This window comes from Lygodium microphyllum, chromosome 6 (genome assembly GCF_053477565.2).
Source record: "Lygodium microphyllum isolate KBCC chromosome 6, Lygodium_microphyllum_v1.1.10, whole genome shotgun sequence".
Taxonomy (NCBI): domain Eukaryota; kingdom Viridiplantae; phylum Streptophyta; class Polypodiopsida; order Schizaeales; family Lygodiaceae; genus Lygodium; species Lygodium microphyllum.
Window position 1 is genome coordinate 52,145,749 of NC_141140.1, and position 144,179 is coordinate 52,289,927.

At 40.6% G+C, this 144,179-nt stretch overlaps 1 protein-coding gene across 1 annotated transcript; it reads left to right on the plus strand.

Annotated features, from left to right (window-relative positions):
- The first annotated feature begins 2,968 nt into the window (after window positions 1-2,968).
- Window positions 2,969-59,823, plus strand: LOC148034551 (amino acid transporter AVT1I-like). The gene is made up of 13 exons (XM_087680537.1): window positions 2,969-3,240; window positions 4,272-4,531; window positions 40,915-41,381; window positions 41,693-41,913; window positions 42,036-42,059; window positions 42,222-42,396; window positions 42,530-42,749; window positions 42,832-42,967; window positions 58,319-58,338; window positions 58,429-58,583; window positions 58,670-58,713; window positions 58,808-58,870; window positions 58,977-59,823. Exons 2-13 carry the CDS (start codon window positions 4,308-4,310, stop codon window positions 59,067-59,069), a joined length of 1,842 nt encoding a protein of 613 aa, XP_087536663.1. The 5' UTR covers window positions 2,969-3,240; window positions 4,272-4,307; the 3' UTR covers window positions 59,070-59,823.
- Window positions 59,824-144,179: the final 84,356 nt, after the last annotated feature.

A 144,179-nucleotide genomic window follows, 5' to 3' on the forward strand; every position in this document is an offset into this window, starting at 1 on the left:
TGATCCTCCATAGCAAGAGAACTCTCCTCAAAGGTATCATCTAAGGCAAAACAACATAATTAGGGTGGAAAGTAATGCTCAAGGAATATTCTTATACTTTGTACTTATAACAATAAGCAAGGTAAACTATCACAATACTTGGCCTTTATATTTGACTATAATGCCAACCTCTCAATACTGTTTTGCAAATGAAAAATATATTGTTAGAGAATGAAGTATAATAAATGGGTATTATAAGCTTGTAAGCTCGTGTATGATATTAGGTAAAAGGTAATAAATGGCTCATAGCTACATGATCTTGAATTACTTTCTTTGCTTATATTTAGTTTTTTAATTCTTGGTTTGGATTTCTACATCATCAAGGTACACTCTTGTAACATCTCCTTGGAACTCAATATAGTTTCTTCCATGCATGCAAAAATTATCATTAAAAAAAGCTCTAAAATCTTTCTAGAAATGAGAGTGTGCTTTTAGCCTTTGTTAAAGGTGTGGATACAACATACAAGTATAATAAAGTCCATATGAGTACATGAAATAAGCAACTCTTGTGCAAAAAATCTCAAGTTTTCGAGTTTCCAACAACCTAAACTAGTTGTACTAAATTCACTATAAATATTTAAGATAGTCTTTGTATATGCTTAATTAAAATAAAACTAAAAACAATAAAAGTAAACTAGCCTTAAAGTTTGGCTTTTTCTAAAGATTTGTTTCTACCTTTTAAAGGTAGCAAAAACATATTGAAGAATGTAGTATTAACACCATATTAGAGAATTTGGGAATCTCCCAAGTCCCACTTTCAAATAAGAGGGAAAGATTTATCCATGTGGATAATTCTTAGCCCATGCTTCAAAGTGGGACTTGAAAAGATAGCCTATATAGTAATTAGGATAGACTCCACTTTCAAGGGGATAAGATTTGATCATGTGGCTAATTATTAACTATATTGGGAATTCCCAAACTATATGAGAATTTCCAAACTCTCTAATATAGTGTTTATTGACATATTTATACTTTGCTTTGAGCTTTTAAATTTCATTTTAGATTTCTTTTATCTTTTACTTTAGAAAAAGATATATTCAAAGTATATCATTTTTGCTCAAAGTCTTGTGAACATTTCTTCTACCTTTAAGTGCTCCAAATTACTTTCAGAATATAACCATATTAATAAGTTGTAAACTCTTCTTTTTTCAAATAAAGCTTAGTCTTCTGTGGGTTATATTTTTCTTATATGATCAATGGCCTACATACACACATGTGCTTATACATACACTTTATATGAACAGCTACCTTTCATGGCCAAGCGTATATACGTAGAATGAAAAAGCAATGTATGAAATTCAATCCTAAATAAGGGCAAAGAGTCCCTAGCTTTTTATTTAGGCATCAAAGCTTTAAGGCCTTTTTTAAAGGATACTTACACACAATGATCCTAGATGGTTGACCTTTGAGTTTCAACTAGAATGTAACTTAAAGCTAATAGGTGTGCAAAGCTTGCACACCTACTACACCAATGAGACCAATTAGCAACTTCTTGTGATCCAAACATAGTGGATAGATTTGGATGGGCAATGCTCTCCTCCCTACTACATTTGCAGCATCCAAATTGAAATATGGGATGACAAGACAAATCATAGGAGTAATAGATCATTGTTTTTTATGAGGAGTGTGTAAACCATTCACATCTATATTTACCATATTATTGCTTACTTCCTTAAGCAATTTTTGGGTAAGCACATGGTGGGACCACACACCAATGTGTAGCTGCTCTTAATTTGTGACTCAAGGAAGTTACTATATGTATATCCTTTACATCACGTGCATTCAAGGCCTACTTATAGATATCCTTAGCTATGAATTTTTCTTGAATAAAACATAACCTTTTTCTATTCAATCTATAAATAATCCATTTATATTACACCTTTCGATATGTAAAAAATGTATAAAAATGGTATTTTAAAAGTACCTTATTTTGAACCCACGTGATGCACACATATTCATGAGTAGCTTACTCAAGATTTGTGAATACATAGAGACTATGTATATATATAAGTGTACATTAATAAGGAACATAAAATAAAAAAGTATAAATAAAATATGAAAAAACTACAATCTATTTCTTCAATTGTACCAATGTAGCATAAAACTAGATATTGTTTGAGATTATGAGCTAGATATTCCTTTAAATTGTGAGCTAGCACTTTAGAATGAAGGAGGTTTTGGGTTGTGAGTTGATGCTTTAGAGACGCCACGATGAGCTTGGACGATCAACCTTCAACCACAATAGCAAAAGAAGAAGTAGGTGTGTGATATCTTTGCTTTATGGATTTTCTCCTACCTTGCATGGATGGGTGTTCCTAAAGCATGTCCCTTGTCTCTTAGCACTTTCAATATGTTTAATGAACTCTATACAACTATTCATAACACATCAATTGATTTTCAACGATTGCAAGTTTTTCTTTTTTCCCCACGAATTTCTTCATAACTCATGTATTTTATATTTCCTTACAGTTTTTGTGACTCATATTTTTATATCTAGTGTCTCGTGGTGCAGAACATACAAGTCATGAAAGAAAACTGTGGAAATTTAAGGAAAATTGACAATCCATGGAAATCAATAGATGTGTTGAAAAAGAGTTATATGAAATTTGTGAGGAAAGTGGAAATCTTTCTTGAGTTTAAGTTGGCTGGGCTTTAAATACCGATATAGTAAAAATAGAAAATATCGATAAATAAAAGGATAGACGTTATATGTTAGGAATACTCATGCATGGAGGAGGAAGGGGGAAAGCAATTTAAAAGCAAAGCAAAGATATGGCATATCTTCTTCGTCTTCTTGTTAGGCTGGTGTGGTAGGAGGTGGAGCGTCCAAGCTGGGATGGCGTAACCATGCAGGAGCTCGCAACCTAAAAAGCCTTGTAATTCATGAGAATGTGAGAGAGAGAGAGAGAGAGAGAGAGAGAGAGAGAATCGCCTCGCATGATAATATACCAGCGCCTTCATCGAAAGCCTGATCAGCAGCTGGAGGCGAACCGGTATTTATATACCGGTTCTCATAAGAAGCCATAGCCGCCGCCCCTGATTAACGCGCACAGCCTTCTTCAACGCACACGCACAGCCTCTGATCAAGTCTCACATTCAAAAAGCCTGTTTTCCCCAGAGAAAAGCCTCCTTTCAAAGGAAAGGCGGGAATACATCCCGCAGGACTCGGCCATCATCAAACAAGCCTCTGGCCTTCTCAAGGTAATTAATCCCATCATCGGCCTTCCCGATCATCTTCACACAAAATATTTCATTCGTCTTCAATATTGTATTGATTTATTGCATTGCGCGGCTTTCATACCCGCCAGCTTTTGATAGGCTTTCAAGTTTGGTATTGTTACTTCTCATTCCCAAAGAAAACATAATTCTTGTTCATCACTTGACCCTTAGAAAAAAAACATCCCCCACGTAATACAAGATTTAGCCCTATAGAGGACTTCTAGCAACATGAGACATTTGCTCACAATTTATAGAAGATTAGCTCTCTAGAAGACTTCCAACATGAGACATTGGGTGACAATTTATAGAAGTTTAGCTCTATAAAGGACTTTCAACATATCATGAGACATTGGGTGTTGTCAATTTCTAGAAGATTATCCATAGAGAAGATTAGCCGTGTAGAGGACTTCCAAGATCAAACATTGCATTGATAGTTTATAGAAGAGGGCTTTAAGTTGTGATAGCAATGTAGTTGCTATTTCTTTTTTGTTGTTGGACAAAATCAACTAAGTATATTGCTAATCACATTAATTTCTTTTCTAACAAAATCAACTATTTGTATTGCTAATCACATTAAAATGCTAAGTTTTGAGATATGCATGTTTGAAAACTTGAGTTTGAGGTCGAGCATCTATGTATGTGGAGCCATCATCAACATTTGGGATATTTCATTAAGCATATGATTGTTTAAAGAAGGCTCTTTCAAAAGTCATTAGATTTTGCTATTCAACTGTGATGTGTGGGCCATCAATCTTTTAAGACTTGAGAAGTTGGTTGTTAAGATTGAAATAGAATTCGAAAAGTTGACTATTGACACAAACATATTTGAACATCTTAAAATTTAATGATCCTTTATGTTGAGCCATGCTAATGAGAAGTTTAATATGTTTTCAACGTCTGAAATTTTGATTCTTTATCTAAAGACAATTTAGCATTCAAAAAAGTCGAAATGCATGCTAAATCTATAAAATCTCTCAGTGACTGTGATCTCTCTCTCTCTTTTTTTTGGGCAGGCAAAGATCGATTTCACCTAGTTCTTTGCTTCCGATATGGACCTTGACAAGCACCAACATCATGTTGACAATGAGACAATCACAACAGATTTATTCTCAAGTTCTAGAAGTAAATCGTTTGAGGAACTTATTGATGCAAGTGACATTGATCAAATTAATAGTCATTCGACTAATGATGATATTGAAGCACACGGTGCCATGCAAGCTATCCCTATTCGTTATTCCTCTTCTCCGCAAACTTATTGGCCTCAAAGCTACAGGTGAACATCTCACTCACTCACTTTCTCTTTCCATAATGGGTAATCTCTATTTCTCTCTTTCTCCTCAACCTTATTGGCCTCAAAGCTATAGGTGAACATCTCACTCACTCACTCTTTCTATAATGGGTAATCTCTCTTTCTATAATGGACAACTGTATTAATTATGAAAAATATACAAGAGTTACATGACTACTCTCTACTAAGGAAAGTAAAGAGTGTGCTCAAAGAGTTGAGCCACTCAACAAAGCTACTCTTATATACAAGAGTTACATGACTACTCTCCAGTAAGGAAAGTAAAGGGTGTGCTCAAAGAGTTGAGCCACTCAACAAAGCTACTCTTGGTAAACTGAAAGAGAACATTGAGGTTGCCAAAAATTATATCACAGTAAGTGAATATAGGGATAATAGACAAGGAGTGAGATCATCTCTAGTAAGAGGACTTGCATACTCGATGGTGCTCAATCGCCACTAGAGGAGGCCTTGCAAATGACCAATATGGCGATGCATGTGAGAATGGGGATCAAAGATGGGAGTAGCACAAATGGTCCCCCCCCCCCCGAACACCCGCCCACGCACACACACAATGTTTTATTTTTCTATAGTTAACGTTTCTCTCTCTCTCTCTCTATATATATATATATATATATAACAAAACAATATTTGGGTGTCTCATATAGAAAACTATTCGTAATAAGGTTGTAGAGAGATGACTAACCGTTAATAACTTTATAGAGTAATTAGCATGTAAAAGAGGAAATAGGCATTTTCGTTCAAAGCAAGTAAACGAATGGGTACAGTTTTTATAATAGTCCTGTTGGCACCCGATCACCATTTTACAAAACTTGCAAAGGCAGTCGCTCTTTCAAGATGGTTCATTCCTGTTTCTTAGCTTGTGGGCGTTCATCGACGATCCCTGGTAATCAAGGCAGTGAAGAGGCAGCCCTGTTACGTTTCACCAAGTGTAGAATTGCTCGGGTGAACAATTTGGACAATGGAGGCGAGTAGTTGACTGAGTGCTTTGTTTGCTGGTCACAGTGTTTTTGGGGACTTACAGTCACTTCGGAATGCATCAGTCTTGCACGATAGCATTCCATTATGAATGCTGCTCCCCTTATATAAATATGCTTGCTACAAGCTTTTTTTGGCACCCGTGAGATCTTTTCTTGCACACATAGCAAGAGCCATGCTGTAGCAAGAAAAAACCGGGAGTTCTTCCACAAAGCAAGAGAAAGACTTAGATATCATCTAAAACACACATGAAAGTGGGTAATGTGTGAAAGTGACCAAAACTGTGTAACATAAATACACAAATAAGAAGTAATATGATTGGGAGAAAAAACCTCTCTTTCCGAGAGTAAAAAGTGCATTAGTGTTAAAAGTGATCAGCATACAAGGATCATCTAGCAAAGGAGATCAAATTTGAAGCATTGCAAAATGCTTCAAATTTGTCGTGAGGAAAAGCTTTGGTGAAGATGTTTGCCACATTGTTGTTGGTAGGAAGGTAGACAAGGTTCATATCCCTTGTATGTAGCCCCTCTCTAACAAAGTGATAATGTATCTCTATGTGTTTTATACGTGCATGAAACACTGGGTTCCGTGCCACTGCAATGGCACTCTGACTGTCAGTAAAAAAAGGAGTAGGCTCTGTAATAGATACATCAAGATCAGCCAATAAACGTCTTAGCCATACTTGGCCAACAAACGTCTCAACCATACACATTCAACTGTATTAGTAGTAAAAGCTGCCTTGTATTTAGCTTTACAAGAGAATGTGGCAATAATAAATTGTTTCTTGCTAAGCCGAGAAATGCAAGAAGAGCCAACAAAGAAACAGTTTCCACTTGTAGAGTGACATGAATCAAATTCACCAGCACAATTGGAATCATTGTAAGCATGTAACTGCAGTGGCCCCCCCTTGGCATAAAGCAATCCAAGAGTCCTGGTGCCTTGCAAGTTACGAAAAATACGCTTCACAGCTTGCCAATGTGACATGCGTGGGCTGTGCATATATTAGCTCAAGGCTGAAACTGCAAACTGAATATCTGGCCTTGTGTTGCATAAATAAATGAGGCATTCAATTGCTGGAGTATATGTATGGATGTCAAACAAATCACTGTCATCATGCAAAGACAGCTTGAGTCCAGTCTCCATTGGTGTGCTAATTGGCTTGCAATTTTGAAAGTCAAATCTCTCAAGGAGTTTACCAATATATCTGGACTATGACAATCTAATGCCTCTAATATCATTAATAAATTGAATGTCCAAATAGTAATGCAAAGGCCCTAAATCTGACATTTCAAAAGTTTGCTGTAAATTTTTCTTAAATGTTGAAAATCTAATTAGCATGTGTCCCTGTGTGCAAAAGGTCATCCAAATAAAGACAAGTGATCAGTAAGGATTCCCCCTCTTGCATACGTCAAGAGTAGACTTTGATGGGCTGTTAATGAACCCTTGGCGGAGTAAAAAAGCATCAATTTTGGCATACTAAGCTCGTGGCACTTGCTTCAAATCATACAAAGTCTTTTTTAGCTTGCATACCGTGTTTTGATCTTTAAGTGCAAAATCCATAGGCTATTGAACATACACTTCTTCTTGAAGTTTCCCATGTAAGAATGTAGTTCTAATATCAAGCTAGTGCACAATCCAACCATAATGGGCAGCCAATGCAAACATACATCTGATAGTAGTCATATGGGATGTAGGAGCAAATGTATCCTCATAATCAATGCCTTTCTTTTGCTCATAGCCTTTTGCCACTAGCCTAGCCTTGTACTTATCAATGGATCCATCCGCTTTTCTTTTTAGCTTATAGACCCATTTAGTACCAATGGCTTTCTTTCCAATAGGGAGTGTAACTAAATCCCATGTTTGATTCTCATGATAGAATCAAATTCATCTTGCATTGCTGCTATCCAATGTACACTTTGTAGTGTATCTTCAAAAGAATCAGGCTCATTATCATCAAGTGTGCTTGCTGCCATAACAAATCCCATAGTATTAGCACGATCATGCAAACATGCTTGTCTTTGAGTACGACCAGCAGGAGGAGCATCCAAATGACTGTCATGTAGAGTCTGCAAGTACCATCCAAGTATTTGTCTAGCCTCTTGATTATGTACATGCTCTTGATGAACCTCAAGTTCAACATCTTGTTGAATATTCAGATCAGCCATAATCTGAATTTCTGCATTGTGTAATGGAGCAGCTGGCTGAACATTTTGTTCATATAATGAAGCTCCAGCTGTATCACCAAAAGAAATAGACAACAGCCCTTCAAACACATCATTTGCAGCCTGATATGTGTCATAACCAGCAAGGGATAATCCTGATTTTTCATCAAAACTCACATTCCTAGTGACAAAGACTTTCTTGGAAATTGGGACGTACAACCTGTACCCTTTGCTTTCACTATTGTACCCCACAAATATGCACTTGATAGTCTTATTGTTCAACTTCTTTCTCAATACTTTGGGAATGTGAGCATATGCAAGACACCTAAAAGTACGGAAGTGACCAATTGAAGGTTTATAGCTGTTCCAAGCCTCAAAAGGCGTTATATTTTTCAATGCCTTAGTAAGGGCACCTATTCAAAATATGACAAGCACACATAATTACTTCCATCCAAAATCCATGTGGCAATTTTTTAGCTTTCAACATACATCTGGCCATCTCCATGAGTGACCGATTCTTCCTTTCTGCAAATCTATTCTGCTGTGGAGTGTATGTAGTAGTATATTGATGTGCAATGCCTTTTTGTTTCAAAAAATTATTTAGCAAGGAAGACATGTAGCATACTAATGTGCAACGCCTTTTTGCTCCAAAAAATTATTTACTAAGGAAGAGATGTATTCCCCCCCTCAATCTGAACAAAGAGTCTTAATTTGATAGCTAGATTGATTTTCCACAAGTGCAGTAAAAGTAAAAAATGCATCATACACTTCTGACTTTTTCACCAATGAATAGACCCAACAAAAACGAGTAAATTTATCAATGAAGGTGATGAAATAATAGCATTCACCCAGCGATTTTGTCTACATGGATCCACACACATCCGAATGCACAATTTGCAACTTGGCTGTAGCTCTAAAAGCAACATCACGAGGAAAAGAAAATCGATGCATTTTTATCAAAATGCATCTCTCATAAATGTGCTTAGGAGGTGTATCCAAGAGAGGTAAGCCTTGCAACTTCCGAGTACGTTGCATAAGTATCAAACCGCCACAATTCACATGTCCCATATGAGCATGCCATAACTCTGCCTGTGACATAGTAGGAGTAATAGTAGCTGCTAAGTAAACTAACTGGTCAATTGACCATCTAACTCATAGAGTCCATGATATAATATGCCAGTAAGTACCAAAGTCAAGACTTTCTTATCCCTGACCATGTATTTATCATCATTAAATGTGACTTGCATTCCATACTTTGCTAAAGAAGAAATGGATAGCAAATTCTTCTTTATTCTTAGCACATATAATGCATCTTGCAATGGAGAGTAAATAAATCCTTGGGGAGGTTGGCACGTGGGCGGATTTGTCTTTGAAATTTAAAATGGTGGTGGACGAATCCCCCTAGGAGATTGGCAGGTGGGTGGATCTATCTTTGAAATTCACGATGGTGTTGGATGGATCCTCCTCTCACCCTCTGAGGTTGCGACGATGCGGGCTGAACATGGCTTTCCCCTAACTCTTCAAGTTGCCTTATCCCTTCACCTATGTCCGTTTAGACTGTACCACTTGGACAGGAGGAAACCCAACACGTCTTATAAAATGAATTACATTGCGCCTCACGCTTTCCTTGTGAGAACCTTGGGAGGTGCTCCCTCATCCTTGAGAGAGTCTTGCTAGAATATTCGGAGCTTTTCTCCATCCTAGGGAGAGCGTTCTTCATCCTTGATAGGACCTCCCTCATTCTTGAGAGGACCTTGTCAAAGTAGTCGGAGCTCCCCCACGGTGTTTTTGAGGTTGCCATCTGCTGCATTGTTCCTAACGAGCTTGTTTATTCACTTTTTAACTTGGGCTTCCTTGAGCTTCTTAGAGCTGTGCAAAAATCATCTCCTCCTCCTTGTTGTCCACCTCCTTATGTATACTCGGAAGAGTGTCGCCTGTCAACTTAAATGTATCAACATTCACCTACACAATGTAGTGATGCACGTAAGATTGATCGTTGCAAATGCTAAAGTCTAAATTGTAAAGTATAAACTTCAAAGTTCAAAGTTTAAAAGTTAAAACAACAAAATTTAAATGTTATGGTTAAGTGTTTAAACTTTACCTGCTTCGGACTACCCATGCTCATCATAGCCATCATGCGTAAGTTAGTGCGGCAATAGACTAGCCGCTCTAATTGTCATGTGCTAAGCCAATTGTGAATCTTTGTGTGAATGAGAGAATAGACACTCTAGTTTCTCTCACATGCACCCGAAGAGCAATCTTGGGCAAGGACCCTCATGGCTAAGGACTGAAGGGTCTCCAGTGCGTATCCAAAGTTTTGCCACTAAAATAAATGCTTCACAAGTGACTCTCTCCTCCAACAAGTGGAAGAAGCAAAAGCCACATGCCCTCTCTGATCTGCATAGCATCCTAGCTCCTCCAGCATTGCATTGTGGTCATCCACAAGGACCACACGAGTCAAATAAGAAAGCTGGTCCGAATGGAACTCTCTATCATCCATGACCACCGGTGACTTGTAGGCCAGGTATACCAATGCGGCAAAACCATGGATGGGCTTATGTATCCATGCCCATATCCTCTCTGCTATGTCTAAAACATGTGGACGTTGTCGCTGTGATCACTGTACAAGCATGTGCCTCCGCCAATACCGCTCTAAAGAAGTGAACGAGAAGGTCCATGGTGGACCCCTCGCAGTCACTCATACGTAACATCCTATAAAAGGGAGTCACGACAATGACAATGGCACGAACTTTTTGCCAAAACTGCTCATTAAGGCACAAGCGTTGCATGGCTTTGGCCTCCTTTGTCTCATTCTCATCCCACTCATTCCATAGAGTGGACACCACTGTCTGGTGTAAGGCATGGACCGCACCTCATAAAGGCGCTCTAGAAATAACCACATGTAAGCAAAGCGAGTTGAAGAAGGCTTCTTCAACTCTAGTGTGCTATGCTTACGATACATTGCAAGCACCTTTATCTTTACCGTGAAGAATATGACAATTGATGTAGCTTTGTGGACCACCCTCTTTATCCACTCGAGCTTCCTAATGTCTTCCATGAGCAAGTCCAAACAATGACTTCCACATGGAGTCCACACTGTGAGATGGAGAGAGGATCGAAGCTCAGCTCAGAGTGCAGTAGACAGTGTGAGAGTGAAGCGCGACACCCAATGCAATAGACTGAAAGAGTGTAATCTGAAAGTACAAGATACAACCCTTAAATCTTAGGGTCGTAGGGGGTGTTTACACCCAAACATGATAAGTGCTCGTAAGTGTGTGACATAAGCACCTATGAAATAAGACTAAGTTTGGGGGAAAAAACCTCTCGTACTGAGAGTAAAAAGTGCCTCAGTGTCCTACTGATCACTGACATTCCTGTGTGAGCATAGGCGTGAGTGGAAACCCAACAAGCCCCCTTGGAGTGAAGAGTGATCAAAAGTACAAGGATTATTCGCCACCAAAGGAGATCAAATTTAAAGCATTGCGAAATGCTTTAAATTTGTTACGAGGAAGAGCTTTGGTGAAGATGTCTGCCACATTATTGGTGGTAGGACAATAGACAAGGCTAATATCACCTGCATGCAGCCTCTCTTTGACAAAGTGATAACGTATCTCAATGTGTTTCGTGCGTTCATGAAACACTAGGTTCCGTGCCACTGCAATGGCACTTTGACTGTCAGTGAACAAAGGAGTAGGCTCTGTCACAGATATATCTAGATCAGCGAGCAAGTATCTAATCCATATGCATTCAACTGTGGTAGTGAAAGCTGCCTTGTATTAAGCTTCACATGATGATGTGGCAACAATGGGTTGTTTCTTGCTAAGCCAAGATATACAAGATGAGCCAAGAAAGAAACAATTGCCACTAGTGGAGTGACATGAATCATAATCACTAGCCCAATCAGAATCACTGTAAGCATGTAATTACAGTGGCCCCCCCTTGGCATAAGCAATCCAAGAGATCTAGTTGTCAGAGTGCAGCTGTGCGGAAGCGTAGGACAGAGAGAGAGAGAACGCAGAGAGAGAAGAGAGAGAAAGAGACAGTGGAAGATGAAGATCTGCAGTATAAAGTGTGCTGAATACAAAGATATGCAGATATATACACGGGCGCAGTGTGCTGGACTGCGTGTCTCCACCTTGACGATGCAACCTACTGTTCACCTCGAAGTCCGCTACAGTCTGCACTGTCTCTTGTCTGAAATCTGCGAACAGAGACGGAATCTGCGCATGTCACCGGTTTGTAATCTGCGAGCAGAGAAGTGTTGGAGACTGCTGGAGATGTCGGCTATTGATAGCCAGAAATCTGGGAAAATAGGGCGCCAGAAAACTGCCTGTGCAGCCGACAGCCTGCACAGGTCGGACTGCCACGTGCAGTCCGACTGCACCTGCCTGACCTGCTTGGCTGTGATCTCTAACACCCCCTCTCAGAGCCTGGGCAGGGTAGAAGCCCGAGGGATCTGGAATGGCTCCGAAGTAGAGCCTGGGGAAGTGCCTTCGTAAACAAATCCGCAAGATTGTCCTCCGTCTTGCAGTACTCCACAGTGATGGTCTCATCCAGAAGCTTTTCTCTGATGAAGTGGTACTGGATCTCGATGTGCTTCGTCCGGGCATGAAAAACAGGGTTTCGTGCCAAGGCAATGCAACTCTCATTGTCACATTGCAGCAAAGTAGGACGAGTCTGGAGGCACCCAAGCTCCTCCAATAATCTCCGAAGCCACACAGCCTCACATGTGGTGGAAGACGCGGCCCGATACTCCGCCTCAGTAGACGAAAGGGCTACCGTGGGCTGCTTCTTGCTACTCCATGAGATAACACCTGCACCCAAGGTAAAATAGTAACCTGTAGTAGACCGCCTGTGGTCCACATCACCGGCCCAATCCGAGTCGCTCCAATCTGCAAGTACAAGATCTGAACCATCTGTCCCTGCGGGATAATGAATCCCTAAATCAAACGTCCCCCTCAAATACCGAAGTATCCTCTGAGCAGCCTGCCAATGCGCCGTCTTAGGTTCACTCATGAACCTTGCCAAGAGCCCAACAGCAAAACAAAGATCAACCCTAGTGTTGAGAAGCCAAATCAAGGATCCAATCAACTGACGATAGCGGGAAGCATTTGCTAAAGGAGAAGCTGAATGGGAAGTGGCCTTCCAGTTCGGATCCATAGGAGTAGAAAGGGTCCGACAATCCTCCATCTCAAAAGACACCAAGAGCTCTTGTACATATCTCTGTTGAGAGATGAAGATCCCCCTCTGAGACTGAAAAATCTCATAGCCCAAAAAGAAATGGAGTAGACCCAAGTCTGTCATCTCGAACGTCCGATGTAAAGCTGACTTCGTCTCTTGGACCTGTTGTGCATCATTACCTGTGACAATCAAATCATCAACATATAACACAAAAAGCACACAACCATCCTCGGAAGTGTGAACATACAGCTGCAGATCGGCTTTGGAACGCCGATATCCCAATTGAGACTGGAGGAATGAATCAATCTCCTCGTTCCACGCATGTGGAGTCTGCTTGAGGCCATACAAGGCCTTCTTCAACCTGTAGACTTTCCCATCTGAAGATCCAAAGCCAGGAGGCTGCTCAACATAGATCTCCTCCTTCAAATCACCATTGAGGAAGGCTGACTTCACATCCAACTGATAAACATGCCATCTCCTATGGCTAGCCAAGGCAAGAACAGCTCTAATGGTCGCCATACGAGCTGTGGGGGCAAAAGGATCATGACAATCAATCCCTGGGCGCTGTGCAAAACCTTTAGCTACAAGGCGAGCCTTGTGCTTATCCAAAGAACCATCGCTAAGGTATTTGGTCTTGAAGACCCACTTGACGCCAATCACCTTCTTATTCGGGGGGCGGGGCACGAGTGACCAAGTGCCATTCCTCTCAATAGCCTCCAACTCGGCTTCCATAGCTTTCTTCCATGGTGCGGACTGTAAAGCCTCCTTCACGGAGGTGGGCTCTCGATCCTGCATAACACGGGTCATCAAACAATAGTTAGAGCAAACAAGCTCCGTAGAATGTGCCTGGTGCCACCGTGACCGCCGCGGACCATCCTGCGGTTCCCACTCCTTAGGAACCCCCTTGATCCTTGAATCACGGAGTGTGTCACGGGCCTAGCGATGAGGAGGAGGCTGAACCTCCCCTCGTCGCTCTCCATCAGCAGAAGGCTCTAGAATATCCACCGGTGGCAACTCCTTAGGGGTGAGCGGTGGAACAGTAGACTTTGTGTTAGAAACGGAATCATAATCAAAAGGCACGGGCTCCAGTGGAACTGTAGCAGAGGCCCAACTCTCCCCTGGATCTCCAAGAACGGGATGCTCCTCACCCATTGAGTTAACCGGAACCTCTACAAACCGCACATCGCGGCTAGTGTACACATCCCACTTGACGGGATCATACAATCGATAGCCTTGGGACTAGGAGCTGTAGCCAACAAATACCTGTCTTCGGGAAGCTGCTTCAAATTTATCACGGTGAGCCTTGGGAATGTGAACATATGCATCACACCCAAAGACCCTAAAGTAAGAAACATCGGGCTTGGTCCCAAAGTAAGCCTCAAACAGGGTCATCCCTTCCACGACCGAAGTAGGGGATCGATTAAGGATGTGGACTGTAGTAGCCACAGCCTCGGCCCACAGAACCTGAGGGGTCTGTCGGTGCTCCATCATGGTGCACGCCATCTCGATCACACTACGGTTCTTCCGTTCAAGAATGCCATTTTCTTGAGGATGTTGGTATTGGCAAACTCCTGGTGAATTCCTTTATCTGCACAAAACCGAGCAAACTCATTAGAAACAAATTCACCGCCCTTGTCGGATCGCAAGGTCTTCAACTTCTGGCCCGATCGGTTCTCCTCAAAGAGAAGCCAATCCTTGAAGTGTGAGAAAGCTTCTGACTTTAATGCCAAAAAATAGGCCCATGTCATCCTGCTGTAGTCATCTACGATCAGCATGAAGTACGAGCTCCCACGCAAGGACTCATTCCTTGTAGGGCCACATAGATCCGTAGATACAAGCTCCATCGGTGAAGTAGACTGCCGCGAAGCTGTGTGGGGAATGGCATCCCTATGCTGCTTTCCCCGAATGCATGAGACACATGGCTGCTGGCTCACCACTATATCCGGCAACCCTCGAACAAGCTGTCCACGTGACGCTCTCCAAAGATAATCATAGCTCAGGTGACCAAACCGAGCATGCCATAACTCTGACTGTGACTGAGAGGTAAGAAGAAGAGTAGAGAGGGCGGTGGAAGACTTCAATTTATAAATGCCGTTCTCCTCATATCTGGATGATAGAACCTTCCTCGATCCACAATCAAGGACTCGCACTATAGTACTGTCAAACTCCACCAAAAGGCCAAGGGAGCAAATCTTATGAATTGACAGGAGATGGTATCCTAAGCCTGGTACATGCAAAACCTCTGAGGTATGGGTACCACCTCGTCCATCTGGAATAAGCTGCATCTTACCCTGACCTGCTATAGATACTGAAGAGCTATCTCCAATGAGAATCTGCCCACGCAAGGGTCGCAAGGGCAACACCATCTGATGAAGGAGTCATGTGCCGGGAGGCACCACTATCAATGATCCACTCTCGAGCCTGGGGAGCTGTCATCGCAGCATCAGAAGCATTCGGTAAAGCGTCCTCAATGACAGCTACATGAAGAAATGCAGCTGATGAGGGTGCAGCCACCGCTCTAGAATCCTTGGTGTCCTTCTTGTTGGTGTCCTTCTTGTCTTTGTCAGGGCAATCCTTCTTCCAATGGCCAGTCTTTCCACAAATATACCATGTGGATTCTTTGTCCTTGTCCTTGTCCTTGTCCTTCTTGGACTTGTTATCCCCCTTCTTCTTCTTTTGGTCCTTTCTCTTCTTCTGAGAGGCTTGACCTGTTAGCGCCTCCGACTTGGAAGCATTTTGTCCCTTTAACTGTTCCTCTTGGTCCAAGACCATAGGAACCAACTCTTCCCACCGAAGAGTAGACTCTCGCCCCGAAGCAATAAGGGCAAAGTAAAATGTACCGAATCGTGGTGGCAACTGGGACAAAAGTGTGATCGCCATGTCTTTGGAGGAAATCGGCTTCCCCGCATTCTGAACCTGCATCTGAAGTTGCCTTAGCTTGTTAATGTGCTCCCGCAGCGAAGAAGACTTGTTTACGGACAAGGTCCGCATCTGTACCTCCAAAGAAACCCGCTTCATAAGGGTCATCCGATTGTACATCTGATCAAGCTCCAGCCATATCTCCCGAGCCACCGTCAAGTGCTCGATGTGAGCGATTACGGCTGTAGTACATGATAGAAAAAGAAAGGAACGAATCCTGGCATTCAGTTTGTCCCAATGAGACTGAGCCTTGGCCAACTCCGCATGAGCATCGGAAGAGAGTTTGGACTCATCTCTTATCGAGGGCCGGTCGATCTCCTCCTGTACAAGCTCCGCCAAATCATAGGACTCAAGGATGGCTAACATCATGACGCGCTAAATGCGGTAGTTGTTGCTGTCGAGCTTCTGATTTGCAGGAAGAGCCGGTAAGACAGGCACCTTCCGGTCCATAATTGACTGGAACTCCAAGTTAATCTCTGTAGACATCTTCACCTGTAATGCCTTCACAAACGCAAAAGCAGCCCCCTCTGACTGTGAAAACTCAGCCTACTAAGGCTCTTCCGCGTCCTGAAACTTCTTCACCTGTCGGAGGCGATGAAAAAGCAAAACCTGCACTTGTAGGCTGAAAACTCAAACTTCCTCCGCGTCAAACAGCAGTAAACAGCAGCAAATCCACCACCTGGACTCCTTTCCTATGCACTCACACTCGTTTCAGCCTTGTTCCAAGGCGCAGCCCTCCTGTCTGCCCTCAAACGTAAAAAACGCAAATTTGTGTCGCGATAGAAACTCCTCGTCAGGTTGATTCTGCGCTCAGTCAGCCCTTTAACACTGCTCTGATACCATGTTAGAGTGCAGCGGTGCGGAAGCGTAGGACTGAGAGAGAGAGAACGCAGAGAGAGAAGAGAGAGAAAGAGACAGTGGAAGATGAAGATCTGCTGTATAAAGTGTGCTGAATACAAAGATATGCAGATATATACATGGGCACAGTGTGCTGGACTGCGTGTCTCCACCTCGACGATGCATCCTGCTGTTCACCTCGAAGTCCGCTGCAGTCTGCACTGTCTCCTGTCTGAAATCTGCGAACAAAGACGGAATCTGCGCGTGTCACCGGTCTGTAATCTGCGAGCAGAGAAGTGTTGGAGACTGCTAGAGATGTCGGCTATTTATAGCCAGAAATCTGTGAGAACAAAGGATCAAGGTACAATAAAGATTCAGTAGACAGTGTGAGAGTGAGAGACAGAGTTGAAGCACGACACCCAAGAGAATAGACTGAATGAGTGTAATCTGAAAGTACAAAGTACAACCCTTAAACCTTAGGGTTGTAGGGGGGTGTTCACACTCGACACACACTAAGTGCCCAAATGTGTGTAACATAAGCACATAAGTACATACGACAATAAGACCATAAGTCTGGGGGAAAAAACCTCTCCTACCGAGAGTAAAAAGTGCCCCAGTGTCCTATTGATCACCGACACTCCCATATGAGCGTAGGCGTAAGTAAGGCATGAGTCAAATACCCAACAAACCCCCCTGGAGTGAAGAGTGATCAAGAGTATAAGGATCATCCGCCACCAAAGGATATCAAATTTAAAGCATCTCGAAATGCTTCAAATTTGTCACGAGGAAGAGCTTTGGTGAAGATGTCTGCCACATTACTGGTGGTAGGACAATAGACAAGGCTGATATCACCTGCATGTAGCCTCTCTCTGACAAAGTGATAGTGAATTTCAATGTGTTTCGTGCGAGCATGAAACACTGGGTTCCGTGCCACTGCAATGGCACTCTGACTGTCAGTGAACAATGGAGTAGGCTCAGTAACAGATACATCCAAATCAGCTAGCAAGCGTCTAAGCCATACGCATTCAAGTGTGGTAGTGACAGTTGCCTTGTATTCAGCTTCACATGACGATGTGGCAACAGTGGATTGTTTCTTGCTAAGCCAAGAAATGCAAGAAGTGCCAAGAAAGAAACAATTGCCACTAGTGGAGTGACATGTATCATAATCACCAGCCCAATCAGAATCACTGTAAATATGTAAATGCAGTGGTCCCCCCTTGGCATAAAGCAACCCAAGAGAACGAGTACCCTGCAAGTAGCGAAAAACACGCTTGACAGCTTGCCAATGTGACATACGTGGCTGATGCATATACCTGCTCAAAGCTGAAACTGCAAACTGTATGTCCGGCCTAGTATTGCATGGATAGATAAGACATCCAACTGTAGGAGCATATGTATGTATATCAAACAAATCACTGTCATCATGTAATGACAGTTTCAGTCTAGGTTCCATGGGAGTACTAACTGGCTTGCAATCCTGTAAGCCAAATTTCTCAAGAAGCTGCCCAATATACCTTGACTGTGATAACCCAATACCTCGAGCATTATGTATGAACTGGATGCCCAAGTAGTAATGCAAAACTCCCAAGTCAGACATGTCAAAAGTTTGCTGCAAATTTTGTTTGAATGCTGAAATCTGATCAGCATGTGTTCCAGTGAGCAAAAGGTCATCAACATAAAGACATAAAATCAGCATAGATCCCCCTTCTTTACATACGTAAAGGGTAGACTCAGATGAGCTGTTTAGAAACCCCTGACCAAGCAAGAAAGCATCTATCTTTTCATACCAAGCTCTAGGAGCTTGTTTTAAACCATATAGTGCCTTTTTGAGCTTGCATACCAAATGTTCTGAGCCTTCAACTGCAAAACCAATCGGCTGCTGTACATAAACTTCCTCCTGAAGTTCCCCATGTAAAAATGCAGTCTTGATATCTAGCTGATGTACTGTCCAACCATAATGTGCAGTCAAAGCAATCATAGACCTGATGGTCGTCATACGGGAAGTAGGAGCAAATGTCTCCTCATAATCAATGCCCTTTTTCTTTGCGTAGCCTTTAGCTACCAGCCGTGCCTTGTATTTATCAATGGATCCATTTGCTTTTCTTTTCAATTTGTAGACCCATTTCATTCCAATGGCTTTCTTCCCAAATGGCAAGGACACCAAATCCCAAGTTTGATTCTTAGTAATAGAATCTAATTCAGCTTGCATGGCTGCCATCCAATGCACATTGTGTTGTGCATCCTCATAACATTCAGGCTCTTCATTATCAAAAGTACTTGCTGCCATAATAAACTCCATAGTTTGTGCTGAATCATGCAAACGAGTTTGCCTTCTAGTATGACCAGCCATGGGTGCATCCAAAGGACTATCTTGCATAGTCTGCAAATACCATTTAGGTAGCTGTCTAGCATCCTGGCTGTGTGCAAGCTCTTGCTGAATTTCTGTTTCAGCATGATGCTGAGTATTCCAATCAGCCAATGGCTGAATTTCTGCACTTTCCATAGGAGCAGCTGGCTGAACATTAGGTTCATTTTGTGAACCTCCAGCTGAATCACCAAAAGTAATGGGCAGAAGCCCTTCAAAAACATCACGGGCAGCTTGATATGTGTCCAAACCAGCCAAGGATAATTCTGATTTTTCATCAAAAACAACATCCCTGCTGAAAAAAACTTTCTTCGTAACAGGATCATAGAGTGTGTAGCCTTTGCTCTCATTGCTATATCCCATAAAAATGCACTTAACAGCCTTGTTGTCCAATTTTCTTCTAAGTACCTGTGGAATATGGGCATAGGCAAGACACCCAAAGGTACGAAAGTGACCAACCGAAGGTTTACGGCTGTTCCAAGCCTCAAATGGTGTGATGGTCTTCAAGGCTTTGGTAGGGCATCTGTTCAAAATATGGCAAGCACACATGACTGCTTCCATCCAAAAACTATGAGGCAAGATCTTTGCCTTCAGCATACATCTGGCCATCTCCATGAGTGACCGATTTTTCCTCTCTGCTACCCCATTCTGCTGTGGAGTATAAGTTGTAGTATACTGATGTACTATGCCTTTCTGCTGCAAAAAAGAATTCAGCATAGAGGACATGTATTCCCCCCCTCGGTCCGAACGGAGAGTCTTAATGTGGCATCTAGATTGGTTTTCAACAAGTGCACTGAAAGCCAAAAATGCATCATACACTTTTGACTTCTTTTTCAAACAATAGACCGAACAAAAACGTGTGAAGTCATCAATGAATGTCACAAAATAATAACAACCACCCAATGACATGGTCTGCATAGGCCCACAAACATCTGAATGCACCAACTGCAATCTGGTTGTTGCTTTGAAAGCAACATCACGAGGAAATGAGAACCGATGCATTTTCCCCAAAATGCATCCCTCGCATAAGTACTCAGGAGGTCTCTCCAAGAGAGGTAAGCCATCCAGCATCTGAGTACGCTGTAAAAGCATCAAGCTGCCAAAGTTTACATGTCCTAAACGAGCATGCCATAACTCCGCCTGTATCATAGTAGGAGTAAGAGTGGATGTCAAGTATGCTGACTGATCTACTGAAAGCGCATCCAACTCATATAAACCATGACACAAAGATCCTGTCAAGACCAAAGTCATGCATTCTTTTTCTCGAACCATGCAACGGTCATCATCAAAGGTGACCTGCATACCACAACGTGCCAAAGAAGAAATAGAAAGCAAATTCTTCTTTATTCCAGGCACAAACAAAGCATCCTGCAGGCGAAGAATAGAGCCATCAATGGCTGTGACCTGAATCTCCCCAATACCACAAATAGGGTATGATGCATTATTGGCACATTGTACCGATTTCCCAACGGGAGGTGCACTGACTGAAGCAAACAAATCTCTGCGAGATGTGATATGTCTAGAAGCACCACTGTCAAAGAACCAAGTGTCAGCATCCTCTGTAGAGCTAAGTGCTCTATCAGTCCAAGAGATGTCATAACTGCAAGTGTAAAAACAATAGTCCCTTTCCACAACAAAGGACGCGGACTCACTAGCAGTGGAAGGAGTAGTAGAAACAGACATTCCTGACTCCTCCTTCTTCTCTTTGGCAATGTGCTTTCTGCACTCAGTAATATAGTGGCCGGGCTTCTTACAATAATGACATTTTCCTTTCTTTGGTTGCGTCCCCCCTTGTGACTGATTCTGCGATGTGCCCGAAGTGCCAGAACTCTGTGGAGCATTTTTCGCCTTGCTGTTCTTGCCTTTCTGTCTTGCCATAAAAGCCTACTCAGAGACTATAGGATCCACACCACTATTTTTCCGTGTTTGCTCCTCCTCTAGAAGCAAGCTAACCAGCTGAATAAAAGTGAGTGGGTGCTCAGCAATCCTCATGGTGAGGTTCAATGCAGTATGAAAAGACAAGTACGAAGGAGGTAAGGAATTCAAGGTGGTGGATATCAACTGTGCATCCGAAAAATACTCATCTACATTCATGAGCTGCTCCCTCAAGTCCTGAATCTTGTTTAAGTGATCCTGCATAGAATCACCTTCATGCATCTTCAGAGTTTCCAACTCTTTCTTCAAGAAAGAGATGCGAGTCTCATTCTTTCCTGCAAACATATGCTCCAAAGTCAACCATGCATCTCGTGAAGAAGATGTCGAACGGATATGAGGTATGATGGACCGTTGAACTGCCAGAGCAATCAGCGACAAGGCCTGTGCATCACGGGTATCCCAAGCTTTTTGAGCTGCAGTTCTGGGTGGAAGTTGCTGAGGTGGAGCGGGGGGCTGAGGTCCCCGTTGTCCACGTGCGCCTTGGGGAGGAGGAGTAACAGGAGCTACAACTCCCGGTCGAGTTTCCTCTCCACTGACATAATCCCATAAATTCTTGGCCACAAATACATTCTTCATCATGAATGACCAAAGGGAATAGTTGTTTCCGTCCAGTCTGTCTTCCTTGGATATATACGTAAAAACATCACCTCCTTGATTTGCCATAATGACAAATTTCCAAAGACAAAATGAGCAATGTCAAAGCAGTATTAACTGGAAATCTGCAAATTTCCAGAAATTGCAGCAAATACGTTTTTGCAATTAATGTGCAAGGGCGTACTCTGTCAGAAAATTGTCTTTTAATGCACGCTTCCCAAGGTGCAAACAGTGCACTGCATCACTGTTATCTCAAAATCCCCAAAATTTTTGCCAAAATTTCTGTCAAAAACAGTCTTTCTGTGAGACTGTATCAGCAGTTCAAATGCAACTATCCTCCAAATACACAAAAGCCCCAAAATTTCTGACGATCCAGTCCAGAAATTTGCATGAAATTTATCCCCCCACTTGTTCTGTGCTTGCCGCGTGTGAACCTCCACTTCCAGAACTGTGTTCTGGGCTGAAATTAAAAAAATTTGTTGAAAATTTTACCTGATGTGGAGCAGAATGGCGTGTGTTGGTCGGCGGGCAGTTTGGCGGCGCAAGACAGGCTGACGTGGTCGTCAGACGAGTAGGTCGTCTGGCGTGCTGACTAGTCGCGAGCTGCTGACGTGAATGTTTTAAAACGGCGGGCAGGTGGGCTGCGCGTGGTAGGTCGTCTGGCGGGCGTCGTCTGACGAAGGGCTGCTGACATGGACAACAGGCGACGCAGCTGCTGATGTGGACAACAGGCGACGCAGACAGTCGAGTCGTCTGGCGGGCGGACTGTAGGCGGACAATCGAACAGTCTCGAGCTGTGGGAGGAACTTTTGACAGTACTGACGACGGGCTGTCAAGCGTTGACGGGCTGACGGGCTGACAGTCGCAGGCACTGACGGGCTGACAGACTGGCGACTGGAGCTGGCGACACGAGGGCAAAATTGGCGGGGACTGCTGGCTGCTGACTGAGGACTGCTCTGATACCAAATGTGAGAACAGAGGATCAAGGTACAGCAGAGATTCAGTAGACAGTGTGAGAGTGAGAGACAGAGTTGAAGCACGACACCCAAGAGAATAGACTGAATGAGTGTAATCTGAAAGTACAAAGTACAACCCTTAAACCTTAGGGTTGTAGGGGGGTGTTCACACTCGACACACACTAAGTGCCCAAATGTGTGTAACATAAGCACATAAGTACATACGACAATAAGGCCATAAGTCTGGGGGAAAAAACCTCTCCTACCGAGAGTAAAAAGTGCCCCAGTGTCCTACTGATCACCGACACTCCCATATGAGCGTAGGCGTAAGTAAGGCGTGAGTCAAATACCCAACAAAATCTGGGAAAATAGGGCGCGAGAAAACTGCTTGTCGGCTGCATTAAATGCAGCCGATTGCTTGCACGGGTTGGATTGCCACGTGGCAGTCCGACTGTGCAGTCCGACTGCACACTGCTGTACCTGTCCGACTGCACCTACCTGACCTGCCTGGCTGTGATCTCTAACACTAGTACCCTGCAAGTAATGAAAGACACGGTTAACGACTCGCCAATGTGACATGTGTGGCTAATGCATATATCTGCCCAGGGCTGAAGCTGCAAACTGTATGTCCGGCCTAGTGTTGCATAGGTAAATAAGCCATCCAATTGCTGGAGTATATGTGTGTATATCAAACAAATCACTGTCATCATGTAATGACAAGGTTCCATTGGTGTACAGACTGGCTTGCAATCCTGTAAGCCAAACTTCTCAAGAAGTTTACCAATGTATCTTGACAGTGATAGACCAATACCTCTAGCATCATGTATGAACTGAATGCCCAAGTAACAATGCAAAGACCCCAAGTCTGACATTTCAAAAGTTTGCTGCAAATTTTGTTTGAATGCTGAAATCTGATCAACATGTGTCCTTGTAAGCAAAAGATCATCGACATATAGACAAATGATCAGCATGGATCCCCCCTCTTTACATACGTAAAGGGTAGACTCAGATGAGCTATTTATAAACCCTTGACTGAGCAAAAAAGCATCTATCTTTGCATACCAAGCTTAGGAGCTTGTTTCAAACTATATAAAGCCTTTTTTAGCTTGCAAACCAAGTGTTCGGATCCCTCAATTGCAAAACCAATGGGCTGCTGTACATATACTTTCTTATGAAGTTTCCAATGTAAAAATGCAGTTTTAATATCCAAGTGATGCACAGTCCATCCATGTCAAAGATGGGGAATCTAGAGCATGGCAGATGCGGAAGCTATAGAGGTTGGAAGAGAAAAAGTGAGTTCATGAAGACATTGACATGACTGACTGCTACATAAGTGAATTAGGTTCCAAGATGGAAGCTTAGACTCATAAACACAATCTTGTGTATTGACTGACAATGACATAGAGACACCAGACTTTACTGAAGGACAAAAGTACTATGACATTGCATTAGAAAAGAGAGCAAGTACAATGCTTTATAGGAAATTGGATGGTAGCACTTCTCCTATTGTGCATATGGGATTCTAGTCCTGAGCCCTCACTACTCCTTACAAAGAGACTGAAGTAGGTGTGTTTGCAAACATCTCAACACCCCTCCTCAATCACAACCAAAAGTACAAAGCTTATAGAGGCTTTAGGGAAAGCAATATCTACAAAGTGTGGGCACACCATAAACATGGCAAAACACCAGAGGGTGTCGCAGAATAGGCTAAGTGTGGGTACCGCAAACATGATGGACATCTAGAGGTTGTAACAGGGGCCTCACAAAGTGTACAGAGGCTGTAGTACAAGGCTACATGAGGAGTTTACAAGTTTATGTCCGAAGCATTAGGGTTAGGCAATACAAGGCTAAAAGAGTCTATCCGAATAGAAGGACTGATGAGGTTTGTTCTTCTTCTGGTGGTCTTCTTCTTCTTCTTCTTTTGCTCCATGTTCTTCTTTTTCTTTAACAATAACTAGATAGGCCTTTTGGGACCTCTTTCTGGTGTGGTAGAACTTCTCGGTGTGTCCGATCATTTTGCAAAAGTCATAGAAAAGCTGATCCTTCTTGCCTTTGTACCTGTTGCCAACATATAATGCTTGTTCATCTCTAGAGGTGCTTGGTTCTTCCTTAGTTTTTAGCTTCTTTTCCTCCTCTAACAGTGATGTCTGGATATCAACAAGCTCAGGGTTTGGCATATTGATTAGAGTTGTTGATACATTATTATATTCAAGAGGCAAACTTTTAAGTAGAACACCAATGCAAACATCTTGTTCCATTTTAATGTTGATTCCTGCAAGCTGGGTTAGAAGTCCTTCCATGTAATTTAGATGTGTGGCAAGTGATGTGCTGGACTTCATTTCAAGCGTGAAAAATTCAATCAATACTTTGATGACTTAGATTGTGCACCAAACAAAGTGTCAAGTCTCTTCCATGTATCCCGTGAAATATCACAGTTATCCACATGGTGGATATAGCTGTCGTTTAGCTCCAGTTTGATAATGGCTTGAGCCTTATCATCATTCTTTTGCCAAGTGATTGCAAGGTCCGCATCATGAGGTTTCTTTTTTTTTCCAGTGGTAATGGCCCTGAGGTTCTTCATTAGGATGCATTTGATGCGGGTTTGCCAAGTGCGAAACTCGACTTCTTTGAAGTGAGTTGTTGGAGAGTCTTTTCTCATGTTGGATTTGTAGGGACAGCAACAAATCAACTTCAGAATTCCCAGATTTTATTAGTGGAAGAGCAGATTACAGTGTGCCAAGAGACACAAGTAATGACAGCGTGAAAACACACTATATAAAGACTATGTCTGAGTTGATATCGAGCTTGAATCTTCTTAGTTCGAGATCGTCGATCCTTCTTCAATATTTCTAGGTCCTTCCCCTTCTTAATTTGATGCTGGGACAGTAGATTAGAGTGACAATGGGTTGCTCCAGGTGGGAGGAGAGAAAAAATGATGAGATTTTTGAGCTTACGTGAAAATGGCTATGGAGTCACAGCTAGGGTTTCTGGGGGCAGCCTGGTTTTTCTGACATTGTAGGAGCTATACTTGATCATTTTGAAAACTTTTTTTATGGAAATGAAGCTTGAGTGATGGGCTATCAATGCTCTATAGTGGTCGTCAACATTGCGAACTATAGTGATGGCAGTAGCAGTACGAACGACAGCATGTGCATTTAGGGCAGTGATCTGCAAGAATGACAATGTTGGGCTTAGCGACGAGTAATGTTGAGGTTTAATGGGCCAGGGAGGAGCGCCTTGATTTGAGGAATGATCCTCTAGAAGAAAGCAAGAGGAGATATTGCTTGGATGGAGAGATCCCAACTCTTCCAATGTTGAGAAACCCTTAAACCTTCACCCGCAGTTTGGGTTTTTGCGTTTTGCATTTAGGGTTTACATTTAGGGTTTGCAACCCCAAAAAGGGGCGCCATCCTAGATTGACTATGTCTTTTTATAGGCCACTCTCATTCATTCCTTACGGCTGATTCATTCAGTCCACCATCTTTTCTCTCGAGCCTTTCCACTACCCTTACACCCCTCAGGAGGATATTGCGGTTCGTGGTTCGTGGCTGTCATCATCATCTTCCTTGTGCTACGATACCCTTGTTCCCTTGTATCACATTCACTCCACTCCGTGTTCCTCCCCGCAAACCCCACTGTCTCGCTGGTACGTCATCTTTTGACATGGTATTAGAGCTGGATCTGCTCACCTAGCAACAAAGATTCTCCACTCCAGTGAAGGCAAATACCGGTGGTGGGTTCGGCATCCACTTCTCTTCTTCTTCGGCTGCATCAACATCTCGTTTTTGCAGGTTAAAGGTGTTTTCAGCTTGCTGCCTACATCCCTTTTGTAGAGGATATCTCAGTCTCAACTGTCCCTTGCTATTATCTACAGTCTGGCATCTGTTTTCAGCCTTCCACCTGCACTTTGCAGCAAAACGACTGTTGCTGATCACTCTCTATTCAGAAAACAATCTTGTTTTTGTAGATTTCAGGTATTTTAGCTTGCTGCCCACACCCCAAACGTGGTCTAAGCTGGCCATTGCTGTCTACAATAGTCTGGCTCCTGTTTTCAGCCTATCACATACTATTCAAGGTTGATTTCAGCATATTGACTGCTGCTGCTTTTTTTCTTGCGTTTTTAGTCTTTCTCTCTCCTGCAGCTTGCGTTTTAAGTCTTTCTCTCTCCTCATCTCCGTTCTTAGTTTTTCTCTCTCCTTATCTGCGTTTTTCTATTGGTTGCAACCTCTTATTGTTAGTTGCATCCTCCTCCCATTGGCAGCTCACTTCTAGCCCTTCTACTACCCTCCCACCCCTTGAGGCGGACATTGTGGTTCGTGCTTCACACTGTCCCTACACTCATTGAGGTGGACATTGTGGTTCGTGTTTCACACTGTTCTCACACCCATTGATGTGGACATTGCAGTTCGTGGTTCATGGTGGTTGACTTCTTCCTTCTTCAGCAAGGCACACTGGTATCCATGGCTTCTTTACCAACAGATGACCAGACTATTGGATGCTCCTACTATGGCATCACCGGACATACCACCGATGCTTGCCAACTTCGACCTTTACTCCCCACCCCCCCGGAGTATATGCGTCTTCCACCAGGCACTCCTTATGCCACCTCTCCTTTCTGGGCCACACAGATTGTTCTACATTGGCTATCAGAGTACTATGCTCAAGGCAATAAGACGCATCCAATGCGCACTAAGTCCTTTCCAGTACATGGAGGATTGATTGGCGCTACAACCTCCTGGAGAGCGTCGCAAAACCAATGGCAGTCTTTTCCCACTTATTTTCAGGTATAGTGGCTTCCATGACCTACGGCTCTGCAGTCCGCTCCACCGAGAGACAGTGATTGTTTGATATTGTCTCCTCGTCCGTCCACTCCTTCGAGAGATAGTACTGATACCTAGGATCTTCAGGTACCACCTAGATCGGGACCTCGGAGGTTCAACCGCGACTTGGTGACAAGGCCTTCGTATTTCTTCTAGCATGGATGCACGGAGCTAGTGGCTTCTCTCCTGAGGTTAAGCTTTAGGTTCTCTAGCTTACTCTGTCTACTGTTCTTTACTGCAGGTTCCCTTTCCGGTGGAAATCTTGGATCTTTGGGATCCTCTATATCTTCTTCCTCCTCTTCTTCTTGCCTTTGTCCCTTGGTCAGCATGGAGCCACCTCCTAAGATCGAGTGCAGGCATATTCTTATTGTTCTCGACGCCACACAAAGTTCGACATTCCTCCTATGCATTACATGTTTTCATCATCTTTGTACTAGGGTGCTTGGGCAAGTGAACAATTTTCCCATGAGGGACATTGTTCAAGTGGCACTTGCTGCATGAGCATTCTTCAGCATGTAGCATTGCATCTCCACCTCACTCTTCTCTTGTTTCTCTTTTTGGGCATGAGAGGGGGTGTTGAGAAACCCTTCACTCTTCACCCACAGGTTGCGTTTTTGCGTTTTTGCGTTTTGCGTTTAGGGTTTGCAGCCCCAAAAAGGGGCTCCATCCTAGACTGACTACGCCTATTTATAGGCCACTCTCTCATTCATTCCTTATGGCTGATTCGTTCAGTCCGTCATCTTTTCTCTCCAGCCTCTCCACTACCCTCACACCCCTCAGGAGGACATTGCGGTTAGTGGTTCGTGGATGTCATCATCATCTTCCTTGTTCTACGACACCCTTGTTCCCTTGTATCACATTTACTTCATGATTCGGAACTTCATCATTTCATTCATTAGAGTTTCTTCTCTTTTCTCTTCTCTTCTCCATGTTTGCCGAGTTCATTCCGTGTTCCTCCTCGCAAACCCTACTGTCTCATTGGTACGTCATCTTTTGATATCCAAGCGAGTAGGGTCCTGTCTGGCTATGGCAGCCATTGAAGCTTCACTGAAGGTAGAGTGAAAATTGGAACCATGAGTTGACCTGAGGTTTGGACAAGCTGGAAGAGCAGAGAGAAGAACTGGATTGAGCTAAGGCCATGCTCAACTGAGCTCTGATACCATGTCAAAGATGCAGGATCTAGAGTATGGCAAATGCGGAAGCTATGGAGGTTGGAAGAGAAAGAGTGAGTTCATGAAGACACTGACATGACTGACTGTTACACAAGTGAATTAGGTTCCAAGATGGAAACTTAGACTCATAAACACAATCTTGTGTTGATTGACAATCACACAGAGACTTTACTGAAGGACAAAAGTACTATGACATTGCATTAGAAAAGAGAGCAAGTACAATGCTTTATAGGAAACAGGATGGTAGCACTTATCCTATTGTGCATATGGGATTCTAGTCCTGAGCCCTCATTACTCCTTACAAAGAGACTGAAGTAGATGTGATTATAACATCTCAACAATCCATAATGGGCAGCCAAAGCAACCATAGACTTGATGGTCGTCATTTGGGAGGTAGGAGCAAATGTCTCCTCATAGTCAATGCCTTTCTTCTGTGCATAGCCTCTAGCTACAAGCCTTGCCTTCTTATATTTGTCAATGGATCCATCTGCATTCCGTTTTAGTTTGTAGACCCATTTTGTTCCAATGTCTTTCTTCCCAAAGAGCAAAGACACTAAATCCCAATTTGATTGTGATAGAATCCAATTCAGCTTGCATCGCTGCCATCCAATGCACACTTTGTTGTGCATCCTCATAACATTCAGGCTCCTCATCATCAACTATGCTTGTTGCCATAACAAACTCCATGGTATGTGCAGTATCATGCATACGGGCTTGCCTTCTAGTACGACCAGCCATGGGTGCATCCAGATGACTATCTTTCATAGTCTGTAAATACCATCTAGGCATTTGTCTTGCCTCCTGACTGTGCATAAGCTCTTGCTGAATTTCAGTTTCAGCACTTTGCTGAATATTCAGATTAGCCAATGGGTGATTTTGTGCATTTCCAATGGACCAGCTGGCTGAAGATTAAGTTCACTTGCTGAAACTCCAGCTGAATCACCAAATGTAATGGGCAGCAACCCTTCAAATACATCACGGGCAGCCTGAACCAGCAAGGGATAATTCTGATTTTCCATAAAAGAGTACATCCCTACTGACAAACACCTTTTTAGAGACAGGATCATAGAGTCTGTAGCCTTTGCTCTCACTACTATATCCCACAAAAATGCATTTGACAGCCTTATCAAACTTTTTTTTGAGTACCTGGGGAATGTGTGCATATGCAAGACACCCAAAGGTACGAAAGTGTCCAACAGAAGGTTTTCAGCTGTTCCAAGCCTCAAAAGGTGTAATTTTCTTTAATGCTTTGGTATGGCATCTATTCAAAACATGGTAAGCACACATAACGGCTTCCATCCAAAAATTGTGGCAAGCTCTTTGCTTTTAGCATACATCTGGCCATCTCCATGAGTGATCGATTCTTCTTCTCTGCAACCCCATTCTGTTGTGGAATATAAGTAGTAGTGAATTGATGAGCAATGCCCTTCTGCTTCAAGAAAGAATTCAGCATAGAGGACAAATATTCCCCCCCTCGGTTAGAATAGAGAGTCTTTATTTTACAGTCAGATTGGTTTTCAACAAGTGCAATAAAAGCTAAGAATGCATTATACACTTCTAACTTTTTTACCAAAGAATAGACCCAACAGAATCGAGTAAAGTCATCAATAAAAGTTACAAAACAGTAACATCCTGCCAATGACTTTGTTTGCATAGGCCCATATACATCTGAATGCACTAACTGAATATTGGTTGTGGCTCTGAAAGCAACATCACAGGGAAACGAAAACCAATGCATTTTTTCCAAAATACATCCTTCGCACAAGTGCTCAGGTGGTCTCTTCAGAAGAGGTAATCCATCTAGCATCTATGTACGTTGTAAGAGCATCGAGCTACCAAAGTTCACATGGATTATCTCTTCAAGAGGTCTCTCCAGAAGAGGTAATCCATCTAGCATTTGTGTACGCTGTAAGAGCATCAAGCTACCAAAGTTCACATGTCCCATGCGAGCATGCCATAACTTTGCTTGTATCATAGCAAGAGTAATAGTGGATGCCAAGTACACTGACTGATCAACTGAAAGAGCATCCAACTCATATAACCCATGACATAAAGTACCAGTCAAGATCAAAGTCAGGGTATGATGCATTATTGGCACACTGTACAGACTTGCCAACTGGAGTTGCATCAACAAAAGCAAATAAATCTCTGCGAGATGTGATGTGCCTAGAAGCATCACTATCAAAAAACCAAGTGCCTGCATCCTCAGTAGAGCTAAATGCTTGATCAGCCCAAGAAGTGTCATAACTGCATGTGTAAAAGCAATAGTTCCTATTTGCAATAAAGGACTCGAACTCAATAGTAGTGGAAGGAGCATCGGAAACAGACATTCTTGACTCCTTCTCCTTGGTGATGCGCTTTCTACACTCAGTGATGTAGTGGCGTGGCTTCTTGCAATAATGGCATTTGCCCCTTTTGGTGTGCGCCCCCCTTTGTTTTTTACTTCCCTATGAGGTGCCTGAAGTCCTAGAGCTCTGCGGAGCATTCTTTACTTGGCTGCCTTTGTCCTTCTGTCTAGCCATAAAAGCCTGCTCTCAGAGGCTATGACATCCATACCACTATTTCTTCTCGTTTGCACCTCCTCTAGAAGCAAACTGACTGATTGAAGAAAGAAATAGGTTGTGGGGCTATCCTCATTGTGAGGTTTAGGGCAATGTGGAAAGCCAAGTACGAAGGAGGTAATGAGTTCAATATAGTAGATATGAGCTGTGCATCTGAATAGTACTCATCAATATTCATAAGTTGCCCACATAAGTCTTGAATTTTGTTCAAGTGATCTTGCATAGAATCACCCTCATCCATCTTCAATGTCCCTAGCTCTTTCTTTAAGAAAGAGATGCGAGTCTCATTCTTACCAGCAAACATCTGCTCCAAAGTTTGCCAAGCTTCTCATGAAGAAGCTGCAGAACGAATGTGAGGAATGATGGACCGTTGAACTGCCAATGCAATTAGCGATAAAGCCTATGCATCCCGTGTATCCCATGCTTTTTGAGTTGTTGATCTTTGGGAAAGTGACTGAAGTGGAGTAGATTGAACAGGCTGAGGTGGCCGTTGTCCACGTACTCCTGGAGGAGGAGTAGCTGGAGCCACAACTCTGGGCGTAACTTCTTTTCCATTTGCGTAATCCCAAAGATCTTTCGCCACAAGTACATTCTTCATTATGAAGGACCAAAGTGAGTAGTTGCTACCATCCAATCTGTCCTCCTTGGATACATAGGTAAAGACATCACCTCTCTGATTTGCCATGATAATCAATGCCAAAAGAAGCAAAAGAGCAATGTCCAAGTTGGACCAACTTGGAAATCTCAAAATTTCCAGAAATTACAGCAAATAGCTTGCTGCAATTAGTATACTCAAGTACACTCTGTCAAAACTGTCCATAATGCATGCAATCCAAGGTGCATTTAGTGTTCAACAACATTGTATGAGCAAAAACCCCAAAATTTCTTGCCCCAAAATTGTCCAAAACAATCTGTCATTGACTAAGATTGCAATACATGTGCCAATGTCTTCAAAAAATTTAAAAGCCCTAAAATTTCACAAAATCTCTACGTGAAATGTGTCCCAGACACTTGCAAGTGTAAAGATGTGCTGCCTAGGCACAATGCTTTCCTTCAAATAATATTTGAAATAAAAATTGATTAAAAAATGTATTTTGACCTTGAACTTGATATTCGGGGGCTGTCATAGCTGTTGGTGGCAGGCGTGTCAAGCTGCTATGTCGTTAGTGGGCACAAATGGCGGCTTCCAGGTCGCAAGGGGCGCTGAGGGCATGGCAGACTAGGGTGGGGTGTTGGTTCTAGGGCAATGCAACGCCACAGGGGCGTTAGAAGACAGGCGAGTGGGTGCAGGTGGTTGGAGCGACGCAGGAGACTCGCAAGGGCGTAGGGCAGTCAAGCGGGCTCCTAAGCAGATAGGCGGCGTAGGACCGCTGCACATACGGGTAGGCTGACGGGCAGGCTTCCGGGTTGACTAGCGGCGCAAGCAATCTAGGCGGGTGGAGTGGGCAGGACTACTAGTGTTGGTTGGGAGGCTTTGGGAAGAGCACCATAGGGCGGCACTCTGCAAACGCTAAGAGCAGAGCAGGTGGAGCTGTAGACCTCTGGAGCTTGCAGGTACCTCTGAAGGCTGAATAGAGTTGAACTGAGTAGAGCTAAGCTGAGCTGAACTCAGCTCTGATACCAAATGTGAGATGGAGAGAGGATTGAAGCTTAGCTCAGAGTGTAGTAGACAATGTGAGAGTGAGGCACGACACCCAATGCAATAGACTGAAAGAGTGTAATCTGAAAGTACAAGGTACAACCCTTAAACCTTAGGGTTGTAGGGGATGTTCACACTCGAACACGATAAATGCCTGTAAGTGTGTGACATAAGCACATACGAAATAAGACTAAGTCTAGGAAAAAAAACCTCTCCTACTTAAAAAGTGCCTCAGTGTTCTATTGATCATTGACACTCCTCTATTAGCGTAGGTGTGGGTGGAAACCCAACACACATAATCGTAGGGAACTCGCCTCAAGCAAACGACCCATGCGCCAACAATTTGATGGATTGTCGGTAACAACTTGCACCACATTTGAGGGGCCCACCTACAACCACAATTTACAAATTACAAGTATATTTATTACTAACAAATTAACAATACTTGGAAATTGGAGGTTAGAGAGAGAAAGAGTCCAGAGAGAGTTGAAACTTGAGCCTTTCAAGTTTTAACTTTCAAGATTCAAGAATGAAGAGAGATGGTGCCTGGGGGTTGGGGGCCTTGCAGCCTGGGGCGAAAGAGAGAATTGAGATAGATCATAGATACTAGAGAGAAATTAATTATTAGAATAGGGATATAGATAGTTATGTATGAATCAAATTTCAATTATGAATCATGATATTATCATAATGAAAGAAAGCGAAACAAATTTCAAAGGCAAATTGCAATGTATACCTCAATGATAGCTTGTCGAATGTGGCAGTAGATAAATGCGGCTGCCGTTTTTCTCTCCCTCTTGCTTGTATCTATGGCCCGTAAAAAGTAAGTTTGAGTGGACATGAGACGAGTATGTTGATGATGCCCCGTTTTTTATGATCACTCCATCCGTTGGTGAGAATGGAGCAACCATATTTTATCCATACAGCCCAAATAGGATCAAGGGCTCTATCAATCCTCTTCCTCTTCATCAATCTTTTTCGTTCTCATTGTATGTAATACTGGTCCATCATTCACATGGACCCACATTGGCAATGGCTTTTACCATCTTCTTTCATTGCTCTTGCTTTAGGATATTGAATGCAAGATTGCACTCAATCACTGTGCGCGTAATTTCAATGTTCACAAGTCGTTGCCTTTCTCTAAGAAAGGCAACCGATCCATGCACATGACCGGGAGCTTGAGAGAGAGAGAATTGTCTCTTCGGCACCACATGAGCCTCCACTCTGTCTTTTACCAGAGCCGGATGCGGATGTGGAGCCCCCATCACCAATGGTAGAGGCCTCTCCTGCATCGGTTGAAGATACACCCACATTGGATGCTTCCTCGTTAGTAGGCATAGGAGTTGGTGCCGATAAGCCACTTCCTCCTCCTCTTGTGGATCCCCCTCTCATCTTGGCGAGAATCTCCTTTGCAATATTTTGAGGGATCTCCTTGCATGGAGCAACTTGCCCCCCCTGTCTTGGAAAGATGTTGGAGAAGCCGAGTTGCACTACTTGTATAGCGCTTCCCACAATACTTGCATGTCCAATGGTGGGAGTTGGACTTCTTTGTGTCCCTCTCCACATGGATTGCATGCAAATTGAAGGCCTTGTGCTTCTCAGGAGTCATGGTGCCGATGACGGATAAAGAGGCCCGAGAGAGAGAGAGAGAGAGAGAGAGAGAGAGAGAGAGAGAGTCTCAACTCTTGAAACTTGAGTCTTGAAAGTTGAAAGGGAGGGAGACTCGAGAGGCTTGAGGGTTGGGGTAAAGTTGAAAGAGCAAGAGTGAGAGAGAGGGGATGGGAGATGAGAATGGCAAATGCTTTGATAGGGTGCAGGATAGAGGGGATGGGAGATGAGATTTGAGAATGGCAAATGCTTCGATAGGGTGCGGGAAAGAGAGGATGGGAGGTGAGATTCGAGAATGACAATTACAAATCACAAGTCCATTCAAGAATCAAGATCCAAGAGAGGAAGATGAGAATGGTAAGTGCTTGCTGAATTGGTGTGGAAGCATGGAGGAGAGGAGCACCTTTTGTAGATGAGAGAAGGATCAAAGTTTAAATAGTCAAAGAGGGGTCAATAGTCAAAGAGAGAGCTGTGAGCTGGAAGGAATCCAAAGAGGGTTGGGGGGGAGGGGAGTGCATGGCTGGAAAAGGGGGTGGGATGAGGTATCCAAGGCTTTCCACCTCCCCAAAAAGTGCCATGCAAGCAAGTGGAATGCACAGGAGTAAAGGTGGGGCGTAGGAAACGCGGGACGTGGAATCCAGGACGCACAGACTAGTTGGTCCAAATAGGCCCAAAATCACGTATGAATTCGTACAGATACGTACCGTACGGTACCGTATGAATCGTACCGTATGGACAGTACCGTACATTGTATGGAGGCAACCATTCATGATGCAAGCTCAAGCAACCTCGAGCCTCCCTTCAAGCTCCATCCTCCATAGCCGCGCGTGAGACAAGAGAAGAGAAGAGGAGAGAAGAAGAGAGGAGATGATGGAGAGTTTCTTCTCCTTGATCCCTCACCCTCACACACTCACTCCCTCACACTCACACTCCCTCTCTCAAGCACACGCAAGCAAGTAAGGAGAGAAGAAGATGAGTCCACTTTGCCACACATCAAAGAATGAGCTTCTCATTCACTTTTTGACTTTATATACAAAACCCTAAATCCCTTTTGGGCAGTAATCTCCTTATTCCCTTTTTACATGGCCGGTCGTGGCCTAGACCCTCTTTCCCATTGTCCTCCAATCTTCCTAACTTCCCTCCTACCGCCCATCTACTTTTACAATTTGCACAAGAGGGAGCCTCACACTTTTTTACAAAAAGTTTTGGGAGTGCCTTGCATTAAAAAATGCACATTTGCCTTTACTTTAGCTTTTGAGGCTACCCTTGCGCTTTTGGCGTTTCCCTTCCTGCTTCTTCTGTTGTGTCTGATTTCCTTTTGGGCCGTCTCTTTTGGCTTCCAACTTGTGCTTTTCCATTTTTTCCGTTTTTTCTTGTGCTGAGGCTAACATAGGCTAGCCAAGTTCTACAAATAGGACTCAAGGCTCTATTGTACACATTCATCATGTGATCACTACTCTTGGACTCTTGACCTATTGGCCGACATATCTGTACATCAGGATGGTGTGGGATGGTGGCATGGGATGCCAACCCTTGGGATCGCCAAGGATAAGGAAAAGAAGCATCGAATCTGGCCGTAAAATACGTAGAAGGGGGTAGAATATCTTTTTACTTATTTGGATTAATTGTTGGAATTACCTCATATTGATTGGCGAAGCATGGGTAGATGGTGCCACCCGCTTAAAGAGGTTTCAACCTCGAGCTCAGGGACGCGGTTACCCAATACGAAAACCAGGATGTCATATGACAATTAAATCAATTTTTAAGGTTTCCAGAAAAAAGGAAAATAAAATAATTGATACTAATCAATTAATAGATTGAAAAAGATAAATTTGATGAATTACTAGAATTATTTATAGATGTAGAAGAATCCTCCCAAATTAGGGTTTTGCTTATGGGACACAGAAACTCTCTAGTACCACGCCCTTTTTAATGAAACATTTGGTAATTTATATGTTTTGGGGCTATTTTAAAGAGCTAATAAGTTTGTAATGCATTTTTAGTTGAATATTATTCTCTACTACTAGGGTTTTTAGGTGGGAGCATTCCATAATCTTGAGCATGTACTTCGATCATATAAAACATATTGGCACTTTTGGGGCATTGTGTAGTTCTTTTCCTTTGGTTTACCATCATCAGTAGTTATTGTTTATTGAGAGATACTAGTTTCTTAGTTCACATCATTGTCCTTCACTACTTTGGGGCTGAAGATTGATGAATAGAAGAAATGCAAATTTTCAAAATATGGTGTAAGCCATTCTTGGTGCTTATCTGCTCTTATAATCTTGATTTGATTATTACAATCCAAGAGGGAGTCGTACATTGGTCAGCTATGACTTAGAGCGTTTTATAAGTGTATTGGGTTAGTTCATCAACTCCAGGTTTTTCTTCCCAAAGAAAAGAATGGTTTGTTGATGAACTTCCTATCATACACATTGCCTGCCTAATCTGCTTTAGTGTAACCAAATAACTACACCACTGAATCAGTCTCATAAAGGATATCATAATCCAATGTGGCCTTAAGGTACCATAAGGTATGTTTCACACCATTCAAATGAGGCTTGTGAGACACTTGCATAAATTGACTCTCTAACCCAACTGTGTTGTTGCAATCTAACATGGTGATAGTAGTGAAGATCAAACTTTCCCACCATTTTCCTGTACATTGTGGGATCCTCCAATATCTCACCCATATCCAATGGCATTGAGATTGGCTTAGTTCATGAATTGAACAATGAGATTATCCCCATATCCATTTTCCACAAAGTGCATGATAAAAGAGTTCCTAAGGGAAGAAAAGTGAGATTTCAATCAGCCATACTATGGTTTGTCACAATATCCAAGATGTACTGCCATTGTGAGAGCCATAATCTTCAAGAATCTTGGGTCCTAAGTAAAGCATCTCTCCTCCTCAATCTCTAATCCTCCCGTCTTGTGGAGAGTATGGATTATCTCTTTGTCCAAATCCTAAAGAGATGCAGAGTCCAAATTGTTTATGAGAAATATGATATGGCAATCTAGCTCAAGAGCTGCTTCAAGATGAGATAGGCAATGATTCCCTTGTACATCCTCATATCCATGTGCTTGGCCTTTATTTGTGACCCATGCAATTGCACCCTGTTATACTATGAAACATTATCGTAAGGACTCTCCTTCTCTTGAGCCATAGGCTAATCCCAAATACATTGTCTTTGTCTTTACTTTGGATCCTGATGCAAGGGATAGGGTATGTGCTTGTAACCAAGCCAAGTATCTATTGCTAGACTCCTATGCACTTATGACATCCTGTCCTCCAATCTTCTCCAAAAGTCAACAAGAAAAGACAATAAGCTACCTTGTGCAATCCAATGCTAAGTTGTTGTTGGCATCACTTTGATCCTGTAGAGGATCCCAATCTAGTACTGTATCCAAAAAGTGCCCCCTTCTATGTGCCCAATATCTCTAGCCATCCATAATGCATATCTCTAGGTCCGAGTCCAAATGCCAAGACCCCTCACCATGAGCTACAACCCTAATCCTCTACCATGAGCATCATGTGAACTTTGACTGATTCAGATCCTCTCTCTTGAGCATGCCATCCTTATGTATTGAGAAGGTAAACACTCTTTCCGTTGGTAGTCACCATTGTGAGATGAATGTCTCCTTTGATAGAGAGTCCAATTCATATTTAAGGAGTGTTTGTGTTAGTCCTTCATATGGGGGTGCCACCTCCCAAATGCTCTCAAACATGTCTCTAGCTCCTTTCATGTTGCGAGTCATAGTCTCTATGACTTGCATGGTAGCTCAAGAAAGCGAACCAATTCCCCACTATAAAAACTATTTATGAACAAGACCTCTCTCAAGGTAAGCATATCCTCTTTTGGATGGTGTAGCCTCTCTTTGTTATGAGAAGTTGAGAGAAAAGACTATTTCATCTTCTGTTCAATGATACCTAGTTCTTTGCACCTAATAAACACTTTCATAGCAACAAAAAGGTAATTATGGGACTAGTAGTGTGTACTAGAAACTAGAAATGAAATTGATATACTCTTGCGGGCCTCACTTTTTTCCCCCCCAAGAAAAGAGAATTCTATTGATAACACCTTGGATAAAATTCCTTGAGGTAGAATAGTAAGTACAGGGAACTTTGAAAAGAGTGTCTAAGTACATTATAAATACAATGGTTGTGTGAACAACCAATCTAGTGTGCTATAATGTCAAATCATTTTAGGGGCCATGTGGAAAAAATTATTCCCAAGTTGTAGGAGGATCCCTCTCCTTCTCATCCTCTCCAGGCCCTCTTGCATCCTCTTCCATCTCCCACAAAGAGTGTGGATGATCTCTGTCCAAATCCTCAAAGGGGCTTGTGCTATAAATACATTCTAGAGGTCTATAACTGAAACCAGCCTTCCTTCTCAAATAGGGTGGTGATTCCCTAATCAAGCACTTAATTATAGCAACTAGAAATTAAACATAAATGAAATGCACAATTTACCTTAATAATCTTAGATATTGGACACCTTGTTGCCCCCAAAGCTGGCTCCCCTTTCGGTATTTCTTTAACTTCAGTTACCAATGGATTGATTACATGCCGAGATCCACAATCTCCTTGTCTAATCCAAATTCATTTTCTATTCCAACAATTAGTAAACAAATTGGGAAGTTTGCCCCTTGATTTTTACCTAGGACTTGCTCTAATTGGACCCCAACTGGCCAAATGCTGCCCCAAATTTACAATGGATGGCTGGGCATCTAAAATGCTTGACAATAACACAAATGACCGGTGCTGATTTTAGTATACGATGCCTTCTATTGATGGGATGGGTCCAAAGGTGGCTACTAAACCCCTCTCTCTCTCCACCAATTGAAAATCGACTGAATGGTTGAGACTCAACTCCCAAAAACGTTTTCTCAGATTGCATGGGTATTTTTGCAAAGTGGCAACCTTCTAAACCCATTTTTCAGCATTGTTCAGCTATTAAGTTAATTTTCGAATTAAATACTTCTGAAAATTAATTTCAGCCCTTTTGACTTTGCCTAAAATTAAATGTGCCTATCCATAATTAGCTTGGCTAGACAATTTGCAACCTAGAGTGGTTCCCAACCTTTGTTGACCCTTAGGTTGGTATTAATTAATTAATTAATGCTAGTCCCTAGTGTCACCACTAACACTTATTGGCCAAACAATTGTCTTGGGATCAAAATTGACACCAACTGACCACCAAAACCCAGTTGGCATAACTTATCATAACTTTTGTCTTTGACACCCATTGCATTCTCGGGGTCCTTGGCCTATTACCATGAAATAATTGCCATGTGCGTCACATGTGCTAAACAACCTTGCACATTTGATTAATAACTTAATCAAATGTTATCAGCAAGATTAAAGCATCTCAAAATTTCACGTCCCTGTGACAATAGCATGGTTGCACCTCACTGTCCAAATGTACCAAGCTAGAGTAGTAGCAATCAGTTCCCATCTGTACATTTGATGAAGAGAAAGATGGCAGTTACTGCATGTGTGTGAGCTACAAAACTCCCAATAAACTTTAAAACAAGTGATCGATTCTCATAATCTGGTGGCATGCATTTTCATGTTTCCAGCTAATGAGCTCTTGGCAACTGCTGTGTATTCATGGATAGCCACCTGTAGTAGCCCACCAGAATCTCTGCTTTGCAGCATTTGAGAAGGTACTGCTATATTTTCAGAATGGCATCAGTATTTCATGGAGTTTTTTCTACCTCTTCTTCTGCCCATCATCAATGGACACATGGAGCATACCCCATGTTGCTCTTTTTTCATTAGTAGTGCATATCCTTGTTTTTCCTAGTAGAGGTACATAAGTTAGATGGCACCAACTATTCTCTATAGGAGCTGAATGTTGAGATCATCCTTGATACATCACATGTCATGTTCATCTCAAAGCCTATTCCTCACCCTGTGCCATTGTTTGATGACAATGCTTTCTTTGATATGGCCATTTGGCAGAAATGATATTGTTCTCTTATCGTGTGCTTGGCAGAAACGGCATCGTTCCTTTCCTCACATGGACTAGATTTGGACACAACAAAGGATTTGAATTGGCCAAAATTGGAGGACTTTCTAGACCCCATACATCGACAAGTGCTAACTGCAATAAAAGTTCTTCCACTGTTGTCTATAGCAAGTTTAGACAAATCCCGAGTATATGCTACACATGCCCATCTCTACATTGTACTACTATGATATGAAATGAAGAGAAATGGAGTGGGAAGGGAGGAGGTTGTGTGTGATGGTAATACAGAGGACCAAAAATGTATTGGTTTCTATTTGGAAAATTGGTAGCCTTACTTGCTTTCTTCTTATGCAGAAGTTGTATGGTTATGCATATTAAAGGTGGAATTTGTGTCACATAACTTGTGCAAATGCTTGATTATATAGGTGCCTGTCTACCACGCTTATTTAGACCTGTTCGTAATTAAAATTTTTACTGTTTGATAGCAGGTGCAACATTTATTGCATGCATGAGACATTTTCGTACCATATCAGCATTGAACAATGCAGTCTGTATGGCACGTTTAGGTGTCGGTGCAATGAATGCATGTAATTTTTATGTAAATCAATGGGTTATTGATGGTCAACTATGTTTGTCTACTGATCATGACAGGGAAGCTACCCAAGCATACAGTCTCGCAACCTCACCTAAACCTTGTCTCCTGGGGTCATCAATCAAGAAGAGGGCTTTTTCTTCCACTTCCTTGTCCAAATCTGTGTCTGAGGATGTTCCTGATGATGCTTGTGATGATATTCCTGACGATGTTTCTGTGCTTCTACCGCAACCAACAACCCCAAGTGGCACTGAACATAATCATGTTGATGATCACAGCACACCCCTGTTGTCTTATCATAGCAATGGTTCAATTCCTCTTCCATCATCAAAGTCCGTAATGGACTCTAAGAAAGTGGGGATAGTGCGAAGTGTCACTGAACATAATGGTGCTGATGATCACAGCATGCCCTTGTTGTCAAATTATAGCAATGGTTCAATCCGGCTTCCATCATCAGTAATAGTTGAGGACAATCTGCCACCTCAGTATGATCAAGGGTGCACTTTGATGCAAGCAGTGTTCCATGGTATGAAAGGACTTGAGGAACTGACTATTGCCAACAACTTGAAACATGTCTAACTGAATCAAGATAAAGGTCTACTTGCATGCTGTATTCCAACAAATTTTCATGTCTAGATGCATAATGAGAGGTAATAGGTTAAATCTAGGGTTTCTTAGAGTGTTGCTATGAATTGCAAGCCCAAGGTCTTTTGTAGAGGTGTTTCAAGAAGTCATCTGGGGTCTGAATACCACAGTCCATTTTTTGGTCATGTGAAGAATCACTATTGCTTATTGATCCATATTCTTATGTTTAATGAAACTGTGAATGATTTGCAGGAGTGAACGTAATGGCAGGTGTTGGTCTTTTATCAACACCATATGCTGTAAGGGAGGGAGGGTGGTTGGGGCTGTTGTCTTTGGCTATGTTTGGGGTAGTCTGTTGTTACACAGGTCACTTACTTCGCAAGTGCATGGATTATAGATGTGATTCCCAGTTGTTGACATACCCAGATATTATTCAACTGGCCTTTGGCAAAATAGGCCGGGCAATTGTTTCTGTAAGTAAGAAATTTACCCGTGTGAAAGAAAATAAAAATTACTTAGAGATTGTGTAACAAGTACAGACATGACGATCTTGCAAAGTGAAACATAATTGATGATCCTTTTCTGTTCTTTGCAGATCCTCCTATATGCAGAACTGTATGTAAGCAGCCATTCCACCTTTGCTGTTATCTCTCTGTTAAATTGATTTAAGAGTTCATGAAAACAGCCATTTGCTCTCAACTCTCTGTTAAATCCATTGCTGGTTGAATCTCATAGCTTCTTATTGAAGAAGCTGATGAATACATTTACTTATATTATGCAGTCTTTCTGTGTGGAGTTTATTATCTTGGAAGGAGACAATCTCCACAAGTTGTTTCCATCTGCACATCTGGGTGGGCTCCATTTTGGTTCCAGTACTATCTTCTCCTTGTTGGCCACTCTTGTCATTCTACCGACAGTTTGGCTACAAGATTTGAGCTATCTAGCCTACCTCTCAGGTTAATTATAACTTCATTGTCTTGTTGTCTTGACTATAATTGACTGCATGAGGAATTTCATCTCTCTTGAAAAATCCAGCAGCGGAAGCTTGTCTAAAAAATCATTTGACACACTGATGGTAATGATATGCAGCTGGTGGCGTGCTAGTGACCATTGTGGTGCTTATCTCCGTGCTGTGGGTGGGATTTGCAAATGGAGTAGGGTTCACAAGAAGTGGACCTCTGATTGTTTGGCAGAAGCTTCCCTTGTCAGTTGGTGTGTATGGATTTTGCTTTTCTGGCCATGCAGTCTTCCCTGATATCTATGCTTCCATGAGAAAGAAGAGTACATACACTGCTGTGTTGATTCTGAGGTCAAAACTAGATGCATGCTTTACTATTGTTACCCCAAATCTTTACCATGATGAATTACTGAACCAGACTGTGATTTAACAGCTTTACCTTCTGCACTATCTTTTACACAAGCATGGCTGTTGCTGGCTTCACTATGTTCGGGGAACAGACGTGCTCTCAGATCACCTTGAATCTACCAAAAGAATACATTGCGTCAAAAGTAGCACTTTTCACCACAGTAAGTCAAACTGAATTGTAAAGAACGTCTATTATACTGAGGTTCACAAGTCTTCTATAAATAGTTGTATTCTGATTGCTTATTAGAACTTTTCTGTAAAACAATCCAATGCAAAGATTGATGAACCTTTTGCTAAACAATCCAATTCAAAGATTTTAGGATGGTGTTAGAATTCAACATTTCTTGCCCCATCTCTCACAGTCTGAAAATAGTAATGAGGATTAACTGATGCATAGATACACTTTCATTTGCAAGATGGATGTCATTAGCTTTCATGGATGGTAGCTGCCATGGCTCAATGTTGTCTGCATGTGCACAGGCTGAAAAGGATTACATAAGATCCTGATAGCTGAATGAATAAAACCCACAGATAATTGTGGGTGATAATTAAAAGCACAGAAAAAGACAAATCAGGTGCAGATAGCCTTTCTTTCTTGCTGAGCAGAATCAGCAACAACCATCAAGGCCTCAAGTACTAACCCCACAAGCACCTCTAAATAGAATGGCACCAGTTGATCAAATCTACATAGAGGAAATGCCAGAGGAGAGACTAGAGGAGTCTTACAATTCTACTGATAATATGTAAATGACATCAGATATCCCAAAACCACTGTAACAGTCTAGCATGGTGCATCAGCCTTCCAGACCAACTCTATAGTGCTCAAGGAACCCCTTTGGTGCTGTGAGTGTGGTGGTTCTGAGGGGGCAGTGCAAATTTCAAAATTGGTAACTTAAAGACAAGGGCAAACAAGCTAATAACAAGCTCCAGAGATGATGATCTGAGAGCAGCCTCCTGCACCTTCTCTTCCAGGAAGCCTTCAGTCTTCAACCTTACTTTCTGTTCCCTTGTCCATTCTTCATTACCCTGCTTTCCCAGCCTCAACTCAGTCTTGCACCAACAGACCTGTGGCCTAGTCACCTTTCTATCCTTGAGCTACCTGCAGCCTCTCCCTGCATCTGCCCAGTCCATCTATCTTCAGCCCAGCCCAGCCTGCAGCCTGCCCTGACTTCTAACCAGTCCACCTCTCCTTGGTCCTGCCTAGATAAGCAATGGCTGATCACACAATGTTACAGACAAGGACAGCTGGTTTCCTTTTCTGCCTCAGTGAGAGGCCCCGGTAGAGGAAAAGGGCTTGTCAGTTGCACTAGGGTTTTACCCCCCTTTTGAAGCTGTTGGCACCATCAAAATTGCGATCAGAGCTACCGATCAAAAGGTACTCATTTCATCTGATTTTCTCTCTCATCTACCTCACCCCTCAGCAGTTCTCAGCCATTTCCAGCTTGGTGTGAAGAGAAATTACTGCATAAATTAGGGTTTTTCCAGCCACCTTGGGATCTGTGCCCAATTACTGAAGACCCACATTTGTGTTGCAGCTCAAGGCTAAGAGATTTGCTGCTGAATCAAGGGGTAGTTCGTCCACCAATTATTGTGGCCTGCATGAAGAGATTGCAAACCCAATCTAAGCCCCGATCGTTGTACAATCAAGGTGCAAATTGTGCCCCAAGTAGTGCTGGTTATTTTATGACAGAAAGTGCATTGAAGATTGAAGGATATCAGCTTATACCTCAGATCACTCCATCTTCAGATGCTCTGATGTTTTCTCAAGCTACTTCTTCAATGGTAGCTTTGTCAAGGCATTATGATCTTGATTTGTAGGACAACCCTCCATCTACTAACCTTTCTTCTAGGGATTATTTACAAAGGCCCAACTCTTCTTCATCTTATATTCCTTCACAAGGTGTATCTCAATTGGAACAATCAATCAAGCCCAATGGCACGTTCATATAATCCTTTTTTATGCGACTCTAATTATGTCTATACTACTTTAGTTATGCAAGGACCGACTATAAATCACCTAGGAGACCAAAAGCGATATCAATATGGACTTGAAGAACACTTTATGATCCACAAGGTAATCCTTCATCCTCTATTTCATTTGAGTACGAGTTTGGTGCTTCAAATTCACTTCACACATTTTCCTCCCTTCCCTCCCACTTTCACTTCACATTAAGATTCCTCTACATTCAATCTAGACCCCTATTTTAGACCTACCATAGGCTATCTAGTCTTAGCTCACATTGCCTTTCATGTAAATTTAGGTTTTAGGTCATCGCTAGACACTCAAAGATGTACCACTTTGTGGGATCAGCACGAGATGTATAGTGTAATCAAGAACAAACCAAGCAATCCATGATAGCCTCAAGTGGCTCTTTAGAAGAGCATTGGCTCTAATACCATGTGGATGTATGCTAGGTTTTGCAAAAGAAAACATGGAGCATATGACTATAAGTGACATATAGAGAACTCATAACACAAATGTAAAATGCAAAAATATAAACACATTACACAAAACACAAAAATACAAATAGAGAAGAAAGAGGACTCTGAAGTGAATGAATGAATGCTGTAAATGAAGGAAAGATTGTACACAATGTTAAGAGAGAGTTTTCCAACAACCGATGGCTCTTGTGAGAGCATTAAGGGAGGTGTCAATGTGTATCGTCCACTAGAGGTTTGATCCTGAGTGCTCTGACCACTAGTCGGAGAAAATGTTGATGAAGCAAAGTGTTGAAAAAGAAAAAATGACTTCTTGTAGATGATGATGGCATCAGCAAGCTAGGGCAAAACGCAATTTGTGGGAGTTGCCAAGCCAAAGGTCAAGAGTTGGAGATGACCACAACAGCGGGCTAATTGAAGCACTTGATAAATGGATGCTAGGAAAAAGTGGGATAACGTATGAAACAAGGGATGGAGTGAGTGACTAGGCAACCTCGTACTTACAGATGTGGATCCTTCCAAATTTTGGGTGTTTGCTTGTGGGACATATTTTGGTAACATTTGAGTTCTGGGGTTGTTTTAATGAGATAATAGAGATTTAATGTGTAATGCATCCTTTTTAGCATTATATCCCCTCTCAAGCCCAAAACCAGAATAAGAAAGGGGCCGCAAGCATTGCTCATCCCATAATACCCTAAAGTAGCTAGGGTATTGGGCCAAGGGTGCACGTTGACCGCCCAAGGACTTGTTGAGCTAAACATTGCATTATAAACTGATTAGCTCTTTAAAATAGCCTCAAAATATGTACACTACCCAAAGTTTCATTAAACAGGGTGTGGTCCTAGAGAGTATATGCGCCCCATAAGCCAAACCCTAATTTGGGAGAATCCACTCATCAATAAATAGACAAGCTGCATGCCATTCAATCTGATCCTTGATCTTGTAGGTTTCAACCTTTAGGTCTCCCTCCAATGGCTATCTAGCCCATCATGACTATTGCCATATCATCACCAGCCGGTGGCACCCTGTCCATTGCTGCCACCCGCCTGTCCAACCTCTTCCCAAGCATCACGCAGCCTGTGTTTACTATAGTGCAGGCTCAGTTGAACCTCTTTCCAAATGTGAACCATTGTTGTGTGTGGCAAGAAAGTACCAATGGGAGAGGAAAGGCCTTGCATGGGTCATATTGAATGTATGGACTCTACAAAGAATGAGTCAAGTCATTGGAATGACCAAGAGACAACAGAGAGGGGCTATTGAAGATGCGAAGAAGCATTCTTGCCAGAAATGCACAGCATGCATCAAAGGGCATGGGATGGATTGGACATACTAGTAGCAAGGAAGGGTGGCTCCAAGAAGAGGGAAAGTAGCTGCTGCATAAGGTAAAGGTTCTAAGAAAATGAGAATCCTAAGAGAGTTCCTCACAGTCTTGGGAGTCCCGCTCTAAAACTAACGGAAGTGCCAAGGAATGCATAGCCACCTTGCCAATATTAGTATTCCCTTTGAAAGGGATAGAGGGCTTGCGGGAACCACTAGAGGAGATGATGGGAAATCGGGAGGACCTTGTGAGATGGACGGTAGTTTGATGGGCTAGGAAATGGGAAGATGCCGAGGAGGATTGTGCACAAAAAAAAGGGGAATAAAGCCAATAAACCCCACACTCCTAACGACTTGTCCAAAGAGTGGTTCCTAAGATAGCATCCTCTATAAAGATGGGCATGTTCAGTGAAGATACCCTAGGTACCAAAATAGATAACACTAAAGACTAAGAGGAGATGGTAGCTGAAATCTGAAACATGGATCACACTAAAGACGAGGACCATGCCCACAACACTGATAGGAACTGATGATATGTCACTGACAATGGCAGAAGCCTTCTGTGAAAAAAAGATCTAGAGCCATCACACTTGCAGGCCTCTCAAAAGATGAGCAAGCCAAGGGAGAGTCCTCCACGTGATGGATGTGGAGGAAGACTGACTTGATCATAACCGCGGTAGCAAATGTGAAGAGACTCCTTCATTCCATCCTTCTCATTGAATGAAGATAAGGGTTCTTTTTCCAAAAATTCACTTTAGGATGTGAGGTCCTCATACAAGTACACTTGGAGAAGCCTTTTCACTAGTCCTCTTTGTGAGAATCAGAGTCGGAAAAGTCTCTGATTTGATATTCTTCCTCTTCTTCTCTTCTTTTGTCCTATCTTGATGATGTGCCAACTGCTAAGGCACGACTAGGGATCATGCTCCACTTGATCCTATCTTCTAATGTTGCACATCTTGCTAAGAACCATACAGGCCATGAACTGTGCCTCTACATGTGTGAATGCCAAGTCAGTGAGGGTGCTGAACTGATGGCAAAAGATGATGAGGATCTGACTGAAAGATGAGAGATGAGGATGATGCTTGCCTGGAAGGCATGCTGCATGACTGCAACAGCAGAAGAGTGAAGATATCAGCTACATGCAATGATAAGAGACAAGAGGACAGGGCTATAAATAGCCTGCCTGCCTTACTCTGGCCAACTGGTCAAAAAGGCTGCTGACCTGTGAAAATGCCCCAAATTATACTGCTGCCTGGAATAAGCGGCTGAAACTCTGCCCACCCAGGAAAGGGTCCTGCTGCCCACAAATAGATCCAGTACTGTCACTCCAGCATTTACAAATGTTCACACATGCAGGAAAGTGGCCACCCAGGCAGGAAGATGCTACAAACAGAAGAATGGAGTGAAGATATGACTGCTGCTGTGCCAGTTTTGCCATAGACAAGGCCTAGAAACCCTAACCTCCACCCGATAGTGTTAGAGATCTTAATGTCCTTGTTTGACTAAGGTTGAGGCTCACATGTAGGATATGAACATGGAAAAAGACAGAAAACTGTATCAGCTAACACTTCAGACTTTGTTAGCCATGCCAGGCAACCGAAAAGTCCCCATAAACTCCACCTAATGCTGCCCATACTGCATGTGTCAGAGATTGTACCCATACTGCATGTGTCAGCCAACTGAAAAGTCCCCATAAACTCCACCTAGTGCTGTCCATACTGCATGTGTCAGAGATTGCACCCAATTTTGTGTCCTGCATGCTTTCTCTATTTTCTCTTCTTTCTTGCAAATTGTGTTCTCTTCCTAAATTAATTGGTGCAATTGTATGATGATGGGCCTCAATATTGGTATCGGTATCACATTGTAATGCTGTTTTCCAAAAAGAACGTAAGTCTTTGTCACTTGATGGAGTCACCAAATGACTCTAAAGAAAAATAAGAGGTAAGTGGCTTAGTCTTCTAGAAGTAGATGGACTTCTTGCCTATTCCTAGTTTGAGAATAAGTTCATGGATAATGCCAAAGGTCCTCTTGGAGATTCTGGATGGCTGGAAGTGTTAGCCTGCCTACTTTAGGGTTTGTCAGTCTGTCATCTCCTGGTTGTGAGCTCTTGTCAGAGTCTGACAGAGACATTGGAACTTTGACAGTTTAGTGTGCATTTCCCATGCATTTCCTAGGTTTTCTAGTCATTTTGCTGCTTCTTGCCACATTGCAACTGCTCCACACTGCCACGCCAGCATTTATGCAGTATTTTGGTGCAGTCAGACTGCACTTATTGCAACCGCCAGGGATTTTATGGCAGGTCAGCACATTTTTAGGCCCCAGATTCAGGTTGGCTAGTTTGGGATGATTCCTCCCCCTCCTTTCTCTTCCTCATCTTCCTCTCCTTTTCCCCTTTGACTCTTGATGGCTTCTTCTTCTACCTCGTCATTAAGTGTTTGTACCCCTTCCCCATCTCCTTAGGTTTCTTTTGGGGGGATTGGGCTATTAGAAGGGGAGCCTTCTTCATCGGATAAGGGGGATTTACCTTCCCTTAGTGAGGGGGAGTCCCTTTCACAGACATGTGCATTACAGGTATTCGAGGCTTCTAGATCTCGTTCATAGTAGGATGAGTCTATCACCAATTACTTAGTTCCTTGAGACACCTCTTGGCCCATGTAGATCAGCCAGGATTCATGCCCACCGGGATAGTTCACTTGGTGTGAACTATGCCCTTATGTCACAGATTCTTTAGGATATGAGCCTTCTACATTTGATGAGGTGCTTGCACAAGAGGTTTGGTGCAGTGCTCGGAAGGTTGAGCTCAATTCTATTGAATGGAACCAGACTCGAAAGTTGGTTCCCTATTTGAAGAAGAGGAAGGTGATTGGTGTAAAGTAGGTCTATAAGACCAAGTATCTTGTAGATAGATCCTTGGACAAGCATAAGGCCTGGCTTGTTGCCAAAGGATTTTCTCATCGGGTAAGATTGGATTACTTTGATACCTTTGCACCTATAGCTCGGATGTCCACTATTCGAGCTATCTGTACTCTTGTTGCTCATCACCAATGGCCAATTTATTAGATGGATGTGAAGTCAGCCTTTTTGAATGGCATCTTGGAGGAGGCAATTTATGTCTCACAACCTCTTGGTTATATGATGGGTTTGTCAGAGTGCAGTGAATGCGGAAGCGTATGGAAAAGAATGAAAGACAATGAACATGAGAGAAGAGGGAGAGAGAAAAGAGATAGAAGAACATAGAAATCTGTACTCAACGAATGATCTCTCTCCACCATCCGAAGACACAAGGGATGAAGGGAGGCTATCTCTGGGGAATAAATAGGAGGAGAAGAGGCTGCTGCCATTATGAGTAAAATACTCAGTGATTAGTTCTTTGACTGCCACATAGCATCATTTCTTGCGTGACTTGCCCAAGAAATGGTGACCCTATTTGGTGACTGTTGAAAGTGCCCTAAACTGATAGGAAAAATACGTAACTCCAACCGAAAGAACTGATTGTACCAATTGTAGCTTGAGAATTCTAGTTCAAGGGATGACTAATCTCTAATACCCCCTTTGAGATCCTGGACATGGCATAAGGCTCAGGGATCTAGAGTGCTGTCAAAGAACAACTTGAGGAAGTGCCTTCGTAAACAAATCTGCCAGGTTATTCTCTATCTTGTGGTAAACCACATCAATAGTCCCATCTAAGGTTTTCTCTCGAATGAAATGGTATCGTATCTCAATGTGCTTCAACTTAGTATGAAACACAGGGTTTTATGCCAAAGCAATACAACTCTAATTGTCACAATGAAGGGTCGTAGGACCTGTTTGTGGGCAGCCAAGCTCTCTTAGTAACCTTCGAATTTCTATTGACTCTCATGTGGTAGAAGACACCGCTCTATACTCCGTCTTTGTCGAAGAAATGGCAACTATGGTTTGCTTCTTGCTACTCTAGGAGATAACATCTGCACCTAAAGTAAAGCAATATCTTCATGTTGACCTCCGTTAGTACATCTCCGGCCCAATTTGAATTTGCACCAAAATCAAATCTCTAGTACCTGCTAGATAATGAATACCAAGATTGGGGGTCCCTCTAAAGAACCACAAAATCCTCATAGCAACCTTCCAATGAACCACCTTGGGTTCACTCATGAACTCGGCCAACAAACCTACAAGAAAACATAAATCAACCCGAGTGTTAAGAAGCCATATCAAGGATCCAATCAATTGCTTGTAGTGGGAAGCATTTGCTGTTGGGGAATTTGCATGGGCTGTAGCCTTTCAATTCGGATCCACAGGAGTAGAAATGGCCTTATTGTTAGAATATGCGATGATGTAGAGAGACAAGAGGGTTTGTGGGGAGAAACATGCAGTGTATACGGCAGTCACTTAGAGAAAAGAGAAACTCAAAAACACAAGAGAATAAGATGATGAAGCACTGAATCATGCTATGTGAAGAAAAGCTAATATAGCGGAGCCGAAGCTCAGAAGATGACTGTACTATCCTGTTTTAATAGGCAGTAGCACTTATGGGAATTTGCATAATGAAGGGAGTGAAACACAATCCTCCGGGTAGTGGGCTATGGAAGTAACTTGAAGATGAAGGACAAGTGTCGAGGGAGGGAAGTGCAGTCCTTTGATGCCGTTAAGGAGGAAGAAGATGATGTTGAGGTATCAAGTGATCTTTCTTTGGCTTAAAAGGACTTAGTGCACATTGGATGTGTCTTATTGCCTTGAGCATAAAAATCTAAAAGCCCATGCAAAATAAACTCTGTGGGCCAAGAAGGGGAAAGTGGCACAAGGAGTGTGTGAGGATAGATGCATATACTCTGGTAGTGTAGGGAGCAAAAGTTCATGTTGGCAAGCATTGGTGGGGGTTCTGGTGATGATGAAAGAGAACCCAATCGGCTGTCCATGTGCGTGTGGAGAAGTCATAGCACTGGAGTGTCAACTTGTAAAAGGGAGAGTGGGAGGGAGAGGAAGAGAAGGGTCTCTCTATCTCGCAGTGATCCAACAAAAATGAAGGGAAAATTAGTAGATGATGTTGAATCCGTAACCTATCTTTGCCTTCTTTGATGAACAAGGTCTTTAGCTCTCTGAGCTCCTACGCTCTAATACCATGTCAGAATAACTAGTATGCTCTGATACCATGTCGGAATATGTAACGATGCACAGAGACAGTAGGGTTTGCGGGGAGAAACACAGTGTGTGTATGGCAAACACTGAGAGAGAAGAGAAACTCAGAAACACAAGAGAACAAGATGATGAATCACTGAATCATGCTATGTGAAGAAAAGTTGATACAGGAGAGCCGAAGCTTAGAAGATGACTGTAATGTCCTATCTGAATCACGTGGTAGAACTTATGGGAATTTGCACAATGGAGGGAGCAAAACGAAGTTCTCTAAGCAGTGGGCTATCAAACAAGAGGCTTGTGTGAGCTGATGCTTGATGAGATGGAGGTCGCAAGATGAAGAGGCAGCCACTTGGAGAATAAACGCAGCCTATGAAGGCTTGTCAACCCAAATATGCAAGTACCTAGGGCTGCAGAAAGTAATGCCAAGTGTGGAGGTGATGCCAGGCAAGAAGATGTTGGCACCTAGTTGGGGAAGGTGATGCTAAATATGGAGGAGATCTCCAGGCTGAAAAACATAGGTGAAGGTGGAGCCTGAAGGAGGAGATTGTTGACGCCAAGCAGAGGGATGGTGACACCAGGTGGAAGATGCTCCAAACGCAAAGGGTGATGGCTCTTGAAGTTGAGGGAGAAGATGTTGATGGAATAGAGACACAAGCCACATACTGCAATGTTCTCCTGAAGGGGTGTGAGGGCAATGGAAGGGTTGGAGAGAGGAAAAGTGACCATGAGATGGACTAAATTGGGTGAGGGGTGGCCTCTATATAGGCCCTAGTCTGTCTAGGGTGGCACCCCACTGATTACTCTAGGATGGCACCCCAGAATGTGGATGCCCAACCCTTTTTTGGGCTGTCCATGATGAAACCCTAACTAAAGTGATTAGACTGAAAAAGTGGTCTCTCAACACTTACATCCCTCCATGTTAAACGTAGCCAAAAGCTCTTGCACATACTGTTGTTGAGAGATGAAAAATTAAAATCCTCCTTAGAGTTTGCTAAATCTCATGACCTAAAAAGAAATGTAGAAGGCCCATATTTGTCTTCTTGAACACCTCGTGTAGTACCTCCTTCATTTGCTTGACCTTCTAGACATGGTCACCTGTCAGGATGAGATCATCCACATAGAGCACAAACAACATGTGGCATCCAGCTAAGATATGGACATACACTTGGGGATTGGAAGAGGAATGCTGATACCCTAACTTCCGTTGGAGGAATGATTCTATTTTCTCGTTCCAAGTATGTGGAGCATGTTTGAGGCCATAAATGGCCTTTTTCAATTTGTACACCTATCCATCAGATGAGGAAAATCTGGGAGGTTGCACAACATAGATCTTCTCCTTCAAATCACCATTAAGGAAGGCTGACTTCACATCAAGTTGATACACTAGCCATCTAAGGCAAGAATGGCCCTAATGGTAGCCATCCGAGTTGTAGGTGCAAAGGTATTATGGATATCCACCCTTGGCCACTGTGCAAAGCCCTTTGCAAACGAGGCGTGCAATGTGCTTATTTTGAGTATCATCACTATGGTATTTGGTCTTGAAGACCCATTTGACTCCAATCACCTTCTTATGAATGGAATGCGACACAAGATCCCAAGTGCCACTCCACTCAATAGTTTCCAACTCTTGCTCATAGCCTTCTTTCAATGATGTGACTTTAAAGTCTCCTTTACGGAGGTGGCTCCTTATCTTGTATGGTAGGAGTCATCAAACAATAGTTGGTATAAACAAGCTTGGTGGAATGTTCCTAGTTCCTTCAAGAGCGCCAAGAGGCCATCTTGTGGTTGCTAGTCCTTAGGAACTTCCTCAATCCTTGAATCATGGAGTGTATCACGAGTCCAACAAGGAGGAGGCTGATACTCCCCTTGCCACTCTCCCTCTATCGAAGTCTCTGGAATATCCACTAGGGCTGACTCAATGGGTGAATCTAGTGGTACATCAATATCCTCCTCCATTGAGGGTGGAGTCTCAATAGGTACAGGCTTTGGAGGCAATGGAGCAAGTACACAACTGTCACCTAGATCTCTGAGAATGGGATGCTCAACACTCCCCTTTGTAGCTGGAAACTCTACAAACTAAATATCTCGACTTGTGTACACCTCTAAGGGAAGTGAGATCATAAAGCCTGTATCCTTGGGATTGCAAGCTATGTATCCCACAAACACTTGTTTCTTGGAAGCCGGCTTAAACTTGCCCCTCTTCTTCTTTGGGTTGTAAACATATGCATCACACCCAAACATCTTGAAATGAGAGACATTCGGCTTTTGTCCAAAGTAAGTCTCAAAAGGAGTCGTACCAACCACGACTGAGGTAGGGGATTGATTAAGGATGTGGGCAATAGTGGCCATTGCTTTGGCTCATAGACATTGAGATCTTTGCCGCTACTCCATCATAGTCCATGCTATCTATCGCCAATATGCCATTCTCTTTAGGGGTATTTGTGTTGGCAAACTCCTGGTGAATGCCACAATCTGCACAAAAACGAGTTAGCTCTTAGGAGACAAACTCTCCTCCCTTATTGGAATGCAAGGTCTTTAGTTTTCTACAGGACCCGTTCTCTTCAAAGATCAACCAATCCTTAAAATGTGAGAATGCGTTGGACTTCAACACCAAGATGTATGTCAATATCATCCTTCTAAAATCATCAACAATTAGCATAAAATACAAACTCCCCTTAGGGGGCTCTGTCTTCATGGGCCCGCATAAGTCCATCCAAGAAAGCTCCAAGGGCTTCTTAGCCCGTCGTGGAGCCTTGTTGAAAATAGCATCTCTATGTTGCTTGCCACAAACGCAAGATACATATGGCGGGTGCCTCATCCTATCTCTGGTAATCCTTGCATAAATTGACCACGAACCGCCTTTCGAAGGAATTTGTACTCGAGGTAGTTAAATCGAGCATGCCATAGCTCGGTCGAAGTCAGTGAAGAAAGAAGAAGAGAAGAAAAGGCAAAAGAAGACCGCATCTTGTAAACTCCATTCTCATGTCTTGCACAAAGAACCTCTTGAGATACTCCATCAAGAACTTGGAAGGAGTCCTTATCAAACTTGACTGTCAAACCAAGGGCACAGATCTTGCTCATTGAAAGTGGATGATATCCTAGACCTAGCATAGAGTACCTCTGATGTGTAGGCACCATCTCGCCCATTTGAAATCAGCTGCATATCACCCTTGCCTTTGATGTGGACCGAAGAATCGTTACCTATGAGAATTTGCTCATGTATCAGATGCATATAGGCAATCTCATCAGGAGTCATGTGGTGGGAAGTGTCAGTGTCCACAATCCACTCACAAGATTGTAGGGCCATCATTGTTGTATTAGTGGCCGTTGGAGAAACATCCTCTATCACCTATAAATGGAGGAAGGCAGCCGATGAAGGAGTAGCCACCGCTCTGGAGTTCTTTGTAGTCTTCTCCTTCTTGGTGTCCTTCTTGCCCTGGTCGGGGCAATCTTTCTTCCAATGACTTGTCTTGCCACAGATGTGGCAAATAGAATCCTTGGCTTTGTTCTATTTGGACTTCTCATATTTCTTCTTATTGTTGTTATCCTTTCCATTTGTTCGGAAGACTAGCCGGTCAAAGCCTTCAACTTGGGAGTGTTCTGACGTTTGAGTTTTTCCTCTTGGTCCAAGACCATTGGAACCGACTTCTTCCACTTAGGGGTCTCAATTTACCTTGAAGCAATCAAGGGAAAATAAAATACATTGAATCGGAGTAGTTAACTGGGAGAGAAAGAGTTATTGCCATGTCCTTCGAGGTAATTGCCCTGTATTTTGGACCGGTATCTCTAATTGTCGAACCTTATTAACATGCTTCTGCATAGAAGAAGACTTGTTAGGACTCAAATTCCTTGCTTGAGCCTCTAGAGATATCCGCTTCATCATGGTCATCCGATTGTACATTTGATCTAGCTCGAGCCATATCTCCCGAGCCATGGTCAAGTGCTTGACATAAGTATTGATGGCTGGAGTACAAGAGAGAGAGGAAAGAACAGATGCAGGCATTTAATTTGTCCCAATGTGCTTGTACCTTCATTAATTGGGCTTTCTTATTTGCAGAAAGCTTAGAAGCATCCACGGGCTGTATGATGGTCTATAGCCCTTGGTCAAGAGCTTCTCCAAATCATTAGACTCTAGTATGGCAAGTATCACTATGCGCCAAATGCAGTAATTCTCCCCATTGAGCTTTTAATTCAAAGGAAGGGCTGGCAACACAAGGACCTTATGGTCCATAATAGCCTAAAACTCTGCATCAAGTTTGGTCGACGTTGTACATGGAACGACTTGCACAAAAAAAAGGGCAGCCTCCTCCGACTCCGTGCATGTTGGTGGTGCCTGCTAGGGCTTCCTCCACTTGTCCTCAAAGAGTTTCACTTGCTGGAAGTAGATGAAAACTCAAAATCTGCTCCAAAAGGTTGAAAACATGGCCTTTTCTCCTTCACCAACAGCAAAAACTTGCAAAAAACAGCAACTTCGTTCCTTCTCCATGTTTCACATGTTCACCTTAGCCTCCCAAGGCTGAAGATGCTAGGTGCCTTGTTGGCTCCTTGATTTGGCTTATTCACACTCGGCCGGATATTTCCATTGTGGTGGTGTTGTCTTCTTTCATGAAGACTCCTACTTAGGCTCATTGGAGAGTCGCCTTGCATGTTGTGTGCTATTTTCATGGGGCTTGATCCCATGGGGTCATGTATGGAGAAGGGGCCACTCTTTCTGGATGGAGTGACTCCGATTGGGTAGGTGATGTGGATTCAAGATGGTCCACTACACGTTACGCTTTCTCCCTTTGATCGGGAGCTATCTCATGGAGTAGTAAGAAGCAGCCTATTGTGGCTATTTCTTCTATCGAGGCAAAGTACCAAGCCCTTTGTTCTACAATTATGCAGTGTGTCACATCTTATGTTGGTGGAGATTGGCTTTCCACATACACAATCCACTCAACTATGCATGGACAAGCAAAGCGCTTGCACTCTGGCAAAGAACCTTGTGTTTCATGCTTACATGACGCACATCGAGGTTCAATACCATTATGTTCAAGAGCGGATTGTGGATTCCAAGTTGTCAGTGGCCTATTGTCCCGTGGACAACAATGCAGCGGATCTCTTCATGAAGCCTTTGCCCAAGGCTTCCATGCTTCATCACATGAGATTGTAGGGTCTTAAAACCCTCCTAGGCTCTAAGAGGCGGGGTGTTAGCTCGTCTATTTTAGGGTTTGTCAGTCTGTCATCTCCTAGTTGTGAGCTCATGTCAGAGTTTGACGGAGACATTGGAGCTTTGATAGTTTAGTGTGCATTTCCAGTCATTTTTCTGCCCCTTGCCACATTGCGACTGCTCCAGACTGCCACATCAGCATCCGTACTGCCACATCAGCATTTATGCAGTATTCTGGTGCAGTCAAACTGCATTTATTGCAGTTGTCAGGGATTTTATGGCAGGTCAGCCCATTTTTACGCCCCAGATTCAGGTTGACCAGTTTGGAGGGACTTCCGCTATTTCACGCCTCCCACTTGGCTGATTACTCTCATCTTTGTCTTCTGCCAATTGCTGATTTGCACACTCCGTCTCTGGCATAATCCTCTGTCTCTAGTGCTGCCATCATCATTCGCAGCCTGATCTGGTGCCCTCATTGATGCCTTAGGCTGCATGCAAGGACTGATCAGTTCACTCTTTTGTAGTCAGCATTTGTCTTCAGTCAGTACAGATTTCTTTCTTTCATCTCTCTCTCTCTCTCTCTCTCTCTCTCTCTCTCTCTCTCTCTCTCTCTTTGTGTTCATGGCTTTCTTCCATTGCACACTCACAGGAAGTACAACAATGAACACTCATTCCTATTCAAGCCATCATGCAATTATGACAACTATTGATTGTGTTCCTAGCAAGGTTTCTCATGTTAAGAAATGCTGCCTCGATTGAACTCTACAAGAGTGTGCACAGCCTACTTCCAAGCAGGCCTCTGCAGTTCAATATTGGGCACTTTAACTCTAGAACAAAAACAATTGATTGTGTATTCTTTTGAAGGTTTCTAATGTTAAGAAATGCCTCCTAAATTGAAGCCTACAAGAATGTGCCTCTTACTTCAGCAGTCCTCTACACCTGAACTGCAGTTCATAATTGTCTCTTCGTGCTGTCTCATGAGCTTAAGCATCCTATAAAATTTATTTTTCGAACAAAAAATCAGAGCCCCTTCTTCGGATCCACACGAATAGGAACACTGTTGCAGCAAAACTGGCCTACCTACACTCAACTTCCAAACTGCTCCTCCAATCATATATTCAACTGTGCAGTTGGTTTCAGCAGGCACCATTGTGCTGGTTGAAATGAGTTGCTATCATGAATCATACTTTCCACATGCACATTTTCTGTTTGCAATGCAAGGCTGCTTGTCCCTGTGCTCGTCTCCCCCTCTTCCCCACCTATGAACATACCCACGTATAGACAATGCAAAAAAGGAAAAGGCATGGCAATTCTCTTTGTGTGCCTCTCTCTCTCTCTCTCTCTCTCTCTCTCTACATGCACAAATGCACATGTTAAACTATTATCCTGGACAAAACAAAGTTTCTCACACTTTTATTTTCCTAATTTTGCATTTCTGTCTCTGCAGGAGGGTGTTGAATGTAAAACTGACAGGTCTCTTGACTTTTTGCAGGTTTTGAATCCATTTACCAAATATCCTTCCATCTAGGTTTTCTATTTGCTAGAAAATTGTGATTTCTAATTACATTTGAATGCAACTTGTACCTTTGACAATAGTAGCACATTTGCTCTTATAGTAGCACCAATAGGAATGGGCTTGGAGGAGCTCTTACCAACAAGAAGCCTGAGTCCTTGCTGCAAAAGGGCCCTGACAATCACCGTCAGAACCTTTCTTGTGATATCCATTCTGTGTGTGGCGGCTCTTGTACCCCTATTTGGTAAAGACAAAGTGGCTCTTATCCTTTCAGAACACTGCATTTTATCTGTGCTCTTTAAAACCAAGTTGTTTGGTGATTTTTGACAGGTTACTTGATGTCTTTGATTGGTTCGGTTCTGAGTATGCTTGTGGTAAGTTCTCAATGAGCGATCCCCATTGCTTAAAATCAACTGTTGGGCCCCAAATACCATATTTTAGGATCTCATTTCTGGCTTTTATTTGCAGGCTGTCATTCTGCCTTGTGTTTGTTTCTTGGTAATTTACAGAAGTAGAGCGACTATGTTTGAGGTATCAGATCTGTGATAATATTAACCAATAATCTTTAATTTGACTATAGTATTTTAGATTCATCACATATCAAGGGCTTCTCTACTGATTAGTGTAACGGATGCAGGTGGTGGCATGTGTTGTTATCATAACCATTGGTGTAACTACGAGTATTGCTGGCACATATTCTTCTATCATGGGAATCTCAAGTGAACTTTGAACCCTCTTTTCCCATTCATGCCCCTGATAAGTAAAACCAGAGTGCACGAGCCTGCATGGAGCATCACCCCTTTGTTATTAGGGCCCCATCGCACCGAAGGGCAACTTGGTTTGTGGGTGATAAAGCTGCACACCGGTCGCGCCTAGGGACTAGGAATGAAGGATTTGGACAGATAAATAAGAAAAGCGTATTTATGCTGTAGACATGGTGATTTCATTGGCTTGAAAACATTGGCATCCACCAATAAGAAGCGTTAACCCTACTAGCACTCTGCTAAAACTGCCTTTTTCACTTGCGGCAGTGGCGAGAACGCAGAGTTAAGATAGCCCCACTGCCCTTGCCCCCAGGGAGTGCGACGATGTGATTGGGGCGGGGGTGGGGGGGGGCCGCGACTAGGCCCTTATTAGCGTTTTTTTTCCAAACATAGTTCACTTGAGTTAACTAAGGGGTAATTTATCAAAGAAAAAATCACCTGTCTCATTGTAAGAGCATATGCCCTTACATGCAATGATAAGAAATTGAGATTTAATTAACAAGAAGCAATATGACAAAGCTTTTTAGAAGCGCAATTTTTTCCAATACAAAGTTTAGTCTTGAACCCATGTGCTAGAAGAAATGGTGTCAATTGTTTTAGGCATTAGCTTCAAGTTGCACCTTGAGGCTAATTTGCTCTTGCAAGCCGATGAATGTATGTTACCATTAGTAATGTTTAGTTTCCTGATAGCTTTTGCCAAAGAGGAATGATATGATGTAATATTGATTTTGAATAATCCATCATTGAAAGAGTATTGTGCTACATTAACTTGGGTGTCAAGGTGGTCATAAACCAACCACCACCTAGTTGGATGGGAGTATGTGAGTTTTGGAAGGTTAGAGGTTCAAAAAACCACGACAAGGTAGCTCATTGGGGGCTTATCCTTTGGGGTGTGGTGCATTTGGAACTTATGCCTACCAAATACTAAAACAATGTTATATTTGTTGAAGGACTAGAGAAGAGTGCCAATGTGGGTTTTCACAAGATGGCCTTGATATCTCATAATTTCTTGAGTGTGGGTTCCTTACACTTCACAAGATGGTCTCAATATCTCACATTTTCTTGAGTGTGGGCTCCTACACAAGTGTAAGCATCTTACTTTCAAGCAATCCTTCGCAATTTAATATTGGATGCTTTATCCCAAACAAAAACAATTAATTATGTGTCCTTAGCAATATTTCTAATGTTAAAGACATGCCTCCTAAATTTGAAGCATAGAAGCATGTGTGCCTTTAACTTTCAAGTCATTCCAGTAGACAAGTAATTGCCTCTTGATGCTATCTCACGAGCATAAGGATCTTATCAATTTAATTTTGAATAAAAAAAGCCCCTTCTTTGGATCCACATGAATAATAGTATCATTGTAGCAATTTGGCCCATCTACACTCATCTACCAAGTCACTTCTCCAATCTTGATTCAACTCCACAATTGATTTTAAGAAGCAATAAAGTGCTCATTGAAATGAGTTGCCATCATAAAATAAAAATGAGATCCCAAAGTATGGTACTTAGGGTCTAGTAGTTGATCTTAAGCAATGAGATTACCCATATAAAACTTACTATGAGTACGCTTAGAACTAAACCAATGAAAGACATTAAGTGACTTGTTAAAAACTATCAAACAATGTGTTTTTCAAGAGTATGGATAAAATGAAACATTTTGAAGGAATAAATGTTGCCTTATCTTACCAAAGAATGGCACAAGAACTACCATACACAAAATGACATCACAATAAAAGTTTTGATGTAGCATGTGAGTTTTGGTGGTCAAAGATTGCAATTAGCTAGCTCCATTGGGCTTTATCCTTTGGGGTGGTGCATTTGGGAGTTATGCTTATAGAAATTATATGGCACAATGGATAGAATCTTTGCAAGGAGTAGAGAACACACAACAAATATGAGAAGAATGGGGATTGCTTTAATTTCAAATGAACTAGCACAAAGATGGCTTTGTTCACCCATGTGTTTTCATTGTAAAGCTTAGATGATGATCTAGACAGATGATAGGTGAAGAGCTTAAGGGTAGTTGGAAGAACTTTGACTAGGTGAAAGATAGATTGACGATGCTTTAGAGGGGTCTTCCTTTTATAGCTCAAGAAGGTAGTCTAGTCAGTATGTTCGACCATATTATGAACCTTTTTTAGTTAGCCGGGGAATAGCCCCAAAATAGAGACTCTTGATAACTTCCACCCTCGCAACTCAATGCATTGTGCCTCGAGTTGCTACCAGCATAACTACTTTATCCTAACCCAAAGGCTAGATCCATACACACAGGTCACCTTTTGTCCATTTGATCACATAGATCTCATCTAACATACGAGTTAGGACCCACTCAATGTTCGTGCTTACATATGGCTTCTCCTCATAATGGGGGCTTTACAACTTATAGCACCATGGATCATTAGTGGCACCTTACGAGAGTGGGGCATTGAGCATATCTAACAATGCTTATTATCAAATACTAAAACACTTCTCTATATTTTCTTTAAAACAAGTTGGTTTCCTAAATATTCATTTTGCATTGCACATGTTTTATGTAGATGTTATTCAATTTCTATATGTATCTTTTGCAAGTACCAAGGAAATGAGATGATAACAAATTGTATAACTTGGTAGGAAGTATGAATGGCTAGCTATGCTCTCTCTCACATACACACACACATGTGTGCACGTATGCATGTGTGCGTGCACACACACACATTCATCTAAGTCAATTATTAGTGGAAAAGTATATTTTTAACATACCAAATGTATAGCCCACTCACAAGAATCTAGATGGGATGCATAGAACACACATGCTCACACATTATTGGTCTCATTTTGGGTCACACAAAAGTGGTAAGTAGGCTTGGGATGCATGTGCCAATCTCTATCAATAGTATCTAACAAGGCATAGGTTGCCTACTTGACAATTGGATTTTAAGCATATGAATAAGGATAATGTCACTTTATTTCTCACAAAAGTCAAGGATCTGAAGGAGCAACTTATTCTAGTTGATGAATTCATTTTAGATGAAACCTTAGTTACCAATATACCTTACTAGACTCTTTTTGGGATTTGGAATGTATAACTTGGCTCATGATTAAGAAAAATTTAGATTCCCTTGCATTTAATTAGCTAGCCTTAATGCTATTGAAAAGGTAAGGGTCTAGGTAGAATTGTTGCCTTGCATACACTTGACCAAGCATTTTTTGTAAGTTAGTAAAAGATCATGGGAAAAACCAATTTTGTTGATGGCTTAGAGTTGAGAAACTCTACGTAAGTTTGATAGAGACCATGACTAGATAATAATAATAAGAAGAAAAAAATTCTCACTAAATTTCACATTATCAAGTTGTACTCTAAATAGAGCAAAAATAAAAAGCATGCTTTGGCAATTATAAAAGTATTGGATGTTGGTTCTAAAATGTAGATTTTAAGAAAGATTGCATTCACCATACAATGCAATTATGATCCTTCTATGCATGCCATGCATATGATAGTTTTTCATTTCAATGCTTGGTATCTTGATAGTGAGGAACATTGTAGGCATTTGAATTGTACTTCCTTGTTGCATCTTGTTGGCAAGAATAGTTCAACTTTGACATGTTTGTTGTTTCCTTTGAGAAGGGTTGTATTCTTGCTAATTATAATGTGATGTGCTTCTAAGAATGTTTCAGTTGGGTAATAGAGAAATTGCAACTTGCACAAGGAAAATGGTTGTGCTCTTTCTAATTATAATGTGATGTTTCTAAGGATGTTATAGTTGGGATACTAGATAAATTGCAATTTGTAGTAATGCTTATGGTTTTAGGAGGACACCTTCATTTCACGGATATTTGTGCTTTGTACATTCTTCAATTGTAGCAAATTTATGCGATTTTATCTCTAAACTATATTCAAAAGTTTTATTTTCTTCATGTAGTTTTTACCTATAATTGAGAATGAGGCGAAGTACATGTTTAAGGAATTTCACGCATTGATGGTGGCTAACAACACCACAAGCATCGATGTATAGTGCCATATACTTATAGCAACATCGACACCATCAAGAATCGATGTAGAGTGCAAGCATCGATGTATAGTACCATATACTTGGTAGCAACATGGATTCGTTGAGAGAAAAAATAGGAAATTTATGATAGCATGATCCATGATAAAAACAAAGAGCTTGCCTTATAGTTTTTGGTTAAATACTTTGGTACCTAATTCTAATGTTTGCTCTATGCAATGGAAGTTTGAGGGGTGGTAGCAATATCCCACATGTGGGAATGATATTAAGAAAACGATTTAAGGGTCAGTAAGACAATCGTGCTTATGTAGTGTAAATACAAAACCTCTCCCACTCTATATCAACAAACATGACAATATATATTATAAGGTGTCAACCTTGCCTCCTACCACATCAACTAATTTTTCCTTTAAAAATTTGAAACTAGCCTTCAAAGTACATTGTGGTAGATATTGCTTTTAGATTTAGTCACATGTTTGTATATCACACATGAGTGGGGGACATCAAAGCATTATGCTATACCATAGAATAAATAGTCATTTGGAGATTTTATAAGAAAGAGAATAAATTGAACAAAAATTAATCAATGCACCATGAAATTAGAAGGTAAAGACTAACTCAAGGTGTATTCCAGAAACACACAATAATGGAGTCCAATAGTAAATGATAGCTTAAACTTAAATATTGTGTGGTATGAATAGTTGACATGCAAAAAAGCATCCACATAGATCCACTCATGGGGTGAGTGATATTTTTACTAAGCCCAAGAGTAAGCTACATCACATTGAACTAGAATAACAAGCGTTGATAATGATATTGCATTGTTGGCACCGTATGGGTATAGCCATTTTGGATATTTTTTAAGTTCTTTTTGCTTAGTCATCACAATTTGTAATTGAGACCAAAGGTCAAACATCTAGCTCTCCAATATTTAAGGTACCTTGATGGGTTAGTTAAGTGTCATTATCTACTATGAAAATGGTAGCAAACATCTTTTGTGAGGATAGTGATACGGTCATAAGTTGTTACATGCTCACCTACACTCCTACATTGACCTAAATGGCTAACACCACTTTCCTAATTGGTCATAAATGTAGGCCTTATCTAGCTCATACACTAGGCTTTCATATGACTTTCCTAGGCTTGTTTAATAGTATTCGTTGCCTCTTCAGTCTATTGTGCCATTCTCTTTCTTTAAGCCACCTAGTCACTCACAAATTAAATAGTTTTCCTTGTAGAGTGCAATAACCTTAGGTTCAAACTCATAGATCTACATATAGGGGGATTCCACAACTTGAGAGTAGCACAATAGAGGAAAAAGATACAACCCTTGGGCTATACCATATTAGCCGAATGTAGCCATTCCAAGGAAAGGGGGACAATAGTGGTGGGGAAGGGGTTTCAATAGAGTTGGGTTTGCACAAAGGAGGTCTCAAACATTGTCCAATGGTACATGATCTTAGGTAAGATTTTTAGAACCTTAGAACATGTGTACTAACATTCTAATGATGTAAGAAATGATGTGTTTCTAAATTGGATTTCAATCAAAGGAGGTGGAGTGAATATAGCGGTGCATCCTCAATCATAGGAGAGGTGGAGATGATATAATGATGGGACTTTAGAGCTACAATTATTGTACATATTTAAGGAAAAAGGCTTTCATGAAATAACCTTAATCTTATTGCCACCATAACCATCATTGCATATAGTCAAGTATAAGTGCAAATTACTCACTCATCTTAGGTCCAATTAAGAAGCTACTATACTTATCTCAAAGATCATCTCAAAGCTAACACAAGAGACTCTAAAGGCACTAAATAATCAATATTATAGTTAAAAAGATGATATTTAAAGCCTCCAATCAAGAGATAACTAGAGGAGGGTGACATAACATTTGTAAATAGTCCACTTCTTTTGAACTAGAACACATAGTAGATAAGAACGGTTTATCAAGTTAATAGATCACTTCAAAGGTCATTCATAGGGGGGGTTAAAATCTTTCAATAAGCTTTCTCACGTTGCTCACTTCAGAGCATGCATGATCTCTACAAATAAGGGTCTAAATTTTGGGTCTATCTTGTTTTTATGACAAGTACTCAATATCAACATTGAGTAGAGTGAATTCTTCTTGAATCTCAAGTCAAAATTTTCACTATGGTGCACAAGAGAAGACCCCCAGTCATAAGTCTCACCATAGATATAAATCCTCAAGCTATTCAAGTTGGTGGAAGTTAGGGTCTCAATCCCAAATGGTAGTTTAGTTATGGATTTTTGAGCTATGAAATAACATTGTCAAAGTGCTCCACAAACACAATATCTAGCTTAATAGTTGCATTAGTGTGATGTAGATTGTGTTATCTCAAGCACTCCTTTAGTTTCCAAGAGCCTTGCATTGTGTACATGACACAAAGTCTCGCTAGTTGTTATCTTGCATATAGATGCCACCTTGTAAAAGATTTAGATACTAGCACTTGAATAGTTGTTAATCTCTTGGTATCATTATGCAAAGCACTAATCAAGTTTGATTCATAACCCATCATGTATATGTGATGTGCAAAGAATCTTGTGTGTTGGCACTAATTTGGAAAAAACCTATGGAAAAAACTTTTAATTAGGAAGCCACATGTCCAAAATTGAAGCATGGTAATGATGTAAAGAGTGAACATCAAGCCTACGATCCCAACCCAAATGTAGTCAAAGCCAATGAGGGTGATGTGTGCAAAAACCATGGTATTATTTGATAACAGAAGATGATCTCTCAACTCCCAAATCCTCATGTACATTAAGAGACTATGGATTCAAGGAAATGTATCTCCATAAATCAATGTAAAGTCCATAAGAATCAAACCCATTCTCCCAAGTTGTGTTATCAAAAGCAAATAGAAAGTGTATCTATACTAGTTATAGAGTTGCTACCTATAATCAAGATGCATATGCAACTCCTCGATAAAGTGCAAATGAAGAATGGGAACAAAAATTTAAAGTTCAAGAGAATGCAATCCTACAAGAAGAACAAAAAACCCAAGATCCAACATGAAGACAACCAAAGACTCAAGGAATCAGAAGATCACTAAAGACAAGAAGGACCATAGAAAGTGTCCAACTTGAAAGAAAATAAAGAATCTTATTAAGCAATACTAGCCAACAACCCCAACATAGTGGTGCAAAAATTACTCTCAATACACTAGAAAGAGCAAGAGAATAAGAACATGAAACAAGAAGAGAGAGAGAGATGATTGAATAGTCTTGATTATTTGATCCAAAGTTACATACTTGTGTATAGCCTTTTAATATGTCCTTTGGTATCCCCATGTCACAACCCTCCCACCCCCCCAATGGTATGCATGGAGAAATTAATCCACAATTACATGGTACCCTTGATACTTGGAAAAATTAGGCTACTAATTGTTGAAAGTTATGACAATTGATGTATGATCTAGGAAGAGATGCCTTGAATCCCATAGGCACAATGAGGCAGAATGCTACTATCCAACTACTATAAAGCATTGTACTTGAATCACATTTAAGAGTTGAATGCAATAAATCATGATGATTTCTTCTTTCAATTAGTGTCATTATTAGTCTCGTACACAAGATTGTGTTTATGAGTCCAAGCTTCCATCTTGGAACCTAATTCACTTGTGTAAGAGCCAGTCCATTGTCTATGATATCACGAGTCTTGTATTCATCTTCCAACCTCCATAGCTCCTACCATGCTCTAGATTCGTCTTTTTGACATGGTATCAGAGCTAAGATAAGCATGGCGTAGGTCTACTGTGCTTCTCCGATCTCTTTGTACCTTTGGCTAGCTCATTGTTAGCTCATGGTTTTATTTCTCACCTCCATCTCCACTTTAACTTCTTGTCTGCTATAGCTAAACTAGACCACCAATACTTGGAGCTTTCATAACTCTCTCTATAGGCCATATCTCAACTCTATTTCTTCTAGATAATTTCTCTACAATCCAGGGTGCTTCATATTATCACAAAAATTGAGCCAATTGATGCACGTACTAGTCAACATTGTGTGATTTCATTGTTGCTATCCAGATCTGTGCCTGCGCTGGGGTCGTACGCTCCCAACTCCTGACACAAGGCACAATTCACCCTATGCATATATGGCTTCTGAAGCCTACATATAAGATACTTCCAACATAAATATTGTGGTTAATGATCCACTATCTGCTGCAAAAACAAAAAACTAGTATGTCTTATAAACCCTAATAGAGACTCCATAGCCACCAAGTTTGAGCTCTTCTCCCACTTCAATTTCTCATCCTTCTTAGTCAACTGGAGTTCCTGTAATTTAGATTTGATCAATTCCAGCAAGTGCAAACTTCAAGAAGAAGATTTGAAGCAACCCACCTAAAGATCAAGAAACCTACCTGAAGATTAGGCATCATCAAGCGCCTAACATCAAGATAGTATCTCTTGATACTTATCTAGTGCTTCTTGGCACCTGTGTTTCTTGACATATCCAAGAACAATTCATTTGCTAGTTTTACTTCAGTTCTTACAATGACAAACATGAAGTTTTTTAATGTGGAATGTCCAATTGATTAAATCCCTTGTAAGCTTCAATCTCATTATAAGAGGATAAACACTGCCTGAGTATACTCGGGGTAGACCTCCTTCAAAATGTTTGAACTCGAGCAACTAGCCAAATTCCATGGCGAAGGCTTTCACGGCTTGAAAGAAAAGACAATGTACCATCTCATGAAGGAAAGACCTCTAGGATCTATTTGAGGATGATACATGCGATTTAGGTGGCAAGAAGGAAGATGATGAAGACGGGTTCATTGAAGAAGTCTAGCTTAAGACAAGAGTGGAAAAAGATGAATAACAAAGCTTTAGGCATCATTGTCTAGGGACTATTTGATGATGTATTGCACCATATCTCTGGCATCAAAGATGCAAAAAAGGCATGAGATGAGCTTGACAAGATCTTTGGAACTCAAGCTAAAAACTCAAAAGTAAAATTACTTATGCATTTCTATAAGTTAGATGTAAAGAATAGATCTTCTATGATCATGCACATTAACAAGTTTAAGAGACTAAAAACTCAACTTGCAACTTTAAAGAAGAACATAGATGAGGATGAAACCATAGCAGTGCTACTAGCAAGTGTAAATCAAGAACCATATGAGAACCTTGTGTCTACCCTAAGTAATGTTCCTAATCTCTCACTCAAAGACATTGAGCATTCTCTACTTGATGGAGAAAGTAAACTTAAAAATAAAGATGCAAAAGAAACCATCTCAAAGGACAATCTCTTGTACACTAAGGGAATTTATGGAACAAAAGGACATGGACACGGATTCAACACCAACAACAAGGATTGGGTCACATGACATTGTTGTGGTAAGACTAGGCACATGACCAGTGAATGTTTCCACAGGAAAAGAGCACAATAGGTGCAAAATGGCAACCATCCAAATTAGCTCATGAATGAAGAAGATGCTTTCGCTATTGACAACAACTCTGACATATTGTTTTGAAGAAATTATCTTTCCCATAATCGATCTTATGTTTTCCCATAATGGTGTTGGGGGTAAAGGCGCCTCCGCCTAGCCACCTGTGTATTACTACACTGAAAGTCACTGCCACTGCACATTGCAGGTGGCGAGCGCCCATCACCATCACTTTATTCTTTATTCTTTTAGTGACGGTTTGAATAAAGGAAGGCCCGGTCACACATTGTGACTGTTGGAGTTCCCATTTCTTGTCTCTCTCTTTCTTGCTCTTGTTCTCCCGCCATAGCTCTCGAGTGCAAGCTTCGATTCTTCTCACCTTTCAACTGGTATCAGAGCTCGGCTTCTTGACTCTTGAGCTTGGTTTGTGACATTCTTAGCTTCCCATCAACTCCCCACTCGCATTGGGTCTCCTTCCCGGCAGCCATATCCTACTCCTTCGAGCTCCCGTCACTCCCTGGCTTCCCGAGCACCTTCCCGACCCCTTTGGGCACCCTCAAGGCATTTACACACATGTATTTCTTCACTCTTTACAGGGTTTACCTTAGTTTTCAGCCCTCTTAAAACAGGGTAGCCATTACACTCCCAGCTCTCATTTCATATGTGGGCTGCTCTCCCCTTGATGGAGCTTGTTTGAGGTCTTCCTTGGCTTTAACCGAACCCCTCCGAAGCTTGACCACCATTTTTTGCAGCCCCAGGACCAGTATTTACAGTTGGCACAATCATGCAGCCCTCCCATATATGTCTTCCGCATTGTTAGTCACAACAGCAGTTCTCCCCCTCCATTGGCACTTGGAAAGGCTCCATTTCGGGCATATGAACATGCTTTGATGCTTGGTTTTGATGGTTGATGTGTTGGCATAGCATTTGGACTGATTTAACATTGTTTTGGGACTGTCATAACAATCCACATGCAGTTTATGACAGTGTTACACTGACATTTGATGCTACAGCTTGTTTGGCTGGCATTGTCATTTGATGCCTGGTCAAGTCCAGTTTGATGCCCGGATGTTAGGGGAATGTATGCCTATTTTTTGGCAACCATTTGGAGCTAATTTTGGTGCTGAAATTATCAGTTTTGAACAGTAAATCACTGTTGTACATAGTTGGATTGAAGTCATTTTACTTATCTATCCTTATGCCTATGCTTTTTGGGCTATGTTTCGGGCATATATGGTGATGTATTGGCACTTGGGGCTTGACATAGAGCTTGGTTTTGATTTGGGATCATTGGTTGAGCTTGAGCTCGCTTTGCAAAGCATTTGGATGCTCTGTCTTGGATGTACTTATGGCATGTATGTTGCTTATGTTTGACCGGTCTTGACATGCTTAGCCTTTGCCATTACTGCATGCTAGTTACATTGTTTGGAGCCTATTGCTACTGGAGCTCGGTCTTGGCTTGACCTTGGATTCCTGGAGCTTAGTTGAGCTATTTATTGGCTTGCTAGAGTTGTATCTTGGGATGTACTTGATGTCTTACATGCTTATGGATGCTACATACGGATGCTCTATCGTCTACATGTCCGGGATGTGCCATTGATGCTTGATCTTGGACACTTGTCACTGGTGCTTGTACACGCTTTGTTTGAGCTTTGTTGCTTGATATTTATGACTTTTGTGCCAGTGGGAGCGTCTTTGGATGCTTGACAGCCATTGAGCAGGCGGTCTATGCTCTTTGAGCTTTTGAGACTATTTGGGATCTTTTACCCTTCAGGATGATGCATGGTTCATGTCTTGGTTCCTCTGATGCTTATGAGGTGACTCTTTGCTTTGGGTCCCTCTCTTTGTGAGCTGACACCTACTTGTGTCAAGTCTTGGTAGTGGCAGGAACACTTTGCCTCGTTGACTGGGGGTGTGCCTACTCACTGGCAGATGTTTGTATGACATGTTTGGGTGTTGGATTCATGCTTATCGACTATCATATGCCTATGTTATGCCCACATGATGCCGGCTTTGGTCTTGGCAGTATCTGATTGACTTGGGATCCGATTTTGACACTGTTAGCTCTCATTTACTGAAATCTGTAATTTATTACAGCAACCATATATGTATGGACTGACATGGATTTTTCATGCTGAAATATTCTAAAATGATGTACTTTCACTAGTACTTGGCGGTCAGCAGATTTGGTTACACTTTTCTCGCCATTTTCTCTCGATTTTGGTGATTTTTTGGTCATTTTTTGCAGCAGTAAACAGCAAGCAGTTTTGAACTGTCTACAGTCTTCTAGCTTGCATTATGGCGAGTTTGTCCACTGATCATGCTATTTTCAACATCACTAAGCTTGATGGTACGAATTACTCTTATTGGAAGAGCCAGATTTGGTAGGTGTTGGTGCAAAAATCGCAGATCAAACCTTTGAGGTTGGCCTGCAACTATGCCGGATGAGGAATGGCTTGAGCTTGATGAGTTATGCAAGTCCACTATTGTATTATCTCTCACAGAACAGGTTCATTACAATGTATTTGAGGAAGAACAGAGTGTATGGCAGTTGTGGGATAAAATAAAAAATCTCTATGACAAGAAAAGTCCAGTGAGTCAGATGTATTGGCTGAAGTAGCTTATGGATCTGTGCATGAAGGAGAATGTGACTATGTCTGCTCACTTGAGCCAATTCCATGCCATACTCAAGAACTTCACTTTACAGGACATCAATTTTGCAGAGGATGTCACTCCTCTTTTCTTGCTTGGTACTCTTAATGAGTCATGGGATGTATTCCGCACTGCATTATGTGCCTCTACTGCTACCTTGAAATTATCTGATGTTGAGAGTGCTCTTCTACAGGAAGAGGTTAACCATAAGAATTTGGATGCCTCTCGTGTGTCACATGCTATGACAGTTAGAGGCAGGAATGATGGATATGGAAAGCATGGCAGTGGTAGTGGCCATGGACGGGATTCTTAGAAATCTCGATCCAAGTCTCATGGGAAGTCACGTAGCAAATCCCGTGGCAGGAATGCAGATGTTGCTTGTCCCCATTGTGGGAAAAAGGGCCATATTAGGCCACAATGTCATGAGCTACACAATGAAAGGAACAAAGATAAGGGAAAAGACAAAGTAACGATAAGTCTTCTGATCGCAGCATAGTGCATGCAAAGTCCAATGTTAAAATTGAAGAGATCAATGTTATGCAGCCTGAGGATGTTGATGATGATGATTATATCCTTGCAGCTTCTTCTAATGCTTCGCAGATGATAGAGATACTATGTATGCACAGTGTTGGCTCTTGGACTCAGGTGCGTCCTTTCATGTGACACCTTGTCGAGAGTGTATTCATTCATACCGTACTGTTTCGGGTTCTGTGCGCTTGGGTGATGACAGCTCTCTTGATATTGTGGGCATTGGTGATGTTAGGTTGCAGTTTCCTTCTGGCAGTAGTTTTGTTATGCAGGATGTATGTCTTGTATCTGCTTTGACATGCAGTCTCCTGTCAGCTGGATAGCTTGATGACGCAGGTTATCATGTATCTTTTGGAGACTCTGCATGGAAGATCACTCGTGGTGGGAGACTTGTGATTGTGAGAGGTGCTAAGGCTGGCAGTCTCTATCCCTTGATTGTATCATCTTCTTTCATTGATCATGTTTTGTCTGTGGGTTCTATCCTACATGTATCTCTTTGGCATGCTCGTTTGGGCCATGTCTTTGAAGGGAATGAAAATGCTTTCTGGTTTGCAGTACTTACCGCCCCTTGATTATGCATGTTTTGATTCATGTGAGCATTGTCTTTATGGTAGGCAGACTAGGTCTACACATAAAAAGTCTGGTAGGCCACGCACGAGTGAGCCCTTAGCATTGGTACATTCGGATGTTTGTGGGCCCATGCCTTGTCAGTCTATGGGTGGTGCCAAGTATTTTGTTACTTTCATAGATGATTTTTCACGGAAATTTTGGGCTTATCCCATTAAGCTGAAATCCGATGTTTTGGCTGTGTTTGAGAGATGGCTTGCATTGGTTGAGAACCAGTTTGGGTATAGGCTAAAATGCCTAAGGACAGATAATGGGGGTGAGTATGTCTCACGTGCTTTTGAGCAGTTATGTGATGAGAGGGGTATTAAGCGTTAGTTGACCGCTCCCTATACCCCCCTCCCCCCCCCCCAGAATGGTTTGGCTGAGTGGATGAATAGAACCATCCAGGAGCGTGTATGTACTATGCTTAGCCACGAGGCCTACCACAGAGCTTTTGGGCTAAGGCAGTTGGTACAGTTGTGCATGTCATAAACATATCACCTTCTAGTGGTTTGGATTTCCAGGTTGTTGCAGAGGAGGTATGGATTGAAAAACCTCCCTCTTATGCGCATCTCCGTGTCTTTGGATGTGAGGCATTTTGCCATGTGCCCACGGACAAGAGAAGTAAGTTGGATCCTAAGAGTGTCAAATGCATTTTCCTTGGTTATGGGGATGCAGGCGAGATGGGTTACCGTCTCTGGGATCCGCAGGTGCAAAAAGTCATCCGCAGTCATGATGTAGTCTTCCATGAAGACAAGATGCATTGGTAGCCTGAGAGAGTTGTTGAGATCCGGAGGGTCATATTTCAGGAGGAGCCGAGAGCTCCCGCACAGCCAGTCAGACAGCCTACAGCAACAGTAGATGCTCATGGTCAGGGTGTTGGACAGGCAGCTGGGTAGGTAGCAGAGCCTACCGTGAGACGGTCTACTAGAGACAGATGTCCACCAGATAGATTTTAGCCCTCAATGCATTATGTCTTGGTTATAGATGCAAGAGAGCCTTTCACTTATGATGAGGCTATGCACAGGGGTGACAGTCACTCCTGGTTGAGGGCTATGCAGTCTCAGATAGACTCCTTGCATAAGAATGAGACTTAGGATTTGGTTTCGTTGCCTACGCGCAAGAAGGCTTTGCCATGCAAGTGGGTGTACAAGCTGAAAAGTACCCCTAGACACCCCAAGAAGCCGACATACAAGGCTAGATTGGTAGCAAAGGGTTTTAAGCAGGAGCATGGTGTGGACTTTGATGAGGTCTTTTCTCATGTGGTAAAGATGACCACCCTGCGCTTAGTCTTGGCTTTGGTTGCTCAGCTTGACTTGGATTTATACCAGATGGATGTCAAGATGGCTTTCTTACATGGGGACTTGCATGATGAGATTTATATGGAGCAACCTAAGGGCTTTGCAGAACCTGGCAGGAAGCACCTAGTGTGCAAATTCAAGAAAAGTCTTTATGGCTTGAAACAGGCACCTAGGGAGTGGTATCATAAGTTTGGTGTCTTTATGCAGTCATAGGGCTATAGCAGGAGTGTTATGGATCTGTGTCTTTACACGAAGAAAGCCCGTGATGGTTCTTTGTTGATTTTGGTCCTCTATGTGGATGATATACTAATAGTAGGGAAAGCTCATGATGAGCTAGATGCTCTTAGGGCTCAGCTCAAGAAGAGCTTTGAGATGAAAGATCTGGGATAGGCCGCTCACATACTTGGTATGCGCATTAGATGCGACATGCATCAGGGACTCCTCTACTTGTCACAGAGAGAGTACATTCATAAAGTCCTTGAGCTCTTCCACATGTAGGATGTAAAGCCTATTGGCTGTCCATTGCCTTTTTATGTGAAGGTATCATAGGCTGATTGTCTACAGACAGATGAGTAGAGGGCCGAGATGGCCAAGATTCCCTATGCATCCGCAGTGGGTAGTCTTATGTATGCCATGATAGCCACTCGTCCAGATATTGCCTTTGTAGTTGGTATTGTGGCACTCTATATGGCTACACCTGGCAAGAAGCATTGGGATGCCGTGAAGGGTATCATGAGGTACATGAAGGGCACTGCAGATATGTGCATATGCTATGGCAGCCAAGATACAGGAGTCGTGGGGTACACTAACTCTGATTATGCAGGACATGCAGATAGTAGAAAGTCCACTTCTTCCGGCTATGTATTCACATATGCTGGAGGTGCTGTTTCTTGGATGTCCAGGGTACAGAAATCCAGGGGCCTTTCTACTGCAGAGGCCGAATATGTTGCAGCCACCCACTGAGGCTTGCAAGGAGGCCATTTGGTTGTTGCTGAACTTGGTATTGATGCTATCCCTACACTGCATTCAGATTCTATGAGTGCTATTCAGTTAGCCAAGAATCTGGTCTTCCATGCGAAGATGAAACACATTGAGGTGAGGTATCACTTCATATGTGGGGTCGTTGAGGACAAGTCTATTGATCTTGTCAAGATCTCGACTGACCAGAATCCTCTCTACAGAGCACTTTGCCTTCCTCAGGAGGTTGATGGGCATGGGATGAGATGACGTCTTTCCTCATCTTGTTGTACATGTGTACATGTTGTACTGTCTTTTTCTTTTTCTTTTCACTTCTCACTAGGGCAGATTCGCCTTTAAGTGGGAGGTTGTTGGGGGTAAAGACGCCTCCGCCTAGCCGCCTGTGTATTACTACACTGAAAGTCATCGCCACTGCATACTGCAGGTGGCGGGTGCCCGTCACCGTCACTTTATTCTTTATTCTTTTAGTGACAGTTTGAATAAAGGAACGCCCGATCACACATTGTGACTGTTGGAGTTCCCATTTCTTGTCTCTCTCTTTCTTGCTCTTGCTCTCCCACCATAGTTCTCGAGTGCAAGCTTCAATCCTTCTCACCTTTCAAGTTGATTTTGTTTCCCTTAGTGGATTTTCTTTGTTAAAAAAAAAATCCTTGCCAAAGATGTAAAGTTTCAAGCTTTAACTTGAGTAGGTTGCCTATGAGCTAGTCTCCCGGGCTATGTTCCCATGTTGGGGGGGGGGGGGGGGTAAAAGCCAACAAGTGTAGAAACTCATCATTTGAGGGGGTTGTTGAAAGATATGACAAATGATGTATGATCGAGGAAGAGATGCCTTGAATCCCATAGGCACAGTGAGGCAGAATCCTACTATTGAACTACTATAAAGCATTGTAATTGACTATCACTTTCAAGAGTTGAATGCAATATATCATGATGCTTTCTTCTTTCAGTTAGTGTCATTGTAAATCTCTTACAAAAGATTGTGTTTATGAGTCCAAGCTTCCATCTTGGAACCTAATTCACTTGTGTAATAGTTAGTCCATTGTTTATGACATCATGAGTCTTGTATTAATCTTCCAACCTCCATAGCTCTTGCCATGCTCTAGATTTGTCTTTCTAACATTTATTACATATCAATTTTAGCATAGTCAAGACAGAGGACCTTAAGTGCATAGAGTTTAATCATGGCATTTGATAGAGCTGCATCTTTTAATTAACTTGTAGTAGCATGTAGTTATAAGAGTAGAGGAAGTATGTAATGAGCAGGATACACATGAACTAGGGGTTTAGACACCTGGTCGCACTGACCGGGGTATTTAAGGTGTAAGAGACCAAGTTTAGGGCATCTACTTATTATTAAGAACATACTCTTCACCTTCATCTCCAGCTTCCATGGCTTCCTCGTCCTTTCTCCCCTCCTTCACATCTTTCTCTCTCCTCTTCTAGTCTTTTTTCTTCTTATTCCTTCTCTCTTTCTCTCTTCAGCTCATTCTCCTCTCTCCTCTTAGCTTCTTCATTCATTACACTAGTTGAGTGAATATCCATTTGAGACTCTTATGGTTGGTGACTAAGGTAAACTTGGTGCCAAGAAAATAGTGTCTCCATAATTTGAGAGCATGAATTATAGCAAGTAGCTTCAAATCATGGGCATCATAATTCTTCTCATGAATTTTGAGTTTTCTAGAAGAAGAGGTTATCAAATGCCCTTCTTGCATGAGTACACATCCTAATGTAAGAGAGCCTACATTAGTGACGACTTAAAATTCTTAGCTAGATTAAGATGTGCTATGATTAAGATGTCTTGCATTAGACTGTTAAAGTTTGTAGGTGCATTGGTTAATCCATAAGACATCACGATAAATTCATAATGGTGGTACCTTGTGTTAAATGCAATTTTTAGATTGTCTTTTTCTTTGATTCTTATTTGGTATTAACCTGATCTTAAATCAAATTTTGAAAATATCTTTGCATCTTGAAGAGAGTCAAGTAATTCATCTATCCTTGGAATTGGATACTTGCTCTTGATCATCACCTGGTTTAGTCCACAGTAGTTGATGTAGAGACAAAGGATTATATCCTTCTTCTTTTCGAATAGCGCCGGGTCTACCCATGGTGAATTACTTCACCTAATGTATCCTTGGTCCAAAAGTTTCTTGAGTTGTTCTTTCAACTCAATGGCTTCTAGGATGGACATTTGATAGGGTTGCTTTGCTAACTAGAGTAGCTCTTGGTGTTACCTTAATCTCATGATCAACTTCTTTTGGTGGGGAAAATTCTGTCAGCCCTTTTGGAAATATATCTATGCATTCCTTTAACCATGATGGTTCTTCTTCACCTTCCTTTCCTTGCTCAATCTTATTAAGTTTGATTAGGTAGATAGGTAGTCCTTGTCTTATCGCTTCACGATCCAATAAGCTTCTGCTAGTTGGATTCTAGGGTTTCTAGCTTCTCCCTGAGTGGTTACTAACTCTCCTTTTTTATCTTGGAACATGATTTGACCTTTCTTGCAATAAATATGAGCGTAATTGGGGATTAGCCAATCCATTCCTAAAAAACACTCGTAAGATCCTAGATTTATAACTCTGAAACCCCATGTTGGAAAGATTGCCTCTCCTAAGTTTAATTACACTCTTTAAGTGTGTTGAGTAGAAATTGTCTCTTTCCCATTTGCTAATTCTACTAACAACTTAGATACAAGTAAAATTTCTATTCCTAGCCTTTTTGCATGCTTCGGTGAGATAAATGATCGGGTACTTCCATAGTCAATCAAAATCTTAAAGTCTTTACCTTGATAGGTTGTGAGAGTTTAAATCACTGTGAGAACTGGCAATTTGGGCCCTACTTGTTTAGAGTAGCATGTACTGTTGATCTTTCCATGTCTGTTTCTAAAGAGCTTCACTTTCATCTATTCCTTTGTTCCTTCCTTTGAAGGTTACTCCAAAAAATTTTCCTTTTGTTGTTGTGACTACTTGATTCTAGCCACAAAATTTTCATTGGCACATTGATTGGCCAAAGTTTAGCATTGTCTTTTGAAATGGCTGGGTTTGTTGCAATGGAAACACCTTGGTGTCTCTTTGTTCTTGACTGTAGGTATAAAGTTTCCAACTACACTTATCTTGGCCTTCTTCCTTTAATTGGGTTGGACTTGTCCTTAGATCCTTTTGATATATCCTCAGGGTCCTTTGTATGGAGAACTGTGTCCCAAAAATTTACCACTTTTGGATGCTATTAGTAGCTCTTGGATAATGGGTGTTACTCAAATTAATGCATCTTGTAAGTCGGTGCGCATTGCTTTGAGATGGGTGTCCAATGGAGGGTTGAATCCATCGCAAAAATTTGACACTTGTTGGGTAATGTCCATGGGTGGGGGATACTTCAAAAGGGACAAAAATCTAGAATAATAGGAATCCAAGATCAATCAAAATTGCTTCAAACTAAATAATTTATTCATTTTAAGTGTGCAGTATGTCAGTGGAAGATATCACCAATGTATAGCTTCCTTCAGCTTTTCTTAAGTAATGGTTGCTTTCACAGCCACTTGGTCCTTGCACCATTACTTCGGCCAAAGTGGAGCTTTGCCCATCAACTTTAGTTTACCTATCATTGCCTCATTAGGAGGGACAATGTCTTGCAGCATCAAAGTAATTCTCCATAGATTCAATCCAAATTTTTGCTTGAACCTTGACATCCTTTCCTTTTCCATCAAACTTAGACGAATTCATTTTCCCTTTAGAAGGAATTTCTTCTCTTACGTTTCAGCCAAGGTAAGCATAGGCATGGAAGGCATAATACCCTAGTTTGGTTAACATTTGTAAGATTAGATGCACATTTTGTTTGCTTACAACTTTCATCTCTCTCTAAGATTTTCAATAATTGAATCCATGAATTTTAAATTTATAATATAATTCTAGTATGAAAGTTCATGATCTTGCAAAAAATTCAATACTCTTTTATTATTCACGACTGCAATAGTGCCAGTCGGATTTCTTTACTATATCAAATATAGTAATTGAGATCAATCTAGGAAGATTTTTGGGTTACAATAATTCTAATTATGAAACTTAGATACATCAATAATTTTATAGGTTGGAGACTAATAAAATATATTTAAGACTTTGTATTTTTGGGGGAGATTTGAAAAACCATCTTTACAATAATTATTGCAGCACAAGTATCCTAAAATGGCAATGTGCTTGACTAGGACAATGTAAACCACTTGGTAATAAAAATAATGGTTTTGGTGAATCCATTATTTGCCTATGTTGAGGATGGTATTTAGGCATGATTCTTCAAAGATGAGTAGCTTGACTAGCTTAAGGTCTTTCATCCACTTGATTCTTTTGAGGTTGTTTTGGAGATAGGCAAGTTGATTGGCATTGAGTATAATCCACTTCATGTCCATCGACACTCTTGATACGATGGTGAAGGGTTATATATATGCTCCAAGATTCCCATGAAGCAATCCAACCAATAAAAATCAAGGGAATGCATTGCAAATGTAAACATTCCTCAAAACACCAAGAATTTTTGCTAATCTTCATTATTCTGAAAGAGATTCCATCGATTGTTAGAGGGTGAATAATATTTGCATTGAACATTTCTTAAATAAGGTTGCAAACAAATCCTCAATGGCATGATTTAGTGGTTTACTAATATGATTTTCTAGGTGATATTTCTTGGTATTCTTATGAATAATATGAGGTTTTTTCTAGAATCTCTTGAGTCTACTTTTTGCAATGGAAGGTCTTGGCCATTACCATTAGAATCAACTTGAATTTTGGGTTCTAAGTAAACTAAGGTCACTTTCCTAGATTAACAAGGGTTGATCTTCGAGCAACTGCTTATGCTAGATTTTCCGAACCAAAACCGATTCGTTCACACTTGGTTCAAGGAGAGTGAGAAATGAGGGGGAGTATGGGTACGTCAATCCCTTTGCTCATATGTCAAATTCTCACTCCATCCCCTAAAACGGTACTTAGTCAAGGTTCTAATTGATCCTATGTGGTCAATGTTTTCCATGCTATAAAGCGTTGAATTGTAAAGAAGCTCTTGGCTTACTGAGACCACCTTTCCTTAGAGTGGATTCGTCAGGAATCTCGCTATCCCACTTCCCTTGGTTGGGTATTTTTAGTTATTTATTGACCTTACACATTTATGTTGTACAAATAAAATCAAATTTCTAAATTAGTCCCTTTAGTCATAGTGCTCGTTCAGATAACTTAAATCATAACACACAAACAATGAAAACAATCCTTTGAAAAAATGCTTCTTTATTTCTTAGATAATCCTATACAAGTGTCCACTTTTCATCCATATAGAAGCATTATTCAAATGCTATTATTTTACAAAGATTTCTATCCCTAACTAGTATCGAGGCCCTCAATGTTGAGAGTTTGGCAATCACACCCATTTGTATGCCTCTTTGTATGGAGCTATAAGATAAGAGACATGTAACCAGCCATGAATCCTATAGGCACAGTGGGACAAAATGCTACTATCCAACTACTATAAAGCATTGTACTTGACTATCACTTTCAATGAGTTGAATGTAATATATCATGATGATTTCTTCTTTTAGTTAGTGTCTTTGTCATTGTCAATCTCTTACACAAGATTGTGTTTATGAGTCCAAGCTTCCATCTTGGAACCTAATTCACTTATGTAACAACAATCAGTCTCTAAGTCTATGTCATCATGAGTCTTGTATTCATCTTCCAACCTCCATAGGTCCTGCCATGCTCTAGATCCATCCTTTTGACATGGTATCAGAGCCATGAGCATGGCTAAGCTCATCAAAATTCTCTCTCAGCTCCTCTTTACCTCTGATAAGCTCAAGAGTTCATTTCTCACTTCATCTCCACTCTTCCTTTCATGGCAGCCATAGCCAGCCTGTACCTATCCTACTTTGAGCTCTTGGATCTCCTCAACCAGAGCCTATCTCAACTAGCTCTCTTCTAGGGATTTGTTCCCTTGCTCAAGGCACATCACTACATCACATTAAGGTCAACATTACACGCTCCCTACCCTGGCATTGCTTGTTTTCTTGTTTGTCGTTCATAATTGCACCTGCAACTTGTCGTATAGTTAGATCTGCGTTTACGGGCCACCATTGCTCCTGTGCATAGAGGGCATTTGAAGCTTGGCTCATAAGCTTCTTGCACATGAAATATTTTGACACATTATTGTGTCTACGTGCTGCAGCACGACTAAAAAAACCAATCGATCTATTCCTACAACCCTAATCCACCATAGCTTCTTTATCTCAAGCTCTTTTCCCACTTCATTTTCTCACCTATTCCATTTATGATGGACCTACTGCCACTCTAATTCATTGATTCACTGAAGTTTCTAGCAAAAATTTGCCCTCCAAAGCAGTAAGAAGAAGATTTGTGAAGATTTGAAGACCTCAAGCTCAAGCATCAACATGAAGTTTTTCACAATACTGCATTTTCCATTTTTTGGTGCTCAACCTTGGTGCACTCGAGTCTTTGAGAATTGCTTAGTCTCCAGCAAGTATAACCTCAAATCAACAAGCAAGAAGAAATTCAAGAATCAACATCTGACGTTAACATTGCAAGATAGTATCTCTTGATACTATCAATATTGCTTGAACACTAATTACTGTTGTGTTCCTTGGCATAATCTTTTTTGTCAACTCACTTGCTAAAAAATATTAGAATTTCAAGCTAAAAATATGAAGATCTTTACATGTATGGAAAGCAACACAACTCTTCTTAATCGTGTACAACAAATACAACAAATAGATGACTTGTTTACCCTACTTATAGGAAGACATGGATCTGCCTACATCAAAGAGCTATCAATAAATATGTTAGAAGATTTTATGCAAAGCTCAAAGATTGTAGTACCTTTGCTTGAGGGGGACATAAAGACTAATGTAAGAAAATTCAATAAAAAAGAAGACCATGAAGAAGACCAGAAAGACAATAGAGAAGAAGACCAAGAAAAAGAAGACCATAAGGACAAAAAGAATATCAAAGAAAGCAAAGTGGACTACATCAAAGAAGAGGAAAAAGGAAAGAAGATCTACTATGATGAAGAAAATCACAAGGGCCTGGTAGTCCTTGACCCAAATTTTTACTAGACTTTTTTGTTATGATGACAAAGGAAAGAAGAGGACAAAGGAAAAAAGATCTATTATGATGAAGAAAATTACAAGGGCATGCCAGTCCTTGACCCAAATTTTTACTAGACTTTTTTGTTGTATGTACATGGCCCGAGTTTTTTGACCGTTTTGATGTGGTCTACAACTTTGTAGAAGAAATTTTTTTCAAATTCTTCACATATTTTGAGATATTTAGCACAAACATGTGCAGAATAGATGTTTACTACAATAAACATCAAGTGGTTCTAGGGCAACACTGGTGGCTTTCATCCTAACAATGTATATACCCTTATTCTCATGGATTTATGCATGGTTCTAAAGTGTTAAATGCTTAGTTTTGGAGCTTATTTGCAAGTTGGAAATAGTGAATTGGTTACTGTCTTGAATTTGGAAACAGTATATATACAGGGTTGAAGTATCACTCATGCTTATTTGCTACTGAAAAATTCTTGGATCATACCACTTGAGTGGTAGATGCTTTTTGGGATACTGAAGGATGCCTATCATCTTCACTTGACATACATGCAATATAATCTGGTTGGTTGGATATGTATCGACTCTTGAATAGAGTGGCAATTGAATGAGATATTTTGGGCCTGTTTTGAGGTCTAAATACTCTTGTTTTAACATAGAAAATACAGCTGGTTATAGAAGTGGACTGGTTGTATTTGGTACTGCTACTTGCATATAGTACACACATTGATGCTTGTTTGGTCACATATTGAATCCCCAATGTATTGGGACATCTCTATGGTGTTTTAATGATATTTTTTGAGCTGAGAATACCCTGATTATTTCAGAGTTTATGTTGTTGGTCATAACAAGCTACTTGCCTATCATAAAATGTGGAAAAGTCTAGTAAATTTCAACATCAATTCTATGCATCTATTAATGCTTATATGGACATAGTTTGTTGCTGGGATGTTTTGCCACTACCATATAATGTTTTGAATTGATTTGAGCTTGCTTTATGCTCGGTTTCCTGTGTTTTTTCATTTCTTGAATACAATTTACAGCAAGCACGTTGTTAGAAAACTGTTCTTGAACTATAGGAAGACTAGTCCTGAACTACAAGAAACTGTTCCTGAACTACAGGAAGACTGTTCTTGAATTGTAGGAAGACTATTCCTGAACTACAGGAAGACTATTTTTGAACTATAGAAGTCTGTTCTTGAACTGCAAGAAAATTGTTCTTGAGCTGTAGAAAGTCTATTCCTAGGAACAAAACTGCAGGAAAACTGTTCTTGAGCTGCATAAAGTCTATTCCTGAACTGTAGGGAGTCGAGTACTTATAGATTGCACATAGCATTGAATACCTTAGTTGCAAATATGGAAAATGCTCAAGACATTGACAATATCAATCAAATTGTGGGAGAGAAGCTTGATAACAAAAACTTCGCTCTATGGAAGTTCAGGATGCAAAACTTTTTGATTGGTAGAGGTTATTGGGATTTATGTACGGGGGTTGAAGCTGAACCTGAATTGTCTAAACGGAATCTGACATAGGAACAATGGAGAGTTCATAGACAGTGGTAAAAAAGAGCTAGTAAAGTATTGCATTGGTTTCTTTATGCATTTGTGATGCAATGGCTATGCAGATTACCAATTGCTATTCCCCAAAGAATACTTGGGATGCACTCATGAAGAATTATGGTAATGTCATACATGCAAGGAAGATACATCTGAAGCAGTAGTTCAATAACATGTCTAGGAATGGCAGGAGCAATCAAGTATACACGACGAAAATAAAGGCCATAGCTAACTAGTTGGCTACTATTGGATCTCTTGTTTCATAGGATGATATGATTGCAGTGACATTGATTGGGTTAAGCAAGGAATATAAGGCATTTGATACGTCCATTTATGTGAGAACAGAACCCCTTGATTGGGATGAGTTACTTGCATTGTTGCTACATGAAGAAGTAAAGCTTGACTTAAATATAGGTTCAGGAACATCTCAAGGTAGAGACACTGTCTTTTACTTTAGTCAGCGAGCTAGAGGTGGTAGAGCTTGTGGAGCTTTTTGGGGCCGAGGAGACACTTGAAACACACATGGACAGTAGCAGCAAAATGCTTGGCATAGCACAAATACATAAGAATAGTGAGGATCTGGAACCTTTAGAGGCAAGGGGAGATCACCTAGAGGCATAGGTGGCTCCCAATAGTTGCATGAGTAGTCTAACAGGGATAAAGACTATCATTATTACAAATGATATGGGCATATTGCGAAGGATTGTCATAAAACGCAAGTTGATATGAAGGAAAAAGTTAGGAAACATGGACATTATGCATCTTCTAATGGTACTCGTTTGCTATGCAACATGTATCAAAGAATATGCCTAAGCAAAGGCAAAGATGAGAAATGGTACATAGGCTTAGGAGCATCCAATCATATGACTCCTCATGGTGAATGGTTTGATGAGTTAGTAGCACGGTCTCATGGATTTGTATGTATTGATGATGATACACAACATGATATTCAGAATACAGGTGTGGCTTTGTTGCTCATACTTGATGGTAGAAAGAAGAGCCTGCACGATGTACTACATATACCTTCTACTACTAAGAATCTACTATTGATTGGAACAAAACCTGCAAGTTAGATTCAATAGGAATAGTTGTTTTATTGAAGAATATGGCAATGGCTATAAATTGATTGCAAAAGGCAAGAGAGATGACAAAACGTTTACCTTGGATGCATCTATCCCAAAATTGAAGGCAACCATGTTTGCCCATGATAATGGAGTAGTTCAGGATGTAGAAATTTGGCACAAACACATCGGTCATGTTAATGTACAGAAGCTAAAAAATATGCAGCAGAAAGAGGTTGTACTTGGCTTACCAAACATAGCAAATGGGGGGTGATGGCAAAAGGATGGGGGTAGCTATGGTAGGACTATGGGTAGTGGTAGAAAAACCAAGCAAGAAATAGAGGCAACAATGACCATCATCAGTAGAATGTAGGTGGTAGTCCTAGGTATGAGCAGAGATTGGGCAAACTACCATAGTAACACTAGTCATGGATCAGCTATGAGAGAGAGAGAGAGAGAGAGAGAGAGAGAGAGAGAGAGAGAGTGTGTGTGTGTGTGTGTGTGTAGAGAAAGAGAGAGAAAGAAAACTTATCTTCCATGAAAGAAATTTAGGGTTAGAGAGAGAGAGAATGACGAGGGAAAATTTTTGTGTGTGTGTGTATGAGAGAGAGAGAGAACCCAAGCAAATGAGGTCTCTCATCCAACAATTGATAAGCATCCAACCCATGGAACCCTATCGAAATTAGGGGCACATGTTTCCTATTGGAAATCCAACTCCTATTGAAATTAGGGGCACATGGAGTGATAAGCTTTGATTGGGTAAAGTGCAGTAGGCATGTAACTTGCCTAGCTAGGCTACTTATAGTCTAACTCACAAACTAAACAAGCAAATGTTCAAACATGCATACAAGAAAGCATGCAAGCACATAACCTAGGTAGGCTACACACATAACAAAGGGCCGCACACATGACCATACATAGCAAAAAAAAGAGAAAAATATAAGTCACAAGATATGCAGATGCAACACATCAAACAAGCAACCTTGAGCCCTTCCTCTTCTAAGAAAGTTGTCTAGATCTTCAATTTCTATTTGTACAATAAACCACAATAGTGAAAGATGTCAATAAGTAAATATCCTATAATATTTTTCTATAATGCATAATAAAATCTAATATAAACATCAATGGATATCTTAAAATTATATTATATATCTTAGGGTTTTCATTTTCTTTAAGAAGACTATCATCATAAAGATTTATTGAACTTTTTGGTTTCTCCTTTGATGGAGACTTCATTTTCTCTTCATACCCCATGTCATCGATCAATACAAGTCTCTATTGAACTTATGAGAACTCTTCTTCTGTAGGTAGCCTCTCCTAACAATATTCCATGATATGATTAATACATGAATGCAACAAGGCTATAGAGCTATCTTGAAAATTTTCTCCCTCAACATCAAGACTTGCTAGCAATTCCTATTCATCATAACCTATAAAATTGTTATCAATTTGCCCCCATCATGTAAGGATTGTTAAGCAATAATCTTCTTTAAGATAAAAAAGGTATCGATTATAATTTAACAATACATATCTTTTTTTGTTGATGAGATAAGTGAAAAATGATGAGATAACAATACATATCCTCTAGATCCTCTTCCTCCATTCCCTCTAGAGAAAACTTCCTTTTAGTCATCCTGATTACTCATAGAACAATTTTGAAACAACAAGACAAGTTTAGGAATATAAATAACCTTGACTTATGAAATGTGAGTTTATAATCCAAGCAGTAAAGTGTGGCATTAGTTTTCACATTTCATCCGACATACACAAAAAAAACTTCATGGATTTTTCCAAGATTTATGAAACGTAATTATAGAGGTCTTAAAGAGCTTTCTAGAGTCTTATCGCAATTATTGTTCACCAATGGAAAAAGCTAAAGTTCAACTCCTTACTTTTACGTCTTTTCAATCATTTCTATTACTTCCAATGGAATTAAGAATAAATCACAATGCTTGTGTATAAGAGAAATAACTAATATAAGTTTGTTACCTTAGAAATATATTTCTTTGTGAGCATGAAATGGTTTCTTCAAGAGCATGCATATTCTTGGCTTATGATGTGCAAGGTGTATGGTTATGGGAGAGAGAAAAAAATGCATAGAAAAAAGTTTGTGTATACAACATCCTAAATTGGCTTCACAACGTATATTTATTGACAAAAGGGTGCCTAGAAACTTGATCAAAATGTTCCATGCATTAATTAGAAAAATCTATATTTAAACTAGAAAAATAAGAAAAAAAATATTTTCTTTCATTTGAAAAATAATGCCATAAAAGTGTCATAACATCTGAAAATGTTAGTGACACATGGCACAAGTTTTGAGGTGACAATGATATACTCGCCACATGTGTGGAGTAAATTTCTCATTATACTTCGAAGAAAGGTCATTTTAAAAAGAATTTTCAAACCACTAAGCAAAACTTCAAGCCTCTAAGCTCCTTTCTTGCTCCGAATTCACCAACGCCATAGGCAGCTTCATCACAAGGCAAAATTTTCCAATACCCAGCACACAAGGTAAGATTTTATCACACACATAATGCACAAAATTCTTTTATTTATTTCTTATAGCTACATGTAATCTACTGGTAATCAAAACATGATATATTTCTCCCATAACTTACATTCTCCTATTGATTTTTACTAGTCAAACTTGTAAAACATGAGAATGGTACATGGGAAATCTTTGGTAGATCCTTATTCATGTTTCATAGAATTCTTTGCTCTATAGTAATATATTGACTATCCAAACTATTGCTAGAAGTTATTTCTCTATAGTAATGTAATTTCCTTATGCTTTAGTTAGATCATGGTTCTATGTGTGCAACTCAACTCTTATTTACTCCAAGCTTCATATCTTGGATTCTACCCTTTCAAGTAGAGATGAACAACTCTCATATCTTCGTCTTTTTCCACGTTTTGCCTATTGCATGGTGATTTAACTACCTTTGCTAATGATAGTAAAAATCTATATTTCTATTTATCTACCTTTCCTAATGATAGTAATATAGATGTATTTGGGAGCTTGGACGCCTTGTTGAAGGTCAAATTTTTGTGTCCATGTGGCACAGAGAGAGAGAGAGAGAGAGAGAGAGAGAGAGAGAGAGAGAGAGAGAGAGAGAGAGAGAGGAGAAGGCTACCACAAAGGAGGGAAAAACATAAGAAATATAAAAGAAAGGAGGGAAAATAATGAGTGTCAATCTTTTTACTAATTTGAATTTAGATTAAACCTGTCATCTATCATTAATCCAAATATATCATTAAATTAAAGTAGCCAAGATTGTATGTCATTAATGCTAAGAATGTCATAATCACGAATACAAGAGGCAAAAAATAGATATTGATAATACAAATTTTTAATATTATTATGTATATATCTTTTTGTAAAATGATTGTTGGCCTTTTTTAAAATAGAAGTTCTATTACTACAGAGGCTTTTCTTCTATTAGTCTAGAGCACACTCTCTATCTCCTAAAAGGCACTTTTCAAGACCTCAAAACTTCCCTAATGTCTCATTTCACACCACTAAGTCACACTAGTATTAAGTTCATGTAGGAGGTCTTTTTATCACAATCTGAAATACAATATTCTTTGTCAATCTCTTGAACACAAATTTTATATTGTATATGGAAGGTCTAGATTTGTCCAATTAGCTCTAAAGTATTCATAGTTCCAAAGTAAGCTTCCAAGAAATAGAAAACATCCTTGGGGGTCCACCTATAAGAAATAATCTATATAACGTGCGTTCAAAGAATATTAAGAAATACCCTTTCTTTACATATTATAAGGCCTTGAAAAAATCCCATTTACTTTACTAAACTCGTAGTTTTTTTTCAGCTTGTAATTTAAAAACCCATTTTGTAAATATAATATTGTAAATTTACTAAATATAAAACCCTTTCTTTGGAACTCACGTGTAATCTTACATGTTCTATAAGGTGGACTTGCTGGGGACAACATATAACTTGACAAAGATACCTTGGATTAAATAATCATAAATGAAATCACATGAAGATTTCATAACCACTAGCGCTTCTTTTGAACTAGTGTGCTGAAATGAAGGACAACAATTAAAAAAGTAGTCAATATAGCAGTGAATCACCACCACTTCACGCAGGGTTCTAGAAAAAATTTTGAGGAAGAAGAAGTAAATCCTTTTCATCATCATCTGAGAATGAAGTATCCCCATTGAGACGGTATCTTAAACATATATTTAACAAATATAACTATATTTTGAGAAATTTGAAGAGAATTTATTTCCTTCTTCCAAACAATTGAGAAGGATTTTTGTCAAGGTGAACAAGCTCTAGGTTGAAGCAAACCCGTCTTTTTCCAAACCCTGACTTCACGTGAGAAGGAAGTATCCCCCATTGAGACGGTATCTTAAACATATATTTAACAAATATAACTATATTTTGAGAAATTTGAAGAGAATTTATTTCCTTCTTCCAAAAAATTGAGAAGGATTTTTGTCAAGGTGAAAAAGTTCTAGGTTGAAGCGAACCCGTTTTTTTTCGAACCCTGACTTCATGTGACTACTATGGTTGGCTCTTTCTTGGAATGTCCTTGTGACATCCGTAAGCTAGCCATCATATTATCCATCCTTTCAATCACACAAGTTGCTGAGCTACTTTTAATCATCATAAAAGCTCCGCAGACATCTTGAGTGCTAAAGATGGTGCTATCCTTTCTGCTACCCCACACGACCATGTTCTGCTCTTGTAGGGTGTCTCAGTTGTGTAAGAGAAGTCTATCTATCTAATCTTTAACACCTTGGACCTCATAGACATGTAGCATCAACCGTCGAGTTCATTATTTAAATTTTTGACACTCCAAAGATCATGCAATTTTACACTCTCAATCTCGCTTATCAATCAAATCCTCATAGCTCTTGACACACACACACTTGCAAGTAAATTATTGATCGATGTATTTAATCGTGCATTATTTCTCTGACCACGTCAAACTGCATCCTCACTAAGGAAAATCGACTCATCAACTTAATTATCTTGCCACCTTGTTCATGAATTGAATCTACCTCAAATTGTGCCATAACTCTCTCCCCTCACTACCTCCCTCTTCTAATAGCCAAATAATAGGCCTTATAGAAAATCAAAGTATAAAAGCATGTCATAACCATACTTATCATTATTAATGTGAAAATGAAGTTGAAGGAATTTACTTTAGTGACTAAGGTGCACCTATCCTTCATAGTAACTCCACCGCCTTGAGCTAGTCATCAGTAAGAATTTGCAATCTATCTATCTCTCTATATTAATTTACCTTGAATAGCTCCCTCTCCAAGATTCTTCGGTCCTCTTCAATCATTCACATCATATTACTATTTTCATGAAATCTGCCTACTACCAACTTGAAAAAGCCAAATTTTGATTCTCTTTCTTTGATTTGTTGTTTTCTTGACTCTTTGTACTGGTGCGCAGATCGGATGCTGTATGCTCGCGTAGTGAATGCCGGAAGGTCCCCAAGAACAATAGAACTCTACTTTTTGCACAAATTACAAGGTAAAAAGCATGAACGACAAGAGCAAGAGACCAATTGGGTGCAATCTCCCCCCATGCCTTGTGTGAGCACTCCACAAAGCATGTATTTTATGTATTATTCATCTTCAAGCTCAAATAATAGCCCAAATTACAAAATAGCAAGCTTTTAGCTTTTGAGTTTGCTCTAACACAAAATAGGAATAAAGCTAATGGACGGTGCCCAAAGAGTTTGGCATGCCCAATACAATGTCCAAATAGAAATAACATAATCGTGTGCCCATGCGCATACAAAATAATAATAAATATCCGGCACCTCAATAAATAGGCGTGACAAAATATAGGCATGGTGCCTATCAAAATATAATCCATAAATCAAATACTCTCTATCCTCCAATGCTTTCCTCCGCCACTGCTGCTATCTCTACACATCAAATGAAGCATTCACAATCGTTAGTAAAATAATACAATTATACCGACAAAAGTGAATACCTAGCAGTCTTCAGCTAAATACATAAATCAACTGGTTAGAAATAAATCCTAACCTTAATTTATTACAAGTGCGCACTCTAAACTCATAAATGTTTATTAATTTAATATGTATTTGCGGAATCACCCATGTACACACTAAATTAGTGAAATGCCCGAAAAGGATAGGCGTCCCCATCAACTTCTCGCACAAAGAATCCACTTTGTGTATGAGCCCCGGTCATCAAAGTTTACAGAATCCACCGTAAAACCTCACGGAATCCACCGTGGCACGGAATCCACCATAAAATATGCCTCCTGGCATCATACCCCCGGGGTGGGATAGCAATTGACCTCAATTGCTATTAGCTCAATGTGGAGCTAACAGAGTGGGGAAAGCATTTAAGTCTCTAGCGTGCATCCATTGTGCTTCCTCTACAGGATGGTTCTTAAATTTAACTAGATATCTAGAATATCTTCGGCTAGTTCTAGTGGTCATAAAGTCAGTGTCTATGATAGCTTCTGGTTCAAGTATTTCAGTCTCTTCCTCTAACAAAGGTGGGTTTTCATAAACAGGATGTACAGGTAATTGGCCTCTAAAAGGTCTTAACAAACTAGTGTGAAATGTGTTGTGAATTTTCCAATGAGGTGGTAATTCTAACTTGAATGCATTGTCGTTAATTTTATGAATGATTCTAAATGGTCCATAGAATCTAGGGGCTAATTTCACAACTGGGTGTCTATCTACACTTTGTAGTCTACGTTTTTCTATTCTCAACCAAACATAGTCATCAAATTTGAAATTCATTGCTTGTCTTTTCTTATTGGCTTGTTTGGTATATGATTGCTGGGCTTTAGCAATCATGTCTTTAACCTCATCAAAAATAGTATTTTGCATACTAGCAATATCATCAGCACTCTGAATTCTATTTGACAAAGATGCAACAGGTGTAGATAATCTATATCCATAAATCACATCAAACGGTGCTTTCTTTGTAGATGTGTGTGGTGTATTGTTATATGCAAACTGTAATAAATGCAAATGTGTGTCCCATGTCTGAGGTTTACAGATAGTATATGCACGTAAGAGATCTAGAATTGTGCTATTAGTGGCTTCTGTTTGTCCATTAGTTTATGGATGAAATGCAGATGAGAAATCAATCTTTGTGCCTAGATTAGCAAACAGAGTAATCCAAAAGTTGTTACAAAATCTAGAATCACGATATGAAATAATAACTTCTGGCAATCCATGGTTAGTGAAAACAGTTTTAAAAAACAATTGTGCTGCTTGTGATGCTGTTAAAGTTTTCTTACATGGAATGAAATATGCTTGTTTACTAAATCTATCTACTACTGTCCAAATCATATCATGGTTAGATTTAGTATTAGGTAAACCAGTAATAAAATCCATAGAAATTTCTTCCCAAGGTTTAGATGGAATAGACAAAGGCATAAGTAATCCATACTGTTTACCATGACGTCTCTTAACTCTTTGACAAATCAAACATTCAGAAACAAAGTTAGATACATCAGTGTCCATATACGGCCAATAAAAATCTTCAGTTAATGTATGTAAAGTAGATAGGATACCTCTATGACCTTGATATGGAGGACAATGAATTTCATTTAAAACAAAAGATCGAAATGGAATTGTAACACACAATCTCTTTACATAAAACATAAATCCATCATTATATGACAATGAATCAATAGGAATCAAGTTATTTTGAACTAATTTATTCTAATTAGTTTGAAAAGTAATATCTTGATGATAAGTATCTTTCATAGCAATCAAAGAATCAAAAGATATAACAGAAATATTCCATGCTCTAGGTGCTTGCTTCAAGCCATACAAGGCTTTCTTCAACCTGCAAACAAACTCATGATGAATAGCATGCACATAACCTAGTGGCTGCTCCATATAGACCTCTTCTTGCAAATCACCATGCAAGAAGGCATTCTTTACATCCATCTGATGTAAAGACTATCCCTTTGATGCAGCCATAGAAATGACTACTCTTACGGTTGCCATCCTTGCAACCGGACAGAATGTTTCTTCATAATCAATGCCATATGTTTGTGCATACCCCTTGACTACTAATCTTGCCTTGTATCTATTCACAGAACCATCTGCATTGTGTTTCACCTTATAAACCCACTTACAACCAATTGCATTCTTATCTTTAGGCAAAGGTACCAATTCCCATGTAGCATTTGCTTCCAAGGCATCCATTTCTTTATCCATGGCTTTCTCCCATTTTTCTTTTCCCATGGCTTGCTCAAAAGAAGTGGGTTCTGGTTCCTGTATCACTTTGACCATATAGGAAGAGTGAATGGCTGTAAATCCATCATATTTCAGCCTATCCACAGGATACCTAGCTCTGGTAGACCTGCACAAAGTAGGTTCACTCCTAGGTGCTCTCAAAACATCCCTGGTCTTCCTTACTCTAGGTGTAACAATAGAAGGAATACCCAACTCATCATCAATGCTCTGTTCTGAGCCACTGGATTCACCATCCACATAAGAGTGACCTGCATTCACATCAAACATGGACTGATCTACCTTCTCTTTTCCTTTTCGTGAAACGTGCATACCACTATCTACATTGTTTTGAGGGGATTCTCTTGATCTCAATCTGCCTGTCCATGGTGAAGAATGTGAACCACTGCTAGAGGACACTCCAGGTCCACTAATATTTTGTGACTGCTGCTGTGAATTTTGTGCAGCATTACCATTTTGTGCATCTACATCATCAATCATATTTACTGGTTTATACTAGCTACTCATCTCATCAAAAACAACATCTCTGCTCACTGTAAACTTACGAGTAGAAGGGTTATAGCATCTATACCCTTTCTGTTGCTCTACAGAGAGTAACCAATAAAGATGCACTTCTCAGCTTTTGGATCCAACTTGGATCTCAGCTCATCTGGCACATGAACACAGGCAATGCAACCAAAAATCTTCAAATGAGAAATATCTGGTTTCCTACCAGTATGCCTCTCCTCTGGAGTCATGCCATGTATTGCTGCAGTGGGAGTCCTGTTCATTATGTAGACTGTTGTAGCAATTGCTTCAGCCCAGTAAAACTTTGGCAGGTCTTTTTCATTGAGCATGGCAAGAGATACCTCTTCAATATGCCTGTTTTTTCTTTATGCAATTCCATTTTGCTGTGGGGTATGACTACATGAATATTGCTGCTTTATGCCATGCTCCTTCAAGAACCTTGCAAACTCATTTGAGAGGTACTCTCCCCCTCCATCTGACCTTAGGCATTTTATTTGCAGGCTTGTTTCTTTTTCAACCATAGCTTTAAGAGTTTTGAAATGCCCAAAAACTTCACTTTTCTTTTTCATAAAATACACCCAAACTTTTCTGCTATAGTCATCAATAAAAGTGACAAAATAATGACAGCCTCCAATAGATGTAGATTTAGTAGTCCACACATCAGAGTGGATTAATTCCAATGGCTTCTTACTCTCTTGAACATGTCTAGGAAATGGTTTCCTTGCCTGTTTTCCAAATTGACAGGCTTCACATACCTTATGCATTTCTGCAACCTTGAATTTAGGCAATCTTGCAACAATATTGTGGATTTTCATTGATTTAAGTCGCTATACATTAACATGACCAATGCGTTTATGCCAAATATCAATATTTTCAACTACACCGGTCCCATGTGCAAACATTGCTGCACTCAATTTAGGCATGTTTGCATCCAACGTAAACATTCTGCCCTTCTTCTTTCCTTTTGCTATCAAGCGACCTTTATTTTTCATATCCTCAACAAAGCATCCATGAGAATTAAATCTGACCTGCAAGCCCTACTCAACCATTTGACCAACAGAAACTAGGTTCTTGGTGATATTCGGGACATGAAATACATCCGATAGGTATTTCTTTTTCCCATCCTGCATAGACAAAGGAATTTTTCCAATCTGCACAACAGGATGTGCAGTATCATCACCAGTCTCCACAAATCCTGGTTTTTCCATTTTCCTTGCATCCTGCATCCATTCTGCATGACCTGTCATGTGGTTTGATGCACTTGAGTCAACATACCACACATCGTTGCTTTCTTCTGCACTTGTCATAGAATTGGTCATGTGCTACACCATAAACAAATGCTCATTTATGTCATCACCCAGTCTACTAGAAGATGCATAATTTCCTTGTTGCAATTTTCCATTCATGATGTCATTCTGCTTTTTATAGTAGTCTTTAGCCATATGATCCATTTTACCATAGTAGTAGCATTCAACATTGCTGTTTGCATTTTGGCCTCTTTGCCATCCACCACGACCTCTTTGGCTCCCCCTGCCTCTATAGTTACCACGTCCTCCTCCATAGGACTGGTTTTCTTGAGTTTGCTGCATATTCTGATTTCTACCACGGCCTCCACATCGGCCTCCTCTACCTCTACCTCTGCCTCTACCTCTTCCAGCATTTGAGTAGAAGACAACTTCTTTTGAAGTTCCTCCTGAAGAAGATGCACCACCATTTCTCTGCTCCTCAGAAACTAGAAGAGCAATCAACTCCTCAAAATCAGGAAATCTTTCACGGACGGAAATTGATGTTAGGAACTGTGCATAATCCTTTCCTAGACCATTTGGTCACAGAAACTAAATCATCATCTTCGACTGGCAACCCAATGGAAGCAAGTGCATCTGCAATCTTCTTCACCTTCATGTGGTAGTCATTGATGCTCATACTTTCTCTTTGCACATTGTGCAACTCTTGCTTGAGCTGTATTTTCCTGGCTTGCATATTTGTGCTATACATTTTTGACAAAGTATCCCATGACTCCTTTGGCGTACTTGCATCTTGAATATGCAAAATCATAGAGTCTGAAATACTGATAGACAGCCAATACATAACTTTTCTGGCTCTCTCATGCCATCCTTTAAATGCCTGCATTTGCTGTTGATTGGGAACATCAGGAAGAATTGGTTCTTCTTCATTTCCTGCAACAAATTTCCAATATCCTTTTCCCATAAGGAAATTCATCATTCTAAACTTCCATGCTTGGAAGTTGTTCTTGTCAAGCTTTTCAGTGACAATCTGTGAAAGAGAATCAGACGCCATTACATAACACTACAAAAAATTTTGTCACTGCAAAAAACACAGCTTTAGCCTCACAAGGGCAAATCTGCAAAACTGACGAAAGTGGTATTTGACCACACAGTCACTTCTTAGTGACAATTTTGCATCAACAGGCAACAAGGATGATTTTGTAACTCCCAATGTCTTTGCACACAGGAATATGATCCAATTTCTATGGTAACTTTTCACCGACCTGTAGAACAGTGGTCGCACAGCAAAAAACAGGGCCTTTTCTTGAGTGCGTGCGGAAAACTTTCGCCTCCAAAATAGGCCCTGAAATGGCCTCGAAGCAAAAAAATAGGGCAACCAAAGGCTAAAGCCCTTACCTGCCGCAGCATATACTGCCCTCTTGCTACACCGCGAAGGGCGTCTCAATCTGAGACAATGCACTCTTGCACTTTCCGGTTGTGCTACGTACAGAGACTTGCTCCCAAACTCAAAAAATGAAAGCAACACTGGTCCTCTTACCAGAACGCCGCGAACTTGGTTTGCTTTCTTGAGCTCCTTACCATGAACTAGGCTCTGATACCATGTTAAGATTATGGGAGAGAAGGAAGGAGTCTCACTTGTAGCTTTCTCACTTACACAATGGGGAAATACACACAAAGGTGGAGGCTGAAAACAGTTTTCCTCTTCTTAGTTGTGTAAGCCAAAAGAACTCAAGTACAAAGAAATAGAAGAACCCTATATATGGGTTTCAAACCAAACTCAACTAACTAAGGTGACATAATAACTGAGCCACAAACTAGAGTAGATAAGGATAGCTATCATCTAGCTATTATTCATGGGCGGTGTACCAACCACATCTGCAGCTAACAAGTCGGTGACATAAATGCACAACGGTCACCCTGGCATATCATGAGTGGAGCTCGATATCTCAACATGCTTCTAGCAGGGACAACTCATGAGGAGCAAGATGCTCTTAAGGCTCAGTTTAAGAAAAGCTTTGAGATGAAAGACTTGGAACATGCCTCTCATATACTTGGTATGCGCATTACGCGTGATAGATCTCAAGGACTACTCTATTTGTCACAGAGGGAGTACATTCATAAAGTCCTTGAGTGCTTCCGCATACAAGATGCTAAGCCTATTGGCTGTTACCTTCTTATGTGAATGTTTCATAGGCCAATTGTCCACAAACAGTCCGCAAATAGATGAGCAAAGGGCCGAGATGGCCAAGATTCCCTATGCATCAGCCACGGGCCGTCTTATGTATGCCATGATAGCCACCCATCCAGATATAGCTTTTGTAGTTGGGGTTGTGGCACATTATATGGCTACACCTGGCAAGAAAAATTGGGATGATGTGAATGGCATCATGAGGTACCTGAAGGGCACAACCGATATGTGTATTTGCTATGGCAGCTAGATATAGGAGTCGTGGGGTATACTGACTCTGATTATGCAGGACATGCATATAGTAGGAAGTCCACTTCTGGTTATGTGTTCACTTATGCTGGAGGGGCTATCTCTTGGATGTCCAGGGTGCAGAAGTGTATGTCTCTTTCTACTACAGAGGCCGAGTATATTGCAGCCACAAAGGCTTGCAAGGAGGCTATTTGGTTAGGCCATTTGATTGCAGACCTTGGTATGACAGATGCTATGCCTACAGTGCATTCGGATTCTATGAGTGCCATTCAGTTGGCCAAGAATCCGGTCTTCCATGCAAAGACAAAATATATTGAGGTGAGGTATCACTTCATTCGCAAGGTCGTTGAGGACAGGTTTGTTGACCTCGTCAAGATTCCGACTGAGCAAAATCCTGCAGACTTGCTCATGAAGAGCCTCACTACAGAGTGCTTTGCCTTCCTTAGGAGATTGATGGGTGTTGGATGAGATGATGTCTTTTTCCTCATCATGTTGTACATGTGTAGATGTACTATCTTTTCTTTTCTTTTCTCTCTCACTGGGGTAGATTCGCCTTTAAGTGGGAGGTTTTTGGGGGTAAAGGCGCCTCCACCTGGCCGCCCGTGTATTACTATACTGGTAGTACCCACCACTGCACACTGCAAGTAGCGGGCGCTTGTCATAGTCACTTATTCTTTATTCTTTTAGTGACAATTTGAATAAAGGAAGGCCCGACCACACATTGTGGTTGTTGGAGTTCCCACTTTGAGTTTCACTCTCTCTCTTACTCTTGCTCTCCATCCGCCATAGCTCTCACTGCCAAGCTTATTCCTCCTAGGTTCCACTTCCCTTTCATCGTGCAATCCGCAAATAGACAAAGAGGGACCATAAGAGGAGCAAGCTTAAGGTGACTAAGGCTTTCAACTCTAGGGATAAGGACATAAAGTTTGACTCTTGCTCTAGTAAGAGAGATCTTGCTAAGGCATTAGCCTTTGTCAAGAAATTTGAAGTTGCTTTCTCTAATGGAAAGTCCAAGATCAGGCATGTAGGCATGCACTTGAAAGACACCGCTAGCAATTGGTGGTTAATTCTCATTTTGGAGAGAAGGAAATCTACAACTTGGGAAAAGTTCAAGAAGAAGCGTTATGCTCAGTTCTTGCCTCCTAATTTTGAGAATAATGTCAAGAAGGGGGCTAGGCCAGAAAGAGCATGAGAAGGTCACTAGTTATGTGGACAAGTTTTGGTCTACTCTTCTCAAGGTTTCTCCTTTCATGAAGATCAATGATGAAGAGAAGAAAAGGAAGTTTGAAGCTGGCCTACTCCCTCATTTACACAGAACTACAAAGGTGTATCCACATGAAACCTTATCTCACATGATGGAGTCTACCATCATAGCTAAAAGTTTGCATACACCTAGTATATCTCGAAAGTTGGAGATGAGTTCTTATAGAGCTAGAAAAGAGCATCTCTATGATCAACCAAGAGACAGAACTAATCAAGGAAGACCTACCTCTACTTATGACCAATATTCAAAGTCAAAGGGTAATAAGAAGAAGTGCAAGTATCTCTTACCTTCTAAGATACAAAAGTACAAAGAGGAAGGAAGGTGCTTTCTTTGTGGTGAGTTAAGGTATATGAAGCTTGATTTTCCTCACAAAAGGAAGGAAGAAAATGTGATTGAAGATCCGCCTCCACCATCCTTAAATTCTATTCCGAATATGCAAGCTAACACTCATTCAAATGAGAAGAAGAGACAAATCTTAAAGGGTTGGGGGACACTCAACGATCAACAAGTTTTGATACTCTTTGATCAAGGTCCACGTATAATTTTGTGTCAGTAGATACTGTTGAAAGGCTAAAAATTACACCAGATCCATTGGGAACACCAATTGGATCAAGTTCAACATTTAAAGGACTTACAACCAATTCTACTTCTATCCAAGGGAAGTTGAAACTTAGAATTGGGGATTACCATGACCAAGAATCTTTTCTACTTGCACCCATTGGTAATTGTGATGTTATCTTAGGTATGCCTTGGCATTACAAGATTAGACCTCTTCCCTATTTTGTTAAGAAAACCCTTGCATTTCAAAGTATGCATTGTTGATGCTGGAGATTGGCATGTCCCAATGGAGAGTTACCTCCGAAGCACCCGAAAGATCACACAATTGATCTTATCCTAGGTAGTTGACCACCTAACCAACCACCTTACCGAGTAAGTGCGAGTCAGCAAGAGGTGATGCTAAAAAGAGTAAACAAACTATTGGAAAAAGGATTAGTTCAACCTAGCTCTTCTCCATACTACTCTCCACTCTTCCTTGTTCAAAAGAAAGACAATTCTTTCCGAATGTGCATAGACTACGGATCTTTGAACAAGATCACAATCAAGAATCATTTTCCTATCCCAAGGATAGATGATATCTTGGATAAGTTGTAAGGGGTTAGTATCTTTAGACACATTGATCTCAAGAGCGGCTATCATCGAATACAAATAGCACCTAAAGATATTCATAAGACAGCTTTTTGTACAATGTTTGGACTATACGAGTTCTTAGTCATTCCATTTGGTTTGACTAATGCACCCGCCACATTCAATCAAATGATGTTCAGACCTCACTCAAAGCTCACAGGTGTCTTCTTTAATGACATTCTAATATTTTCACGATCTGAAGAAGAGCATAGAAAACATCTATCTATTGTTTTTCAAGAGCTTCGTAAGCATAGAATACAGGTCAATGCTACGAAGAGTGAATTTTTCCTTTCGAAAATTTATTACTTGGGCCATATTGTTTCTCATGATCTGGTGAGAATGGATCTTGAGAAGATTCAAGCCATTGTTGAATGGCCTACACCTACTTCTATACATGAAGTTAGAAGTTTATTGGGGCTATGTTCATACTACATGAGGTTCATACGAGGTTTTGCATATGTTGCATCTCTTCTACATGACCTTGCTAAGAAGAGAATGCCTTTTTGTTGGGGATCAAGGAAACTACAAGCCTTTGAAATAATTAAGTTTCTTGTGACTCAAGAACCAGTTCTCATAGTTCCAAATCTTCAAAAACCTTTTGAAGTTCACTACGATGCTTTTAGGGATTGCATAGGAGTTGTGCTTAACCAAGAGCATCATGGAGTAGCATTTGAGAGCCGATGTCTTGAGGATCAAGAGCTACATGCTCCAATATATGAGAAAGAGCTTATGGTGGTGGTACATCCTCTTCAAGTATGGAAACACTATTTACTTGTTGCAGATTTTGTTATTAAAACAGACCACCAAAGTCTAAGATACTTCCTCACTCAGAAGGAGCTCTCAGAGAAACATATGCATTGGGAAAATTTCTTATCTATGTTTCACTTTTAAATCCTTCACATATCTGGAAATAAGAATGTGGTAGCAGATGCTCTATCGAGACCGACGGTGACCTTTAGTGAATGCAATCACAATTGTTTACTATAATGAGTTCATGGATTTACCCAAAATTTATGCAATTGATTGTGACTTCTCAACCATATGGCATCATCTTACTCAAGTCAATCAATTACACCTTACTCAATTCGAGATCCAATGTCATAAGTTCCAAGATACATGCTTGACCTTCTTATATACTTAAAAGATATATGGTGAATAATATGCTAGTGTAGAGAGAGAATAGATGAGAGAAAAGAAAGATGTACAGAGAAAGAGAGAGAGATAGAGAGATTGATCACACACTAGGGACTGGAAGATGGGCCAGTCCCTCTCCCCCGCCCCCCCTTGTGGAGTTATATTATTGACAAGGAGTAAGCTCCTCCATTACACATAAACCAGTTCTTAACTTGTAGATCTTGAGAACAAGATCATGGTTCCTTGCATGGTATACAACCAGCTAACACTTGGAAGTTGGCACCTTTTGATCCTTCTTGAGTATCTCCTTCTCTCCTACCCAATATGTGTAGGGATCTCCTCTTGGAGCTTGATTTCAGTAGTAGAGCTTTCGCAGCACTTGCACAACTCGAGGGTTGGCGAGCTTGAACTTACACAGATCCTTGCACGATATACAATCGGCGAGCACTTGAACAACTCAAAACTTGGCTCCTTTGATCTTCTTGATTTCTCTTCTTCTCTCCTACAGAGTATGTGTAGGGATCTCTTCTTGGTGCTTGATTTCAGCAGAGCTTGCTCAACATTTTGTGAGACTTGAACTACCTTCTCTCCTCCTCTTGCATGTATGCAAAGTGATGCCTCCTTTATCTTTTGCACACCCAAGGAGAGCCTCCCTTTTATAGGCTCCAAGAGCTTCTCTTCTTGGAGAGAGACTTGAGCGCCAAGATTGGAAAGGTTGATCTTCATGCAAGATGTGGTTTTTCTAGGACCTACTCTACAACACCAATTTTGGAATGTCTCTCTATGTGTTGCTCGGATAGAAAAACATCCAACACAAAAGTTGTAGATCTCACTTAGACCTTAGAAATAGAAAATCACTTCTCTCATCACTTCCAGAGGATCACGTCTCTCATCTTTCTTAGTGAGAGAATTACCTCTCTCATTTACACACAAGTAAACTTTCCTAGGCATCCTCGGATGCACACATAAATACATATACACAATGCTAATGCACTTCCTCTTCTTAGAAATCAATCCATCTTCATTTATGTGTAACTCCTTGGTTCCTATGTACACTCTTACACTTGGCAGAGAATTACTTTCCCCTTCATAACTTATACTGCATGTACCAAATATCCCCATCACAATGCTCTGATCATCCCATTAAGTGATGTAGTAGGAATACTGGTCTCTAAATGGTCTCATGGCCATGGTAGATCATCATCAACACTTTAAAAAAAGTGAGTCATTAATTTATTGACATCAATTTACTAAATAGAGAATATGTAATAAGTAATCAATTTAGTAACATCCCCTGGCTTCTAAACAGTTGACCTCAACTGTAGAGGGGATACATAGTCCTTAAGAAGATTTGGAAATTCTTGTAGTTCTCTCTCATAAACTAAACGTCCAATGGGGGATAATTCTTAAACTTGACCATATACTTCCATGATACCTTACTTGACCTTAGAGTATTGTCTTGATGGTGTAAAATTCTTTCAGGCCAATGAACTCTTTTGTTTCTTCTATGTCAGGTAAATATTCCTTGATTGGTTCCATTGGAGGTTCTCCAATATAGGGATGTAGAAAACTTATATGGAAAGCATTATGAATGTTCCAATGACTTGGTAGATCCAAAAAAAAAGTCACATCGTTTATCTTATTTGTGATCTTAAAAGGGCCAAATAGCAATTAGAAAGCTTAACCACTTTACCCTTTTGACCTTTCTACTTCTTCAAGCGAGCCTTCTCAAACTTAAGAAGAACATACTGCCCCAACTTAAGATCTAACTTACGATGATGCCTATTAGCTTCACGTTTATGCTTCTCTTGTGCCCTTTGGATAATAGCTTTTACTTGAGTAAAAGCTATATCAATGTCTCTAACAAACTCATCTGTTGTAAAGATCTTATCCTTCATAAGAAGAATGGGTGGTAAATGAGGCTCACCATAGATGATCTCAAAGGGTGCCTTACCAGTACTAGAGTGTACCCTATTGCCGCTGTCATAAGATCTAAGATACACGCTTGACCTTTTTATATACCTAAAAGATATATGGTGAATATTATGCTAGTGTAGAGAGAGAACAAATGAGAGAAAAGAAAGATGTAGAGAGAAAGAGAGAGAGATAGAGAGATTGACAACACACTAGGGACTAAATGATGGGCCAGTTCCCCTCTTGTGAAGTTATATTATTGACAAGGTGCAAGCTCCTCCATTACACATAAACGAGCTCTTAAGTTGTAGATCTTGGGAATAAGATCACGATTCCTTGCACTATATACAACCGACTAACACTTGCATAAATTGGAAGTTGGCACCTTTTGATCCTTCTTAAGTCTCTTCTACCTCAAGTAAGTTACTCATAAAGAAATGTGTGCATCACGTGGGTTCAAAATAAGTTATTTTTAAAATACCATTTTTATACATTTGTTACATATAGAAGGGTGTGATATAAAGGGGTTATTTACAGATTGAATAGAAAAGGGTTATGTTTTATTCAAAAAAAAAATCACAAATAAGGATATTTATAAATAGGCCTTGAACACACATGATGTAAAGGATATACATATAGTAGCTTCCACGAGTCTTCTACACAATATGTGTAGAAATATGCTCTTAGAGCTTGATTTCAGCAAGGCTTTCGCAACACTTACACAACTTGAGGGTTGGCAAGCTTGAACTTACATAGATCCTTGTATGGTATACAACCAGTGAACACTTGCACAACTCAGAAGTTGGCTCCTTGAATCTTATTGATTTCTCTTCTTCTCTCCTACACAATATGTGTAGGGATCTCTTCTTGGTGCTTGATTTCAGCAGAGCTTCCGTGACATTTTGTGAGACTTGAACTGCCTTCTCTCCTCCTCTTGCATGTATGCAAAGTGATGCCTCCTTTATCTTCTCCACACCCAAGGAGAGCCTCCCTTTTATAGGCTCAAAGAGCTTCTCTTCTTGGAGAGAGACTTGGGTGCCAAGATTGGAAAGGTTGATCTTCATGCAAGATGTGGTTGTTCCAGGTCCTACTCTATAGCACCAATTTTGGAATATGTCTCTGTGTGTTGCTTGGATGGAAAAATGTCCAACACGAAAGTTGTAGATCTCTCCGTTTCTAATAACCCACGAGGGCCATTTTTTAGAGATCGAATTTCTATCACGAGATATTTTAAAAATGGATTCACCATGTCTATTTTAAGAAAAGTAACTTTTTAAACTCTATTCTTAACTTATGGTCCATGCAACCACCTTGAGCCATAGATAAGGAGAGTTCATTAGATTGCCTTGGGCCTCAACCTTAAGATTGACTTCCACACAAAAGCTTGTGTCATCTTAGACCTTAGAAATAGAAAATCACTTCTATCATCACTTCCACATGATCACGTCTCTCATCTTTCTTAGTGAGAGAATTACCTCTCTTGTTTTTCCTTAGTGAAAGAATTACTTTTCTCCTTAATTCATTAAGAGAGAAAATACCTTAAACCTTGACTTGTAAGGGAGAGAATGACCCCAAATTTATCTATGATCTTAAAAGGGCCATAATAGTGATTAGAAAGCTTAACCACTTTACCCTTTTGACATTTCTACTTCTTCAAGTGAGCCTTCTCAAACTTAAGAATAACATACTGTCCCAACTTTAGATCTACGAGATGCTTATCGGCTTCGCATTTATGCTTCTCTTGTGTCCTTTGGATAGCATCTTTTACTTGAGTGAAAGCTATATCAATTTCTCTAACAAACTCATCTACTGCAAAGATCTTATCCTTCCTAAGAAGAATGGGTGGTAAATGAGGCTTACCATGCATGATCTCAAAGGGTTTCTTACCAGTACTAGAGTGCATCATGTTATTGTATGCAAACTCTACTAAAGGCAAATAATTTTCCCATTCTTTTTTATTATCAGAGACATAGGATTTCAAAAGATCGAGAACCTTAGAATTAGCACTTTCACTCTACCCATCCATTGAGGATGATAAGAGGATGAAAACTTTAACTGAGTCTCGATGTTCTCGAAGAGAGCTTGCCAAAAGAGACTGCTCATGTGGGGATCTCGATCACTTATAATGGACTTAGGCATGCCATAATGCTTGAAAATAGAAGCAATGAATAGCTTAGCCATATGATCGGCTTTGATTGTCTTTCACACAGGTATAAAGTGTGCTTGCTTACTGAATCTATTAAATGATAGTCCAGATTGCATCATTGCTTGCTTGTGTGCAAGGAAGCTCCATCATAAAGTCCATGGCTATAATTTCCCAAGGCTCATTGGGAATAGGTAATGGCTTCAATAGACCAAATGGTTTATGCATGTCGTACTTTACCTTTTGGCATATCTTGCACACACAGACATATCTTTCAATGTTAGCTCTAAGAGTGGGCCAAAAGAAATATCTTTCCAATGCTTGAGTAGTGGGTAGAATACCCCTATGTCTAGCATATGGAGATGCATGTGCTTCATCCATTACCTTATGTTGCAATGGTAATGCTACACAAATTTCTTGATGATGATAAAAATAACCATCTTGAATCAAGTAAGGTGTAATCGAGTGAACTAATCCCATATGGTTGAGAAGTTGAAATCAGTTGCATACATTTTGGGTAAATCCATGAACTCGTTATAGTAAACAGTTGTGATTGTATTCACTCAAGGTCGCCGTGATAGAGCATCTGCTACCACATTCTTAGTTCTAGATATGTGAAGGATTTGAAAGTAAAACATAGATAAGAAATTTTCCCAACGCATCTATTTCTCTGAGAGCTTCTTCTGAGTGAGGAAGTATCTTAGACTTTGGTGATCTATTTTAATAACAAAATCTACACCAAGTAAATAGTGTTTCCATACTTGAAGAGTATGTACACCACCATGAGCTCTTTCTCATATACTGGAGCATGTAGCTCTTGATCCTTTAGGTATCGGCTCTCAAATGCTATTGCATGATGCTCTTGGTTAAGCACAACTCTAATGCAATCCCCAAAAGCATCGTACTGAAATTCAAAAGGTTTTTGAAGATCCGGAAGTATGAGAATTGGTTCTTGAGTCACAAGAAACTTAATTCTTTCAAAGGCTTGTAGTTGCCTTGATCCCCAGCAAAAAGGCATTTTCTTCTTATAAGGTCATGTAGAGGAGATGCAACATAGGCAAAACCTTGTATGAACCTCCTAGAGTATGAACATAGGCCCAAGAAACTTCTAACTTCATGTAGAGAAGTAGGTGTAGACCATTCAACAATGGCTTGAATCTTCTCAAGATCCATTCTCACCATATTGTGAGAAACAATATGGCCCAAGTAATGAATTTTCGAAAGGAAATTTTTACTCTTCTTAACATTGATCTAGAGTCTATGCTTACGAAGCTCTTGAAAAACAGTAGATAAATGTTTTCTATGCTCTTCTTCAAACCGTGAAAATATTAGAATGTCATTAAAGAATGCACACGTGAACTTTGAGTGAGGTCTAAAAATTCTCTCCATCATTCGATTGAATGTGGCGAGTGCATTAGTCAAACCAAATGACATGACTACGAACTCGTATAGTCTAAACGTTGTACGAAAAGCCTATCTTATGAACATCTTTAGGTGTTATCTATATCTGGTGATAGCTGCTCTTGAGATCAATGTGACTAAAGATACTAGCCCCTTGCAACTTATCCAATATATCATCTATCCTTGGGATAGGAAAACGATTCTTGATTGTGATCGTCTTTATTTTGAACAAGTAAGACTGGAGAGTAGTATGGAGAAGAGCTAGGTTGAACTAACACTTTTTCCAACAGTTTGTTTACTCGTTTTAGGATCTCCTCTTGCTGACTTACACTTACTCGGTAAGGCGGTTGGTTAGGTGGTGAACTACTTGGGATAAGATCAATTGTTTGATCTTTTAGGTGCTTAGAGTTAACTCTCCTAGGAGTGATTCACTAAAACAATCTTCATATTGTTTAACAAAATCATGTCTAGCTTGATCAATTAAAGAGAGGGGTTCTTTTAAAGTCTGAGACCTAGAAGCATTAGTTGGTATTGTGTGTTCATTAGATGCATCAAGTGCCCTTGAATCATTAGCTTCTTTTGACTCTTTCACAAAAATCATGTACACAAAAATAGCTTTCTTCATTTCTTTAGAAATGCTAACATGACTAACCATTGGCACAGGCCAATCTCCAACATCAACAATGCATACTATGTTCCGACCCTTGAATTGAAATGCAAGGGTCGTCTTAAAAAAATCGGGAAGAGGTCTAATCTTGTAATGCCAAGGCATACCTAAGATAACATCACAGTTACCAATGGGTGCAAGTAGAAAAGATTCTTGGTTGCAATAATCCCCAATTCTAAGATTCAACTTTCCCTGAATAGGAGTAGAATTGGTTGTAAGTACTTCAAATGCTGAACCTGATCCAATTGGTGTTCCCAATCGATCCAGTGGAATTTGTAGCCTTTTAGCAGTATCTACTGACACAAAATTATTTGTGGACCCTAGATCAAGAGTATCAAAACTCATTGATAGTTGAGTGTCCCCCAACTTTTCAAGCGTTGTCTCTTCTTCTCATTTGAAAGAGTGTTAGTTTGCACATCTGGAATAGAATTTGAGGATGGTAGAGAAGGATCTTTAATCACATTTTCTTCCTTCCTTTTGTGAGGAAATTCATGCTTCATATGCCCTAGCTCACCACAAAGAAAGCACCTTCCTTCCTCTTTATACTTTTGTATCTTAGAGGGTGAGAGATACTTGTGCTTCTTCTTACTACCCTCTGACTTTGAATATGGTCATGGGTAGAGGTAGATCTTCTTCGATTAGTCCTGTCTCTTGGTTGATCATAGAGATGCTCTTTTCTGGCTCTATAATAACTCATCTCGAACTTTCGAGATGTACTAGGTGTATGCAAACTTTCGGCTATAATGGCAAACTCCATCATGCGAGATAAGGTTTCATGTGGATACACCTTCATGGTTTTGTGTAAATGAGGGAGTAGTCTAGCTTCAAACTTCCTTTTCTTCTCTTCATTGCTGATCTCCATGAAAGGAAAACCTTGAGAAGAGTAGACCAAAACTTGTCCACATAACTAGTGACCTTCTCATGCTCTTTGTGGCCTAGCCAATCCCACTCCTTCTTGACATCATTCTAAAAATTAGGAGGCAATAATTGAGCATAAAACTTCTTCTTGAACTTTTCCCAAGTTGTAGGTTTCCTTCTTGCTTATTACACATTCTTTATTTAGTAAATTGATACCAATAAATGAATGACTCACTTTTCTTTAAGTGTTTATGATGATCTAGCATGGCCATGAGACAATTTAGAGACTAGTATTCCCAGTGCATCATTAATGGGGTGATTAGAGCTTTGTGACAGGGACATCTAGTACATGCAGTACAAGTTATGAAAGGGGAAGGAAGTGTCTACCAAGTGTAAGAGTGTATACAAGAACCAATGAGTTACACAAAATGAAGATGGATTGAGTTCTAAGATGAGGAAGTGCATTAGTATTGTGTGTATGTATTTATGTGTGCATTCGAGGATGGCTCGAAATGTTTACTTGTGTGTAATAAGCATTGCATTCATTTGGGGTCATCCTCTCCCTTACAAGTCAAGGTTTAAGGTCTTTTCTCTCTTAATGAATTAAGGAGAGAAGTAATTCTTTCACTAAGAAATATAAGAGAGGTAATTCTCTCACTAAGAAAGACGAGAGACGTGATCCTTTGGAAGTGAGGAGAGAAGTGATTTTCTCTTCTAAGGTCTAAGATGACACAAGCTTTTGTGTGGAAGTCAATCTTAAGGTTGAGGCCCAAGGCAATCTAATGAACTCTCCTTATCTATGGCTTAAGGTGGTTGCATGGACCATAAGTTAAGAATATAGTCTAAAAAGCTGCTTTTCTTAAAATGGACATGGTGAATTCATTTTTAAAATATATCGCAATAGAAATCCGATCTCTAAAAACGGCCCACATGGGTTATCAAAAACGAAGAGATCTACAACTTTTGTGTTGGGGAGGTTTTTCCATCCGAGAAACGCACAGAGACATATTTCAAAATTGGTGTTGCACTGGAACAACCACATCTTGCATGAAGATCAAACTTTCCAATCTTGGCACTCAAGTCACTCTCCAAAAGTGAAGCTCTTAGAGCCTATAAAAGGGAGGCTCTCCTTGGGTGTGGAGAAGATGAAGGAGGCATCACTTTGCATACATGCAAGAGGAGGAGAGAAGGTGGTTCGAGTCTCACAAAGTGTTGCAGAAGCTCTGCTAAAATCAAGCACCAAGAAGAGAGCCCTACACATATTATGTAGGAGAGAAGAAGAGAAATCAAGAAGATGAAAGGAGCCAAATTCTGAGTTGTGCAAGTGCTTGCCAGTTGTATAATGTGCAAGGATCTGTGTAAGTTCAAGCTTGCCAACCCTCGAGTTGTGCAAGTGCTGCGGAAGCTTTGCTAAAATCAAGCTCCAAGAGGAGATCCCCACACATATTGTGTAGGAGAGGACAAACTCAAGAAGGATCAAAAGGTGCCAACTTCCAAGTTATGCAAGTGTTAGCCGGTTGTATACTGTGCAAGGAATCGTGATCTTGTTCCCAAGATCTAGAGGTTAAAAACTAGTTATGTGTAATGGAGGAGCTTGCTCCTTGTCAATAATATAACTCCATAAGGGGGGGACTAGCCCATCTTCCAGTCCCTATTGTTTTTTTAATCTCTCTATCTCTCTCTCTTTCTCTCTACATCTTTTTTTTCTCTCATCTATTCTCTCTCAGCACCAGCATAATATTCTTCATATACTTTTAAGTATATAAGAAGTTCGAGTTTGTATCTCAGATCTTATGACACTCACTATAGTATGAAATATTTTTGAGCATATAGAGAAATCTAGCCTTGTTATAGCTTGGCTTATGGAATTTCTTGTCTAGATAGTTTGAACTCTTGACATCTTACTTTTCAAAGGAGATGATAATGTAGCTCCTATATTACACCTGCCTAAGCAGTCCCTAGAGACTCAACCTCTCCAAATCTTACATATACCTTTAAATGTCTTATAAGATGTGCCTCATGGACTCCTCACATTATAAAAAAAAGTTCAAGCTATTGAACTATTCCTCTTGGGAGGAGATGATTGGTATAACACCAAAATTATTTGTCTTAGGTTCATATAAATTAGTAGAACATTACATCAATGACTACAAAGAAATAAGTGTGCACATATTGTGAGAAATATACTATTACCTCACTGCACCTACACACACACACACACACACACACACACACACACACACACAACCTCATACATATTATTATATTTCTACAATGACCTTATATATACTATCAAACTTACACTATCACCTCATAATACCTAAAATTTTTCTTAATTCCCACACACACACACACACACACACACACACACACACACACACACACACACACACACACACACACACACACACACACACACACACACACACACACACACACACACACACACACACACACACACACACACACACACACACACACACACACACACACACACACACACACACACACACACACACACACACACACACACACACACACACACACACACACACACACACACACACACACACACACACACACACACACACACACACACACAGAGCAATAAGATTTGCAATCTTGGACTTACCTTTAAAACCTCTTTTCTACAAATACATGACTACTTGTTCATGTCATGGAAACATTTATACGCATGTCATGACAACTCCTCTAGGCTTGTAATACATGACTAAATTTTACATTAAACATCATGATTCTCTAAGGTACTAAGAGATCATTGACTACACCATCAATATAAATAGGACCATTGACATTACAAATTCATGATTACTTTGCTGAATGTGTGATTCACCAATATTATTGTTACTTTGATCTACATTACTCATCACCATTAAGTTATGATCATTTTTATTGTGATTACTAAATATAGATACAACTTGGTAAAGCATGAGTGCCCTTGTACCATAGTTTTTTAGGTATTGATGATAACTGACCATGGGTTGTATTGGCCATAGTAGTTTTACCAAAGTGGTCATGCTTTTATACCTAATGTATAAAAAACCACAAAAGGGTCACAAAAGAGAGAGAGAGAGAGAGAGAGAGAGAGAGAGAGAGAGAGAGAGAGAGAGAGAGAGAGAGAGAGAGAGAGAGAGAGAGAGAGAGAGAGCTCCTTAACACCTCGCCTACACCCTATGTGTTAGAGCTTCAATGACTTGCCCCTTGATTTCCTCCCCCCGAGCTAGTCCTCCCCAGTGATAATGATCTTTGGTTAGGTTATTCTCCTCAGCTTCCCACTCCCTCCTCTCATCATCACGTATAGGTGGCAATCTCCACCTATATGTGTCCGTACCCTATGGTCATAGGCCCTCATTGCCCTACTATATACTATAGTACCTTATGCAACCCTCCATGTTATCCATGGCCATTAGTAACCTTGCTTACCCCTACTACATGGTCCTTCAATAGCATTGACGAATCCAATTATTGCTATCACCATTCTATTGGCCCTCTAGCAACATGCAAAAGATCCAACAATTGTCATTTCCCCTCTACTGGCCCTTTGACAATAGCAACTAAGAGCTAGTGGTTATCCCCTTCGATATCTTGATATCACTCATGCATCTTGACTTAGATGGCAACCACTTCAATTTTCAAGCTCTCCATGCATGGGCTAGGGGGACCATACAAGACTTGCTACACTGATGCCACAAAACCTTCCTACACCTGTGTGGTTCTCTTAGTTGATGGTATCCATGACATCATCAGATCTACATGTTGTCAATAATGTAGCTACCTTAGGCTCTAGCTCTCACTTGATCTAATCAATGTTTTGACTAGAAATTGTAAGTAGTGGAAAACACTGAAAAGTATCATGAGATACTTGAATGGGACAAGATCTATGTGTATTTTCTATGGAAGAAAATATGAATTTGTTAATGGTTAGGTAGATGTTGATTTTGTAGGGGATGTAGACTCTAGGAATCCTATGAGAGGTTTTAGTTTTGTATTCACACAAAGTACAATCTCATGGGTCTTTCAATTGCAAACATGTACAAAATTATCTACTATTGAGGCCAAACATGTTGTAGCCAATCAAGCATGCAAGAAAGCCATATGGCTTACTCATCTATTGGGAGATTTGGGTATTGTAAGAGACCTAGGTACCCACTTTTCATAGTGTTATAGTGTGATTTAGTTGGCATGGATCCTAGTGCTAATAGTAGGTAATGGACCATTATGCTAAGGTGTTGCCAAGGTTAAGGGGTCAAGAGATAGTCCACATTAGGGTATAAGGGTACATGGACCAAAGGGTCAAAGGATAGCTGATCAATGTAAATAAAATTTCTAAAATTTGGTCTAAAAATAGTCCATGAATTTGACTAAAGATAGTAGTGGGGTGCTAAAAGAGGCTATCATCTTGAGTGGTTGAGAGGTTAACCAAGCTTTTCCTAACTTCTATGTTTGTTGAAGGCAAGACACCTACATGTGCATGAAACTAGTATCACAGCAAGGTTGTTGCAAAGATCAAGGAGTGCATGGCACCGTTCGATAGTAGGCTACAATGGCCCTGTAACCGCACAATTTTCCCATCGCCAACCATGCAACAACATCCTCTTGCAACTTACAACTAGGGTGGTGACCAAGGCATAAACCTTAGGATATTTGGCAACAAGGCTACAAAGAATAATTGACAATGAGGCTACAAAGGTTTTGTCAACACCAATAGTTGTGTGCATGGTGGAAGCATTTGTTTGAAGACAAAACTTGTCAAGAGGTCACCCATCCCGCTATTGTCTACACCCAAGCACACTTAATTGCAAGGCAACTAACCATCAAATTAAGCCTCAGATTTGCTCCAAAAAACAAATAAAGTTTTCAAAAACCTATTTGGGAGTAGGTAAAGAGCTTTTCAAGGGCTTTTCAATTACCTCATGGCATACAATGCCTCTAAAGTTCTACCACATCGCTCGTGTAGTTTTGTGAATTGTTTCATTATGAAGATATTAAGGGTAAGTGATAATATTTTTGTCTCGGTTTCAAGAATTATACCATGTCCTCACCTTCGCATTCATAGCATGGTAAGCATATTAACATGCATGAGGATGAAATGAGGAATGATTTAGATGCATTTGAACTAATGGACAAGAAAAAATTTGGTACTTTAGTGGGTTGTAGGCAGCATTAGAAAAAAAATTTGTTGCTCTCAATGAAAATGTTACATAGATCTCAAAACTTGTAAAGAAATTGGTATGATAACAAGCTTTCAACATCCTAGGTATGTCTCTTGAAGATGGGTTTGCCCTTGGAGCTACTCCATCAACAGGGGTACCTCAAGGTGTCTAGGCCTTTGGCTCTCTTGGTACACATAAAGTTAATAATATATTAAAGAACATGAAGCCACATGTGTTTCAAGAGGAGAGGAATGAGATCGTAGAGAAGGATGCAGTCAATACTTTTTTTAAATAAAAGTGGAGTGACTTGCATTAGTTATGTCATACACTAGATTTTGTTAGGGCCCTTGAGATAAGCCTCACACATGAGGGAAATGCCTACAAGTGTGGTGGATGAGTCTTGATCCCACTACTCATCCTACGATGTGAGCCAAGTTTGAGGAAATGTTCCGAAAGGAATTTCTTCTCGATAATAAAAATGATAAAAACTGGATTGCCTAGGATAAGTGTTGGATGGAGGGTTTGACATTAACCTAGTACATCTCCAAATATAGAGAAATTATTCTCAAACTTGATGGCTTAGATTATTTTCAAATGTTAGATGATCCATTCAAGGCTTGGACAATGAGTACAAGGCCAAGGTGAAAACTCAACATCCTAAAACATTAGAAGAAGCCATTAAGAGTGCATAGATTTTGTTACATATTAAAAAATGTGCATATGCATTTGCAAGTTCAAAAACTACATCAACATTAGTATGGAAGAGAAAGTTCAATGTTGCATACAAAGAGGAGGATGATAAGAAGCCCAAAGGGGCTACAGAGCCACTCTCAAGCAAAGAGCTTGCAAGAGCGCATAAGGAGAAGTTGTGCTTCAATCGCGTAGGCCCTCATGAAAAAAAGGATTGTCCAAAACCCCAAGGAAATGAGCATGATAAGAACAAGAAAAAAGAAAAAGCAATGCACATGGTTGAAATGCTTCCTTTGGAAGCTTGTTCTAAATATTTGGCTATACTAGTTAGCCATCAAACTTATGAGCATAAGTGTTGATTGACTGTTGCACCATGGCAACCCATGTTTGGCCCCCATGATTTGGTTCATATTCATGGTATGATCAACGGATGAGGAGTCCATATTCTCATGGATGATATATTGACTCACAACTTCATTAATTTTAAATTTAAGAAGTTAATTTGCCCCAAGTACCTAGTACTCATACTTCATTAACTGTACCTTGGTTAAGAAGCTGAGCATGATAAGAACAAGAAAAAAGAAAAAGCAATGCACATGGTTCAAATGCTTCCTTTGGAAGCTTGTTCTAAATATTTGGCTATACTAGTTAGTCATCAAACTTATGAGCATAAGTGTTGATTGACTGTTGCACCATGGCAACCCATGTTTGGCCCCCATGATTTGGTTCATATTTATGGTATGATCAAAGGATGAGGATTCCATATTCTCATGGATGATATATTGACTCACAACTTCATTAATTGTACATTTAAGAAGTTAATTTGCCCCAAGTACCTAGTACTCATACTTCATTAACTGTACCTTGGTTAAGAAGCTACATTTGCCCCAAGTACCTAGCACTCATACTTATGTTATGTCTCTCATGCATGGTAGTGACAAGGATGTGTGGGATATGTTTGCCCCAAGTATCTAGTACTCATACTTCATTGATTATATGTTGGCTAAGAAGCTACATTTACCCAAAGTACCTAGTACTCATTCTTATGTTGTATCACTCATGAATGGGAGTGACAAGAATGTGTGGGATACAAAAGTCTGTGATGTATCATTACAAGTACAAGGGCATGTTGGAATATCAAAATGATAGTATGAGAAGGTGTGCACAAGAAGGAGAGAGAGCTCAAGTACAAGAAAAAGATATTGCTTAATGAGTTGTTAACAAGTACAACTAGTATACTCTCTCTACATTTGAGAGTGACCTCTAGGCTATTTATATGGCCTCACTATGGGCTAGGGTTAGGTTTCCCTTGCCCTACAAGTCATTCAAACCTTACCTTCCCTCATACATGCTTGCTTACTTTGGGTTCCTACTCGGTTCCTATGCTACACTTCTAACACCCCCCCTCAATTCCAAGGTGTGGCATTGGATTACATAGTATGGAAATGGTTCCCCCCCTCAATTAATTAGTGGGATGCCTTTATAAAATAGGCTACAAGGATGTTTATGGAAAGATGGTACAATGGGGACTAGAAAATTTGGTCATCACAGGTGCTTGGGAGACATAGTTGGCCTCCAATTCTTTGGGAAATTTAGGAGAGTTAGGACATTTACTTGTGATATTCCCTATTTGTCTACATTTGTTACACTTCATCTTGTTGGGATGTTTTTTCCAACAATTGCTTACAATATGTCTCTTTTTATTGCAAAAAGAATATCTAATAGTCATAGTATGGACTAAGAGTTGGTTTGTTGAGGTAGATGCTAGGCTGGTGTTGCATTCTATTTTTTTTTCTCCTCATCCAAACAAGACTGAATCATACCTTCAAGTGTAGGATTTGGTACATTTGTTAGGGTAGTGACAAGACTTGAAAAGGCTTTCCTCATGGCTTTTAAGAGTATTGCAATGGCATTTTCTTCAGCAACAATCAGAGCTTGGACTAAAGCTAATTGAGCCATCAAACCCTTCATGTGGGAAATGAAATTTTCTAGATCTTCTCCTTGCTTGTATTCCAAGATGAAGAACTTAATTTTGAGGAAGATTTTGGAATTCTTCCCTCTTGCACCATATAGTTTATCAAGCTAATCATATTTCTCTTTTACAGTTGCAAGATGGTCAATATGGCGAATTAAATATTCATCTAGGCGCAACATTATTATGGCTTGGGCTCTTTCATCATCTTCAACATCCATAGGATTGGATGGATCAATGTATTTTGTCCCTTTGATGAATGGCTAGTAGAGTTTCTCCATCATTTTATATTTTACAAACACCTACAATGGGTGGAAGTCTCTCCCAATCAAACTTGCATATTTGAGGTTTCACATCAACATAGTGCATGATAGGAAAGTCTTAGCGATTTCACAATGGCAATAATAGTGTCTATTCCTATGCAATTTTGATACTACAAGCAAAAGCAATCAAGTTGAAAACAATTGATGTAAACTTGGATATTAAATAGATTAGATGAAGAGAAGAAAATGGTCTATGTGTTTATATTTGACACATAGCCTTACAATTTCCAAGAGAGATGATAAAGTTAAGCACTTATTGAATATCCCTAGGGCCTAAAAGCCTTCAGCTTGTAGAGATTAACTAGCAAGCAATGATTAGTGGTTAGTGAAGTGCTTGTGTTGGAGTCTACCAATTGGATGTCGATGCTTGAGAGTTTTCTTCAGGGAAAGAAGCTTCGAGTTTTGAGCTTCTAGGTTTGCAATGAGCTTGAACCTTGCTCAGTCAATGATTAAAATCATTGTTCATGACTTCAGTGTGAGAAGAAACTTGAAGAAAAATAAGCTTCAAGATTTTTGGCTATGGATACCAACAAGGTACAAAATTAGGGTTTTGCTTTGTGTGCAGTAGAGAGGGAATCTTGGAAAACAATTTTAGGGTTGATTATCCCACTTAGGGGGCTTACAAAGCCCTATGGTGGTTACCATGATTGTGACATCTACAAGTTGCATCATCACTTCAACCTCCATGTTGTCTAGAACTGCGTTAATATGGAAAACACACAATTTCGTCTTCCTCATTGCCCAATATTGGGATTTGATATGACATACTAAAGCATCATGAGTTGGAAAGAAAATCTTCAGAAGAAATCTAGGTAATATATGCTTACTTTTTTTCTCCCCAGGTCCTCCAACAGAGGTGTGTATGGTAGGCAACTATGGAGGTGAAGAGATATGATGAGGAAATGATATGCTCATTTGCACTTAGTGGGAGATGAAATTAAATGAATATTTTTCTATCAGAGATGGATTTGATACCATGTTGGAATATTAGAATGACAGCATGAGAATGTGTGCATAAGAGGGAGAGAGAGGTCAAGTACAAGAAGAAGATCTTGCTTAATGAGTTGTTCACAAGTACAACTAGTACACTCTCTCTACATTTGAGAGTGACCTCTAGCCTATTTATATAGCCTCACTGTGGGCTAGGGTTAGGGTTTTTTTTGTCCTATAGTTCATTCACACCTTACCTTCCCTCATACATCCTTGCTTACTCAAGGTTCCTATGTTAAATGCAAATGAGAAATCAATCTTAGTACCTAAATTAGCAAACAAAGTAGTCCAAAAATTATTATAGAATCTAGAATCATGATCAGAAATAATAACTTTTGGCAAACCATGGCTAGTGAAAACAGTCTTAAAAAACAATCGTGTAGGTTGAGATGCAATTAAAGTTTTCTTGCATGGAAGGGAATATGCTTGTTTGCTAAATCGATCTACTATAGTCCAAATCATATCATGATTAGCTTGTGTGTTAGGAAAACCAGTTATAAAATCCATTGAAATATGTTCCCATGGTTGTTCAGGAATTGGTAAAGGCATTAATAAACCATACTGCTTACCATGGTGTCACTTGACTCGTTGACAAATTAAACACTCAGAAACAAAGTTAGAAACATCATATTCCATTTGTGGCCAATAAAAATATCCAACTAATGTTCTTAAAGTAGAAATAATACCTCTATGGCGGCCTTGATATGGGGAACAATGAATTTCGTGCAACACAAATGATCTAAATGGAATAGTGACAAATAATATTTTCTCATAAAACATAAATCCATTAGAATAAGACAAAGAATCAATTTGAATCCAATTATTAGCAACTAATTTATTCCAATCAACTTGAAAACTGGGGTCTTGGTCATAGGTATCTCTCATAGGGATAATGTTTGAATGCGGGATCTAGAGCATGACATAACCGGAAGCTATGGAGGATGGAAGGAGAAGTGTAGACTCATGATGGAATGACACTGTTTGTTACACAAGTGAATTAGGTTCCAAGATTGAGACTTGGACTCATAAACACAATCTTGTGTATGTGGACAATGACATTGACACTTTACTTAAATGAAAAGAGTACTATCATTGCATTAAGAAAGGAAGCAAGTACAATGCTTTATAGGAAAGTAGGAAACTGCAGTAGGCACCATTGTGCATATGGGATAAAATAGCCTGCATGTCCTTGACCCTGAGTCTCCATACAAAGAGGCTGTTTGAGTGTGATTGTTGATTCTCAACACCCCTCCTCAATCACAACTAGGAAAGGCACAGAGTGTGTAGAGGCTGTAATGAGAACCACCTGCAAAGTGTGGGCATACCACAGACATGGCAAAACACCAGAGGCTATTGCAGAAAAAGCTAAGTGTGGGTACCATAAACATGGTGGACATCCAGAGGCTGTAACAGGGGCCTCACAAAGTGTACAGGGACTATAATGCCAAGTTACATAAGGAGTTTACAAAGCTTATGGTAGGAAACATTAGGGCAAGGAAAATACAAGGCTATTAAAACAGTCTATCAGAATTATGAGAGTACAAGGACTGATGAGTCTTGTCCTTCCGATCCTGGTGGTCTTCATCTTCATCTTCTTCCTTTGCTTCATTTTCTTCTTCTTCTTTGACTGCGACTAGATAGGCCTTTTGGGATCTCTTTCTTGCGTGGCAGAACTTCTCGGTGTGTCCGGTTCTTTTGCAGAAGTCACAAAAGAGCTGATCTTTCTTGCCTTTGTACCTGTTGCCAACATATAATGCATGCTCATCTCTAGAGGTACTTGGTTCTTCTTTAGTTTTTAGCTTCTTTTCTTCTTCTAACAGTGATGCCTGGATATCAACAAGTTCAGGATTTGGCATGTTGATTAAAGTTGTTGATACGTTATTATATTCAGGAGGCAAGCTCTTAAGTAGAACACCGATGCAAACATCTTCATCCATTTTAATGTTGATTCCTGCAAGTTGGGTTAGGAGTCCCTCCATGTAATTAAGATGTGTGGCAAGTGATGTGCTGGACTTCATTTCAAGCCTGAAGAATTCAATTAGGAGACCATACTTTGATGATTTAGATTGTGCACCGAACAGGGTGTCAAGTCTTTTCCATGTATCCTGTGAGGTCTCACAGTTATCCACGTGATGGATATAACTGTCATCTAGCTCCAATTTGATAATGGCCTGGGCTCTGTCATCATTCTTTTGCCAAGTAGTTGCAAGGTCCGCGTCCCGAGGTTTCTTCTCTTTGCCATTTGTGATGGCCCAGAGACCCTTCTTCATCAGGATGAGCTTGATGCGGGTTTGCCAAGTGTGGAATCCGACTCCTTTGAATCGAGCATTTGGCGAGTCTTTGCCCATGTTAGATTTACGAGAATAGTAGCAAATCAACTTCAGACTTTATTAGATTTGAGCAACAGAAGAATTGATTGAGAGACACAAGTGCTAAAAAGCACTAACTGAGTGTCAATGAATACCAAATCTGCAAAAGTCTTTTACTCCAAGTGATCTTCCCCTTCTTGATTTGATGCTGATGTCTTCAGATCTGAGTGAAATCAGTAAGAGTGATGTACTCAAGTGTATCAAAGGATACAAGAAAAATAGTGTCAAATAACACTTGATAAGTATCAATAGATACTGTTCTTGACGAGCCTGATGTTGATGCTGGATCTTCTTGGACCTTCTTCTTGTTGATTTTGATGTTTTGATTTCTAGCTGAAGACTGAATTTTGGAGTAGATAAGTGTAGCAAAACCTTCAGTTGAGTGAGAAGTAAGAGTGGGAAGAGGAGCTTGATGTGGTTGTTGCTTGAGCTACTTGATTTCTTCAACTCTTTCAAATCTTCCAAGCACAAATCTCCCTTCCTTGATGATTTGATGGGAAAGTTGATCAGTTCAAAGTGGCAAGGGTTTTGCTGACTCCAGAGAAGTGAGAAATTCAAGTGAAATGAAAGCTTGAAGTAGAAAAGCTATGGCTTCCACAGTAGGGTTTTGAACCTGACTGGTTTTCTCAACGTAGCAGTGCGCAGAAGCAGGCATTTGACGATCCCTCTGAGTGGAAGAGGGTTTGGATATGGTTCTTCAAAAGCCCTATGGTCGCAGGACTGTTCGCGGATGGTGCTGATCACACAAAGCGTACGACCAGGCAGAGGCGCAGATCTGACAGAGATCTCGAATTCACACAATGCTGCTTTCTGATGCGCACGATGTTGAGCTACGATGTGATAGGAAGCTGCGCCACGAGTAGAGGAACATTTTTCTAGAAGGAATCGTGGGATGAAACGGCTTGTAGTGTGAGATCCAGGGGCTCAATCAGAGCTATGTGCTGTTTGGCTATGGCTGCCACAAGTTTGGCTGAAGATGAAGTTGAGAAAAAAAATCATACACTGAGCTGAACTGGATAGAGATTATGAGAGACTGAGGGAGCAGAGAGAGGACCTGAAACATGCTAAGCCATGCTCAACTGAGCTCTGATACCATGTTTGAATGCGGGATCTAGAGCATGACATAACCGGAAGCTATGGAGGATGGAAGGAGAAGTGTAGACTCATGATGGAATGACACTGTTTGTTACACAAGTGAATTAGGTTCCAATATTGAGACTTGGACTCATAAACACAATCTTGTGTATGTGGACAATGACATTGACACTTTACTTAAATGAAAAGAGTACTATCATTGCATTAAGAAAGGAAGCAAGTACAATGCTTTATAGGAAAGTAGGAAACTGCAGTAGGCACCATTGTGCATATGGGATAAAATAGCCTGCATGTCCTTGACCCTGAGTCTCCATACAAAGAGGCTGTTTGAGTGTGATTGCTGATTCTCAACAGATAAGGGAATCAAAATATAGAATGAAAATATTATGGATACTTGGTCTTCTACTCAATGCATCGGCAACAACATTTTCTTTTCCGGGTTGATATTGGATAAGTAGATGGAAACTTTGAATGAAAGTAGCCCATTTGATATGACGGTTAGAGATTTGTGGCTAACTAAGAAGATGTTTGATACTTTGTTGGTCAGATTTGATCATGAATTTGGATCCCATTAGATAATGTTTCCATTGACGTAAGGCTTGTACTATAGCTAAAAATTCCTTATCATAGGTAGAATAATTCAGTTCATAGGGTTTAAGTTTGCAACTAGAATAGGCTATGGGATGTGAATCTTGCATAAGGACAGCTCCTATTCCTGATCCGCTAGCATTAGTGACTACTAGAAAGAATGGTCGGTTAAAATCAGGTAATTGTAAAATAGGTGCATGTGTTAAAGCATGTTTCAATAAATCAAAAGACTTTTGCTGATTATTTGACCAATGATATGCAACACCTTTCTTTAATAATTTCGTTAAAGGCCATGCAAGCAATGAAAAAATTTCTCACAAATTTTCTGTAAAAGCTAGCAAGACCTAAGAAAGAACGTAACTCATGCACATTTTTAGGGATTGGCCAATTCAAAATTGCTTTTGTCTTTTTAGGATCAATTGGAATACCATCAGAAAAAACATTATATCCTAAGTATTCTATTTGAGTTTGGAAACATTCACTCTTTTCAGGGTTAGCATGCAATTGATTCTCTTTCAATAATTTGAAAACCAAAGATAGATGTTCATAATGCTCATTCTCATTCTTACTGAAAACCAATATGTTATCAAAGAAAACAATTACACAATGCTGATACTTCAAAAATATACGATTCATCATACGATTGAATGTAGCTAGTGCATTAGTCAAACCAAAAGGTATAACAAGGTATTCATAATGACCAAATTGAGTTCTAAATGCAGTCTTGAAAATGTTAGGTGTATCCAGTCGTACTTGATGATATCCAGATTTGAGATCTATCTTGCTAAAAATAGTGGCTCCTTGTAGTTTATCCATGAGGTTGTCTACCCTAGGGATTGGATATCTATTCTTAACAGTGATCTTGTTTAGGGCATGATAATCAATGCACATCCTATAGGTATTATTTTTCTTCTTAACTAATAGGATAGGTGCACCAAAAGGAGAACTATTGGGCCTAATAAGTCCTCAGATTAATAGTTCTTCAACTTATGCTTGGATTTCTTTCTGTTCAATTTGACTGTGTCTTTAAGGTGCTTTACATGGTGGCTGAGAACCTGGGATTAAATCTATTTTATGATCTTCGGGTCATGTAGGTGGTAAACTAGGGGGTAAATCAGCAGCAAAACAATCTTTAAATTGTGAAAGAAATTATGCATGCCTAGGATGCATCTGATTTTCCTTAGCTTCAATTTCATTCACCCATACTAAGTATGATTTGCTACCTTTTCTCAATGCACATTTAGCCTATGTATGACTAAGCAATGGAAAATTATCAAAGGTATGTGTTCCATGTAACGTGATTTGTTTTTCGTTAGAATGAATTTTCATTGAATGTGTGGAATAATCTATGTTGGGATTATATTTGTAATGCTAAGGCATTCCTAAAATAATGCCGCTAGCTTGCAAATGTACAACCAAGAAATTTTTGCGCTCAATATAATCACCAATTTTAATTTCTAAATCATGAACTTCTTGTGTACCATTGTATCTAGTACCTAAGAATGTAGCTTTTATGTGATAATGAGTTGGAACAGTATGTAAGTTCAATTCTTTTACCAACTTTGCAAAAATAAAATAATGTGTGCTCCCATCATCATGTAAAACAATATTTTCATGACCATGCACAAGACATTTCGTTGTTAATAATGAATGAGGATTTGACATACCTGGTAAAGTATTGGAAGCATTGCCTATATCGTCATTATCTTCCGTGAAATCTGGCATATCTTGATGGTCTTCGTCTTTAGTCGCTCCCAAGTAGTTGATTTGAACAATTGGATTCTTGGATTGACAGTTTACTGCTAAGTGTCTAGGTTGTTGACAATGTAGCAAACTATAGACTTTGCTTTGAAAATGTTATTGGTAATGGCTGGAAATTTAGGTATGCTGGGATTTGGCTGGAGAGAAGGCATTAGAAGAAATATGGACTCTCTTTTCTACTCTTTAAGGAGTGAATAAAGAAATATAGACCTAACCAATGAGAGAGCTGGGATTCCAAATTCATATCTTGGCCCAAATATTCCCATAGCAATAAAATAAGGGAAAATATGGAGAATACAATGTTGACACTTCTTGAAAGTTTGTGAATTGAATTTTCATTTTCTAATTTTTTTATGTTTGACTTTTCATTTCTCCCCTTTTTAGTTTCTCCCTCTTTCTTAGGCGGAACTCAAATTTATCATATCTCTTTTTTCGGCTTCTTCTTTCCTGATGAAATCTTACAGCCTCATTATTGATTGCCCTATCTGTAACCCTGTGAAATTTCATTTCCTCTACACAAGCACAGAGTGAGTTTCACATGTTTTATGAGAGCATAGCTTGTTCTACCAAAGCCCTAAGATTTTATTCACAAAACTTTACAGGTATATTGTTCTCTTCCATGGATATTCTATGGTAAAGTTTTATCTCGTTTGGACAAAACCTGTGAAAGTTATGTGCATTCTCTAACATGTAAATTTTTTTGTTTTGGTACTCTAGGAGTCTCTTATAGTCAAGAACAATGATATTTTGAACACTCAAATTCTTCTTCAACATCTTACGGTTTCTTTGTAAACAAAGTTACAAGTATGTTGTCTTTTTTTTTTGTTGATCCATGGTTAAATTTTATCTCGTTTGGACAAAATATATGCAAGCTATATGCATACTAAGTTTTCCTTTTTTTTTTACTCCCAGAGTCTTTGAGGGTAGAGAACAATGGTTTTTTAAAAACTCAACTTCTTCAACATCTTTGGACTTCTTTGCAAAGAGAGCCACATGTATATTGCCACTTTTTTATGTTGCTCCATGGTTAAGTTTCAACTCGTTTGGACAAAGCCTAAGTAAGTTATATGTATGCTTTGACTCGATATTTCTTTTGTTTTTGTACTCTAGGAATTTGTCAGTGAAGGAACAATGGTCATGTTATAAGTCAACTTCTTGTTCCTCTAGGCTTCTTTGTGAAAAGAATTGCAGGTGCAATGTTTTTTTAAAATTTCTCCATTTAAATTTCATTTCATTTGGAGAGAACATTTGTAAATTATACACATGTTGATAGGCAACTTTTCTATTTGGTTATCATAGATGTCTTCACGGAGGAAAAACATCAGTAGCATACTTGCAGTGGAGGTCATCAATAGGAAAGATAGTGGTGGTAATTGGATTTGTGATAAGTACTATAAGTTGGATTAGATTTTGATGTACCCAAGTACTTGACGGAGTTTCAAGGTCAAGTGTAAGGATGTTGCAAACCCTAGCAAACATTGGAAATGTAGAATTTTAGAGTTCAGAAAAGTGTTCAATGGAACAAGTACAATAACATAAGTGTTGATCCAACATGTTTATACGCACAAACAAATCTTTGTACACGATAAGAACTATATTGCAAATTATAAACAAACAATAAGTTTTTAAATTTTATCATTGTTTATTCTTTTGCATCAGAGTTGTTTTTAAAAATATTTGTAGTGTCCTAATTCAATCTTGTTTTACTGACAACTCTATATCCATCAACTTTGCATGAATGGGAGAATGTGGAATGTTTGAGCGGCAAGATACATGTTTGGCATAGATACATAGGTTCTTTGATCTATGATAATAACTCTGCAAGTCAACTTGCAACTCAAAATATCATTTTTTATAATTCATTGTAAGTAGTAGAAAGCTAGAGATTGCAGCATTTCCCATTGCCACCACTATCTAGTAGTGAATGGTTGATTGGTAGCTTAGAGTTGTTAGGAGCATGTAAGTCCAAGATAAAATTTGACATCAATTGTACTATGAAACGCACCACAGGCTCCAAAGATGTGCATCTTAGTTGACTTATTCCATTCTCATTGTTTGCACATTTTTTTGGTTCATGTGATGTTTCTTGAAGAAAACAAAGATTACTTATCAATGCAAGTGTCCATCTGAGGAATGGATGAGTCAGCTATTGGGTGAGTCTTGGCAAGTCAAAAGAACACATTTTGATGAGACGATTGAATGCAGGGTCAGCCAATCTGATCTCACATTCAAGTAAATCTTTTGTACTACTTTGAATGCCTTGATTTAATTGACATAGGTCTTGCTTAGATGAATTGTTGTGTTATTCGCATTTACTTACCATTATATTGTTTTTATTACAGGTATTTCATCTCTAAACAAACTCTGTTCATTCGCGTTCGATATAGAAGATGGCGACTTTTGTGAGGGGAGTGGATAAGCTTGGATCAAGATACTTGAGATGAGACACATATAGCTCTCATAGATGTGGTTATCTTGTGGAATGGTCATAATCCTTTTGTGGTCAGCGTAGAGATCCATTGACCCATTTCTTTTTTGAGACAAGAAATCTAATTAATGTCTAATGACCCCCTCTGCAACTTCTATTTCAAGTTAGATAATAGAAAAGTTAGGATTCGTAGTGAGCAATCCATGACATGTAAACAATGTGCTTCTCCACATATCCTTGAGATAGTGGAATCCTTGTAATTTTTTAAATAAAAAATGAATATAATTTTTAAAAAACTTTTGAGTACTTTCAATTTAGATAATCTTAGTTTACTATGATCCAAGCGTGCGATAATACATATTGTAATTAGTCAATCGTGATGGTTAAAATCATAATTAAATTGCACGCTGGAGTTGTATAATCTATGCAATATTGTCTTTGCATAATGATATATTGTAGCTCATCTCTTCTACTTATTTCTTAAAATTAAATATTAAATTGGATCCAAGGGATTTTGAAGGTCTTTCAGATTTCTTTTCTTAAAAATTTTCTATATTTTATGTAGTTGGACTTGAATATACTTAGCGATCCAAGTATATTCGAGGATATAATAATGTAGAACGAAGCATTTGTCTGTATGAGTAATTTTAATAGTTACTTTAAAGTATTGAAATAAAGAAACTAAGATAAGAGTTTTAATTTGAAACTTTAGGGTTAAAAAAGAACATTTATTTAAAACCTTAGATACATAAAAGCTACAGCTCCAAACTCATTTTCACTTTCATTCTCTACTTCCCTATACTTGTGCTCTCCTCCCTTGTCTCTTTGTGTGCCATTGCTACCACTTTCACCTTCGCCGCATGGATTAGCTCCACATGCTATGCGCACATAGGAGACCAGATATACCCTAGGTTTTGCGCAACCTTGAGTCTAGAGAGCTCACTTTCCATCGTAGACCCTAGCTCTAGTATACGAGAATCATTTTGTGATGCGGAAAACCCTCTCACCTGCTCTATTCCAGACTCTGGTCTTAGATGGATCCCCATAGATTTCCTATATAGTTTACGTGCTAGATCAAGCCATGCAAAGGTAATAAATCAAGCCCTTGTGCATATGGGGCAGCATCTTCATGCTAGAGCAGTGCCCACCTCATCCCAGGACCACGCCATGAGGACCACGCCGCGATGGATCTCATCGAGCGCAATGCAATGTTTGCCATATATGTTTCGTGCACTGAGGTGCAAGAGGACAGTGAGGAAAACATCGACACACCCTCTCAGCGCCACATCTAGAGTATTTCAAGAGAGATCTTGAAGAGATCACAGTCGATCGGAGAGTAGAGACAGCACAAAGCTTAGGCATTGTGCACCCACCTCCTTGCCATGTTGAGATGCCGACAAGCGATGAGCCACCCCTCGCTTCTCTCCATGCTATTATCATCGAGGGGGTGGAATATTTACTTATGCAAGATGTACTAGAATTTTTGGAGCTAAGGGAAGAAGAGCTATATTGTATCATGGTGTGTGATGCACCTGATGATTTGATAGATTTTGATATACAAGATGTGCTAGCACATGTTGATGAGGTGGCTTGATATAATGGCACGAGTGTCGATGAAATCTCTACCATTGTGAGTATCCAAGAGTAGATTAAGAATGCGGCACCATAGTATGAGATCTCAGATGAGGAGTTCAAGCGGTTGCAAGAAAGCATTTTTGGACCTTGACCCGACCATGCAATACCTTCCCAAGAGAGAGATAAGGATGGCCTAGTTATAGGAGCAGACATGGCTACTCCATTATAGCAGTGGATAGATGATGTAGAGAAGGTAATGTTATCGGGATTAATGTTATCAGATTTTTCGTCAAAATTTACTAGTAGGGCCTCTAGGGCATCGGGAGTATGCACATCAAATTTTGCGGGGATTGGGCCCCCAGAGCTGATTTGGCCAGAGACTTGTGGGGGGACCTGAATTTTCACCCTATTGGTAAATTTTGATGCAAATCCTATATATATATCTTTACTACACTCCATGCATAGTGAGTTTGACACAGTGAGTCTGACACTGAACTTTTGTGATGCAGGACATTGTCTATATAGATGAATTTTCATCTAGACAAGGTGGCCAATCTGGTAGCCAAGGAAGGGTGTATGACTCGACATTGAAGGAGTATAGTGGCCAGCTTGTGAGCGCATTTTTGTATTCCATAAGACATACTCTCCAGCTTTTTCTGAGAACTTCTTGAAGTTGAGTGCACTAACGAAGGCTGGGCCCTTCAAGACCATCCCAATGAGCTCTAGCTTGGAGAAAGTAGTGTTGCTTCGATGTTCGAAGCTCCTCTACTTATTCTCTAGTACTAGGTTTGGGCCACTTTTTTCCATGGTGGCCCGTGGCATGGTTGTTGGTGTTGAAGACCGCAAAATGTGTTGCTGCCTATGATCAAGAATAGCTCTGACCATGGGGAGTCTAGCTCAAAGAAGCCTAGGAGAGAGTAGATGTACTTAGTGCCAAATGATATCTCATCACCAATGTAATGTAATTTGTAATCTTCTCTTGAAGTAATGAAAACCGATATTTGTTGGATTTTCGTGCAATGTAGTTTTTCATACGCATCGTTTATTATTATTTTTTACTTGAATATTACGTTTATTTATCAGATTTATACGCAACACAATTCATACCCTAAATTTAATACGTAGTGCTTTATTGAGTTCGTACACAACATGTATTCATTTGAACGCATGTAAAAATAACTCAAAGACATAAATAAAACAAATAACAAGCGAATAAACAAAAATAAGACGCGCCAAAAAATTTGTATTCATATTCATAACATTTTACACGGGATCCATTACAACCGGGGTTTTACAAAATCTCTTTGGAAGCTACATTCCGTATATGTTTTGGTAGTACACCCCTATCATTGTTGATCTCTGTGAGGACTATCCTTCCATCGCCGAAGGAACCTCACTGTTCGCAAACCCCTATTGGTGATGGTGACTCTCCTTGCATGTACTGCTGCATAGACCGAGTCTTCGAAACAAGTTGATGACATAAGCTTTGACAGCTTCCTATAGTGCAAAGAGGGCTTGGGCAGTCTAGCAATCAGGTTGTTGCAAGCGTGTTCCATCTGGGAAGTGCCTCCTATTGTTCTTAATGAGTATGCCATCCATAATCTCACGCACTAGCTTCTGGAATGGATCCTATGGTATTAGGAGGTGTGTGGTCTTCTAGTAATGGTGGATCTCACGAAGAGCCATTGTGCCTGACTTCCATCGATGCTTGCGATGCTAGCGTGGTGGTGGTGGTGTGGTAGAGCTAGGGGAGATGGCCTCTGAATAGGATTTCTAGGGGGTATCTTCGGGCCGCTTGCTTGGTGCATGTCTTGTCTTCTAGGAGAGAAAACCCAAAACTCAAAAGTGAAATTTGTAAAATGAGGTGAAACTTTAAACTTATAGCAAAACGTTCAAAAAACCCTTAAACCTGAATTAATGTATCCAAGCTTTGGAAAAATATGACCGGTGATTCGATTGACATGAAATTTTACTTGTGGACTCCTCTAAGGTAGATCCACTAGCCTCATCAAAAGTCTCTGGGACACCTATCCGAAGGCTCACGTCTGGGGCCCTAGATCCATGGCCCTAGATGCAAGTCTCTTGATAGGTGTCCCAAAGACTTCTAATGGGGCCAATTTTTTAATATCCATGAGTTTTTATGATGCGCGGGATGTGGGTGAAGTTTCACCAGATTTCGATTTATAAAATTGATGGTTCAATCATTTTTTGAAAATGCATTAATTGGATACTTCACTAAGAACATAAAAACTCACCACTGCACCCAAGTGTGCGCAACTGCATATTAAATGTGTTTTCAACCAAACTACGTGAAATATTGGAAACTTAAAAATTCACAAAAAATAATTCATGGGTCAAATGGAATATCGCATATCGGATATAGTGTTGCCAAATCGCTAAATACAGTAAAGATATAGTGCATTGGCCCATGTACAACTGATCATTGATGTGTGTGTGATTGTGCATTGAATGTATCCTTAACAAAACTACTTTCAAAATTAGAAACTTGGAAATACTCACAATGCAAATCATGGCAAAATAGAATATTAAATATCAAATTTGGGATAACGAAACCATGAAATACACAGTAGATAGTGCATTGCACCAAGTACAACTAGAGCTAGGCAAAATTTAGCTTCATTTTGTAGACTATACTATCAAATACTTCAAGGTCTATTGGAAAGATAAACCAAAACTAAGCTCCTTACAATCTACCACCAAACGTGAGCTAAAAACATAGATCCAATCACAAGGTAACTTCTCAAAGCATATTGTTGACATTAAGATTAAATGCATCCTTGTTGTTATAGATCCTACAAACAAGAACCATATCTATGGGCTTAATAGTGATACGTCAAGCATGAATGGCTAAAACTTGAGAATCACCCATTAGATTAATCAAGTAACTTTCAGTTGCTTCTTAGAGAGAAAATAAGGCTTGGCTTGGCCATCACCCCACATTCCTTGCCTAGTTACTTGAAAAGAACTTGTGATGATTCCCTAATTGCAGATCTTGTAGTATTTCTCACACCAACCTAGAGAACGGTACCTTAGGAATAATCAAGTTGGCACTCTTTTGGAATTTCCTTATCTTAGGTAGCAGAGTTGTGCCTGGTCTCCATCTTCGCTTCTTATGTACTGAAGGACATGTATTACTAGCTGGAGCAGTAGTGGGAGGTGGAGCAATTGGAGCATGTGAACCACCATTTCTAGACAATGGCGAACCATCATTATTGACCACACTAGGGCCACCATTGTTAGACATAGTAGCACCACCATTATTAGCTGCAATAGGGCCACCATTGTCGTCCACCAAGGGACCTTTTTCACTCACAATACGCTCACTAGATTCGGAAGAGTGTTGAGCTCTTGCTCTTGTGCGCCTTCTTGATAGGAACCTTGGAACATGCCATGGTTGTGGTAATGAAGGATAGAAAGGTGGAGGGTAGAGTGAAGAGTAATGGGGGAAAATGAAAGGAGAGACTTGACTTAATTATGAAATTTTTAAACTTACTATGGTGTAAATGAACTTTAAACTTAAAAAACATAGTTCAAAATCAACTTTGAAAAATGTAGTGACAAACCTTCGAAATTTTAAACAAAATTTGCAAGACATCTCATGTTAAAGATAGGAGTATTGATGTGTCATATCCTGGGTACCTATTCTCTCTCGTGGACTCTAAATGCATCAAAAGTATTATCTTTATCTAGGTCTCCATTTCTTGCCATCTCTCTCTTGGGTTGCCAACCATTCTGTGTGGCATTGTCTAGCTGTGTTGTTTTCATATCTTTCTTTTCCCACTTCATATATTGCCCTACTTATAAATTCATTTTAAGAGGTTTTGGACCATCTTTTCTTTTTCCTCATATCGTATCTCTAATCTCCTATATCACCATTGTAATAATTGCCTCATAGAATTGGAATCATTGATGCCACCTCCATGATCAGTTGCCTTTTGAAAAGGAAAGTGAGTTTGCCAATGAGATCATTCCATGCCTTGAGTTGACCATACTGCCAATCTTCCTTGATCTGCAAAGTATGAACCATGTGCTTCAAGTATGTGCTACACAAGAAGAGAGATTAGAAACACAAACTAATTCGAAATGATGATATTTTTTTGTAATGGTGACAATACTGACCATGTAGTGTGTTATACTATTTGTAGTCCATGCCTCCACCATGGACTTATGAAATTTAGCAACTGTCTCTTTAAATGTATTGGCATCACCATCCCTAAACCTCAACTTTTGTAAGAGATCTGCTAATCTATCTAGGTGTATCTACACTTCTACCTTTGCAATTCTCATTCGTCTCCCATTGCTCCAATCCAGAATAGCAAGGTGCAACTTTTTCTATGCTTCATACTTCTTTGATTGTTTTACAAGTATATTGCCTTCCTCATCTCGAGGTGGAGATATAAACTTCTTAGCCTTGGGTCCACCAAAGCATGGTTTACAAGGGATGCTTTCACTCTTTCCCGATTTTTTCTCCTCCTTTTTTATTTCTACTTGGCCCCCGGTGCAATCCAACTTTAGAGAGGACTCATTTTACCTTCTTGCATGTAGCATCAACTTCTAACATAGGCTGCATCTTGTATGCAAAGCATATATATTCATATACTAGCTTCTCAATTATTCTATCCAAACAATTCAATGTGCAAAAGTGAACCCTTGTTATTGGTATTTCCAAAATAGGGCACTAGTTTGGATCCACTAGAACTAGCATTCCATTTCTCATGACTTTTTGATCACGTGTTGGAGCACCTTGTTGTCCTACCTTGGCAAGCCATTCTTTATTTTCATCTTTCCCTTTCTTCCTAGTTTGCATGCAGTACATGCATGGAAATTTTGCATTTGTTGCTTTTGATAAACCGAACATACACTTCAATGTTTCTAAATCACATGCAAGATGCCATTCAACTTGATAGTCCCCAAAGCCCTTGATATGCAAAATTGCTCCATTATTTTGCTATTGAATAACACTGGGTATATTAGTGAGGTAAAAAAAAACTTTAAGTACTTCATGGTCCTCCTTTGGTACTTCAAATGCTGCAAGCCACCATATTTCATTCTTTGAACTTACACTAAAGTATAAAGGATGGTTTTCATCGATGTTGGGATCCAATGCTTGATTCATAAGTGTTATACTCACACGTTCAAGTTTTTGCCCCTTAATAATCTCACTCTCATCAAGTTTGAGGACAAACTTAAGCTGTGTCTCTACATTCTTCCATAGACATATTGTAGAACTTGACCATAGCAATCTGAACCCTACATATATCCAATACAAAGTTGTTGGACGCATTCAATACAAATGCAACTTCTTTGGATCCATACTTCAATATGTATATATTTTCCACATGTATTGGCTCACCAATTTGTCCTAAAACTTTCTCGTTTAGTTGTTTTTGAGCCTTCTTCTCGTGAAATTGTTTTGGTAGAGGCATTACTTGCTTAGTTTTGAATACTTGCTTAAATCCTATATCCAATTGTTGATAGAGCATACTATATGACTCAGAACTCATTTTCACCTTGTCACATAATCCATGAGCATCTGGTAGCAGTAAACAAGCTGCTCACATCCCTAAGATGTTCACTTATGACATCATCTACAATGTTCATGAATTTACGATTTTCCAATGCATTTTTGACCATATCCTTGGTTAGGACTTTGGCAATAGTATCATTCTCTACATGAGGGAGCATATTTCTCATTGTAGCAGATTGAGCATATATCCGTCTATGATATTGTCCACTTCCTTTGGTTAATTGGTGAATTGGTTAATCAGATGCGCCGACGTGCTTCTTTGGTTTTTAAAGTGGGCCCAATCTCCAAAGTTTTTGTGAGCTTCCTCTTTATGTTTTGATTCTCCTTCTCCAAGTCCATAACTTTAGACTGTAACTCCATATTTTGCATATGTGTAGCGTGCATAGCATCTTCAATGATAGACATTTCTTGTTGTAGCCTTTGGTTGTCCTTATCCTTCTTAGCCAATAATCTATCCTTTTCCATCAAAGACTACATATTCCCTTGTAATCTTGTCTACATATTTGTCAAGGCTTGATGAATCCTTGCTAATCCTTGTGTGACAAGTCTACATGTGTATCCATACAATCTTTCATTGCCTTCACAAACGAACTTTACAAACGATGTAAGCCCTTCAAATTGTGGTGGACTTTGAGTGACTAGATCGGGTGGATAAATGTACCCATCCCCAAAGGTCCACGGTTTTTTTCCCTTCATTTCTTTATTGTTGCATCCTCTATCTTATTGCATCATCCCTTTCTACAGTTCTTTTGAACATCGGTGCATATTCATCCTCCAATTGAAAGTGAATATCTCTCTTTCTCTTGGTACGTCCTGCACCTGCATCCCGTAAAGAAAAATATATGCCAATTTTAACATTACACAATTTACACCCCTTCGATTAATAGTAAGCTAAGGAGTCGATGCCAAATTTTTTATCAATAGCAAGAATGTCTAAATATCTAGGAGTTGCAAGTCAACATCAATCCAAAAGCATGCAGCTAATTCTGGATTGGCTAAAATCACACAATTACACCCCTTTGATTCACTATATCTGTGTTCTTTTATACCCAGTTGGATCTTGTCTCTTTCTCTTGATTTTAGTCATGATAATCAACCCCTAATCTACCTGTAATATTAGCTTTTAATCTACCTCTAATCAGCATCCAATCTTATCTTCTATTCTATCCAAGATATTCTCTTTCTCTCTCTCTCTCTCTCTCTCTCACTCTCTCTCTCAAGAAGAATTGATCAAAGATATTTAAACACATTTATATAAAAGCTTGGTTAGTAGAGAACAATAACATCATCTTATCTTCTACCCTAATTTACTCTTTGTCACTCTATCACTTATTTTCTTAGTTCATCTCACACAGTCCTCTCTCTTTCCCCCTCCCTTCTCTCTCTCTCTCTCTCTCTCTCTCTCTCTCTCTCTCTCTCTCTCTCCCCCTCCCTTCTCTCTCTCTCTCTCTCTCTCTCTCTCTCCCCCTCCTCTCTCTCTCTCTCTCTCTCTCTCTCTCTCTCTCTCTCTCTCTCTCTCTCTCTCTCTCTCTCTCTCTCTCTCTCTCTCTCTCTCTCTCTCTCTCTCTCTCTCTCTCTCTCTCTCTCTCTCTCGTATCTTGACAGGCGGTTCTAACATCGGGGGCTGGTGAAAAGGATGGGTGGGAGGTAGTACTTCTTGACACGACTGCCATTGAAGAAGCCTATGCCCTCACCATCTAAGGTCTCAAGCTCGACATTGCCTGTGCGGCTGATCGCATGAACTTTGAAAGGTCCAAGACCTCTAAATTTCATTTTCTGCTTATGCCCCTTAACTGAGTAGAGGAGCACTAAGTCGCCATGTTCAAAGTCGCGCTGCTTGACATGCTTGTCAAACCAACTCTTGCGTCGGGCCTTCTCACATATAAGCGCATGGGTGGCTAGAAGGTGAGTCTCTGAGAGGCATTCGAGTTCGACCAGACGTTGCATCCATGCCTCCTTCCCTTCCCATCATTCTTAAAGTGCTATTCTTAGGCTAGGAACAAAGAATTCTAATGGTAGAACCGCTTTAGTTCCATAGGTAAGCTTGAAGGGGGTTTGACCGACAGCCGTTTTATAAGCTGTGCGGTAAGTCCACAAAGCTGCCATCAGCTTGTTGTCCCAGTCACTGTGTGAGGTTGAGACCACCTTGGTTAGGACATTGACAAGAATCTTATTCGTGGATTCTGCTTGACCGTTTTTCTGAGGGTACTATGGCGAGGATTTGTGATGGATGATGAGAAAGGTGGATAGGAGATGTGCTATCACTTCATTGATGAAGTGCATACCTTGGTCACTGACCAGTTCGATGGGGTAGCCGAATCGTGAGATCACTTGCTCCCATAAGAACTTGGCCGTCCTAGCATCGTTTTTTCGTATCGCTCTTGCCTCTGCCCATTTTGTGAGGTAGTCCGTGGCCACAATGATGTACTTGGCATGTGAATACTGTGCCGCAGGACTAATGGGTCCTATGAAGTTAATTCCCCATTTTTCGAAGGGTTGTCGTGCAATAACTGGGGTCAACTCCATCTGATCTTTGCCAATCGGGACTTTTGTCCGTTGGCACTCATCACAATGCTTGACAAATTGCGTTGCATTGCGAAAAAGCATGGGCCACCACATTTGAGATTGCAACACCTTTCGTGCTGTCGTATCTCTGCTAAAGTGCCCTCCAACAATGCCATTGTGTGCCTCTGAGAGCACATCGTGCATCTCATGTTCGCATATGCATTTGCGTAGCAATCCATCTTGCCCTAGCCTATAGAGTTGGCTTGTGATCAGCTGATAGGGCTGGATCTTAAGGATTAATCGCCTAAGTCGGGCTTTTTCTATCGGTCGATCAGGCAGTCCGTGTTCAAGCACCTGGACTATGTTATCCGCCCAATATGGCGTTAGATCAGCCTTGAATAAATCTCTCTCGCTGGACAGGTTAAATAGATGGGCGTCGGGTAATTCATCAACAATGCCTTGCCCAGCGGCTTCTCCCGTGGGAATGCGTGACATATGGTCAGCCATGTAGTGCCGTTTTCCTTTTCGTACAACCACGGAGAGTCGAATTCCAAGAGCAGAAGGAGCCACCGAGCTATGCATCCTGTAGCGCAAGGTTTGTTTACTAGATAGAGCAGGGCTTGATGGTCCACAAAAAAGGTAAAAGGTGTGGCCAATAGATAATGCAAGAATTTTTTCACAACAAACACCATGGCTAATCCTTCTCTTTCTGTCGTCGAGTAGTTCATTTCCGTCTCAGTGAGTTGGCTGCTAGCAAAGCTCACTAGATAGTCTAAGTTGTGTTTGCCAGGTTGGCACAACACTACCCCTACGGCAAACTTAGAAGCATCGATATGCACGTGGAAAGTAATGGTACAATCTGGGGCTCATAGAATTGGTGCTGTGGTTAGAGCCTTTTTCAACTCTTCATATGCTCGTTGGCATGCCTCGGTCCATTCAAAGACTATCAGCAGCTTGTACAAAGGTCTGGTGATCAATGCATAGTTCAGTACAAAATGCCGATTTGTATGGCCTACGAAGCATTGAACTCCCTTGTAGTTGATTGGGGGTGGAAGGTCAACAATAACCCTGACTTTTGAGAAGTCAATGGCAATGCCGTTCTTCGACACCATGTGCCCCAAGATGCATCCATGCTTTACCCAAAACTGGCACTTTAAGGGGTTCAAGGAGAGACGATATAAGCGACATTGCTCAAAGACTACATGGAGTTTGTCTAAGTGTTTGATCCAGGTCAAGTGGACACAGAGGTCATCGACAAAGACTTCCAACTACTTGCGAAGCATGTCTTTAAAGATGGTGCACATGAGGCGTTGGAAGGTGACAGGGGCATTAGTCAACCCGAAGGGCATGACTATGTAAGCAAAGACGCCCCACTCAGTGGCAAAGGCAGTCCGCAGGATGCATTTGCACCTGGTTGTACCCTGAGAAGCCGTCCAAAAAACTGTAGGCTTCCTTGCCTGCCACTCTCTCAAGCATGTGCTCGGTGTACGGCAATGGATAGTTGTCCCTCTTAGTAGCAGCGTTCACCTTCTTGTAATTGATGCATACTCGGATTTTTCCATTCTTCTCCATCACAATGACTATGGGCGATACCCAGTCTGTGTGTTCGATTTCGTAAATGAATTCTGCTCTCATCAGCTTATCAATATCCTCTTTGACAGTATGAGCATGTTTTGGATTCATAGGGTACGGTCGCTGCTTGACCGGCGTTGCGTCTGGTGTCATGGGTAAGGTATGTTGTGAGTCATGACACTCGGATCTATCCCCTTAAGCTCTTCTAAGGACTAGGCGAGCACGTCTATGTACTCTCGCAAGAGAGCGACAAGACTCGTTTCTTCTTCCTCAGTCAAGTCATCGGCAATGAAGACTGGTTGGGGTGTTTCCCCTTCCTGGGCTAGGTTCACCTCCTTGACCTTGGCTGGTCCCTCAATCGGTTTGCTCATTTTCCCTTGACGCTTGGCACCTACTAACAGAACTACTACCCTATCCCCTTTTTTGAATTTTGTAAATCGTTTAGGGAGGTCCTGCAGTTTTCGTTGTTCTTCCATTCATGTATCCCTGGGTTGTTTTGCCTTTTTCTACCTTAATCGTATGCAGCTCAGGTGGACGGGTAGATCCCCCTTGGTGCGTCTGGCCGAGCGGCCTAGGGATTTCTGGATCACTATCCGAACTAACCTCCGACTCAGAGTCAAACTCCTCGTCCTCGCTAGAAGAGGCTGTCTCCCCTCGTGGGTGCAGTTCGGACGGTGACTCTATCCTAAGCACTGATGTCGTTCCTGGCTGGGCTAGGCCTGCTTGCTCAAGGTCTATGGCTCCTAGGTGTTCCAACTAGGCACGATCACATTCCATGTGCATGACTCCTCGCTCTATCTTGAAGATACTCTTTTTCTGCCGCTTGGGGTCTACTCATATTTGCTCTATTTCTTGTCCCTTAGTGTCATATTCCACGGTATCTACCTCACCCTCACTTTCGTCATTGAAGGATTGGCAGTCTTCGTATTTGTCGTTAGAATCCTCTTCGTCAGACTACTCGTCGTCTCCTAGGGCATGGTATATCTTTGGTCGTTGGTCAGGAACTAGGGCCAAGTTATACATGAGGTTTAAGTCATGCATTCTGGTCCATTGCCACTTGGATTCATCTAAGAGATCTTGGAGTGGTTTGAAGTTTGCAGCTGGATTTCCAGTTAGCTTGTCCGTTAGGTATTCAAGTATCTCTTGGAGTCCCCTTTTGTTGCTTGGGACTTGGAAGTTGACAAGCTTAGGCTTCCCACGAAGGGTTCCTGCCATCATGCAGACTGGTACGGAGGGTGTGTCATTAGACTTGCCGATTGTTTTGATGGCTTGCTTATACGCCTCATGATCTGAGAATGGTAGGTCGATTGTAGCAAGGACGTGCATCCAATCTCGGTCGTCCTCTGGGCATGGGATATACTTGGTCAAGGGCCCATAGGACTTCTTGACCTGGATGTTACCCTTGAGCATAGCAGAGATGGCATCTAAGTCGACGGGTGAGGTCTTCTAAGTGTCCATCTCTATTCTCACGGCATCCATTCTATTGCCAAGGAAGATCAAGCCGTTACCCCAATCTTCGATGACTCTAGCGTTGTGCATCCAGGTTCGGCCTTATAGGATATCGTAGTCCACTCCCTTCATGACTCTAAAGTCCACAGAGAATTGGACACCTGCGATCTTCATTGGCCAATTCTTAAGCACCCCGAATGGCTTGATTCTCATACCGTTTGCTAATGTGACATTAAACCTAGCAGTTTCGACAGGCGGATTTCCCCAAGTCTGAAGCACCGCGTGGCTAAGCACACTAACCCCGGCTCTCGTGTCCACGATTCCCTTTCTCGTTGTATCGCCTAGGGCTAGAACCGGTAAGTCCGCATGCATCTCGGAACCTTCCCAGAAGGCATTGATGTGTAAGGATTTAGGCATAGAGTGCAGCGTCAAGCTTGCTATTTTCGTCTCTGCATCATGGTCTTGAGGGTCTGCTGTGATTTGCTCTTGTGACCCTTCAACCCACTACTTAAGATCTTGCCATAGGGTGGGATGCTACCTAAGCAAATCTCCCAGGCTAAGTGTTACAGGGGTAGTCACCAACGTGGTCAGGAGATCGTTGGGTGCTCGTCTTTCTCCTAACCTAGATTGTCCTGGCCAATGGCCGTTGACTGATCTGTGGCCCTATAGCATCAAGGCTTGGCCTTAGCAGCACTATTTGTGGTGCAATTGCTTCTCATGACCTTGGTTGAGGAGGCGAGATTGGCGTGCTTATGCTGGAGAGATCATCGATCTCGTCCTCTATGATGGACTCAGCGTCTTTTAGATGCTCTTGAGCCTCCTTTACCCATTCCTTCACTTTTTCTATGGCCTCTAACTATCACTTCGGATGCGGGTATTCCCCTACCTTAGCACTTCCCTTTTTGGCCGTCTTAGGGGCCGAAGTCTCTACCTCTGCATCAGAGACCTTCTTTCCAGCATGCAAAGTTGTAGCACTCTCCGTTTTTAGTGCGATTTTAGCTTCCGACCTCTTCTTCTTCCGCCTGTGACTTCTCTTCCCTATCGAAGCTACGTCAAGGTTGCTAGGTCCTAGCAGGCCTGCTTTGTTTGGGCACGGGTCATGACTCGTAATGGGATAGGTGTAGCCTCCCCATCAAGGTTCTCGACACCAAACAGCCCCAATGGGACAGATGGTATGTTGGCTGAGCTAGAAGACAGCTTTCACTTTGGGCAATTGATGAAGAGATGAGTGATTTCGCACTCAGCATACCTTTGGTCAGCCTTGTCTCTGTTTTGCTGCTCCCTTTCAGGGCAGCATGATGAGACATGACCTGGGTGACCACAAGTCCAACAGGTGATTATATCCTACATCTGCCCTCTTAGGCCTCTACCTCGTCCTCTTCCTAACGCCATTACTAGCACGGGGCGATAATCCATGAGGACAGCGTTGCCCTCATCATCATGCGAGATGTAAGGGCATATGTAAGTTTCTTCCTCATTTGGTTCTTCCACGTAGTGGACTGGAGCATCGCTCGGTGGATGGGTCATGTAAGGACCAGGTGGTCTGGGTATGCTAGTAGGGTTTATGTCCATCCTAGGAACAAGTGGCTTAATGTCGTTAGGCACAGGAAGGGCCAATGGGGCTCCCCTTTTGAAGAATGGCTACGGCATGTTTGCTAGGTAAGGCTGGCCGTAGGGTTGCGAGTACGAAAGTCTTCTTGATAATCTACAATGTGCGACATCATGACCAAACCTACCGCAGTTAGCACAAGGTCTTGACCTAGGGTCTTGACACTCAGCTTCAAGTGGTTTCCGTCACAGTACACTATTGGACATGTGGGCGTGTTGGTCATCTCAACATGTCTTGCAACTTGGCTAACTCCATCTTTATATCAGCCAAGTCTTGGTTCGTCTCGGTGGCCTTTCCCTTATCTTGGGATGATGGGACACTGATCGCTTACTAGAGGCTGACGCTCTCTCTGAGCTTCGCGAGTTGGTCTCTTCTAGGTTTGAGCTCCTGGAGCTCCGTTCTTTCAGCTGATCATCGACTCTGATGGCTTCCTCAAAAACTCTAGCTAGCGCGTCTCGTTGCAAGCTCGAATTGCCTGCCAAAGCCTTATATAACTCCTCGTCTCAAATTCCGCTAATGAATACAGTAGAAACTGCTCTTTCAGTCAGTCACTCGCCCATATGGATTCTCTTGAAGAGACTCCTCATGTGGGTTACGTAGTTGCGAATGTCCTCCTTCTCTTTCTGCTTGACGTTCACCAAGCGTACTAGCAGATTATCGGAGTATCTAGGCTTGGCAAATCTCTTAATGAAGAGATCCTTGAGGCCACTAAAGTTGGCTCGTTCTGTGGCATCTAGGATTATATACCAAGTCCTTCCCTTGTCACCTAAGCAAAGCCCGAACGCTTGATTGCATTGAGTCAGGTCATTGAGGCCGTTGGCTTCGCAAACTTGCTCTAACTGCTCTACAAAGCTATAAGGGTCGTCGTGGGGTTGGTATTTGTCGAGTTTCTTGGCAACAATAGGGATTTTAGACTGGCTCTTTCAGCCTTGGTTCCTAATCCTGCGAGCAGCGATGTCGCTAGTGCTGCGGCACTTTGCTCTGCTGCCATGTTATCTAGCAGTCGCTTCATGAGAAGCTCACTCAACATCAAGTCTCCTTCTAGGGCTCTCTAATGATCTGTTCGATTTCTACCTGCTAAGTTCAGCACTCGTTGTACCTCACGCAACTCTGTGCTTTGCCTTTGGCTCCTAGCCTACTGGTCCCTATTGTGTTCTACTATGCTTTGCAAAGCCTTGTGGGCTAGTTTTCTCTCTTCCTCTAGGTCTGCAATGATAGCGTCTGCCGTCCTACCACGGTGCTCGTACCAGGCGTGTGCATCGTAGCTGCTGACCAGTTGTGCTAAATAGCCTCCGGGAAGACGTTCAAGTCAAGTTCCTCATTAGACCTATGGTCTGAGCCTCCTCCTGCCATAGTCTTGTTGTCATGCTCTACCAAGCTGTTGATCAGGTTTAGTAGATTTGTCAAATCCACGTCGTTGATGCCACCTGATTGGTCCTACTTCACACGTTGATGGTTTGTCTACTTCTTGGGTCCTCTCCTACTGGTGGGTTCCTTAAGTGGTTTATCTAAGTGAGTTCCTTCAATTATTGAATACAATTCTCAATTTATGGTCACTCAGTGTGCGTGTCGCTTCTCGTGCACTTGTGCTCAATCAGGCTTTCAATTTCCTTAAGTGCATTTAAGTGCGGAAATTCAAGGTGAGTGTAGCAACCAATCTCAAAGTGTCTTACACACTCTCGCTTTGTTTCAGGCCTGATAGGCTTGTTGGTCAATTTTTTGGCCGCCTTGATAGGGTTCAGGGTTTTTCTAATATGTTGCCTCGTTTGTTTTTGGCCAATCAGGTTTTAATTGCTCAACGCTTTGCGTCTAGGTCTCTGGGTCTCGCTGCTGCCTACTTCAAGCTTCTAAGCGGCTGCTCCCTACGATTTCATCTATTCCGTGTGCTAGAATCAAGTTCTGAGCGTCAGAAGGATTTCGACAGTTTGCCTGCTGAACTCTAGCCAGGTCAGGTCAAATTTTTGAGAATTTGATAAAAATTTACACTCGACCTAGCTAGTCCGAATTGCAAGGTCCGAGTGGGTCACTCGGATGGGCCGAGGGAATTCGTGACTCGGACAGAGTAGACTTGGACGGGCCGAGGCGTAGACTCGGACAAAGTCGCTCGGACAGGTTGGCTCGGACTAGCCGAATGGTCAATTTGGACAAGGTCACTCGGACGGGCGGAGGCACTCGGGGCGAGGGCCGAATGTGACACATGGCCGAGGGCCGAATCCTATGGCTCGGACGGTTTGGCTTGGACGGGGCCGAGGGCCAAATAAGTCGATGGTCCGAATGGTCGACTCGGAGGGCTGAGTAGGTCTAGGACGAGGACTGATTAGGGTTTTGGGCTGAGTGGGCCGAACGAAAGAGGGTTGAGGGCCGATTCTGGGACTCGGCCCAGAAGCGACCGCTCGGACAGGCTGAACGCAGCGCGACGATGACATCGAGAGGTCAATTTTGCTCGATTCTTGCGATTTAATCAATCATAGCAAGTATAAACCTCGAGATCCTATCTAGAGGGATAGGGGAAGGAATTCATATACCTAAGTAGAGCGATAGGCTCATCGATGGTGCGATCGGATTGAATCGCACGATGGCTCTCTCTCTTTCTCTCTCTCTCTCTCTCTCTCTCTCTCACTAAAATGGTCACAAATGAGCTCTCCCTTGGCCTCTTGGCTCTTATACCCCTTCCCGGGTATGGTGTTGATGCCCCCAATCACTCACTTGCTGATCTTAGGCATCACAAGCGAGCTTTTTACCATTTTTTGCACGATTTTTGCCTATTTTGCAACAGTAAACCCTACCCTTCTCCAGTGCAATTTCCTAATCCTAACCTAAGCTAAATGCAACAATATTCGAAAGTAAAAAATTGGAATAATTTCTCCATGTTTCCCAATCATCAAACAAACAAAATATCCCAAAATACTGACGTTTGAAGATCAAAAACACCCAAACTTCCTACCTATCTTAAGCTCCATTTCGTGGATGAATCCCTTACTTCGATGCTCGATATGAGGCGCGCAAGTGCTCAATCTTGAATCCGTTGGTCCCGGCAATGGAACCAAAATGTAGTGGGAGCTCACACTCAGCCGCCAAGACCCACGGACCGCTTATTGCTTCAAGCGTTTCAAGCGAGCTCTAATGGCTATCTCTCACCTAGCTAACGCGCTGTCGATTCTATGAGTGTAGTGAGCTTACCTTGATGCCGATATGAGTTGCCTCCTCTCTCGCACACCTCGGTAGCTCCATGATCCTAGATGCGAGCTCAAGCATCCTCAAGCCTCCTCCATCTCCAAGCTCCATCCTCCATAGCCGCGCACGTGAGAAAAGAGCAAAGAAGAGAAGAAGAGAAAAGGAGATGGTGAAGAGCTTCACCCTCTTGATCCCTCACTCTCACACACTCACTCCCTCACACTCTCACACTCCCTCTCTCAAGAGCACACCCAAGCAAGAAGAAGATGAGGAGAAGAGAAGAAGAAGAGAGCTCTTGTTAGCCACACACCAAAGAATGAGCTCTCATTCACTTTTTGAACTTTATATACAAAACCCTAAATTCCCATGGGCGCCCATCCCTTTTTACATGACCTGCCATTGCGGCAAGGTCCTTTTTCTATTTCCCTCTTCTAGCCTTATGCCTCTAGCCTACACCCATCTAATATTTTACAATTGGCACAGGAGGGAGCTTGGTGCTCTTTTACAAGAGTTTTTAAAGTTTTTTGAGGTGCCTTTTATTTAAAATTGCGCTTTTTGCCCCGGCTTAGCTTTGGAGGTCACCTGCGTGTCTTTGCTCTTTTTCCATGTTTTTTTCTACTTTTTCCTTCCTTTTTCCGCCATCTCGACTTGGGGTTAACAAATGGAGACGAAAATTCACGAGTATATAGAAGAGGGGAAAGTGGTCTATTGCTCAACTTTTGGGCCAAACTGATATCGTGAGAGGGAAAAAAATCGAAATTGAAAGTTCTCCAAAAAAAAGGGGAAAATACAAGGTGAGTGAAACTCAAATTTTGTGTACTATTCATTCTCCCTTTTTAAAATCTCCCACTACCCATTTTTTTAATAGAAAACCCAAGATTTGGAGAGAGAAGATTCACCCTCCATGGATGTCAACATCTAGCCTTCCTGTTGGACAATCCAAAAGGCCCACATCTTAAACTATATTATTTTTAAGGGCCCATTGTGAGTTCATTTTTTTCCTAATGCTTTGAACCTCCAGAGGGCTTTCCAAACCTACCCCCTTTTCCAAACCTCCCTTTTCAATCAAAACCCCCTCCCCTCCCCTCTTTCTCACGTGTAATCTCTCTCTTTTTTTAATTAAAACCCCCTCACCTCTCTCTCACTTGTAATCTCTCTCTTTCTTTTTCCCTCCCCTTTTTAATTAAATTCCTCCCCCTCTCTCTCATTGTAGGGCCTAGGTTCTCTCTCTCTCTCTCTCTCTCTCTCTCAATTATATTAAACTTTTCTTTTAATAAAAAATTTTAATAACTTTTTTTAATTCAAAAATTTTTGAACATAGTTTTCACACGCTTTGAGAGTCTCAATTATATTAAAATTTTCTTTTAATAAAAATTTTAATAACTTTTTTTAATTAAAAAAAAATTGAACATAGTTTTCACACGCTTTGAGAGAGAGAGAGAGAGAGAGAAGAAGAAGAAGAAGAAGAAGAAGAAGAAGAAGAAGAAGAAGAAGAAGAAGAAGAAGGATAAAAAGAAGACGGAGAGAGGAGGGGGGAAAGAGGAAAGAGAATAGTTTTTTTAAAATTAAACATTTTTCTTCTCCCCTTCCCCCCTCCCACTCTCTCTCATGTGTAGGACCTAGGCTCTCTCTCTCTCTCTCTCAGATTAAACTCTTTACTTCAAAAATTTTAATTAAATATTTTAAAAATAATTTAAAGTTTTTTGGACATAGAATAAGAAAGAGAAAAAGGCAGAGAGAGGGGGGAAAGAGAAAAGAAAATAGTCTTTTTTAAATTAAACCTTTTTTAATATAGTTTTTAACTTAGAGAGAGAGATGGAGAGGAAATATATAATTTGAAAAGAGAAAAATAGAAAAGAGAAAGAGTGAAAATAGAAAAATAGAGAGAGAAAGAGTGAAAAGAGAAAAATAGAGAGAGAAAAAAACTATGAAGAGAGAAAAGAGAGTGAGAGAAAAAACTTGAAAGAGAAAGAGAGAGAAAAAGAAAAATAAGGAGAGAGGTATACACACACACACACACAAAGAGCAAAAAAGAAAGAGGAGAGGGAGGGAGAGAGAGGGGAAACAGAGAG

What these genes read in the sequence shown, in the direction of transcription:
- LOC148034551 (XM_087680537.1), top strand. Translation starts at nt 4,308, where the DNA reads ATGGACCTTGACAAGCACCAACATCATGTTGACAATGAGACAATCACA. An exon ending in GTTTTGAATCCATTTACCAA is followed by an intron (nt 58,339 to 58,428) that starts ATATCCTTCCAT and finishes CAATAGTAGCAC; the next exon opens with ATTTGCTCTTATAGTAGCAC. An exon ending in GGCTCTTGTACCCCTATTTG is followed by an intron (nt 58,584 to 58,669) that starts GTAAAGACAAAG and finishes GATTTTTGACAG; the next exon opens with GTTACTTGATGTCTTTGATT.